The 144,179-nt window shown below is 43.9% G+C and overlaps 1 protein-coding gene across 1 annotated transcript; it reads left to right on the plus strand.

Moving 5' to 3' along the window:
• The first annotated feature begins 18,131 nt into the window (after positions 1-18,131).
• Positions 18,132-116,906, plus strand: LOC141976803 (butyrophilin subfamily 2 member A2-like). Its single transcript, XM_074937967.1, has 39 exons — positions 18,132-18,154; positions 20,121-20,218; positions 21,596-21,946; positions 23,172-23,456; positions 24,118-24,546; positions 31,507-31,782; positions 37,996-38,061; positions 38,652-38,672; positions 40,377-40,397; positions 41,011-41,031; positions 44,970-44,990; positions 45,312-45,332; positions 47,441-47,461; positions 50,005-50,025; positions 53,042-53,062; positions 53,927-53,947; positions 54,982-55,002; positions 61,984-62,004; positions 71,781-71,801; positions 72,382-72,402; positions 75,958-75,978; positions 82,386-82,406; positions 82,792-82,812; positions 84,882-84,908; positions 85,167-85,193; positions 91,405-91,431; positions 92,569-92,595; positions 93,948-93,968; positions 98,578-98,598; positions 99,268-99,288; positions 99,824-99,850; positions 100,616-100,636; positions 102,962-102,982; positions 104,667-104,687; positions 106,182-106,202; positions 108,287-108,307; positions 112,501-112,521; positions 113,664-113,690; positions 116,380-116,906. The coding sequence occupies exons 2-39, from the start codon at positions 20,155-20,157 to the stop codon at positions 116,904-116,906; spliced, it is 2,685 nt and encodes an 894-aa protein (XP_074794068.1). The 5' UTR covers positions 18,132-18,154; positions 20,121-20,154.
• Positions 116,907-144,179: the final 27,273 nt, after the last annotated feature.

Genomic DNA, 144,179 nt, shown 5'->3' on the forward strand with positions numbered 1-144,179 from the left:
ATCTAACTGGTATTATTATTATTAGGAAAGAGTCCATTTGGAAACATCTTTCTCCCCCCAGAATCCTCCCAAATGTTACCCCCCGTTTCCTGGGGAAGGTTTGATAAAAATCCTCACCAATTTGCATAGGTGAACACAGACCCAAACCCTTGGATCTTAAGAACAATGGAAAATAATTCAGTTTCTTAAAAGAAGAATTTTAATAGAAGAAAAAATAAAAAGAATCACCTCTGTAAAATCAGGATGGTAAATACCTTACAGGGTAATCAGATTAGAAACACAGAATGGAATGGATATTCCTGTTTTTGTGTCTTTTTGTAACTTAAGGTTTTGCCTAGAGGGATTCTCTATGTTTTGAATCTGATTACCCTGTAAGGTATTTACTATCCTGATTTTACAAAGGTGATTCTTTTACTTCAATTAAAATTCTTCTTTTAAGAACTTGATTGCTTTTCCTTGTTCTTAAGATCCAAGGGTTTGGGTCTGTGTTCACCTATGCAAATTGGTGAGGATTTTTATCAAGCCTTCCCCAGGAAAGGGGGTGTAGGGTTTGGGTGGATTTTGGGGGGGAAAGACATTTCCAAGCTGGCTCTTTCCCTGTTATAGATTGGTTAGATGCTTGGTGGTGGCAGCAAAAAAGTCCAAGGGCAAAAGGTAAAATAGTTTGTACCTTGGGGAAGTTTTAACCTAAGCTGGTAAAAATAAGTTTAGGCGGTTTTCATGCAGGTCCCCATATCTGTACCCTAGAGTTCAGGGTGGGGAAGGAACCTTGACAGAGGTCCTCTGGGCTTTCATGCCGATCAGAGTAGATGATCTCAATAGTCTCTTCTGCAAATTCCTACATTTCAAGGCCAGATGTGCATGTAGCAGGATATCAGCCTGGAGAGTGTGGATCTGGGAGACAGACATGTTAAGTACCATTATGATTCTGGAAAACTCATGAAACCTCTACTAGAGATTCCAGGAAGAGCTAATAATGGTCAAAATTCCAACATGCCCTCCCATTCTATGCCAACGAAGGAGAGTGCAGTGGGGTATAGAAACCCTACATTCGGACAGAATGGTTAAGAAGCTGTTCTGGGCCCACGTAGGCCCACTCCATTGCACCAGAAGAGCCAACTGCAGCTGGAGGAATTTAAAAAAGGAATCCATCCAGCTCGGGAAGCAGCAGATAGGATAGGAGGACAAACTTACCCCACAACTCCTGATAAGGGTACAGAGGGAGTCCCTGCTGATGGACTAGGTTGTCTTTAAGGATTAGGGAACCCTTCCTGTTTGTCAGTTTGACTGTGTGCTTGATTGTTTCAAAAGTGTGAATTGGGAGTGCTTTGTTCCAGGTGGGCCTTGAGTGGGCCTGACTGTTATAAAAAGGCAGTCAGCTGTGAACCAGCTGAGCGGCAAACAGCAGAGAGGCTAACAGAGGGAGTTTGCCTGGGGAGAGCCCACTGAGGCTTTCATCTTGCAGACTTCTCTGAGTAGTTACTGCAACAGCTGAGGAAGCTCTTAGAAGGGAGGTAATATGAATGGTGAGCGTTCAGCTGTTGTTACCTGTACAGGATGTGCCATGTTTGCCTTTCTTCCACAGGACAGAAGCGACTTTGTCTGTACAAAGTGCAAGCTGGTCTCCATATTGGAAGAGAAGGTTCAAGGTCTGGAGAAACAAGCATCAACCCTGAAGATATCCTGGACAGACGTCAGGATATGCTTCTACGGACACAACGTTCTGAAGAATCAGAGGAGGCTGCACAGCGGGGACAGAACGATGGTGACGAAAATTGGCAGCATGTGACCTCCAGAAGAAGAAAGAGGAGCATCCATGTACCAGCAATGCAGATACAGGTGAGGAACCGTTTTCATGTTCTTTCCACAGGTACTAATGTGGAGAGTGGACTAGATCAGTGGTTCTCAAAGCCAGTCCGCCGCTTGTTCAGGGAAAGCCCCTGGCACGCTGGACCGGTTTGTTTACCTGCCGTGTCCGCAGGTTTGGCCGATCGCGGCTCCCACTGGCCATGGTTCGCCGCTCCAGGCCAATGGGGGCTGCGGGAACGGCAGCCAGCATGTCCTTTGGCCCGTGCCACTTCCCGCAGCCCCCATTGGCCTGGAGTGGCAAACCGTGGCCTGTGGGAGCCGCTATCAGCCAAACCTGCGGACGTGGCAGGTAAACAAACCGGTCCGGCCCTGAATAAGTGGCAGACCAGCTTTGAGAACCACTGGACTAGATGATACAACTGAGGGAAGGGAACAGAAGGAGACTCCACCGATTGGAAGGCATGAGATGCACTGTCCTAGGAATGGAGGTTCCATGACCACAGCTCCCAAGGGAAGGAGGCGGGTGATGGTGGTAGGGGACTCCCTCCTCAGGGGGACTGAGTGATCTATCTGCCACCCTGACCGCGAAAACCGAGAGGTCTGCTGCTTACCAGGAGCTAGGATTCACGATGTGACAGAGAGACTGCCGAGACTCATCAAGCCCTCGGATCGCTACCCCTTCCTGCACCACTGGGCACCACTGATACTGCCAAGAATGACCTTGGATCACTGATCACTGAGGACTACGTGGCTCTGGGAAGAAGGACAAAGGAGTTTGAGGCGCAAGTGGTGTTCTCGTCCATCCTCCCCATGGAAGGAAAAGGCCCAGGTAGAGACAGTCGAATTGTGGAAGTCAACGAATGGCTACGCAGGTGGTGTGGGAGAGAAGGCTTTGGATTCTTTGACCATGGGATGGTGTTCCAAGAAGGAGGAGTGCTAGGCAGAGACGGGCTCCACCTAACGAAGAGAGGGAAGAGCATCTTCGCAAGCAGGCTGGCTAACCTAGTGAGGAGGGCTTTAAACTAGGTTCACTGGGGGAAGGAGACCAAAGCCCTGAGGTAAGTGAGGAAGTGGGATACCGGGAGGAAGCACGAGCAGGAGAGGGGTGGGCTCCTGCCTCAAACTAAGAAAGCAGGACAAACAGCAAGTTATCTCAAGTGCCTATACACAGATGCAAGAAGCCTGGGAAACAAGCAGGGAGAACTGGGAGTCCTGGCACAGTCAAGGAATTATGATGTGATTGGAATAACAGAGACTTGGTGGGATAACTCACAGGCCTGGAGTACTGTCATGGATGGATATAAACTGTTCAGGAAGGACAGGCAGGGCAGAAAAGGTGGGGGAGTTGCCTTCTATGACGCGATAACTGGCTCTGTGGATGAGGGGAAAGCGGTGGACATGTTGTTCCTTGACTTTACAAAGCTTTTGACACGGTCTCCCACAGTATGCTTGCCAGCAAGTTAAATAAATATGGGCTGGATGAATGGACTATAAGGTGGATAGAAAGTTGGTTAGATTGTCGGGCTCAATGGGTAGTGATCAATGGCTCCATGTCTAGTTGACAGCCAGTATCAAGTGGAGTGCCCCAAGGGTCGATCCTTGGGCCGGTTTTGTTCAATATCTTCATTAATAATCTGGAGGATGGTGTGGATTGCACCCTCAGCAAGTTTGCAGATGACACTAAACTGGGAGGAGAGGTAGATACGCTGGAGGGTAGGGATAGGATACAGAGGGCCCTAGATAAATTAGAGAATTGGGCCAAAGGAAATCTGATGAGGTTCAACAAGGACAAGTGCAAAGTCCTGCACTTAGGACGGAAGAACCCGATGCACTGCTACAGACTAGGGACCGAATGGCTCGGCAGCAGTTCTGCAGAAAAGGACCTAGGGGTTACAGTGGACGAGAAGCTGGATATGAGTCAACAGTGTGCCCTTGTTGCCTACGTATACGTCCCAATGGCATTTTGGGAGGTATACGTAGGGGCATTGCCAGCAGATCGAGGGACGTGATCGTTCCCCTCTATTCGACACTGGTGAGGCCTCATCTGGAGTATTGAGTCCAGTTTTGGGCCCCACACTACAAGAAGGATATGGAAAAATTGGAAAACGTCCAGCGGAGGGCAACAAAAATGATTAGGGGACTGGAACACATGACTTATGAGGAGAGGCTGAGGGAACTGGGATTGTTTAGTCTGAGGAAGAGAAGAATGAGGGGGGATTTGATAGCTGCTTTCAACTGCCGGAAAGGGGGTTCCAAAGAGGATGGATCTAGACTGTTCTCAGTGGTAGCAGATGACAGAACAAGGAGTAATGGTCTCAAGTTGCAGTGTGGGAGGTTTAGGTTGGATATTAGGAGGGAGGTGAAACACTGGACTGCGTTACCTAGGGAGGTGGTGGAATCTTCTTCCTTAGATATTTTTAAGGTCAGGCTTGACAAAGCCCTGGCTGGGATGATTTAGTTGGGGATTGGTCCTCCTTTGAGCAGGGGATTGGACTAGATGACCTTCTGAGGTCCCTTCTAACCCTGATATTCTGTAGTTCACTCCATCTTTTGCTGGATAGTCTGTGATACTTTGACAGCACCCTGGACTTGCAAAGTAAGAGGGGGGAAGTGGTTCAGGGAAGCAGCCTCAGGGTGCTCCTTGGTGTAATTTCCACTCCTGGAACCCTGGGTTGGAGCCTGCTGGAGAGGGAGGGCCCAGGCTATCATACCAGGCAGCTGTGAGCAGCTCTCCCTATCCCCTGAGATAAGGGGAATAAGGACACTGGAAGCCCTGAGGCAAGAGTGTGAGGGACTACTGCCACTCCAACAGCTGCTCTGAGATCTGTAGGAGAACCCCTAGATGCTGGGACATTTCCATGGTTTCAGAGTCAAGCCTTAACCACCTCTGAGGGCTCACTCATCCTTATCCTTATGGGGGAAATTGTGCATTAAGATAATTCATCATTGTTCTGCACATTATGTAGTCATGTACACCAGTGTAAAAATCTTGGGGAATCTGTGGATTCTGGGAACCAGGTGATGGGTCGGGTGCAATTTGTGCATGCGCGCAAACACACACACACAATTTTTTTTCATCCACCTTCTGTCCCCTCCATCCCATGTTTCCTGGGTGCTTGTTCATACATTTTCCCCTTGCCCATACCTGTTTTTGTAATCCAATGGATTTTGGTGGGTTTATTTGTGTCTGCTGAGAGTTCTGAGGTGAGTACACAAATCTGCTGTGTGTGAATGTAATTTATAATCCAGATAAGTGATTTCTAAAATATGTTTTTTATATTTACTGTATATTTGGGATTTTTAAAAGTTACTTCTTGTTTCTGGAGCAACTGGAATGACTAAGATTAAAGTTTAGATGCATTGCAGGGATGTTTTCATAACTGAAGCTATGAAAACATTGCAATTCATTTATAAAACAGTGGTTTATAATCGGAAGGAGTTCTGTGCAAATACCGAGTTTGGACTAACATTTATCTGTATTAATTGGATCATTTTTTTTCCACTGCTTCAAAACTTCTATATTATTTATTTTTAAGCAACAGTCCAGCTTTGTGAAGTTATAACACACATTTTAAAAGGATGAGATTTTCACCTCATGGTCAAGCACCAGCATGATCATGTACACCACTGAGTCATTTATAATAAAATGCCCCTGTAATTTTTACTTGAACAACCACTCTTGTATGATCCACACCTCATTCTACCTTTAGTGGATTAAGTTTCTGCTATACACCCAAATCCCTCCCCAGTATTAGGACAGGCATCTCAGCCCTAAATATGGCACATGCCCCATTTCATAATGGTCCAACTCTAAGATACTCCTTGTTAAAGGCAGCATGGCATACACTAGATCACACTTGTGTACTGTTCTGAGACATTTACCACATGGAAGTCAATTAAGTTTGGATAACCAACAGTTGTGTGCGGTGAAGGGGGTCGGCTCTCGCTGATTGTTTGCTGGCCTGGTCAACTAGAATTCCAAACCCTTGTAAAACTGACTATAAGAGCTTCTAAAAATCTCCGTACAAAAACCCTCTAAGCACACTTAAAGCCAATCTAGTCTCCTTTGAAATACATTACTATCCCTCAAAGCTTTCCCTCATGTTTACTACTAGAAAACACTCATGTCATTTCCAGTAGATCCAGGGGAGACCAAACAGAAATGAAAAAAACTTGTTCTTTTTAAAAAATAAAAAAATGGCAGTACATAAAGTGCTTCTTTTTAATGAAAGAAATTCGAGATATACAGTCAGGCTCAAGTTGTGCAGTTCACAAGCTTGGGGGAATAGAAACAGACACGAGTTCAAAACAGTCAGAAAGGAACAATACTAATCTCCTTGTCACATAATGTTTGATTTAGAGTTGTAATGCTAAGGGGAGGTAGGCACTTCACTATTTTGTTTATTTATTTATTTATTTATATTTTTCAAGAGAGGAAAGTTGTAACCAAAACCATTCTCCTTTTGCTATTGGAGCTTTAAGGCAGGAATCTGCTCTGAGGGAGCTGGGGAGACGGCAGAACTAGACATGTCTTTAGAGCTCTCAAATACAAAAAGGACTTTCATTCTTAACAATAAATTATCACATTGGAAAGTATATCTTGGTGTAAAATATACTAGGCTACTGCATGTGCATGGGATGGGCAGGCAGTTGGTGAAAAGAAGAGAGGGAATAAAAAGGGGCTTGTGAATTTTTCTTCTTGCCTTGTGTTTCACTGGAGGTGCTTCAGAGGAGGAGATGCATATTTCACAGGATTAACAGCATTGCTCTGCTGGTAGTTGGCAGTTGTCTTTGGAGTTTAAAGGGGGAAGGAATTGGGAAAACAAACGAATGAAAAGAAACAACTTACCAGTTATTTGGGGTCAGTTGGATTACAAAGTGAATATAAGAAAGCTTTAAAAGAGACTGAAGATCAGAGCTGGTCAATCTCCCCAATTTTTTTCCTGTAAGAAATTTTGAACCAATACATTTATTTGAAATGTTTTAATTTTTCATGCAAAAAATTCAGAATGAAATAAAATGATTTTTTTCCATTTGTATAGAACATTCTATTTCAGTCTGGGGTTTCAAGCAGCATAACCTTCAGTTATTGCTTTTTCCTTTTTCTTTTGAGTTTTGTTTTTCTCCTGCTTTCTGTCAATTTTCTCCTTTTTACATTGTTTCATTTCTTTCCGTTTTGTTCTCTGTAACTTTTCCAAAATTGGAGAATTTTTGCAAAGGATCAGAGTGCAGAAAAAAATGGGAAAAAAATAAAGAAACAAACAAACCCTAGACCTCACTCAGTCAATCTATTGCATTCAATGGCAAAAAAAGGAGAGTCACCAATAAATCCTGACCACAAACCGGCTCTATACTGAGGCACCTGTCTCTGAGAGAGGGCAGGGCTTAGCGCACATCGTTCATCTTGGCCTCTCCCATTGGCTCATTTAAACAAGAAGCCACCTAGTGTGTGGGCTTTTGGGAATCTCCATCTAAGGCGCGTCCCTCCCTCCATTCCTTGTATGGGGTCCTGGGTGCCAAACTCAGACTTCTGGATTACAGTGATGTTCCAGGTGCCTAACACACACATACATATTCTTCCCCGATGAGACAGTCACAGTCCCCTGCCCTGTCACCAGAAATCACTTATTGCCCCTTCCTCAAAATGAATTATTGCCCATTACCACCACACTCTAAACCACTCATAGCCCTTCCCCACCCCAAAATCACTTGCTGCCCCCCCCCAATCTGTTCCTGCCCCTGTCATTCCAACAATGCGGCAGCTGCCTTGACCTGTGTCTATTCCCCCCTGGCTAGTGCTGTCCTTGGCACCAGGACCCGGGTGTTTCTGGGTCTGGGCTGGGATCCCAGTGTGTGTGTGTGTGGGGGGGGCAGTGGGTCTGGATGCCTTCCCACATGGTGTCAGATGCAGGGGGATCTGCATGGTATTGGGGCTCTGCATGGGATGAGTGTGGGGGGGCTGTATCTGAGCAGGGGCTACTGGGTCAAAACTGGACCCTGCAGCCTGCGGGACCCGGACCAGAGCAATGGGCGGAACCAGCCCATAGACACGTGCAGATGGGTGGTTCCATGGCAGTTGGCAAATGGCAGTTAGTTGAGGGAGGGGCTGATGTCTCAATCAGCACATTTCACATAGCCCAGAATAGAGTCATTGAATGGTGCCGAGTTTATGTCACCCACAGCTCAGGCTGTTGTTGATCCATGCAGTCACTGACAGGTGAAAGTGTCCAGGATTAGCAAAATATCAGATGAATTATCTTGTCTTCCCTCAATCTGCTCCCACAAAAGATCATTTTTGCTTAGTGTTTCACTACTCAGGAAAGTAGAAGGGGACATGTAAAATTAATGCAGTTTTGTAAAGAGCTGGCCAAATATCAAAATTTCCATTCCACTGGAAATTCTGAAATTTTGAAAAAACTTTCATTTTGATTCAGAAACAGAACTGGAAAGTTTGAAATCACATAAAGGAAATTCTGAAAAACATTTTTTTTAAAAAAAATCAAATGGTTTAGATTCATTTTCAATTCAATGATTCAATTTTCCCAATATGAAATAGAACAGCTGGCCACCCCAACTCCTGGAGTCTCCCTGGGCTGCAAGGGGAGTCCCACAAAGTTTGGGGAGTCCTCGGATGCAAAGAGAGGAACCTGCAAATCTTGAGAGCCCTGGGTCTCACGCCATGGGGCCATCTACATGGCAGTGCCACCCCAGAACCCCAGACTCTCCTGAAACTGGCCAGGCATGCTGTTTCCGTGAAATGTTTTGGTTTTGACATATCCGCATTTTCTGATGCAGCCCCATTGTAGAAGAATTCCTGACCAGCTCTAGTTGTGTGTACACAAATAAATTTGTTAGTCTCTAAGGTGCCACAAGTACTCCTTTTCTTTTTGCGAATACAGACTGACACGGCTGCTACTCTGAAACCTCATGCTATAGTTTGTGGTATTTTCTATTTCCATTGGCAGAGAGTTGGATGGACGATATTGTAATCACTTCACAATGATCCTATAGATCAAATCAAACGCCTTTCTCCCCACCCTTACATTTGTTTATATAATTGGGAAATGGCTTTGGGGTTAGAACACCATTTTTTCCTAACTACTGGTCAGGAAATAACTATATCCATTGCTGCCTGTCTAATTCCTGTGTAAGGAAACCATGATGCAATCTGAAGAGGGAAAGCCAAACAAAATTTGGGAGCTCTAATGGTATTCAGCTTGGAATTACATCATTGTGTTCTGGACCCTGTCTACCTCTTTGGTTGTTTTTACATGATCTCAGGTGTAATGCTCAGTGACCCTGCTTCATTAAGCAGGTGGAGTAACCATACAAGCTCCCTGTCTGAACAGAATGCTAAAATTTTCATTAGTCACCCTCCTCAACCTATGGAAAAGAACAGGGAGCCATGTTTCAGGATGAAAGCACGACACTGCAGCTTAGATGGGACATTTACCCTACCAGGGTATATTGTTAGGAGTAGTCTGAAATAACAGAATGATTGTTACTATTCCAAAGTAACAGAGAGATTGTTTCACACACACACACACACCCACCCATCATGCAATGGCCAGGTACAAATGCTTTTCCTGCACTCAGGGACTTCTCCTCCTACTGGAAGAACCATGTGAATGCCAGAGCATCTTTTGTGGCATACCAGTTGCACGCAGCTAGAGGAAATCAAACTGAAAACCTGTCTGTAAGCATTACGAAAAACATTTGAATGAGATTCACTTTCAGGTAGCTATCAAATTCGGAAAATCCAAACAGAAGGCAAAAGTTTATTTTGATAAAGTGAAAGAGAGAATGCTTGGGAAAGTTGGAGATCAAGTTATGCTCCTATCATATACTGTATAGAACACAATTTATGTAACCAATGAACTGGGCCACATTATATTATGAATACACTCAGTTCCTCTGTATACAGAATCAGGAAAAAAAAGTAAATAAATTCTATCATGTTAATAGAATTAAAGTTGCACTGGAAAATAAATATTTCTCTATGGAAAGAGGAACCAGAGATGTTGACCACAGAAGAGGAAGTAAAGGATCAGAGAAAGCCAACCCAAGAGCAAGAAAAGAAAAAAAAAATACGTCTTAACAACATTGATACTGTCTTATTGCCTTAACACTGAATTTCAAACCAAACAGACTGTTCCAGTACAAGAAGAACCAAGAATAGTCAAGGCAAATCAGAATTTTATTTTGGGACTGAACTCAAACTTGCCTGTTGCTCAGGATGCAATTATAACAATGATCTGGCCTCAGGAAAGAATAAAACCAAATCAAGGACACCTGGTAGTTGGCTATTGTGTTTGGAGCTTTAAGGGGAAAGGAATTGGGAAAAAGAAACAAAGAAAATCCCCCAGCAGTTATTTGAGATCAGTTGGATTTTGCAGTGTATATAGGAAAGCTTTAATAGAGACGGAAGATCAGAGCTGGTTAAACTCCCCAATGTTTTCCCTGTGGGAAATTTTGAACAAATACATTTCATTTGAAATGTTTCAGTTTTTCATGGAAAAAATTCAGAATGAAATTAAATGACCATTTTTCTTTTTCAATAGAACGTTCTGTTTCAATCTGGGGTTTCAGGCACCACAATATTCATTTTTTGCTTTTTCCTTTTTTTGAGTTTTGGTTTTCTCTAGCTTTCTGTCTCTTTTTACGTTGTTTCATTTCTTTCCTTGTTTTCACCGTAACTTTTCCAAAATTAGAAAAGTTTTGCAAAGTAACAGAGTGCAGGGAAAAAAAACAGAAAAAAAAAAATAAAGAAGCAAACAAACCTTAGACCTCACTCAGGCAATCTATTGTATTCAGTGGCAAAAAAAAAAAAAAAGGAGAAAAGAGAGAGAAAGTGGAAGAGATAAAAATTCAAATGTTTGATTTTTTAAAGATGTCCTGGTTATTAAGAAATGGAAGATTTCAATTTGAAACGAAACAAAACAAAAATATATTATTATTATCCCTTATGATGACATCATGAAGATATTTTAAAACAAATAGCCTTCCCAACATACAAGATGTTTAAGCATAAAAAGGGGAAAGCTACTGTCCAAAGTGCATCCCCATGAGTCACCAATAAACCCTGGCCGCAAACCGGCTCTGTGCTGAGGCACCTGTCTGTGGGAGAGGGCAGGGCTCCGCGCACATCGCTCATCCTGGCCTCCCATTGGCTCGTTTAAACGAGGAGCCGCCGGGTGCGCGGGCTTTGGGGAATCTCAGTCTGAGGCGCGTCCCTCCCTCCATTCCTCGAATGAGGATCCTGGGAGCCAAAGTCTGATTACAGGGATGTTCCAGGTGCCTCTCTCTCTCACACACACACACGTATTCTTCCCCCACGAGGCAGTCACGTCCCCCGCCCTGTCCCCAGAAATCACTTATTGCCCCTTCCTCAAAATCACGTGTTTTCCTTTACCACCATACTTCAAAATCATACTTGCTCCTCCCCCCCCCCCCCAAAATCACTCGTTGCCCCTCCCACCCAGGGGCGGTGAGTTATACACACCGCGGTGCCCGGGCTCCAGCAATATTCAGCGCCCGGGGTCCCGGCTCCACCAGTGTGGGCCCGCCTGCCCCCTCCCGCACCTTCCCCGAGTGTCCCGCGGCCCCCACTTGCTGCCCCCGCGCACCTGCCCCGGAGCCTGCAGCTCACGCGGACTCTGCTCTGCGGGCTCCCCGCATCAACTGCTGCCGCAGGGTCCTAGTGCCCCCTATTCACTCATGGCAGGGCAGGCTGCCCTTACTCTGCCCTTCCGCCCTAGCCTTGAGCCTCTCCAATGTCCCAAACCCCTCAACGCCAGCCCCAGACAGAGCCCTCATCCCCCCACACCCTAATCCTCTGTCCCAGCCCTGAGCCCCTCCCATACCCCAAACCCCTCATCCCCAGCCCCAGACAGAGCCCTCATCCCCCCACACCCTAATCCTCTGTCCCAGCCCTGAGCCCCTCCCACACCCCAAACCCCTCATCCCCAGCTCCAGACAGAGCCCTCATCCCCCCGCACCCTAATCCTCTGTCCCAGCCCTGAGCCCCTCCCATACCCCAAACCCCTCATCCCCAGCCCCAGACAGAGCCCTCATCCCCCCGCACCCTAATCCTCTGTCCCAGCCCTGAGCCCCTCCCACACCCCACCCCTCATCCCCAGCCAGAGCCCTCATCCCCCCACACCCTAATCCTCTGTCCCAGCCCTGAGCCCCTCCCACACCCCAAACCCCTCATCCCCAGCCCCAGACAGAGCCCTCATCCCCCTGCACCCTAATCCTCTGTCCCAGCCCTGAGCCCCTCCCACACCCCAAACCCCTCATCTCCAGACCTAGACAGAGCCCTCATCCCCCCACACCCTAATCCTCTGTCCCAGCCCTGAGCCCCTCCCACACCCCACCCCTCATCCCCAGCCAGAGCCCTCATCCCCCCGCACCTGAACCCTCTGTCCCAGCCCTGAGCCCCTCCCACACCCCAAACTCCCCAGCCCCAGCCAGAACCCTCATCCCCCCGCACCCTAATCCTCTGTCCCAGCCCTGAGCCCCTCCCACACCCCAAACCCCTCATCCCCAGCCCAAGCCCTCATCCCCCCGCACCTGAACCCTCTGCCCCAGCCCTGATCCCCCTTCTGCATCATGAACTCCCCAGCCCTCACCCCTGCACCCCCTCCTATCCCCAACTCCCTCCCCCTTCCCACATACCCCCTCCTGCCTCCAAACTCCCTCCCAGAGCCTGCACCCCCACCCCCAGCCCAGAGCCTGCACCCCAGACCTTCACACTCCATCCCAGAGCCTGCACCCCAGACCACCCCCACCCAAACTCCCTCCCAGAGCCTGCACCCCCACCCCCAGCCCAGAGCCTGCACCCAAACTCCATCCCAGAGCCTTCACCCCTCACCCCCTCCTGCACCCCCAGCCCAGAGCCTGCACCCAAACTCCATCCCAGAACCTGCACCCCAGACCTCTCCCCCCCCAACTCCCTCCCAGAGCCTTAGGCAGGTGGGGGGCGGAGTTTGGGGGGGTGGGTTCTGGGCACCACCAAAACTACAAACCGGCCACCCATGCGAGTCCCACCCCCAAAATCATTTGTTGTTCCTCCCACCCCAAAAAGTGCTAATTGATCCTACCCCCATAATCACTCACTTTCCATCCCTCATCCCAAAATCACTTACTGCCCCCCATCCACAAAAATCAACTCCTGCACCTGCCACCCGCACAATGTGGCAGCTGCCCTGACCAGTGTCTATCTCCCCCTGGCTATTGCTATCCCTGGTGCCAGGACCAGGGTGTGTCTTGGCTCTGGGCTAGGATCCCTACAGGGGGCAGATGGGGGCAGGAATGTTTGCATGGTGTCAGGGGTCTGCGTGGGCTGTATCTGGGCAGGGGCTGCTGGGTATGAACTGGCCCTTGCAGCCTGCGGGACCCGGACCAGAGCAATGGTTGGAACCAGCCCAAAGACACGTGGGGATGGGTGGTTCCATGGCAGCTGGCAAATGGCAGTTGGTTGGGGGAGGGGCTGGTGCCTTAGCCCAGCCCTGGGGGTGATGGGGGAAGGGCTTGTGTCTAAGCCTTGCTCTGGGGGTGACGGGAGGGAAGCAGCTGGCTACTCTGCCTCATCCAGAGGGTGACGGGGGGAAGGGGCTGTTGTCTCAGTCCAGCCCCAGGGGTGACGGAGGGAGGGGCTGCTGTCTCAGCCCAGCCGTTTTACTTTTCACTAATGTCAATATTGTGATCATTGCATAAAACAGCTTTGCTTATTTTGGGTATTTGGAAATAGGAAGACTAGATGACCTCCTGAGGTCCCTTCCAACCCTGATATTCTATGATTCTATGATTCTGGTATGTTCTTGTAATGGTCAGTCTATTAACCCTGCTGTCTTGGACAAATTACAATTTTGTTAACCAAAGCTTGTCTACGTGAATTCCCCTTGTAGTTCCAGGTGAATAAAGAGTTAAAATTCCTGTTCTAACAGCATTGTACTTTGCACAAGGAAGTAATTGATATTTGAGTTTGTTATGTTTGTGAATTCTTTTGGGGGTGAAAAATACTTCAGTAGCTATAAATTGTTACTACATGGCCTGATTCTTGAAGGCTCACTCATAGGGACTTCAGTACTTCTGCTATGCTCCCTCTTTAAATAGGGTCTTATACAAGGTGCGTGACTATCATCTGAGTAGCAATTCAATCAGCGTTTCTGGGGAAAGAAATGCAGCAAATTTACAAGACAATATAAGGTGAGTTTGAAGTTGAATTTTTTTCTTTGAAATGATTTTTGTGTTTGTGAGAAGTTCTTATCTGAGCTTTCTGCCCCTGCTCTGCCTCTTTTCCCGAGGCCCCCACCACCCGTTCCTCTCCGCCCCTCCCCTGTCACTCCCCCTTAAGGCAGGAGGGGGCAGAAAGGAGCAAATGGCAGCTGAGAGGTGCTTGGGGGAGGAGAGGAGTGAGTGGCGGTCTGGTGGGGCCTTGGGAGCGGAGAGGAGCAAGCGGCAGGCAGGTGGGAGGAGCCTTGGAAAAGGGGGCAGAGAGGAGCGAGTGGTGGTGGGGCCTGCGGGGAGGCAGAGCAGGGGTGAGAAGAGATGGAGTGGGGGCAGGGCCTCGGGGGAAGAGGTTCAGTGGGAGCGGGGCCTCGGGTCGGAGAGGGGGTGGAGCATGCACCGTCAAAAACAAAAGTCAGCGCCTGTGCATTTGAGATCAATGGAAACAAAATCCCTTTATAATATCTGAGCAGAAATAGTAAAAGAATAAGCACAAATTCCCCAACCGAGATCTAGAGAGACCACTTTGGGGAATGTCATGTTATGTCTATATAAGCCTTGTCCCTCAAAGGACCAGAGTGCTAGTAATTTGCTTTTTCACTTTTTCATGGGAACATTTTTCTGTTAGAAACTTGGCTGGGACAATCGGCACATTTCACATAGTCCAGAAGAGTCATTAAATGGTGCTAAGTTTTTGTCACCCACAGCTTGGGCTGCTTTTGATCTATGCAGCCACTGACATTTTGTGACCCTCCCCCCATAATTTCCTGCAATTGTGAACATTTAAATTGATACATATAAAAAATGCTTAAACCCCATAATTCTGCAAAACTCTGAAAATTTCGACAGATAAACAATAGAAAAAAGTAATTAAAAATAAGCATTGATATTATACATCAAAATTATTTTAAAAAATCGAATTCTGCCAAGTCTAGCCCTAGCTCTGCTGTCCACCTCCCCATGCTGGCCAGCCACAAAATAAAAAACATTTAAAATGAATCAGTGTTTCATTTCTTAGTAGCTTATTTCTGACAGCTATTTTCCTAAATGGCCCATTGTTATTCTGGACAGCTGGTTAATTAAGGGAATAAATACAATGTTCACCAGGATGTCTCACTTATACTGGGATTTTATATAAAGATGGGGCTTTATTATACTTGCTTGAAATATTTCCCACTGTTAAGAAACAGGAAAGTTTCTCATGTAACCCTGTTGCTGACCTTCCTGAATGTAATAAAAGATAAGCAAAATCTGAATAACAGGTGACTATTTGCCCTCTCTGGGAGTCCGATTCTGCCGTATAACTGTTGGGAATCAAGAATCACAGTATCTTGCCGCAATGGTCAACTAAAGATGATGTCCAGCAATACACAGCCTTCTCTACTTCTACAGCCTCCTCCCCACAATAGTATTTAATGCCAAGATATTATCTTAGGGCCTGATTCTGCAACCCTTCTTCATTATCAAGTCCTATTATAAAGCCCTTGTACGAAATAAAGGTTTAAACTCTGAGATATAACTCTTTATATCGGGGGCCCCACAGATTTGTCCATGTGCGTGACTGTTGTTCATCAGCAATGCCCCCTCCATTCTCAGTTCCTTCCCTGGAGTGATGGAAAGCTCCTCTGTGGCCTCTGCCTCCTCTGAGGCAGGGAGTAGCCGATCTCAGGAAATCGAAGAGCTGGAGAGGTTCATTGACAGCTACGTCCTTGAGTACCAAGTCCAAGGTCTGCTGACCGACAAAACGGAAGGGGACGGGGAGAGTGAGAAAACACAGTCCAACATCTCGCAGTGGACAGCGGATTGTAGTGAGCAGCTGGATGACAGCTGTTCCTCATCGAGAGGAAAGGGCGTACCGTCTCACGAACACAATCAGAATGGCAACAAAGACAACTCCCTGGACATGTTGGGGACAGATATCTGGGCAGCCAATACCTTTGATTCCTTCAGTGGTGCAACCTGGGATTTACAGCCTGAAAAGCTGGACTTCACACAGTTTCACAGGAAGCTCCGGAACACCCCCAAACACCCGCTCCCGCACATAGACAGAGAAGGGCTTGGAAAAGGGAAGCACGAGGATGGAGACGGAATCAATCTGAATGACATAGAGAAAGTCCTTCCCGTCTGGCAGGGAGACTGATGAGCCAGGACTGTGGGCAGAAGCAGAGAAGTCCAAGTAACTCTGCTCAGACCTAGTGGGACAGAGCATCTCTTGTCACCCTGCAATGCAGCTACTCTCTGGCTGTTCTGGAAGCATCTGGGTTGCTGCAAGGGGTGACCTGCCTGAGACCAGCTCAATGGAGTGAATTTTGAAATCCCAGTCTTATTGGAATTCTTATGCCAGGAAGCAGATGTCCCAGGGATTTTCATCAGATCCGCAAGCTGTTACGCATGGAATGAATGCTGTGTCAGGGGCCTGTGAAACTTTTACAGCACCAGGTCGGGGGCCCCACAGATTTGTCCATGTGCGTGACTGTTGTTCATCAGCAATGCCCCCTCCATTCTCAGTTCCTTCCCTGGAGTGATGGAAAGCTCCTCTGTGGCCTCTGCCTCCTCTGAGGCAGGGAGTAGCCGATCTCTTTAAATATTGTGAGACTCCATATTTAGTGTCTCTCAATGACTAGTGAAAATGTGTTCTGTCTACAAGTAACCAGGTGCTCTGCAAACTCAGCATGAACTCTGAAAGTCAAGCTGGGCTCTTGCTGTTTCATGAATGATCGGCAATGAATATTGACACTGAAAATTCAGGTAATAGTTCTGTTGCTGATGCATGAACCAGAAAAAATCCAACTCAAAATGTACATGTTAAACTTACCCTGGAAATCAAATGACAAGCTGTTAGGTCACAGAACACAGGTGTTTCTTGCATAAAACCTTACTTAATAGGCAGCACACTAGTGTCTATATTAGCTGCAGTAATTACAGAATTGTTATTGTATAAAACATTCTCTACATCATAGTGTCCCACCTGCTAACTGGCACAGAGGCCAATAGATGGGAAGATATGACTTGCTCACAGTCTTCAAGTATGTACATGAGAAAAAGATGTCTGATAGTAGAGGGGTCCTTAATTTAGGATTAAAAAATCATGAGACCTACAGCTTGGAATCTGAAGATGGACAAATTCAGAATAGAAATAAGGTGCATGTTTTTAACAGTGAGGGTAGTTAACACTTGGCACAAATTACCTAGGGACGTGGTGAATTTTCCATCACTAAAATAAGACTGGATATCTTTCTCAAAGAGATGCTACAGCTCAACCAGAAGTTATCAGCTTGATGCAAAAATTGCTGGGAGAGGTCCTCTGGGCTTTCATACAGATCAGAGTAAATGATCTCAATAGTCCCTTCTGGCCTTGAAATGTAGGAATTTTCAGATGTGCATGTACTCTTACCTGAGTAAGGGTATAGCAGGAGTCCCTACTGGGGGACTGGTTTGTCTTTAAGGATTAGGGAACCCTTCACTTCATCTTTTGCTGGATAGTTTGTGACAGTCTGACTGCACCCTGGACTTTAAAAGTAAGAGGTGGGAAGTGGTTTAGGGAAGCAGCCTCAGGGCACTCCTTGATGTCATTTCCACTCCTAGAGCCCTGGGTTGGAGCCTGCTGGAGAGGGAGGTCCCAGGCTATCATACCAGGCAGCTGTGAGCAGCTTTCCCTACCCCCTGAGATAAGGGGAACAAGGACACTGGAAGCCCTGAGGTAAGAGTGTGAGGGACTACAGCCACTCCAACAGATGCCTTGAGATCTGTGGGAGGGCCCCCAAGTTGCTGGGACATTTCCATGTTTGCAGAGCCAAAGCTTAATCACCTCTGAGGGCTCACTCATCCTTATCCTTATCGGGGAGATTGTGCATTAAGACAATTCATCATTGTCCTGCACATTGTGTAATCACATACACCCATGTACAAATCTTGGTGATCTGTGGATTCTGGGAATCAAGAGGGGGTAGGATGCAATCTACACACAAACACTGATGGCATTTTCTTTCATTCACCTTTAGTCCCCTCCCTCACACATTTCCTGAGTGCTTTTTCATGCCCTTTGCCCACACCTGCTTTTTATAGTCCAACGGATTTTGGCGGGCTTATTTGTGTCTGCTGAGAGAATTCTGAGGTGAGTACACAGATCTGCTGTGTGTGAATGTAATTTATAATCCAGATAAGTGATTTCTAAAATATGTTTCTTATATTTATGTAGCTTTGGGATTTTAAAAAGTTACTTCTTGTTTCTGGAGCAACTGGAATGACTAAGATTAAAGTTTAGATGCATTGCAGGGATGTTTTCATAACTGAAGCTATGAAAAAATTGCAATTCATTCATAAAACAGTGGTTTATAATTGGAAGGAGTTCTGTGCAAATACAGAGTTTGGACTAACATTTATCTGTATTAATTGGATCTTGCTGAATGGGAAGATGAGAGAAATAGATACTAATCTCCTTGTCACATAATGTTTGATTTAGAGTTGTAATGCTAAGGGGAGGTAGGCACTTCACTATTTTATTTTATTTTATTTTATTTTTTTCAAGAGAGGAAAGTTGTAACCAAAACCACTCTCCTTTTGCTATCGGAGCTTTAAGGCAGGAATCTGCTCTGAGGGAGCTGTGGAGATGGCAGAACTAGATGTGTCTTTAGAGATCTCAAATACAAAAAGGACTTTCATTCTTAACAATAGATTATCACATCGGAAAGTATATCTTGGTGTAAAATATACTAGGCTACTGCATGTGCACGGGATGGGCAGGCAGTTGGTGAAAAGAAGAGAAAGGGAATAAAAAGGGGCTTGTGAATTTTTCTTGCCTTGTGTTTCACTGGAGGTGCTTCAGAGGAGGAGATGCATATTTCACAGGATTAACAGCATTGCTCTACTGGTAGTTGGCAGTTGTCTTTGGAGCTTAAAGGGGGAAGGAATTGGGAAAACAAACAAATGGGAAAAAAAAAAACCTTAACAGTTTTTTTGGGTCAGTTGGATTATAAAGTGTATATAGGAAAGCTTTAAAAGAGACTGAAGATCAGAGCTAGTCAATCTCCCCAATTTTTTTTCTATAGGAAATTTTGAACAAATACATTTCATTTGAAATGTTTTGATTTTTAATGGAAAAATTCAGAATGAAATAAAATGAATTTGTTTAATTTCTATAGAACATTCTGTTTCAATCTATGGTTTCAGGCACCACAACATTCAGATTTTGCTTTTTCCTTTATTTTGAGTTCTGTTTTTTTCCCTCTTTCTGTCTGTTTTCTCTTTTTTACGTTGTTACACTTCTTTCCTTTTTGTTTTCTGTAAATTAGAGTGCAATAAAAAAAAAAAACAACACAGGAAAAAATATAAACAAGCAAAGAAACCCTAGACCTCACTCAGTCAATCTATTGCATTCAGTGGCAAAAAAGGAGAAAAGAGAACTCCAAATGACTGATTTTTTTTAAAGATGTTCTGGTTATTAAGAACTGGAAGATTTCGATTTGAAATGAAACAAAACAAAATATATATTTATTATCCCTCAGGATTACATCGTGAGGATTTTTTAAACAAATAGCCTTCACAACATTCAAGATTTTTAACCATAAAAAGGGGAAAGCTAGTGTCTAAAATTTATCCCCATGAGTCACCAATAAATCCTGACTGCAAATTGGCTCTGTCATTAGGCACCTGTTCCTTGGTGCCTAATTACAGAGATTCTTCACATCTCACCTAGGCCTCTCTCACTGGCTTGTTTAAACAAGGAGCCACTTAGTACGTGGGCTTTTGGGAGTCTCTAACTCTTAACTCCCGAAGTCTCCCTGGGCTGCATAGGGAGTCCCCCAATATTTGGGGAGTCCTCTGATGCAGAGCAGGGAACCTGCAAATCCTGAGAACCCTGGATCCCAGGCCTTGGTGCCATCTGTATGGCGGTGCCACCATGGATCCTGGAAGCCCAGACTCTCCTGAAACTGGTGAGGTGTGCTGTTTCTGTGAAATATTTTGGTATTGACAAATCAACATTTTCTGATGCAGCCCCATTGTAGAAGAATTCCTGACCAGCTCTAGTTGTGTGTAAACCTCATGCTACAGTTTGTGATGTTTTCTATTTCCATTGGCAGAGAGTTGGATGGATGATATTGCAATCACTTCACAATGACTGCATGGATCAAATCAATTGCCATCCCATTTCTTTATATCATCAGCAAATGTCTTTGGGGTAAGAACATCATTTTTCCTAACTACTGATCAGGAAATAAATGCTGCCTGTGTAAACCCTGTGTATGGAAACCATGATGTAATCTGAAGAGGGAAACCCAAACCAAATGTGGGAGCTCTAATGGCACTGAGCTGGGATTAACATCATTGTGTGCTGGAGCATGTCTACCTCCCTGGTTGTTTTTACATGCTCTCAGGTGTATGTAAAGTCTTAGTGACCCTGCCTCATTAAGCAGGGGGAGTAACCATACATTGTCTCTGTCTGAACACAATGCTAAAATTCTCATTAGTCACCCTCCTCAACCTATGGAAAAGTACAGAGAGCTGTGATTAGGATGAAAGCACAGTGACACTGATGCTTAGATGGGACATTTGCCCTGTCCAGGAGTATTGTTTGGAGAAGTCTAAAATAACAGAATGGTTGTTAGTATTCCAAAGTGCCACAAAAATCGTTACACACACACACACGCACTTCACACAATGGTGGCCAGGTACAATTGCTTTTCCTGCACTCAAGGACTTCTCCCTCCTACTTCTTACAGAGGCACAAGCCACCCAAAAGGGTTGGGCAGAAAGCAGGACAATAACTAGGCTTAGATTTTTTATCATTAAATGTTGATTTCTCTGTATGCACACAAGCTGAAGAAAAATATTTCTATCGCTGCAAAATATTCAGAGATACAAAGTAAGAAATTGGAGTTTGATTTCAGGCTAAACGTTTGATATATTCTGTTGACAATTATGTTTTAATGCTTATAAGCTTTAACTTTTTGAATCCCAGAATATACTGTCATTAAATAATAGTCTGGCCTGACCCCATTGTGTGCCCCTCCATAATTTCCTGCAACTCTGAAAATTTAAATTGATACAAATACAAAAATTCTTAAAACCCATAAGTCTGCAAAACTTTTAAAATTTCAATAGGAAAAAATGATAAAAAATAAACATTGATATTATCCATCAAAATTATTTTAAAAAATTGAATTCTGCCAAGTCTAACCCTAGGTCTGCTGTCCACCTCCCCATGCTGGCCAGCCACTGAGAGAACAACACACTGTAACATCTTTAATGACGGCACCGGCTCCTGCTCTGCCTGGAGCTTCAGGAGGGACTATGCATCCTACACCTACCCCTTAGAAGTTCAGTCTGCGCCACCTCGTGCTCAAATCTGTGCATAGCTGAGCTATCAGTGAGGACCTCAAATGCTCTCTCCATTCTGAAGGGGGATAATTAGGTTAGATGTGGTGCGTTTCTACCATGAAACATAACACTGCTGTTGTGTCTCAGTAATTGTGTCTAGTTTTTCTTTTTTTCTCTCAACACCAATGTCAAGCCTTTGAAGAAAATCGATGATCATGATTTATTTTCTTTCTTGCAGATGGTTTTACTGTCACTGTACATGTTGATCCTGCAATTGCCTTGGTTGGACAAGGTGTGATGTTGTCCTGCCAGCCCGGAGGCCACAACCCCACTAACGTTCAAGTGCATTGGTATAAATGGGAAAGGAGCAAAAATATGACGTTATATTTTTACAATAGCACAGAAAATGGTACTGAGCTGGGCCAGGTTGGGGACCAGCACAGGAGTGACTCTCCCAGAGGACGATATGAGAATGGAGTCATTACGGTGCAGCTCTTTCCAGTGCAAGTAGAAGATAGTGGGCAGTATGTGTGCGCGGTGACAAATGATGGTGTCTATCAAGAAGCTATCGCCCAGGTGGTTGTTGCAGGTAAGCATGGATATTTTCATACAGAAGTGTTGCTGGCAGTGAACAATGCTGCACTTATCACAGTGGCACTGATTGTCCATTGCAGTGCACTGTGTGTGGCCAGCTGTATTTCCATTTAATCCTTTCCTCCCAATAGGAAGGGTTCAACGGCTGGCAAGGGAAGGAGAAACAGCATCTGTTGTAGACGAACATCCACGTGTGTGCAACGTTATGGGAGGTGGGCAGAGGAAGCGCAGGACTGGGAGTCAGGGAAGCTTCAGCAGTTTGGTGTCCATCTCGCATAGTATATGCAAATTATACCCAGTGTATGCACACAACATGAACACATCATGTACATTTTCTCTGTCTTTTTGGTAGTGGCATGTGCAATTCTCATCCACCTGCCTTGTGTGTGCTGCTGACGCACAACAGCAATAAAATGAATAAAGCGCAGGGGCAAAGCTAGGCCATTACCTCCCATCACACGCACATATGCATCCAGGCAGTACATTACAGAGTCTGGTGGAACTGTGAGGTCACTGTCCACCTGTGGTTTGTACACACTGCCCCTGATTCTCAGTTACACTAAGGCCCTTTGACGTGGAAATGAACCGCTGACATTACCCCTTGTACAGGGAAAGTTCTCCTTGGCCAGTGTAGTGCTGATGTAAGGGCTCTGTGGTGGCCTTGCTTCTGGACGTGGTGTAAGGGGCATGTCAGGATTGTCGGAGAGAGGGAGCAGGCTAAGGGCTGGTAGGGGTATGGCTGGAGCACACTGTGCTTTGGCTATGCTCTGCTTCCCAGGGCTCACAGGGGACCATGAGAAGCAAAAAGTAAGTTAGAATAGACCTAAGGCTGCTCTGACTTACAATGGGCCATAGCGGGGCCCCTGAATGAGCTCAAAATATGGGGAGCAGAAAGATGGATCTCCCCTTTTCTGAAAATACTGTTTCCTTACTGACCTGCTACCATCCCAAAAGTGAAGCTGTCACATACATACGATGTAGTCATGTCTACATACAGTTTGGGATCAGCTTGTGAAGTGTTTGGTGATCTTTTGAGGTGGAAATCTCTCTGTATGAATTTAAGATACTTGGAAATGCAAAATTATAGGTCAGTGTAGATTCAATAGGACATGGTGATTGTAATGATAGTGGTGATCATTCATCATTAGCACTCTTTGTTTGGTTTGTTAGCTAGTTCTTCAGCCTGTTTTAACGTTTTCTGAAATTGGTTTTCACTCTAGGTTTCGGATCTGCACCTCGCCTAACTATAGACCATCAGCAGAATAATTCAGTCACTCTGAGGTGTACGTCCCAAGGATGGTACCCACAACCTGAAGTATGCTGGACTGACAGCACAGGCCAAAACATAACTGCTATGGCTGAAACAAGAATCCAAAAAGATGTGACAGATCTGTATCAAATCCACAGTACGCTCAGGGTAGCAGATACTGCTTCTGACACTATCTCATGCACTATAAGAAACCCCTTGCTGAAGAGGCACCACAAAAAAGTTATTGCAATTTCAGGTAAGAGATGCAGTACTGTCAAAGTAAATATTCCTCCTGTTACTTACGAAATCGGGCTAAACACATCTGCCTTGTGGCCAACCATGTCATTCAAGGCTTGCCTACATGGAGCACCAACACGCATTATTGGGGTGTGATTTCTAAAATGCATTAATGGGTTGCACGTTAATTAGTCCATGTAGACTCGCAGCTGGTGCTCACTAAAGTTTCCCTGGTGTGCTTTACCGTATTATTGTTTGAAACAGTAATACGGTAAATCACATTAGGGAACTTTTAGTGTGCATCATCAAGGTCTACACAGACCAATTGATGCACAACACATCGGTGCACTTTATTAATCATACTTCCGTAGTGCCCATTACCCCACTGCGTAGACAAGCCTTTGGTGTAGCATAGTTAAGACCTGTACAACTGTGCATTTCTTTTCAAATACTATCCTTGAGATCACCAAAGATGTAAAAGATAGTAGAGCTCTGATTCTCTTTTCATTTATCTCTGTGTATATTAGGAGTGACCCCCTGAAGCTAATGAATTTACGCTATTGTAAAAAAAGTATAAATAAGAGGAGAATTAGGGCTGTCCTCTTTTTCACTCTCTCTTGCACATTAATATGAGGCATTATGTGCTGCTGTGCAAATATAACCCCCTGAACATTTTTCAGGTTTCTTTGATGTGGAGGCAGAACATGACACAATTACCACGGTAACTGGAGAAAATGCCATTCTTCCCTGCCGGCTGATTACGAAACATCTGCCCCCTAGCATGGAGTTGCAATGGAGGAAAGTTGGACCTGGAAAGGATAAGCTAATCTATTTCTACCTCTATGATGAAAGCAGCCCCCTGGTTAATTCTTATCCACAGAGTGACAAATGCCCAATGAGCTATTTATCTCCAAATGGAGACAATAGCAGAGAATGGCTCCGGAAGGAATATGAAAAAAAGGCAGAAGTTTTTAAAGGAAAAGAGTTTGGGAAAGGAAATATTTCTCTGAAACTGAACAATATTCAGGTGGAAGATGAAGGGAAATATGTATGCTCTGCCTCAGCCAACTTGTTTCACAGAGAGATAATCATTGAAGTCTTGGTTATAGGTAAGAAAAGCCTAGAACTGGAGAAAGCAAATGTAGCAGAACTCTGTTATTCTATCTCCCCAAGAGCCAGCACGGGTTTGTCCCTTCTCTACAGCACATTTTCTATTGCTTTGTCTATTATTGTTTTAAAACTCCTAAATAATGGAGTTTCCACTTCTTCCATTGGGAAGCTACTACATGGTCTAATGCATCTCACTGTGAGATCAGTTTCCTGATTTCAGAAGTGATTTCAGACTGTCTGCTGTTAGAGGTACCAATAATAATCACTCTCCCCTTTACTTTCCTTTTAAAATGCCAATTCTTTCCAATAATTAAAGGGATGTTAGAGTGCAATTTAAACTACTTTTTAATAAACCTTTCTGAAGCAGAATAATAATAATAAGCCATAACAACATACAATCAAAGAAATGTAGGGCTGGAAGGGACCTCCAGAAGTTATTATGAGAGTTATTATGGCAACAGGTTTCAGAGTAGCAGCCATGTTAGTCTGTATTCGCAAAAAGAAAAGGAGTACTTGTGGCACCTTACAACAGAGAACAGATGTTTTTCGTTCTACACTCAGGTTGAAAAATTACATTTTATTCCATAAGGATAAAATTTTCAAAAGTGGCAAAAAGATATAGGATCTTGAGTCCCATTTTCAAAAGTTACTTAGTTGTTGACTACACAGAGGCACTCTGGAAAATTAATCCCAATTAACTAAAATTTGAATGTAAAGTTGTCAGGGTTCCTTCCCCACTCTGAACTCTAGGGTACGGATGTGGGGACCGGCATGAAAGACCCCCTAAGCTTATTTTTACCAGCTTAGGTTAAAAACTTTCCCAAGGCACAAATTTCACCTTGTCCTTGAACAGTATGCTGCCACCACCAAGTGATTTAACAAACAATCAGGGAATGGACCACTTGGACTTCCTATTTTCCCCAAAATATCCCCCCAAACCCTTACACCCCCTTTCCTGGGGAGGCTTGAGAATAAACAAGATGAGCACAAACCAGCCTTAGGTTTTTAAGACCCAAAAAACCCAATCAGATTCTTAAAAAACAGAACTTTTTATTAGAAGAACAAAAAAAGATAAGAGAACAACTCTGTAAGATCAGAATGGAAGATAATCTTACAGGCAGTCAGATTCAAAACATAGAGAATCCCTCTAGGCAAAACGTTAAATTACAAAAAGACACAAAAACAGGAATACACATTTCCTCCAGCACAGTGAATGTCGCAAGCCCAAACAAAGAAAACGCATTTTCTAGATAGATTACTTACTAACTTTACAGAAGTTGGAGGGCTTGCATCCTTGATCTGTTCCCGGAAAAGGTATCACACAGACAGTCAAAAGCCTTCCCCCCCCCCCCCCCAGATTTGAAAGTATCTTGTCCCCTCATTGGTCATTTTGGGTCAGGTGCCAGCCAGGTTACCTGAGCTTCTTAACCCTTTACAGGTAAAAGGACTTTGCCTCTGGCCAGGAGGGATTTTATAGCACTGTATACAGAAAGGTGGTTACCCTTTCCTTTATATTTATGACAAAAGTGGATTAGTTTAATTCTGAATAGAGATGCCCACACAGGGGGTTAATGAAATGTAAGTTGCCTGAATTCAATTTGTGAACTAAGCTAAATCAAATTAAGGCCACTTTAATTCTGAATAAGAACGTCCACATGGGTTTACTGTGGTTTAACTAATCCATTTTAAAAGTTGATTCAGATTAACTTTCCTGAGTGTTCCCATGCAGACAAGTCCTTAGATACTTTGGAGACTAAATCCCATTAATTTTTCAGGAGACTTAGGCTGGGTCTACACTATAGATCTATGTCAGTATAACTATGTCACTCAGGGGTATGAAAAATCCACACCCCATGCAATGTAGTTATACTGACCTAACCCCCAGTGTACACAGTGCTGTGTCGATGGAAGAGCTTCTCCCATCGATATAGCCATTGCCTCTTGGGGAGATGTATTAACTATGCCAATTAGATGTAGGAGTGTCTTAATTTAAATGCTACAGCGGCGCAGCTGCATTGGTGTAGCTGCACCAATCCAGCATTTTAAATGCAGACCTGCCCTTAGGCATAGAAGTACATAATTCACCTTTGAAAGTGGGACTAAGGTGCCTTTGAAAATTTTACCTGAAGAGTCTATATTATTATTTATAATTATTAATTACAATTTGTGCGAGACAGGCTAAGAAACAGTCCCTTACCCAAAAAGTTTATAATCAAATAGACAAGACAGAAAATGAGTGGAAGAAAGGAAGTGTTATAATTCCCATTTTATAGAAGGGGAACTAAAGAACAGAGATAAGTGACGTGCCCCAGGTCGCACTGGAAGTCTGTGGGAGAACCAAGAATGGAGCCCAGATCATCTGCATCCTAGTCCAATGAAAGCCTTAACCATAAGCCCATCCTTCCTTTCTATAGAATTCTGATCAGTTTTAAGATATTTTTAAAAAATACTTTTTACCTATGGAGCAAGCACTAGAGCAGTGGTTGATCCATGTGTGAGGAAATTTCTACTACCAGTAACCAGCTATTTTTCTGTTACTGTCTATAAAAGGCTATTATGAAGTGACTGTATCTAGGAAGGGAAGTGTTGGTAAATTATGTAGTCTATTGCTAAACCACACTTTAGTTTGGTATGAAATATATTCAAAATACAAAATAACCAGTGTCAGTCAGGTTAATTGCTAAAAGTTGTAAATACTGTGGCACAGGAAGAAAGGTTCAATGTGGTGCCTGTTTTGGTGACACTGTCTCATGCATTATTGTTAAATTTGCCTCTAAATTTGCCTTGGAAATATTGTTGTTTCCAAAGTTACACATTTAAGCCTGGAGTATTTATAAGATGATTTTACAAGTTAAAAAACTCTTTACACACCACTAAAATCCAACCCATCAGTTCATCTCAGTTCCTTAACTAGCTGTTTTGTATCTTCCTTATCTTTGTTTTGGATACAACCATTCTAGGTACCAGTCTCCTGCTTGCATATGGGCAAAACATTAATGTGTTTTGCCTTTGACAAGTTTCTTATTTTCTAATGCCAAAACTGAAGTTAGCTTTCAAGTATTATGGGATATTTAGCATTAATGAACAGGATTATAAAAAAGACATAAGTCAATTCTGGCCATGTAACTAGTAGAAATGTGTATACAGTATAATGTTATATTGAAATTGTGTGCTTAATGAATATTAATATGTGGTGTCAATAATACTTATTGACAATGTGATATATATATAGAGAGAGAGAGCGAGAGAGAGAGAGAGAGAGAAATATTATTTGGACACTGATGGGAGCTAAGATTTTTCTCTTGGTGGAGTACATTCTTCTTAGTGAAAGCTTGTATGGGCAAATTCTGCCCTTAGTTAAATCCCTGTAGCACTACAGACTTCAGAAAGGTCATACAATAGTAAATGAGAGCAACTTCTGCGTTCTCAATGTGTTTATCGTAAATCACTATTAAAATAATCTACCAGCACACGTGCGCGCGCGCGCACACACACACTTTTTTTGGTATAAAAAGGAAACTGATTTGGGCTGAAACAGTGAACAAATATTCAGATGTCATGTTGCTGAGATCTTTTAGCAATGTGTCCTGCCTGAACATTGTCGTCTTCATCTCTCTGATCTAGAAGATGTTTTCATTGTGATAATGAAGCCTTTCTTACAGGGATAGGGGATAAACCATCTCTGCAAATGGATCAGAAGGAGACTGTATGTAGGTATAGATGTAAATCAGGAGGATGGTATCCAAAACCTAAAGTCCTTTTGGAGGAATCCCAAAGGGGAAAACATAATCTCAAAGGCTAAGACAACCCTAAGGGAGGATGAACAGAAACTTTTCACAGGAGAGAGCTCCATTACTGTGCCATGTGTGACCTCTGAGGTTACCTGCACCATCATCAACACAGAATTAAAGATCAGTCAAGAATCAAGCACCCACCAGTTTGGTATATGTAACTTTTTTTATACCAAGCTATCTTTTCCACTTTGTTATTTCTTGTTGCTAGTGTTTACAGGCTGTTTCAGGTATACAATGGGGTTATTGTTCTATTTGGCCCTTATGTATTACATTATCATGCCTACCAATAACCATGGAGGCTTATATTCTGAGCTGTCTACTTAGGTCATCTCTATCTCCATCCCCAACCCCCGGTCAGTTCGGACTTTGTCCTTCAGGATGCTGAATGCCTTCTGCAAGTCCAGCATCTTCTTGCAGGATCACTCTCTAGTGAGAATTGTTTGCTCCTTAGCAATTGAGGCTTCAGTTGTCAGCATGAAACTTTCTGGAGCTGCCTTCCATGAGGTGATATGAAATGTTCATATAAGAATATGATAAGAAATCATCATTATATCACCACATTCAATTTGAACCCTCAGTTGCTCTGGCTTAGAGCAGCCCAGGTCTCTGGCCAAAAGCAGAAGGGCAGCTTTGCTATAAACAGGAAATACTGCACTGAGGGGTTTCAGTTGTTCAGGGCATAACAATCTAGAGCCCAGACACCTTTACTTTGGCACATCACAGCCTACAGGGTAGTTTTAATTGCTGGTCCCTCCTGCTGGAAGGTCATCTGGTTGCAAGGTCTGCATTGCTGGCTTCTCTGGATGCGGCCAAGTCAGCTGCCAGAGTCATGGTGATGGGAGTTACCATCTGTTGCTCATCATGGCTTCAGTCATTGGAGATTCCTGTACAAATATAACAGACCATTGAAGAGCTCCCCTTCATGGATTGTAGTTTATTGTCTTTGAAGACGGATACAGCACTGCCAACACTAAAAGATCCAAGGGCACTGCTGCAATCCCTGGGTTTGCGTACACTAGCCCTGAGAAGAACATTTTTCCTCAGTTTCAACCAAGGAAGCAGATGACATGTCTAGACAGGCAGATCAATGCAGGTGGAAGCACAAGCAGCGAAGTTGTGCCATCCACCTCTGCTGCCACTTCCTTCTGGCCCACTCTCTGTCCATCCCTTCCCTACTTTAATCTAGCTGTTTCACAAACATTTTTCTCCATTCATGTAATTTTGTTTTCTGAATTGCTCATCTGGAAACTTGAACTCACTTATCTATGTTTTGATGGATCTAGATGTTATTGAAGAGATACAAAAGCAAATACACAAAACCAAAGGCTGAGAGTAGCAAATGAGTTATGATGGAATTGTAGTTTTCTCTTAGTGTGTGAAGTTAAAATTCATAATAAAGAGATATACAAGATACTCTGGTTCAGTAGGGGCCAGGGAGGAGTGTTATACCAATAAAATAAAAACCAGCAGGATCTTATTAAAGGGAAAAAGCCAAATACCACATTTATTGTGAATACAGAAAGAATCATAGTAAGCAGTTAGTTATAGCTATAACATTCCATTCAATCTCATATTTATTCACACATTCATTCATACAAACACACACAGGTTCTGCAAGGTTGTTATCATAGTTACCAGCCTTAGAGTTGCTCATGCCAAGCCACTGGCCAGGTGGCCTGGACATGAGGAGGGAGCAGGGCCTTGCCAGATGCTCATCTGATGCTCCTGGAAGTTGGTTTGCAGAATCAGACCCCAAAGTTCTCACTTTTTAGAGTCTCTTTTTATAGGAATTTCTTCCTATGCCAGTCTATGGGAATTGCTTCATCATGCTGTTGCTGAATCAATCAGCAGATAGCACATTCCTGACGGCTCCCTGCTGCTAGATGTTATCTTGTTCTTTGGTTCTCCCATTCTTGAGGCTGTTGGGTGGATTCCAGTCTGCCCTCTGGGGGTCCTCTGGTTATTTCCACTTGACGCCTTCTTCAGCCGATGGACACTGGATTCTTAGGCTGGCACCTCCCTGATCATTCAGTTATTATCCACACCAAGCATCCATCCACATACATCCTCTATCTCTATTTTAATCACAATTGTTAATACAACAAAAGGGCGGGGAGTCTCTGGGTGCTGTTTCTGTTGTTAGAGTATAGCTTTGAGTCTCTCTCTCTGTGGATTGCTTTGAGAACAGACTCTGTCTTAGAATGTACTAACACAATTAGCAGCTTGCAAGTTTCACACATAGAGGGAGAGAAACAGTACCAAAAACCAAGAGACCTCTTAATTAGTAATACCCTGGAATTTAAACTATGGGGAATCAAACTCATTTGTGATTTTAATACAGAACTTCTTTAATATGATCCAACAGGAGTGGGCTCCAGAAGAGGGTTGGAACAGGTAGAGGATTCTGTAACCCTAGTGTAATATATTGACATACAGCAGGTTATGGTCATTTTACTGCAGATAGAGTCCTGTGGCAATTCCACATATTTTCTTTCTTTTCCTGCCATCTTATTAATATAACCTATTTATCTATAAGCAGAAGGTGGTAATTGCACCCCTTTCTTCCTACACAAAATGACTCCTTCATGTGCCCTTTTGCTGAACTATGCCAGGGTTAGTATGGCAGCCATCTATTAATGACAAAGAACAGCGATATGTGTCCATCTTTTCACACTAAGGCTTATTTTTGGCTTTGTTTTTTTTTTTCTTTTAAAGTTTATAAAGCGTGATGAGTTATTCAGGGTGAGAGACACTATGTAAAGGTGCAGTAATTGGGGATTTGGCTGGAGCTTAGTCTTTCTCGTTGTGGAGCACATTCTGCTCAGTGTAAATATTCGAGGCAAATTCTGCCCTCCATTAACCCCATGCAGAACTGTTAGCTTCACTGAGCTTGTACAGGTATAAATGAGAGCAATACTTGAACCTTCATATTTGTTCAGGCAGAGCAAAGCAGATCTGCTTCTGGAAACAGGAAAATTATTTCCCATTGTTTCTACTGGGATTTATCTTAAATCATATTAACCAAAACATACACTCTTTGCTTTGAGATGAAACAGTGAACAAATGTGTAGATGCCCCTGAGATCTTTTCACACTGTACCCTCTCTGAGCATCTCTTGACATTGTCAGACATGCATCCATTGTGATAATGCTGCCTTTTTTACAGGAGTAGGGAATGAAACTTCTTTACAAATGCATCTGCAGAAAGTTTGCAAATATGAATGTAAATGGAAAGGGTGGTATCCAAAGCCCATGGTCTTCTGGAGAAATCACAAAAGACAAAGCATAAACTCATTGGCTGAGACAACAGAAGTGCAGGATGAGCAAAATCTTTTCACGGTAGCCAGCACCATTGCTGTGTCCTGTGATACTCCCGAGATTACCTGTGCCATTGTCAACACAGAATCAGAGATGATTCAACAATCAACTGCTCAACACTTTGGTATGTAACTTTGTATGTCGTCATTATTATTCCAGGAAACTTGCCCTCTTCTGAGCAAGTGTTACTGCCTTTTTTATTTGGTCTATGGGGCATCATCCTGCCTACTAACAAACACAAATCTTTACATTCTGAATCTTAACTCATATCTATCCCCAAATAATTCATCTGTAACAAGTTAGGACTTTATTCTTCAAGATGCTGAGCACGTGTCTGTGACCTGCTCAGCACCTTCATCTCCCACCGTATCATCTTGCAGTGTTAGTTTTGATTGTGGCTGAGAATGGGTTAAAGGGGCAAATGGACTCTCTTGAAATCTATGGGAGTCTAACAGATGAAGGGCTTGCAGGATGATCACACCACAGCATGCAGTGATTCTGATGTAGAACTGCTTCTGCACTCCTCTCAGATGTGACTGCATTTCTATGATGGGTGAGGCATTTCTACTTCTAGAGGGATTTGTTCAATCTCATTCAAAGTGTTGCAGCTTGTGCCAGTCAGGATAGAATTTGGCCTTTCCTCTGTTATGGAGTCACTCAGGATGAGAGATTGTTTAGTGGGGCTTCTGCAGCGCCAAGGAGGGGTAGCTACATGCCAACAGTTTTGTCAATGGTCTAGGAAAGGAGCTACTGGAATAGTACATACATGTATACAGTTGGATCAGAGAGCTGCTACAACCACTCTTGCCACCACCAGTGTATTTCTTTCTCTCAAAAACACATACTCTCACACACACTGCCCTCAAAACCTGGAGCTTATCACAAACACCAATTGCTTAAACTTTTTGGGATGAATTTCAGCCATATTTATGTAGCTAGATAAGTGACCTCATTTTTGGAGTTGTTACGCCCATGCATATGCCATGGAAGTCTATCGGAGCAGTGTGTGCACAGCACTCAAGAATATCTGCTTTTATTTTGGTCTCTCTTTAGGTCCCAACTTTGAATATTTTGGTCAAACACTGCAGATCACTCATATTGTACTAGGGCTGGTCAAAAAAATTTCCATCAACACTATTTTTGGTAGAAAATTGGAGTTTTGACTAAATTAATTTTCTGTGGAAAGTGTCTGCTTCCCTCTAACTCTTTCGATGTTTTATTAGACACCCCAAACCTAATTTTTTTTCAGGCAAAAACTGCTGATTTTTTAATAAAATTAGGAATTCAGAATGTTCACAAATGCATTTGTGAATATTTTATATCTGAGCTTCAACTTCCACGGTATATTGGTTAAAAAACTCAGGTGGTATTGTTTGTTACGTGACTAGATTATTCGTGAGACAAGGTGGGTGAGGTAATATCTTCTGTAACACCCTCTATCTCCCCGGTTACCTCCTTTAGTGCCAGTCTCCTTACAGGTTTCAGAGTAACAGGCGTGTTAGTCTGTATTCGTAAAAAGAAAAGGAGTACTTGTGGCACCTTAGAGACTAACCAGTTTATTTGAGCATGAGCTTTCGTGAGCTACAGCTCACTTCATCGGATGCATAGCATATCGTGGAAACTGCAGAAGACATTATATACACACAGAGACCATGAAACAAAACTTCCTCCCACCTCACTCCCCCGCTGGCAACAGCTTATCTAAAGTGATCCTCAAGTAGAGCCATTTCCAGCACAAATCCAGGTTTTCTCACCCTCCCCCCCCCCCCCCCCCCACACACACACATACAAACTCACTCTCCTGCTGGCAACAGCCCATCCCCCTTTGAAACTCCTCTTTATAATGTGCATGATAATCAAGGTGGGTCACCTCCAGCACTAATCCAGGTTTTCTCACCCCCCCCCACACCCCCCCCTTTTTTTCCAAAAACCACACACACACACTCATTCTCCTGCTGGCAACAGCTCATCTTACAATGTGCACAGCAGTAATCCAAGTTTAACCAGAACGTCTTGGGGGAGGTTTTGCAGGAAAAAAACAAGGGGAGACAGGCTACCTTGCATAATGACTTAGCCACTCCCAGTCTCTATTCAAGCCCAAATTAATAGTATCCAATTTGCAAATGAATTCCAATTCAGCAGTTTCTCGCTGGAGTCTGGATTTGAAGTTTTTTTGCTTTAAGATAGCGACCCTCATGTCTGTGATTGCGTGACCAGAGAGATTGAAGTGTTCTCCGACTGGTTTATGAATGTTATAATTCTTGACATCTGATTTGTGTCCATTTATTCTTTTACGTAGAGACTGTCCAGTTTGACCAATGTACATGACAGAGGGGCATTGCTGGCACATGATGGCATATATCACATTGGTGGATGTGCAGGTGAACGAGCCTCTGATAGTGTGGCTGATGTTGTTAGGCCCTGTGATGGTGTCCCCTGAATAGATATGTGGGCACAGTTGGCAACGGGCTTTGTTGCAAGGATAGGTTCCTGGGCTAGTGGTTCTGTTGTGTGGTATGTGGTTGTTGGTGAGTATTCGCTTCAGGTTGGGGGGCTGTCTGTAGGCAAGGACTGGCCTTTCTCCCAAGATTTGTGAGAGTGTTGGGTCATCCTTCAGGATAGGTTGTAGATCCTTAATAATGCGTTGGAGGGGTTTTAGTTGGGGGCTGAAGGTGACGGCTAGTGGCGTTCTGTTATTTTCTTTGTTAGGCCTGTCCTGTAGTAGGTGACTTCTGGGAACTCTTCTGGCTCTATCAATCTGTTTCTTCACTTCCGCAGGTGGGTATTGTAGTTGTAAGAATGCTTGATAGAGATCTTGTAGGTGTTTGTCTCTGTCTGAGGGGTTGGAGCAAATGCGGTTGTATCGCAGAGCTTGGCTGTAGACGATGGATCGTGTGGTGTGGTCAGGGTGAAAGCTGGAGGCATGTAGGTAGGAATAGCGGTCAGTAGGTTTCCGGTATAGGGTGGTGTTGATGTGACCATCGTTTATTAGCACTGTAGTGTCCAGGAAGTGGATCTCTTGTGTGGACTGGACCAGGCTGAGGTTGATGGTGGGATGGAAATTGTTGAAATCATGGTGGAATTCCTCAAGGGCTTCTTTTCCATGGGTCCAGATGATGAAGATGTCATCAATATAGCGCAAGTAAAGTAGGGGCGTTAGGGGACGAGAGCTGAGGAAGCGTTGTTCTAAATCAGCCATAAAAATGTTGGCATACTGTGGGGCCATGCGGGTACCCATAGCAGTGCCGCTGATCTGAAGGTATACATTGTCCCCAAATGTAAAATAGTTATGGGTAAGGACAAAGTCACAAAGTTCAGCCACCAGGTTAGCAGGTTTTCATGGACATGCTTGGGTTCATCTGGATCCTGCCTCCAGCTCAGCAAGGTGTAGCTTCTTTGTTTTCTTCCTGTATGAATTTATTTGGTGGTGCCTCCACCCCCTCACACATTCCTGCTTTCCTGGCAGGGTCACCAGGGCAGCTAAGAAGGAACATTCTTACCACAGAGTAACTCCCACTTACATGCCAGATAGCTGGAGTCTCCCAAGAAATAACACAAATGGACAATATATTCAACAAAGTAATTATATTAAACAGGAAGTAAATATAACATAAGAGGATAAAACCCTACTCTCCAGGTCACAGGTGCCCATACTGATAATACCCATGAATTTCCCCAATCGGACCTCATTTTTTTTATCCCCATACTGATAATACCCATAAAAATTAGTGTCCTGTTAGTATGTGTACTTTGTAGGGGCCTTTGATGACCTGTGACCACGATATCTTCTGTGCAGCAGCAGTTAGCGATTTGACTAACTGGGCTCCGTGCAGCCCAAACAACTCACATGTGGGATAAGGCAGTAAGTCCCTCCATGTGTTTAACAGGCAGCAGGTAGTGAAATCTCCAAACCCTTACCCCCTGGCTTGAGGACACAGTTCAGGGACTAGGGGGTCTCCCAAACAATCTCCCTGACTATCTAACTAAAGGACGGTGCACTCACAACTCCATGAATGATCCTCAAGTTCAGAGATGGATCTGGCCTCCTCAGTCACAGCAGAGGGGCTGATGATTTCTGCTGGCAGGAGTTGGGGTGCTTCTGGTCCCAGGATTTCCCCTCACCACAAAGGGGTGCAATGCTCAAGGTGCAGATTACAACAGCTCTACTAAAATCCCATCTAGTCCAACCCTCCTTTTGAGCAGGGGGTTGGACTAGATGACCTCCTGAAGTCCCTTCCAACCCTGATATTCTATGATTCTATGAAATCCTCACTTAAGTCTCCCACCCTAGCGCTCAGACACACTTAAAGCAGGAGGCAGCCCTGAACCATCAGCCAGAGCAGAGGTGCCATGTGGTGAATGCTTTTCCCTAGGGAGCTGAAAAGCTAACTCAGCCTGGCTGGGTGGGAAGTTTTCCCAACAAAACTCTATAGACCTGGAGTCACCTTGAAGAGGGAAAGGGCCAAGCTGTGGGATTTTGCTGCCAGGTGCCCAAATGCCAGTTCTCAGGGGACTCTGCATGCAGGCCTGGGACTCACCAGCCCCCACAACCAGTCCCGCCCTTTCTGTGGCTGACCCCAGACTCCTCAAAAATGGTTTCTACTCTCTCCAGGGGAGGGCATCTCACTTCCTGTGTGTAAGGTTAGCTTTTTTCCCTGGGCTTTCACTTGTCAGTCATTTGACTCTTCCCCCTCCTTTCTCTCAGACACTGCCCCCTCCTCTAAGCAGGCAGACCTGCTACTCTTCTCACGCCGACAGGGCTCCTGTTGCTCTAAATAGTGTCTCCCTCTTGGCTGCCAACAGACTCTGAATCTGCCCTTGGCCCCCATTCCTCTCAGGGTCAGTGCTTTTCCCTGAATTACCAGGACACAGAGCCCCAGGAACCTAGGTAAGCGCCTTGGTGGTTACACTTTTATTGTACCATCTTCTCTTGGTGAGAGTTTTTGAGCTCCATAGAGCTCTTCCTCAGACCTGTCTCTCTCACCAACAGAAGTCGTTCCAGTAAAAGATATTACTCACCCGCCTTGTCTCACTAATATCCTGGGACCGACACAGCTACAACACTGCATAGATGATTTTTGTAAAGTAACCAGCACAGGGTGTATTTTGAACATGGCAAGTGGTTCTGAAATTCCAAACACGCTTTATAATAAATATAAGAGAATTCAGCTTTAAAATTTGTTTTTCCTGAGTATTCATACTAACTTGAAAGTTCTCAGAAAGGAAACACGAGAGGGTTGAGACCATGGCCAAATCCAAATTAGTCTTTAAATTTGAACAAATACATGTGAAATATTCTTCACAAGTCACTCATCTTTAGTGATAGCCCATCATAATACCAAAGATAAATAGGCTTGGTAGAATTCGATTTTTATTGTTTTATAATTTTGATGTATAATAATGTTTATTTTTAAGCATTTTTTATTTTTATCATTTAAATGTTCATAGTTATGCAAAATTATGGGTTTTAAGGGGTTTTTAGATGTTTACCAATTTAAATTTTTACAGTTAAGGAAAATTATGGTGGGTTCAGACAACAGGGGGTGTCAGACAATAATTATTTAATGACAGTAGATATTGAAATTCAAAAAGATAAAACTTTATAACCATTAAAATACAAATTGTGAACATTGTATGTCAAAATATACAAAGTAAGATATCCTTAATTCAGACTCTAATAAATTCTCAAGCAACATTTTTCTTTCTTTGCCTATTTATACATTTTTATTATTATTGGTAGAAATGTTTTCCCTCAGTTTGTTTGTGGACGGTGAAACCGAAGTTTATTGACATTTATCAATCAAAATTGAATCCTTCCGAACCTAAAGACTAGCTACGTGGCAATAGACATTTGGAAGAGACACTTTCCATCATGAGAGTCAGGTCTCACACAAAACCAGAAGAATGATAAATATTCTAGATGAGGGCCAAGTTCACTATGAAGTGAATTGGAGGTTATTAGAATACATAAGACTGGGAATGCAGTTCTGTGTGAAGGAAAAAGAAACATCCTGGGACTGTCTGTTTAGCTCATTTATAAGCTTAATGTAAATATTCACAGTATAGTCTGATAGAGCAATTAGCAACAGAAAAGTAAGTACATGTATTTTGGATTTTGTTGTAATTCCCTGAGACGCTGAAGGCAGGCCTCTATTATTCCATATGAAATATAGTCTCTCTCATTCTCTGTCAAGGTATAAAGAGAACCGTACTTGAGAGAATGAGAAAAAAGTTCATCATTGTTTAGGTCCAAAACTGTAACACCTAGAAATACCTCCCATGTTTGAGGATATTTTTTTACATTGTGGTGATAGTAACATGTTCTATCTTTCAGTAGGTTTCTTAATCTGTATCTTGCTGTTTATTGCTGTGACTGTCGAACATTTTTTTGGAAAATGCAAAAGTAAGTTAACTTATTTTTTTTTGTTTAATTTGCATAAGGTGTATATGTTTAACAGTGAGGGTGATTTAGTTGGAGATTGGTCCTGCTTTGAGCAGGGGGTTGGACTAGATGACCTCCTGAGGTCTCTTCCAACCCTGACATTCTATGATTCTATGATTAACCATTGGAACAATTTACCAAGGGTTGTGATGGAGTCTCCATCCCTGACAATTTCTAAATCAAGATTGGATGTTTATCTAAAAACTCTGCTCTGGGAATTACTTTGGGGCAGTTCTCTGGCTTGTGTTCTACAGGTGATCAGACTAGATTATTAGAATGGTCTCTTTTGGCCTTGGGATCAATGGAAAAACTGTCATATTGCAAGTGAATGAGTTTAATTTTCCTTGAAAGAAACAAGGAGAAGCTGACTGAAAGCAGCAGAGAGAACACAATGCTGGTCAAATTTGCTGATAGCAAAACTACTGGATCCAAATATTTGTCCTCATGAAGCTCACTGAAGGTGGCTAATTTATGATGTTCATGATGTTTAAAATGCAATTAGTGAATTTGAACATGAACTAAGTACATTGATCAATATTAATCTTTTACAGGCCAGTTCCAGAATGTGATTGGTGAGTTTGGCCTCATTTCTAAGTAGTTGCACTCAGATTTGTTTCTATTTTCTATTTGGTTCATTGAAATAATGTATTTCCTATCATTTCAATTCTCCACACTAGTTGCTTAATAATCCACTTTGCAAGAGGAACTAACAAACAATCAAAACACAAAAACCCTTTCACTGTAGGGCTCAGATTTTGAAAATGCTCAGTTGGGTGAAAACCCATTTTACCCACATGAATAGTCCATTGGATTAAGTGGACCAAATACAGGTTTTACTTAGTCTTTAATGGCACAATACTCTTTTTCTTAAACATTAAGAACATAAGAACGGCCGCACTGGGTCAGACCAATGATCCATCTAACCCACTATCCTGTCTTCTGATAGTGGCTGGTGCCAAAGAGAATGAACGGAACAGGGCAATTTATCAGCATTACCTGTTGTCCAGTCTCAGCTTCTGGTAGTCAGAGGCTTAGGGACACCCAGAGCACAGGCTTGCATCCCTGACCATGTTGGCCAATAGCCATTGATGGACCTATCCTCCATGAACTTATTTATGCTTTTGGCCGTCATCCCCTAGCAGTGAGCTCCATGGGTTGAGTGTGTGTTGTGTGTTTGTTTTAAACCACCTGCTGCCTATTAATTTTATCAGGTAACCCCTAGTTCTTGTGTTATGCAAAGGGGTAAATAATATTTGCCTTTTCTTTTTCTCCACACCATTCATGATTTCTTAGATCTCTGTTATATTCCCCCTTTGTCATCTCTTTTCCAAGCTGAACAGTCCTAGTCTTTTAAATCTCTTCTTGTATGGGAGCTGTTTCATACCCTTAATCATTTTTATTGTCCTTCTCTGCACTTTTACCAATTTTAACATATATTTTTTAGATGGGGTGACCAGAACTGCACACAGTATTCAAGGTGTGGGCGTACCATGGATATATAGAGTGTCATAATGTTATTTTCAGTCTTATTATCTATCTCTTTCTTAACAGTTCCTAACATTCTGTTAGCTTTTTTGACTGCTGATGCACATTTAGTGGATGTTTTCCGAGAACTATCTATGCTTTTGAGAATTTTGCCTGAATTACATCTGAATAAGACTTATGGATTTGGCCAAATGTGAATTGAGGGTGCTCAGTACCTCACAGAAGCAGGCAGTAACACACAGAGCTATCGACATAAGCTACCTACCTAATCTAACTCTTTCTTTTTTTGCAAAAATATTTTTTGCACATCTTTTTCTCCTCCTCCCTTCTTTCTCTGTGTTTTGGCTGGGAAAGCTACATTTGCTCTGGAACCAGTGATATCTGAGGCCTTCTCGCCTGCTTCAGAGGCAGCTACTTGGTCTTTTTACAGCAGCTGGGAGCCTCATCTGCTGCTCTCACAAGTTCAACATGTGTGGTTGACCAATTTAGGGTTGATCTGGGAGCCCTCAAGAGAGATCTTGCTGTAAGGTTGACAAGTGTATTCTGTCTCCTCTTGTGTACATATCAAAAACTTCCTTAAAGATGAGCCTTGATCTGGAATTTGACTCAGGATTTTGTGGGGTGCCAATGTGAAGTACCAGGGTCATGAGATCTCAGTGACCGGCTTTGTTTCAGTCTTCTTCAGGATCACACCTAACCAAAACCCATGACAAGTTGCCCACCATACAGAACACTTGTTTACAGAAGAAGGCAAAAATATGTATTTATTCAACTCTGTCTTTCCATTGCAGACCAAGTGCAGAGGGTAAGAGGTAAGTTAGTATTGATTTACGTAGCCTTCTAAGCAGGCCAATGTTAAATGATACGTCTGATGGAACTGTGTGTACTTTATATTTATTGACAAGAGCACAACTCTCTCTCAGTGTAGTCCACTGTACTGCACTGGTGAATTTCATCCCTATTGTAATTCCAGTGAAGTCAGTACAGTTAGAACAAGGAAGGATTAAGTTGCAGCATTTTTTTCAGAGTATTTGGGATATTCCTATTGGAACAAATGTAATGTCATTAATTTCCAGAAAGAGGATAACTATGAAGGTTGGATTTCACCTAACCTTTGCATAGTGATAGATATGATAGGAGCCAGATTTCAAATACAGCATGAACCTGGATGAAGATGTTATGAAAACAGTGATCCTACACTGTGAAGAATAGATAATATTGCTTGTTGGTACAAGAGATAGTGGGAGAGTGAAATAGTGGTTATATATGTATAACATAACACAAGTATTAAAGATTAAAGACTCTGTCATATGTGGCTCATTAAATAAGCCATTCATTAAGTTAACAATTCAATCAGCCAATTGTAATGTTAACCAAATTTCCAATGACAAAATGCACATTTTGAACTGATTTAATCTGTTGCAGAGCCATCCTGCAATGACTATGGTAAGTTTACAATGATTTCTAAGCAGTTGATCTCAGATATTTTTCTCTTTCAGAAATGTATATCCTATTTTACTGAGCTGTCTAATTGATCTAGCTGCCTAATCTGTCACATTTACCTAAATACTTCTAGTATTTCGTGCTAGAATATAAGTCCCTCATAGCAGGCAACAATATATATATTCAATATATATCTATATATATAATTGTGACGGGGCAAGGCCAGATGGCTATAGAAAAGTAGTGGGAGATACATATATTAGCTCCAGGCTAAACAAATCCCTGGTACCAGGATAAGTTAAATAGCAGCTGCTCCAGGTCAGTTAAGACACTGGGGCCAATTAAGAACTTTCCAGAAGGCAGGGAGAATGCTAGGTTGATTGGGACACCTAAAGCCAATCAGGGACTGGCTGAAACTAGTTAAAAGCCTCCCAGTTAGTCAGGTGGGTGCAGATGTCAGGAGCTGTAGGAGGAAGTTGTGCTGTTGGAGAGACTGAGCAGTACACACCATATCAGGCACAAGGAAAGAGGCCCTGAGGTAAGGGTGAAGTGGAGCTTGAGGAAGTGGGGGCTTCTGCGGGGAAGTAGCCCAGGGAATTGTACATGTCATATTTCTAAAAGGTCAGCTACCATAGCTGATACTATTAGGGTCCCTGGGCTGGAGCCTGGAGTAGAGGGCGGGCCCCGGCTCCCCCCTTTTGCCCCCGCCCCCGATTAATCACTGAGACTGGGAGACAGCTGAAACTGTGCAAGGGAGGATAGCTTCTCCTCACCTCCCTTGCTGGCTTATGATGAAAATGGCTCGGTAGACTGTGACCCTTGTCTCTAGAGAGAGAAGGGTTACGTGGAGGGTCACAGTGAGCCTCTGAGGCTAGCGAAATCCTCCAGGAAATGCGGGACCCACGGAGACAAGGACAGAGCTTTTATATGTATATAAAATTGCCTATTCCGTATGTGACCTTCTGGACCCCCTGGGATGTCACCTAGTGTACAGGGACACCGCTGAGTCAGACTGTTCTGCCAGCCTGGGCCCCCTTTTACCTGGTCTCGCTGGGCTAGCTTTTCTAGCTAAGCACACAGGCAGGACCACACACAGCTGCACAGAGAGACAGAGATCCACTCTGGGAAGGCTCAGCTTAAGGGGCTTGCCACTGCCAGATGTCCACCCCCCTTGGAGTACAAACCCAAAATTATATGAAATTTGCCTCTTCCCTCAATGTGGAGGAGAGTATGCACAACTTCTTGCCCCCCATCCCCCAGTTAGAAATCACACAAACTGAGTTATATTGTAAACCAGAAATAAATGTATTAACTATAGAATCATAGAATAACAGAGTTGGAAGGGACCTCTGGAGGCCATCTAGTCCAACCCCCTGCCCAGAGCAGGACCAATCCCGACTAAATCATCCCAGCCAGGGCTTTGTCAAGCCTGACCTTAAAAACTTCTAAGGAAGGGGATTCCACCACCTCCCTAGGTAACGCATTCCAGTGTTTCACCACCCTCCTAGTGAAAAAGTTTTTCCTAATATCAAACCTAAACCTCCCCCATTGCAACTTGAGACCATTACTCCTTGTCCTGTCATCTCCTATCACTGAGAATAGTCTAGATCCATCCTCTTTGGATCCACCTTTCAGGTAGTTAAAAGCAGCTATCAAATCCCCCCTCATTCTTCTCTTCCGTAGACTAAACAATCCCAGTTCCCTCGGCCTCTCCTCATAACTCATGTATTCCAGTCCCCTAATCATTTTTGTTGCCCTTCGCTGGACTCTCTCCAATTTATCCACATCCTTCTTGTAGTGTGGGGCCCAAAACTGGACTCAATACTCCAGATGAGGCCTCACCAATGTTGAATAGAGGGGAACGATCACGTCCCTCGATCTGCTAACAATGCCCCTACTTATACACCCCAAAATGCCATTGGCCTTCTTGGCAACAAGGGCACACTGCTGACTCATTTCCAGCTTCTCGTCCACTGTCGCCCCTAGGTCCTTCTCTGCAGAACTGCTGCCTAGCCATTCGGTCCCTAGTCTGTAGCGGTGCATTGGATTCTTCCATCCTAAGTGCAGGACTCTGCACTTGTCCTTGCTGAACCTCATCAGATTTCTTTTGGGCCAATCCTCCAATTTGTCTAGGTCCCTCTGTATCCTATCCCTACCCTCCAGCGTATCTACCACTCCTCCCAGTTTAGTGTCATCCGCAAACTTGCTGAGGGTGCAATCCACACCATCCTCCAGATCATTAATGAAGATATTGAACAAAACCGGCCCCAGGACCGACCCTTGGGGCACTCCGCTAGATACTGGCTGCCAACTAGACATGGAGCCCGACAATCTAGCCAACTTTCTACCCACCTTGTAGTGCATCCATCCAGCCCATACTTCTTTAACTTGCTGACAAGAATACTGTGGGAGTATTTTAATAACAGGAGTATTTTAAGTAGTTAAGGAGGTAGCAGACAGAACAGGGCAGATTACTGAGAAAATAAAACAGAGCATGCAAACTAAGCTTAATACGCTAAAGAAACTGGTTGCATGTAAGGTCTCACCCTAAATGTGATTCTAATAATCTTATTCACAGGCCTGACACCCTTCCAGCCTGGGTCCAGTTGTTTCCCCCAGTTCATAGAATCATAGAATATCAGGGTTGAAAGGGACCTCAGGAGGTCATCTAGTCCAATCCCCTGCTCAAAGCAGGACCAATCCCCAGTTTTTGCCCCAGATCCTTTAATGGCCCCCTCAAGGACTGAACTCACAACCCTGGGTTTAGCAGGCCAATGCTCAAACCACTGAGCTATCCCTCCCCCGTCTTAGTTGTTTCCAGCAGTCATCTTGGGTGGGGTAGCAGGGGAGAGCTGATGACCTGGATTACCTCACTTCGCACCCTTAAATAGGATTTGCATAAGGCGGGAGTCCTTTGTTTCCTAGTTTGACACCCCCCCCCTCCCCAGCTTCTCCTGGAAAAGTACAGAATTCAAGATGGGTTCCAGTAGCAGGTGACATGATCACATGCCTCTGTAGGGTTCCTATGGCCATTCTTCACAGGCTGACCCACAAGTTCACTGGAAGACTAAGGTCTTTTACAGTCCATTGTCTCTTGCTGATGGACCATCAGCACTGTCCGGCTTTTTCATTATTGTACCTGAAGTGTTAGCAGGGGGCGTCATCCAAAGTAGCATAGTTGAAATATAGATACATAGTCAATATTCCTAATTTCAGATACAGAAATGATACATGCATACAAATAGGATAATCCTATTCAGTGTATTATAACCTTTCAAATGATACCTTATAAGAGTTATCTTGCATAAAACATATCTTAGTTATGTCGTATTCCTACCACAAACATATTTTCGTAAAGAATATGGAGTATAACTATGCTTCCAGAGTAATGCAAATTTATAGGAATCCTTCTCGTTGTGCCTGTATCATCCTGAACTCATTCTCCAGCTTCAGAAGACTTTAAAAATTATCTCCAGTCATCAGTGGGACAGACACAACTGAATAATGTAACTGTCCTAATGTGCATCAAGACAATACCAGGGAACTACATGTAAATAAGATTGCTGACAGTTTCATCCAGAAAGTTACAATGAGACATAGTCTTTAAATTGGGACGTTAGTGAAAACAGCTTGTAGGTGATTGCAATAGTTTTAATATAATGTAATTCATGATAATGTAATTATGTAGTTCATAACAATTTAATCATTATTAAAATAGTAAGGATATCAGTGATAGACACATTCAAATAATTAGAATAGGAAAGAAGTATATAAATATGCTGAAAATAGCCTCCTCCCAAAACTGGCAGAGTGCACCACCACCCTGCCCAGCACACACACCCCTTCAATAGCACCCACCGGCCAAAACAAAAAGTCAGTGCCTATAGAAAAAAAAAAAAAAAACCTCTTCCATTATTCACATCTGTGTCATTCCTTTTCAGACCGACTACGGATGGAAATGGGTAAGTTTGACTTGATTGATGTAGGTTTCCACTCAAGTAGAAAGGGATGGAGCATATAATGGAATTACAGATGCTTCATATTTGCTGATCAAAGCAGTGCTCCCTTTCAGAGCAATCCACTGCACAGTGGTGGCCAAGTCCATCTCTGCTGTTACTTCAGTAATGTCAGTGTAGTTACATCAGGGAAAAATAGGCCCCAGGGTTTTTTCTGCAATCTTGTTATAATCACAGCTAACAAACCCCTATCCCAACTCACTCCCTCCTCCCATTTAAATCTTTTTTTTTTTTTTTACTAAAGAAAATTGTGTACTTTCTTTTTAGATCAACTGCAGAGTGAAAGGGGTAAGTTTACATTGATTTCTGTAAGCTTCTGCTCAAGCTACCAAGACAAGGAAAAGTTATTGAAGCTGCTTCGGTCCCAGAATATTAGAGCGACAAGGTGGGTAAAGTAAAGTCTTTCATTGAACCAACTTCTGTTGGTGAAAGAGACAAGCTTTCAAGCTTACAGAGAGCTCTTTCCCCCCCCCCCCCCCGCCCCCAGATCTGGGAACAGCTCTGCAGAACTGTTTGTCTCTTTCAATGACAGAATTTGATCCAATAAAAGATATTACCTCACCCACCTTTTCTCATTAAAAAAGCAAGAATATATTTGTAAAAATGTGTTTATTTTATCTCAGCTAAACAATGTGCCCATGTGCAAACTGTGAGCGCCCTGCCAATTATTTCAAAATACAAAATCAGATAAAAACTTCACTCCTGTCTGACAACACCTCAACCTATTGGTGAGCTCTGAAGCATGCTCTGAAAGTTTGGCAATCCAGGCTATTTCAGACCTGGGTCAGGAGGGTATTCCAAAGCCCCAGGAACTTTATATAGAGCGCTCTGCCATTAGCAACTTTATATTAAGGAGATCTAACCTCAGCTTCTTTGCTGATTGCAGCTGTGGCATGACATGAAGGAACTGCATGTGATATATATTCATTATCTAGAGTGTTGCTCCATGTCAGTGGAGTCTACTACACAGCAGTGGCCAAATTCATCCTTGTTGTGAAGTCAGTGCGATTTACATCAAGGATGAATTAGATGACAGCTTTTGCAAAACTCCCGTTGGAACAAATGTTGGTTTATTTATTCTTAGCAAGACAGCTAATCTGTAGAGTGGATTTCTGCTAATCTTTGCATAATCTGCTAAACTTTGATCATATGAGAAGCAAATATTAAATACAGGTGGGATTGGTAATTAATGCAGTGACCATCATATGTTGTGAAAAAAATATTTTACATTTTCTTGGAAGACATGAGAGAGAACCAGTGATGACAGGCTGGGAGCAGCAGGATGGTGGTAAAATATATACATAGTACAATATATTTGGCACTATGTGGGTCATTGAATAAGGTTTATTGGTGCTATTCACAAAGTTAAAAATTTAGTCAGCTAAATGTATTGTTAAACAAATGTTCAAGAACCAAAAATAATAATCATCTAATTTAATCTGTTGCAGTCCAATTCCGTAATGATTGTGATAAGTTTGCACTGATTTGTCAGTAGTGATTTTCAGATTTTTTTTCTGCTTTGCAATGTATATCCTATATTTCTAAACTTTCTACTTATCTACTTACCTACTCTGTCTCATTTACCTCAAAATGTCCAGCAGTTTTATTTCTAGAGTGTCTGATCACCTTACAAATCATCATTCTGATAAAGTGTCTCATATTGTCTATATGCCTCCCGGAAGCTAGCAGGCAATAATTATTAAACATTTTTTTGCAAATTTCCTAATCTTTCCCATTGTTTTCCTTTTTGCAGCTGTGGGAAAGCCAGGCTAAATGAATGGGCTGTCCACTTGCTCTACATTTTGAAAACTGTGACATGATTATCACAGTTCAGGGCAACTCTCCCTGTATTACCCCTCTGTGGTCTCTTGAGGGCTCATCAGCCATCACCTCTCTTGGGCAGAGATCTGTGTCTCTCTCCCTCCTGACTGGGGTTTGTCCAGGCTGCACAGTTCCCTGCCTACAATGTGATATCCCCAGCAAGCCAGACTGCCTAAACTGGCCTGCATCTGTACTTTGCTTTCTCTTCAAAGGCTATGTGCAGCTGGAATTGCCAGCAGGCACGAGTTACCACGTAGCTTTTTATATGCAAACATATTTCTTTGCAAGGTGAAAGCATTACAGAGAAAACAGTGCAGTAAGATATCCCAAAGATATTTTAGGAAATTGCCATATCTGTCACAGTGATATTCATGGGTGACTGGTATGAGTAGAGGATGCAGGGTGAGCTAATTCCTTACCCATCAGCATCCTGTGACCATTACACTTTTCCTGCTGTCTTTCTATAGCTCCCATCTAACAGCCACCTCTGCCAAGTTATACTATATAGAAAACATTTGTTTACAGGATAGAACAAAAACTCCGCTGTTACTCAAATGTGTGTCATTCCTTTACAGCCCAACTACGGGGGGAAATGGGTAAGTTTGGTGTGTTCGGGGTGTGATATCGCCTGTTTTCTTTGATCTGTGGGCTGCAACCTTAAACAGTTTAAGTTAGTTAACATAATAAAGCTTTTTGTTTGTTTTACATTTCTTCTTGTTTTCAGTAACCCAAATTTAATGCACAGATTAACTTAATTTGTTTACAGTGTAGTAGGGACCAAGTCTTTTATAACACAAGCTATACTTTTGCAATCAATTCTGTGAGCAGGGCCTGCCTCTTGCTCACAACTTAACTTTGTGTTATAGCGGCAAGATTTTAACTACTTTAGCCCAGGCCTCATACCAGGCCTCTTATTTCTGGTCTTATGTCTGATACATGGGCTTATGTTTCAGGCCCTCTTCCTACTCCACCTTCTATTGATGCAGAGATGGAGCTGATGATGGACTTATATTTGCTTTATATTTGCTGACCGGAGCACCCCTCCCTCACAGAACAGTCCACTGCACAGCCATAGCCAGAAGTATCCCTGCTGAAAATGCAGAGCTTCTAGTGCACTCTCACACTGATTTAAACCTAGGGTTTCCAGGTGTCTGGGTTTTGACCGGAACGGGTCGAAAAGGGACCCTGGCGGCTATGGTCAGCACTGCTGATCAGGCCGTTAAAAGTCCGGTTGGCGGTGCTGTCTAAGGCAGGTTAGTCCCTGTCTGTCCTGGCACCACGCTGTGCCCTGGAAGCGCCCAGCAAGTCCAGTTCCTAGGTAGTGGTGCACGGGGCTCTTTGCGCTGCCCCCGCCCTGAGCACCGGCTCCGCACTCCCATTGGCCAGGAACCATGGCCAATGGGAGCAGGGGAGGGCCGTGCCTGCGTGCGAGAGCAGCACACAGAGCTTCCTGTCCCCTCTCTCCCATCCCCCCTCCCCCGCCTAGCACCCAGACCTGCTGGCCGCTTCCAGAGTGCAACGCGGAGCTGGGACAGGTAGGGACTAGACTGCCTTAGACCTGCTGCACTGCTGACTGGGAGCCACACAAGGTAAGCCTGCGCCCCAATGCTGATCCCCTACCCCATTCCTGAGCACCCCACCAAACCCAGAGACCCCTCCTTCACCCTCAAACCCCTCATCCCCGGCCCCACCCCAGAGCCTGCATCCCCAGCTGGAGCTCTCACCCCCCTGCACCCCAACCCCAAGCCCCATCACTGAGCCCCCCACCAAACCCAGAGACCCCTCCTCCACCCCAAACCCCTCATCCCTGGCCCCACCCCAGAGCCTGCACCCCCTCCCACACCCTAATCCCCTGCCTCAACCCACAGCCCCCTCCTGCACTCCGAATCCCTTGACCCCACAGCCTGGAGACCCCTCCTGCACCCCAAACCCTTCATCCCTGGCCCCACCCTAGAGCCCCCAGCCCAGAGCTCGCACCCCCTCCCACACCCCAACCCCCTTCCTCAACCGGCAGCCCCCTCCTACACTCCAAATATCTCAGCCCCACTCCCAATCCTGGATCCCCCTACTGCATCCTAAACCCTTCATCCCTATCCCACCCCAGAGCCCACACCCTCAGCCATAGCTCTCACCCCCTCCCGCACCCCAACTCCCTGCCCCAGCCCAGAGCCCCCGCTCACACCCTGAAGCCCTCATTTCTGGCCTCACCCCAGAGCTCGCACTCCAGTTAGAGCCCTCACCCCCTCCCAACCCCCTTCCCCAACACAGTGAAAGTGAGTGAGGATGCGGGAAAGCGAGCCACAGAGGGAGGGGAAATGTAGTGAGTGGGGGCAGGGCCTTAGGAAGGGGCGGGGCTAGGGTGTTCAGCTTTGTGCGATTAGAAAGTTGGCAACCCTATTTAAGCCCCAGTCATGAATTAGGCCTTTCTAAAAAATAAAGAAAAAAAGTTGCTGTCTTTTTATAACTCTCACCTAACAGAATCTACCCCCTCTCAACCTCTATAAAAGAATTATTTTGAAGAAGAGGGGAATTATTTTCTTACTCGAATAGTTGTCATTCTTTTGCAGACCAACAACAGAGAGAAATGAGTACGTTTTCATTGATTTATATAGCCTGCTACTCAAGCAAAGGAAAAAAGAGAGGATATATGGTGGAATTGTGGATGCTGTGTATTAGTTGTTTAGAAATCGGTTCTCTCTGAAAACATTCCACTGCATAGACATGGCTAAATTCATCCCATCTGTAACTACAGTGATGTCGTCATTGTAGTAACACTTGGGTAAGTTAGTCCCTAGGATTTTGGAAAACTCCCAACATATTTTTTTTCCTGAATTTGTATTCAGATGTTTGCAGAGGGGGGAAATTATTTCATTAGTCATATGTGCAATATTGCCAACAGCCTCCTAACCACCTGCAGATTTGAGAAGAAATTTTTAGGAGCTGCATGTATTGAATGTCCAGCAACAGTGAATTGTCCAGAAGGACCTAGAGGTTGATAGTCAAATTCAGCACAGTGCTTCTGTCCATGAATTCTGCTTCATTCTTAATTATCAGGAGGGGGTAAATTAAGCAATTTAAAAGATGCTTGAAGAAAAGGGCAAAATTATGTAATTCTCAAATGTGTGTCATTCTTTTACAGATGAGCTTCAGAGACAAAGGGGTAAGTTAGCACCAAGTTGTACAGCTTTCTACTCTTGAGAGGAGAGAGGATATTGGCTAGAAATGACTGTATTATTGTTGAAGGAACCAAGGACAGCAGTGATGAAGTGGAGGGAGATTAGCGAAGTTTATCGCAACTGGTAGTTCGGTTACATTGCTCATATTTCATCGGGGGATTGTTGGGAGTGGCTGTTGTTTGTGCTGGGTTGGGAGTGTGAGATTGTCACAGGAAGCTACAGTTTGTTGCCATTTTTGGCAAATCTGGGAAATCTTTGAGCTTCTCATGGGGAATGTTCTCTCAAGGGGGATGGGCTTCCCAGCTCATGGAGGAGATAAAGTATGTGCCTGGAAAACTACACTTTGAAGTTAAAGCAGGTTCTATCCATGGGATCCTGGACCATCCACTGAGAGATTCTTCTCCTTCAAGTGTCCCCTGCATACTCTCACTCATGAGAACTCTCCAGACCAGTGCAGCCCTGAACAGTAGAGTTCTAGCCAGTCATAGCCATTGAAGTGCTCATGCACCTCTCTCACCCCTCCCCTCAGTGAACTTGGTGCATTCCACGGCCAGGGTACAAAAGGGGCAGTGAGTTCCTTCTCACTGTGACCAGATGAATAGTTTTATGTGGAGCTCAGGAATACTTTTGTGGTATGATTAGTGGCTAGCGTTAAAACGTAGTTAATCAAATAGTTAAGAATTAGTTAGCATTTAGTAATAGGAGATTAGATAGTTACTTGAATGGAATTGAAAAAGAAACCCAGTTTCAAAAGGTGTGTATCTTATCTAGCGGTGTTCCCAGCATCAGATACAACATGTTTAGGTGAAGGACACTCACCGTCCAAGTGTTCAATTTGCTTTACATTTACCAAGAGAGCAAAGAAAGGAAGACAGAATAGGCTTCAGGCACTTACGTTGCAAGAAGCACTGTCTCCAAAACCATCTTGAACTGGGACAGGACAAGGTTCTGACTAGCATTGGCTCCAGACGAATCTACAGGGAGGAAAAGTAAACCATCTTCCTAAACCCATAATACTAAAGGATCCGGAGGTCAAGATCAGAAAAAGAAATTGTCTGAGGTGTCAGTCTCTATGACTAGAGCCAATCCTGTTAATAACGATTGGAAGGGCAAGGCAGGCATGAGGATTCAGCCTGAAGTGGCATTGGCCTCTCTGACAAAAGCCAATCCATAGGGGAAAGACCCTTCTGAATCAGATATGTTTAAGGAGCTGAGCAGTGATCTATTTCCTCATGGGAAGGTGAGGAGACATTCCTGCTCAGATCCAATAATCTCCAATAGGGATGAGGGAGGGAATTTTTATCAGAAGAAGAGGAATGAATGGAAGTGCAGGAGTCAGATCCAGACTCTGGAGAAATGACATCCTCAGATGAGAATGTAGGGGACAAGTCAGCCTTTTCACCTTCAGAAGATGCGGTGGCATTCCATGAGTTAGTGGATCATATGGCGAAGACATTGGATATTCCTTAATTTAAACTGAGGTATCCTCTCATCCTGTATTTGATATACTGGTAGCTGTGTTGGAGGCTGAAATGCTGTCAGGTTGGCCATATGTCAATAGAAAAAGTGGCAGAAGTAGCAGCCATGTTAGTCTGTATTTGCAAAAAGAAAGGAAGTACTTGTGGCACCTTAGAGACTAAAAAATTTATTTGAGCATAAGCTTTCGTGAGCTACAGCTCACTTCATCGGATGCATTCGATGAAGTGAGCTGTAGCTCACGAAAGCTTATGCTCAAATAAATTTTTTAGTCTCTAAGGTGCCACAAGTACTCCTTTTTCTTTTTATAAAAAGTGAGAATAGTTGTTAACTTGGAGCTTGTTTCTGCTGTCAGTGAAATCATTGGAAGGCGTCCCATTGATGCCAATGGGGGAGGAATGGATCCTGAATATTAAAAGACAGTGCATTTATTGGAGATTATATATATATATATATATAAAAAATAATTTATTGCAGGCTGGCTCCACTTGGAAAACAGTAAGTTTGCTCTGATTTCTAGGGTTTAGAGGGGAAAGGTCAAATGGTGCTCTCTTGGTGAATTTCTTTAAGAGGGGCAATGGTGGAAGATCTTCTTAGTTGTCCAAGGAGTTGAGGAGGTTTCCTCACCTGGGACAGGCCATATTGAGCATTATTTCCGTGGGGACCATTGAGATGACTGGTTTACACAACAGGGCAAAATATGTAGTTACTCAAATGTGTGTCATTCATTTTCAACCTATCTACTTAAGGCACTGGGAAAGTGTCTTTTTTTTTTTTTTTGTAGTTTTATCAAAGAAAGGAAAAAGATAGTTTACAGTGAGACTGCATTGAAACTCAGATTAAGCAGGCAAAATTTCACATCTGATTCCCACTGTACAATATCAAATGCAATTTAATGTAACCCTCAGTTTTTCAAGCAAAACAGAATGCAGAAAGATTTCTGTATATATGATACATCTGGTAAGTTAGTTTTAAAAAAAAGAAGTTACACTGTCTGTCTCATTTGGGGAAAAACTCTGAATGGGTTATTTCAACATTTCTTTTTCAGCAACTCTCCCTCCAGATAATCTGTAAATCAAAGTTGTCTTTTCAGCACTTCCATTCAAATTGACCGCTGTCTGAGAAAGTTTTTCCTTCTCTTTCCTGAATAATGAACTTCACCCTGCCGATCACAGAAGTGTGCCATGAGCCTGGTTGTACAACATCGTAATTCAGCATATGATGGGCTCTGAGTTTTGCTGCTTCTGTTCCATGACTTTTTTAAAAAAAATCTACTCATTTGTTCTTCCAGTCTCGATAGCAAAAAAGGTCTTTCTAAAATACAAGGGGCTGTTTCGAGAAACATTGGGGCTGATTCAAAGCCCATCAAATCCAATGGAAAGTCTCACAGGGCCTAATTTGTTCACTGAATGTAGGTAATTATTGCTATTTCAGAAGTTAGTTATTGACATACTCAATAGTATTGAGAACCTAATTTTCAATAACAAAAAAATGCAAATCTCGATTACATTTTTTCTTTTGCAGAACAACTCCAGCATGAAAACGGTGAGTTTTTCCAATTTCTAAGCAGGTGCACTGAGATTTTTATTGTTAACTCAGCTGCATATCTTATCTTTCTAAGACTAAATAAAAGCCCGCAAATGACCCATTGGGCAAGCAGAATTTAAGAAAAGGTACTGTTCTGTTGGTGTGTGACTTTGCAAACTTTGAGTTACATGAGGTATCCTTCCCACAAAAATTGTCCCTTTTGAAGATAGTTGGGCAAATACAGCATTTTCTGTTTTTCATAACATAGAACATGCATTCATATCCACACTTCTACCTTAGTAAGAACTGAATAAATATTTTAAGGATGCAACCCAAAGCTGTCTTGTACTTAATAGACTTGATTTATAGATTCATACGTGTTGATTTTTACTTAACTTTTTCTTTAATCATTTGCCTTATTGGTAGATATACCATTAATGATTTACTTCTGCGACACAGGGGAGTTTTTTGTAAATTGCTTAGGGACAAGGAGCTTTTTGCAGTGTTTGGGAGAGACTTTCACATGTGAGTCACTTAGTACTGGGCAAAAGTGGGATTCTGAGTGTTTCTGAGTTGGTCTGAGTACATTTCTCCCACGTTAATCTGGATATCTTCTGCTTATCTATATCAGTGGGGATTGGGCATTTATCATTGGGGGAAGGCCAAAGAAGTTTGGTAGCTGTGTTGGATGCTGGAATGGTGTCAGGTTGGCCATATGACAATATAAAAAGTGAGAATACTTGTTTACTTTGAGCCTGTTCCTGCTCTCAGGGAAATCAATGGCAGGAGTCCCATTGATGTCAGGGTGGGGGGGCAGGGCAGGACTGGTTCCCCAATATGAAAAAAAGTGCATTTATTGAAAATATTGTGGTTTTTTTTCAGACCGGCTCCAGGTGGAAAACAGTAAGTATGCTCTGATTTCTAGGGTATGGAGGAGGATGGTCAAGTATTGCCTTCTTGGTGAATTTCTTTAAGAGGGTGATAATGAGAGATCTGATCATTTGTGCATAAATGAAAGCCCAGGAGGTTCCCTCACCTGGAACAGGACAGATTGAGCATTATTTACTGGGGGACTATTGAGATGACTGGTTTACACAATAGGGCAAATATGTACTTAGTTCAAATGTGTTTCATTCCTTTGCAACCAAGCTATGGAAGGCACTGGGAAAGTATAAAATGATTTATTATAATCTTCTTATCAGGCAGAGGAGAGAGACAGCTTATGATGAGACTGCATAGAACTGAGATTGAGCAGACAAATCTTCATATCTGAATCCCATTGTATAATATTAAATGCAACCAGGTTTAATCCTCAGTTGTTTTTCTGGCAAGAAATAAAGCAGTAAGTTTTCTATTGCTATGATGTGTCTGATAATTTGGGAGATCTTTAAGTTTAAAAAAAAAACACAACAAATTACGTTCTCTGCCTCATTCAGAGAAAAACTCTGTGTTAATTCAACTTTTCTTTTTCAACCACTCTCCAGCAGATAATGTGTAAGTCAAAGTTGCCTTTTCAGCACTTCCACTCAAATTGACAACTGTCTGTGAGAAAGTTTTTCCATCCATTTCCTGAATAATTCCTTTCCTCCCGCCAGTCAAAAGTGTGCCATTGGCCTGACCGTGAAAGAACATTTTGCAGCATGTGATAAGCTCCGAATAAGGCTGCTTCTATCCTTTGACATTTTAAAAAATTGTACTGATTCGTTCTACCAGTCTCAATAGCAAAAAATGGTCTTTCCAAAATACATTGGACAGTTTTGGGAAACTTTGGGGCTGATCTAATCCAATGGAAGCCCATCTAATCCAATGGAAATTCTTACACATCCCAATTATTGCTATTCCAGAAGTTAAGAATTGACATGATCAATAGTGATGAGAACCTAATTTTCAATAACAAAAACAAAATGCAAATGTTGATCAAGTTTATTCTTTTACAGCCCAAGTCCAGCGTGAAAATGGTAAGTTAGCTCTGATTTCTAAGCAGGTGCACTGAGACTTTTCTTTTTAACTCAACTGTATATCCTATATTTCTAAGTCTAAACAGAAGTCCCTAAATCATCCATTATGTAGCAGAACTTTTTTAAAGAAGATACTACTCAGTATGTGTCCAGTTCTGCAAACTCTGAGTTACATGAGGTATCTTTCTCCACATAAATAGTTGCTTTGAAGATAATTGGCCAAATACAGAATTTTGTAAGTCGTTAGTCACATAGAACATCTTTTCACATCCACACTTCTTTCTGGGTAAGCCTTGAACAAGTAGTTTAAGGATACAACACAAATCTGTTTCCCTACTTAATGTACTTGAATATTAGAGTCATACATTTTAATCTTTTACTTTTTCTGTAATGTTTTGCCATATTATATCAATTTGTCTGTCTACAGATATAACATACTGATGATTACAGTATCCAAGCACCTTAAAAATAATCACTTGTATAAAGTCCCTCATGTTGTCTAGATTTCTCCTTCCACCCCTGGAAGGGGATGGCACATCTCTGCCTCCTCTTCTCTACATGTTTGTTCGATAAAGGTAATAGTGTTGATATAATAGACTTCTGTACAGTGTTTGATTTGTTTAATCCATTTGGATTAAAATACTAGATCAATATAAAATTAACATGACACATTAAATGGATTTAAAGTGGATAACTCATAGGTCTCCAAATGTAACTGCAAACATGGAATCCTCACAGAGTGGGGGTGTTTCTAGTGTGGTCCCACAGGGATTGTGTTTTGGCCCTACTCTATTTAACATTTTCACCAATGATTATACCAAAATTAGCAGCGTAGTGACATCTTCAAGGGCAGAAGGATGGGCTAGCTGTCTCCAGCACGTACTTAGTGTTTCAGATGGGATAGTGTGTTGGATAGATAGGCTCTCACACTGCTGTCACTGCCATGATTACACTTTTATTTCTAGTACACTAGCCCAATCACAGCCAGTGTGGGCATACACCTCCTGGCTCTAGTGTATACATATCCTGAGAGTCACATAGACTGTTCTCTCTACATGTGTTCGCTGTATACATCCTACTGTATTTTCCTACTTTATATTCCACTGCATGCATCTGATGAAGTGGGCTTTAGGCCATGAAAGCTTATGCTCAAATAAATGTGTTAGTCTCTAAGGTGCCACAAGTACTCCTCGTTCTTTCTGCTGATATAGACTAACACGGCTACCACTCTGATAGACTGTACAGAATCTAGAATGCTGGGTCCCATGACTTGTTAGCAAAGTCCAGTGCTGGGCTTTAATCCACAAGTCAAAATTCCTTTTTATTAATAAGAAGGAAAAACAATGCTCATAGTAATCTGTGGAATGATGCTGATGGTTGACTTGTGGGACTGGATGTGGGGTAGACCTATGTCCTACACACATGAATCCTTTGCTGCAGTCTTGCTAGGCAAGGCTGAGAGCTTCTTAATGAAGCTTTGATCCCTAAGCCCTTTAGCACCCATCAGCTCCGGGGCGGGGCTACTCAGGAAGGCCAGGGCTTTAAAAAGCCCGCTCCTAAGCGACCAGAGCAGCTAGCGAATAAGAGCGGCTAATAGGGGAGTTTTGTGAAGGAGTTGAGAGAGGGAGCATGAGGGGGTCTTGTTACACTTAACATTCTTTAAACTGCATGAAACTTAAAACCAAAACCAACCCCTGATATAAAAAAAAAAAAAAACTTCAAAGGAACGAGTTTCAGGAGTAAAAAGAGAATGCAGGCAGAAGCCCAGCAACAGAGTGGGGGCTATCTTGTTTATTGCACCCAATGTAGCATGTATGGTTACCTGTCTGATGGGCAGGTGGCATATGTGTGCTTTCGATGTAAGGAGTTCCTGACACTCAGAGACTGTGTACAGGCTTTGGAGACTAGCATGGCTGAACTGGAGGAGATAAGGGAGACAGAGAGATACATGGATGAGACTTTCCAGGACACAGTAGAACGGTCCCATCCCTGGTCTGACAGCCTCTGTGCTGTTGAGGAGGATGGATGTCTCAGGGAAGGATAACATCCAACCAGAACAGAGGGAAATGATCCCATAATTGGGACCCTCCTTCCAGATGATGCGGTATCCTCTCGCACTGAGGATACCTCTCCGGGAGAGGGAATTCCCATTACTAGGACGAAACAGGTAATAGTTATGGGGGATTTGATCATTAGAAACATAAATAGCTGGGTTTTTGATGACTGGGAGAACTGCATGGTGACTTGTCTGCCTGGTGAGAAGGTTGTGGATCTCTCAAGACATTTAGATAGACTTACATGCAGTGCTGGGGAGGAGCCGGTGGTCATGATACATGTAGGTACCAATGACATAGGGAAGGATAGGCAAGAGATTCTGGAGGCCAAATTTAGGCTGCTAGGTAAGAGATTGAAGTCCAGGGCCTCCAAGGTAACATTCTCTGAAATGCTTCCAGTTCCACTCACAGGGCCAGTTAGACAGGTAAAACTTCAGGGTCTCAATGCGTGGATGAGACAATGGTGTAGGGAGGAGGTGTTTAGATTTATTAGGAACTGGGAAAACTTTTGGGAGGAAGGAAGGGCTCCACCTAAACCAAAATGGAACAAGATTGCTGGCACTTAAAAAGGTCGTAGAGCAGTTTTTAAACTAAGGGCTGGGCGAAAGCTGATGGGTGTGGAGGAGTATGTGGTTGGAGGAGAATCTATTAATGGAGATCCTCTATATCCTAGTAAGGAGGAGAGGATGGAAGATGATAAAATACAGGTAGGATCTGATGAGAAACAGTCAAATGAAAAAGAGTCCCATTCAAGCACATCATGTAATGGCAGACAGCTAAAAAGTGACAACTTTTTAAAGTGCTTATATACAAATGCTAGAAGTCTAAGTAATAAGATGGGTGAATTAGAGTGCCTCATATTAAATGAGGCTATTGATCTAATAGAACATAAGAATGGCCATACTGGGTCAGACCAAAGCTCCTTCAAGCCCGGTATCCTGTCCTCTGACAGTGGCCAATGGCAGGTGCCCCAAAGGGAATGAAAAGACAGGTTATCATCAAGTGATTCATGCCCTGTCAGCCAATCCCAGCTTCTGGCAAACAGAGACCAGGGACACCATTCCTGCCCATCCTGGCTAATAGCCATTGATGGACCTATCACAGAAACTTGGTGGAATGAGGATAATCAATGGGACACAGTAATACCAGGGTACAAAATACATCGGAAGGACAGAACAGGTCGTGCTGGTGGGGGAGTGGCACTATCTGTGAAAGAAAGCTTAGAATCAAATGAAGTAAAAACCTTAAATGAACCAAATTGTACCATAGAATCTCTATTGATATTAATACCATGCTCTAATAATAAGAATATGGCAGTAGGGATATATTACCAACCACCTGACCAGGACAGTGATAATGACTGTGAAATGATCAGGGAGATTAGAGAGGCTATAAAAATAAAAAAAAACTCAATAAGGGGGGATTTCACTATCCCCACACTGACTGAGTACATGTCACCTCAGGATGGGATGCAGAGATAAAGTTTCTTGACACCTTAAATGACTGCTTCCTGGAGCAGCTAGTCCTGGAACCCACAAGAGAAGAGGCAATTCTTGATTTGGTCCTAAGTGGAGCACAGGATCTGATCCAAGAGCTGAATACAGCTGGACCACTTGGTAATAATGACCATCATATAATTTAATTATAACATCCCTGTGGCGGGGGAAACACCACAGCAGCCCAACACTGTAGCATTTAATTTCAGAAAGGGGGACTACACAAAATTGAGAAAGTTAGTTAAACAGAAATTAAAAGGAACAGTGCCAAAAGAGAAATCCCTGCAAGCTGAATGGAAACTTTTTAAAGACCCCATAATAGAGGCTCAAATTAAATGTATACCCCAAATTAAAAAACAGCAAGAGAACCAAAAAAGTGCCACCATAGCTAAACAACAAAGTGAAAGAAGCAGTGGGATGTACAAAGGCACCCTTTAAAAAGTGGAAGTTAAGTCCTAGTGAGGAAAATAGAAAGGAGCATATATTCTGGCAAATGAAGTGTAAAAATATAATTAGGAAGGCCAAAAGAGAATTTGAAGAACAGCTTGCCAAAGACTCAAAAAGTAATAGCAAAAATTCTTTTAAGTACATCAGAAGTAGGAAGCCTGCTTAAAAAAAAAAAAAAACAGTGGGACCACTGGACGATCGAGATGCTAAAGGAGCACTCAACGATGATAAAGCTATTGCAGAGGAACTAAATGAATTCTCTGCATGAGTCTTCATGGCTGAGGATGTGAGGGAGATTCCCAAACCTGAGCCATTCTTTTTAGGTGACAAATCTTGGGAACTGTGCCAGATTGAGTTGTCATTAGAGGAGGTTTTGGAACAAACTGGTAAACTAAACAGTAATAAGTCACCATCACCAGATGGTATTCACCCAAGAGTTCTATAGGAACTCAAATGTGAAATTGCAGAACTACTAACTGTGGTTTCTAACCTATCATTTAAATCAGCTTCTGTACCAGATGGCTGGAGGATAGCTAATGTGACGCTAATTTTTAAAAAAGGCTCCAGAGGTGATGTCGGTAATTACAGGCAGATACGCATAACTTCAGTACCTGGAAAACTGATTGAAACTATAGTAAAGAACAAAATTGTCAGACAGATAGATGAACATAATTTGTTGGGGAAGAGTCAAACTGTTTTTTGTAAAGGGAAATCATGCCTCACCAATCTACTAAAATTCTTTGAGAGTGTCAACAAGCATGTGGACAAGGGGGATCCAGTGGATATAGTGTACTTAGATTTTCAGAAAGCCTTTGACGAGGTCCCTCACCAAAGGCTCTTAAGCAAAGTAAGCTGTCATGGGATAAGAGGGATGGTCCTCTCTTGGATTGGTAACTGGTTAAAAGATAGGAAACAAAGGGTAGGAATACACGGTCAGTTTTCAGAATGAAGAGAGGTAAATAGTGGTGTCCCCCAGGGGTCTGTACTGGGCCCAGTCCTATTCAACATATTCATAAATGATCTGGAAAAAGGGGTAAACAGTGAGGTGGCAAAGTTTGCAGATGATACAAAACTACTCAAGATAGTTAAGCCTGAAGCAGACTGCAAAGAACTTCAAAAGGACCTCACAAAACTGGGTAACTGGGCAACAAAATGACAGATGAAATTCAGTGTTGATAAATGCAAAGTAATGCACATTTGAAAACATAATCCCAACTATATATATCAAATGTTGGGGTCTAAATTGGCTGTCAAGCTTCCTTCCCCACTCTGAACTCTAGGGTACAGATGTGGGGACCTGCATGAAAGACCCCCTAAGCTTATTCTTACCAGCTTAGGTTAAAAACTTCCCCAAGGTACAAACTTTGCCTTGTCCTTGAACAGTATGCTGCCACCACCAAGCAATTTAAACAAAGAACAGGGAAAGAGCCCACTTGGAGACGTCTTCCCCAAAATATCCCCCCAAGCCCTACACCCCCTTTCCTGGGGAAGGCTTAATAATAATATCCTCACCAATTGGTACAGGTGAACACGGACTCAAACCCTTGGATCTTAAGAACAATGAAAAATCAATCAGGTTCTTAAAAGAAAAATTTTATTTAAAGAAGAGGTAAAAAAAATCACCTCTGTAAAATCAGGATGGTAAATACTTTACAGGGTAATCAGATTCAAAACATAGAGAATCCCTTTAGGCAAAACCTTAGGTTACAAAAAGACACAAAAACAGGAATACACATTCCCCCCAACACAGCTAATTTTACAAGCCAAAAAACAAAAGGAAATCTAACACATTTTCTAGCTAGATTACTTACTAATTTTACAGGAGTTGGAAGGCTTGCATCCTTGATCTGTTCCTAGCAAAGGTATCACACAGACAGACAGACCCCTTTGTCCCCCTCTCCAGATCTGAAAATATCTTGTCCCCTCATTAGTCATTTTGGGTCAGGTGTCAGCGAGGTTACCTTAGCTTGTTAACCCTTTACAGGTGAAAGGATTTTGCCTCTGGCCAGGAGGGATTTTATAGCACTGTATACAGAAAGGTGGTGACCCTTCCCTTTATATTTATGACAGGCTGTTACCACTCAAGAAAGGGATTGTGGATATTTCCCTGAAAACATTCACTGAATGTGCAGTGGCAGTCAAAAAAGCGAACAGAATGTTGGGCATCATTAAGAAAGGGACAGAAAATAAAACAGAAAATATCATATTGCCTTTGTATAAATCCATGGTACACCCACATCTTGAATAATGTGTGTAGATATGGTTGTCTCATCTTGAAAAAGATATATTGGAATTGGAAAGGCTCAGAAAAGGGCAACAAAAATTATTAGGGGTATGGAACGGCTGCCATATGAGGAGAGATTAATAAGACTGGGACTTTTCAGCTTGGAAAAGAGATGACTAAGGGGGGATATGATAAAAGTCTATAAAATCATGACTTATGTGGAGAAAGTAGATAAGGAAGTGTTATTTACTCCTTCTCATAACGCAAGGACTAGGGGTCATCAAATTAAATTAATAGGCAGCAGGTTTAAAACAAACAAAAGAAAATATTTTTTCACATGATGCAAGTCAACCGGTGGAACTCCTTGCCAGAGGATGTTGTATAGGCCAAGACTATAACAGGGTTCAAAAAAGAACTAGATAAATTCATGGAGGATAGGTCCATTGATGGATATTAGCTAGGATGGGCAGGGATGGTGTCACTAGCATCTGTTTGCCAGAAGCTGGGAATGGGCAACAGGAGATAGCTCACTTGATGATTGCCTGTTCTGTTCATTCCCTCTGGGGCACTTGGCATAAGCCACTGTTGGAAGACAGGATACTGGGCTAGATGGACCTTTGGTTTGATCCAGTATAGCTGCTTTTATGTTCTTATAACACAGGCCAAAGAGCCCCTTATGCTAACTCTGCATAGAAAACATTATTTCACTGTATCAAAAGAATAGATGTACTATATTCAAATGTATGTCATTCCTTTGCAGACCAATTGCAAAAGGAAAGGGGTAAGTTTGTATTGATCTCTATAGCTTTAATCTTAAGCAGCAGAGGGATAGAGGATCTGATGGAATTGCATGTTCTGTGTAGTTGTTTTGGCCACACTTCCTCTCCGAAGGGTATATTATACACCAGATGCCAAATACATCCTGTCTGTAACACCAGTGAAATCAGTGAACTTACACCCAGGAAAAACGAGGCTTTGATGAAAACTGAAAGTAAAACAATATTGAGGTTTTTAATTCCCAGGAAGTGGTTTACTGTGCAGGGCAGGTGTGTTCTAATCTTTATCTGGAACTTGATATTATTGAGATTTCAAATTCACCCTGAATCTGATGTGAGAACCTGTGAATTCAGTATGCAATGTACATTGAAAAGAATGAGGATAATTTTGTTAGATGAAAACAGAGAAGGCATGATGACAGGCTGAAAGCAGGGTAGAGAATGCAATGGTGGTTGAACACAGAGATAGCACAAGTTATGGATCATAATATTTATCTCACTAAATATGAGGCTGTCTGAATATGGCTGATTCATACTACTACTCATGAATCAAGTTCATACCTCAAATAGCCAATTACAATGTGAAACAAATTTTCAAAAAACAAAGACATAAATGCTGATCAAATATAATTTTTTGCCAAACAATTTGAGAATGAAATTGGGAAATTTTAGGACTGTCAAGTGATTAAAAAAATTAATTGCAATCAATCATGTGATTAAAAAATTTAATTGCAATTAATCGTGTGATTAATCGCTCTGTTAAACAACAATAGAATACCATTTAGTTTAAATATTTTTGGATGTTTACTACATTTTCCAAATATATTAATTTCAGTTACAACACAGAATACAAAGTCTAGAGTGCTCACTTGATATTTATTTTTATTACAAATATTTGCACTGTAAAAAACTAAAAAATCGTATTTTTCAATTCACCTCATATAAGTACTGTAGTGCAATCTCCATATCATGAAAGTTGAACTTACAAATGTAGAATTATGTAAAAAAAAACCCTGCATTCAAAAATAAAACAATGTAAAACTTAAGAGCTTACAAGTCCCCTGAGTCCTACTTCTTGGTCAGCCCATCACTCAGACAAACAAGGTTTGTTACAATTTGCAGGAGCTAATGCTGCCTGCTTCCTGTTTACAGTGTCACCTGAGAGTGAGAACAGGCATTCGCATGGCACTGTTGTAGCTGGTGTTGCAAGATATTTATGTGCCAGATGCACTAAAGATTCATATGTCCCTTCATGCTTCAACCACCATTCCAGAGGACATGCTTCCGTGCTGATGATGGGTTCTGTCTGATAATGATCCAAAGCAGAGCAGCCCGATGCATGTTAGTAGTTACAGTAGACGAGAAGCTGGATATGAGTCAACAATGTGCCCTTGTTCATAGATTCATAGATTCATAGATATTTAGGTCAGAAGGGACCATTATGATCATCTAGTCTGACCTCCTGCACAACGCAGGCCACAGAATTTCACCCACCACTGATATAGATACACCTTTAAATCACCCCCCAAAAAGGTAATGGAGAGAGATTGGAAGGGCCTGAATGAGCACACTGTTAAGGATTAACAATATGTTTAGCTGCTGTTAGGGCTCAACAGTGTAATACAATTTTTTTCCCTTTCCCATGAGGACATAGAATTTTTTTTTGCCTCACAACCCTGTTTAAGCATAGTTATTTTTGTAGAGCAGATAGCACCTAAAAGACACTTCTAAATGTAGTCTCCTTCTGTGTGATTTCATAGAATCATAGAATATCAGGGTTGGAAGGGACCTCAGGAGGTCATCCAGTCCAACCGCCCGCTCAAAGCAGGACCAATCCCCAACCAAATTGCCAAGAAGGCTAACGGAATTTTGGGATGTATAAGTAGGGGCATTGCCAGCAGATCTAGGGACGTGATCATTCCCCTCTATTCGACATTGGTGAGCCTCATCTGGAGTATCGTGTCCAGTTTTGGGCCCCCACTACAAGAAGGATGTGGAAAAATTGGAAAATGTCCAGCGGAGGGCAACAAAAAAGATTAGGGGACTGGAACACATGACTTATGAGGCGAGGCTGAGGGAATGGGGATTGTTTAGTCTGCAGAAGAGAAGAATGAGGGGGGATTTGATAGCTGCTTTCAACTACCTGAAAGGGGGATGGATGGATCAAGACTGTTCTCAGTGGTAGCAGATGTCAGAACAAGGAGTAATGGTCTCAAGTTGCAGTGGGGGAGGTTTAGGTTGGATATGAGGAAAAACTTTTTCACCAAGAGGGTGGTGAAGCACTGGGATGTGTTATCTAGGGAGGTGGTGGAATCTCCTTCCTTTGAGGTTTTTAAGGTCAGGCTTGGCAAAGCCCTGGCTGGGATGATTTAGTTGGGGATTGGTCCTGCTTTGAGAAGGGGGTTAGACTAGATGATCTCCTGAGGTTTCTTCCAACCCTGATATTCTATGATTCTATGTTCATTTTCATCATCTGAGTCAGATGCCACCAGCAGAAGGTTGATTTTCTTTTTTGGTGGTTTGGGTTCTGTAGTTTCCGTGTCAGTGTTGCTCTTTTAAGACTTCTAAAAGCATGCGCCACACCTTGTCCCTCTCAGATTTTGGATGAAACTTCAGATTCTTAAACCTTGGGTCAGCTGCTGTAGCTATTTTTAGAAATCTCACATTGGTACCTTCTTTGCATTTTTTCAAATCTGCTGTCAAAGTGTTCTTAAAACGAACATGTGCTGGCTCATCATCCGAGACGGCTATAACACAAAATCTATGCAGAATGCGGGTAACACAGAGCAGGAGACCTACAATTCTCCCCCCAAGGAGTACAGTCAGAAATTTAATTGATGCATTATTTTTTAATGAGCATCATCAGCATGGAAGCACGTCCTCTGGAATGGTGGCCGAAGCATGAAGGGGCATACGAATGTTTAGCGTATCTGGCATGTAAATACCTTGCAACACAAGTGACATGTGAATGCCTGTTCTCACTTTCAGGCAATATTGTAAATAAGAAGCAGGCAGCAGTATCTCCCGTCAATGTAAACAAACTTGTTTGTCTTAGTGATTGGCAGAATAAGAAGTAGGACTGAGTGGACTTCTAGGCTCTAAAGTTTTACATTTTTTCTTTTTTGAGTGCAGTTATATAACCAAAAAAATCTGCATTTGTAAGTTATACTTTCACGATAAAGAGATTGCACTTCAGTACTTGTATGAGGTGAATTGAAAAATACTATTTCTTTTATCATTTTTACAGTATATATATTTGTAATAAAATAATAATATAAAGTGAGCACGGTGCACTTTTTCTGTATTTAATAAATTTCAATTGGTATTCTATTGTAATAAGTGTGATTAATCACAATTATTTTTTTAGATCGCGATTAATTTTTTTGAGGTAATCACATGAGTTAACTGTGATTTAATTGACAGTCCTAGTAAATGTGCATTTTTATATGCATGTGTGCTATGTATCTTCTATCAGTTTTTTGGTAGGACCACCCATTCGGCCTGCTCATGCACCCTTCTGAACCCTATGCCCTGCACCGAGGCTACAAAGGGCTACACAAGTGAACTGCCCTTTGTTAGTTCTCAGCCACCTTGGTGAGAGATGGGGCATCTAGTGTGCCCACTTAGCTGCCAGTTTAGTTGCTTTCCTTTTAGTTTAGTCTAACCTAACAAGTTTTTAAGCTTTGTTTAGCTTATCTTTTAAAATTTGTTTTATCCCCTCATCTTTCCCTTTCCTTCCCCCCTCCCACTGCGGGGATGCTGCTTTTCCTCCTTTATGGGAGTATGGCAGGAAGACCAGGCTTTAAAAGATGTCTCCTTTGCTAGGAGGCTATCCTGGTCAGGAGGGACATTCCTGTTGTATCCGTTGCCTGGGGGACACTCACATTTCCCAGACATGTCATTTCTGTGCCCCCCTCAAGAGCACAAGTAGAAAAAATTGAGAGATGAGACTCAAACTTCACATGCCTCAAGGTGTGGGTCCTCAATGGTTCACAGGAATAGAGTGTTTGCTCTGCAGAGGTACAGCAGGTGTTGTTGAACAGTAGGATTCAAAAGTGGATGAGATTCACCCATTGATATGAACAGCAATATCATCCACCTTCTCATTCTTCCCTCTCCACTTCTATAAACTGCCTCCTGGAAATGAAAAAGACAGGATTGTCTGACTTCTGTTAGAATCCACTTGGTGGCCATAAGGCCTTTCACTCCCCTGTGGAAAGGTTCTCAGTGTTTTCTTACCTCACAACAGTGAGGTTTCTCAAAGGATTGGGGAACCTTTTCCCTTGGATGAAAGAACCCACTCCTGTTTGGGATCTGAAGTTGGTAATCAGATGTCTCAAGAGACTTCCTTTAAACTGATAGCAACCTGTTCCTTCTTTAACTTATCTATGAAGATGTCCTTCCTAGGGGCCGTCACTTCTACTCAAAGCACTGGGGAAATAGGTGCATTAATGGTGGATCCACTTTTGGTTTTCTTGAAGGACAAAGTTTCATTATTCCTTCAACTGAAATTCATACCTAAGGTGTCATAAGAGTTTCACATTAACCAGGTCATACATCTCCCATTTTTGTCCCCTAAACCACACTTCACCACCGAGTATGCTATAGTACACACACTGGATGTCAGGAGGGCATTAATGTTTTACATGGACTGGACCAAGCCATTTAGGAAGTCTCCAAGGCTGTTTGGGTCAATTTTGACTCATCTAAAGGATTCACTGTTTATAATAAGAGGCTCGCTAGATGGCTTTCTGGATGCATCATTTCCTGTTATGAATCTTTCAATATGCAAACTCCTTCTAGGGTACTGGCCCATTCAATGAGAGCTCTTGCTACTTCCATGGTGCTGCTTAAGAACATTTCCATTGCTGAAATCTTCAAGGCTGCAACTTGGACTTTAGTACATGCCTTTTCCAAACATTATGTTGTAGTCCACTCTTCCAGATCATATGCTGCCCTTGGGAATGCAGTCTTGTCTAAGTCTTGACTCAGCACTGAAGCTCCCCCTCTGGTTGGAGTACTTCTCAGTAGTCATCTGAAGTGGAGCATCCACAGGAACACTTCCTGAACAAAAAAGAGGTTACTCAACCTGTTCAGTCATTGGAGTTCTTTGAGGTGTGTGTCCCTATGTGTGTTCCACTACCTGCCCCTCTTCCTCTCTCTCTATGGGACTTTGAAGTGCGGGAAGAACTGAAGGTGGTTTGCCTGAGCAGCCTTATATAGCCTTGGTGCAGGGCATGAGGTTGTGTAGGGCACATGCGCAGGCCTAGCAGACACTGCTACAGAAAATCTCCAATTGAAGGACCATGGGCACATGCACACTTGAAGCAGAGAACTCACAGGGGGACACATCTTGAAGAACTCCACGTATTGCACAGGGTGATAACCTCTCCTTCTTGTGCCTGTGCTATTTAACATTTTTATCAATGACCTGAAAAATGGAAGATTATCCCCCTTCTTCTCCACAAAGAAACTTCACCTTAACTAACAGGACATTTACACTGGAAGTGGAGAAGTAATTTCCAGTTTGGATAGACATACCTGCACTGGCTCTGCTTGAGCTAGAATGCCAAAAATAGCAATGTGGCCAGGGCTGCATGGGCAGCTGGATGGGCTAGGTGCCTTAGCCCTGGTCTACACTAGGACTTTAGGTCAAATTTAGCAGCGTTAAATCGATGTAAACCTGCACCCGTCCACACGATGAAGCCCTTTTTTTCGACTTAAAGGGCTCTTAAAATCGATTTCCTTACTCCACCCTGACAAGTGGATTAGCGCTTAAATCGGCCTTGCCGGGTCGAATTTGGGGTACTGTGGACACAATTTGACGGTATTGGCCTCCGGGAGCTATCCCAGAGTGCTCCATTGTGACTGCTCTGGACAGCACTCTCAACTCAGATGCACAATTGTCTGCCGTTGCTCTGATGCAGGGACGGGCGAGTGACGACATGGCTTACAGGGTTGGCTTACAGGGAATTAAAATCAACAAAGGGGGTGGCTTTACATCAAGGAGTATTTCAGGCAGGACTTCACGGAGGGTTCCAGTAAGAAATGGTGCACCTAAGTTATTGTTCTTATTGGAACAAGCAGATTGGTCTGGCCTCTGATTGATACATGGCTAGATTTACCTCGCTGCACCTTATCTGTGAGTGACTGCAGTGTGACCTAGAGGAATGAGTCCCCTAGACGGGGGGCGGAGGGGGAGTTGCAAATGAGTACAAAACAAATCTGGTCTATTTCTTGTTTTAATCCACTCCATCTATCTTTTACATCTTTGGCTGGCAGCAGATGGTGCAGAAGGACTGCTACCCATCCTCATCTCCTGCCTGCCCAGCAGAAGATGGTACAAGAGGACTGCTAGCAATCCGTATCACCTGCCTGCTCACCATAAGATGGTTCAATAGGACTGACTGCAGGACTAAAGAGAATGACCTGGTCAAGTCACTCCAAATTTAGTCCCTGCACCCATGTCTGACCAGACGCTCCTGATCAACCTCACAGAGGCGACCAGGAGCACCTCGGACATGACGATGATGGCTACCAGTCCTACTGTACCGTCTGCTGCCACAAGGCAATGGGTTGCTGCTGCTGTGTAGCAATGCAGTACCACGTCTGCCAGCACCCAGGAGACATACGGTGATGGTTACCTGAGCGGGCTCCATGCTTGCTGTGGTATGGCGTCTGCACAGGTAACGCAAGAAAAAAGGTGCAAAACGATTGTCTGCCCTTGCTTTCACGGAGGGAAGGAGGGAACAGGGGCCTGACGATATGTACCCAGAACCACCCGCGACAATTTTTTAGCCCCATCAGGCATTGGGATCTCAACCCAGAATTCCAATGGGCAGCGGAGACTGCGGAAACTGTGGGATAGCTGCCCACAGTGCAACGCTCCGGAAGTCGACGCTAGCCTCGGTACTGTGGAAGCATTCCGCTGAGTTAATGCACTTAGAGCATTTTCTGTGGGGACACACACGCTCGAATATATAAAACCGATTTCTAAAAAACCGACTTCTATAAATTCGACCTAATTTTGTAGTGTAGACATACCCTTAGAGTACATAGCTATAGTTTCAGTTGGGATACTACTTCAGGAGACTAGCCCCTCTCGCTGCTTACACTGCTGCACTTACACTTCTTTTCTAGTGCAGTAGCTCAGTCAGAGCTGGTATGAGCATGTCTACCCAAGCTGGGAATTACACCTCCTATCACTAGTATAGACATACCCTGAGAGAATTACATCTAATGTATAGGACGGGGTGGGCAAACTATGGCCCGGGGGCCACATCCGGCCCTTCAGACATTTTAATCCAGCCCTCAAACTCCTGCTGGGGAGTGTGGGCCGGGGCTTGCCTCACTCCGCATGTGCAGTGGCTCCGCGCAGCTCCCAGAAGCAGCAGCATGTCCCCTCTTTGGCTCCTACAGTAAAGGGGCTCTGTACGCTGCCCGCGCCCCAAGCGCCTCCCCCACAGCTCCCATTGGCTGGCAACTGTGGCCAATGGGAGCTGCAGGGATGGCACCTGCAGACGGGGCAGCAAGCAGAGCTGCCTGACTGCACCTACATGTAGGAGCCGGAGGGAGGACATGCTGCTGCTTCTGGGAGCTGCTTGAGGTAAGCACCACCTGGAGTCTGCACCCCTGACCCCTTCTAGCACCCAACCCCCCTGCCCCAGCTCTGATCCCCCTCCTGCCATCCAAACCCCTCAGTCCCACCCTCCTGCACCCCAGGGTCTGCACCACCAGCCGGAGCCCTCACCCCCCTACCCGCACCCCAACCCCCTGCCCCAGCCCAGAGCCCCCTCCCGCACCCTGAGCCCCTCATTTCTGGCTCCACTCCAGAGCCCGCACCCCAATCCCAATTTCATGAGCATTCATGGCCCTTCATACAATTTCCATATTCAGATGTGGCCCTCAGGCCAAAAAGTTTGCCCACCTCTGGTATAGGATCTGGAACACTGATTAGTTAAGTCCAGTGCTGATCTTTAGTCCATCAGTCTAAATACATTCTTATTAATAACAAGGAAAAAACAATACACTTAGAAAGTTATGGAATGATGACCATGGTCGACTTCTGTGAATAGGTGTCGGGTAGACCTAATCACTTACAGTAATGTCTTACACATATAAAACTTACTGTAACACAGGCCAAAGAGCTCCTTACCCTAAGTCACCCTGCACTGAAAACATTAGTTCACACCATCTAGAGAACACATGTACTTTATTCAAATGTATGTCATTCATTTGCAGACCATAGTCAAAAAGTAGCGATCAATGGTTTGCTGTTAAACTGGGATGATATATCTAGTGGGGTCCCAAAGAGGTCAGTCCTGGGTTCAGTACTATTCAATATTTCCAATAATAACTTGCATAATTGAGTGCAAAGAATGCTTATACAATCTTCAGATGACAACAAGCTGGCAAGCATTTTGGAGGACAGGATTAGAATTCAACACAACCTTGACAAATTGGAGAATTGGTCTGAAATCAACAAGATAAAATTCAATAAAAACAAGTGCAAAGGTTTTCATTTAGGAGGGAAAAATCAAATACACAGCTACAAAATGGGGAATGACTGGCTACGTGGTAGTACTACTGAAAAGGTTCTGAGGGTTATAGTGGATCACAAATTGAATATGAATCAACAATGCGGTGCAGTTACAAAAAAGACTAATATAATTCTGGGGTTTATTAACAGAAGTATTGTATGAAAGACACAGGATGTAATTGTCCCACTCTACTTGGCACTGGTGAGGCCCCATATGGAATATTGTGTCCAATTCTGGGCCCCACACTTTAGGAAAGATGTGGACAGATTGGAGGGAGTTCAGAAGAGAGCAACAAAAATAATAATAGGCTTAGAAAACTTGACCTATGAGGAAGGGTTAAACAATTGGACATGTTTAGTCTTGAGAAAAGAAGACCAAGAGGGAACCTGATAACTGTTTTCAAATATGTTAAGGATTGTTATAAAGAGGACTGTGATCAATTTTCTCCATGTCCACTGAAAGTAGGACAAGAAATAATGGGCTTAATCTGCAGCAAGGGATATTTAGGTAATATAGTAGGAAAAACTTTCCAATGATGAGGGTAGTTAAGCACTGGAATAGACTTCTAAAAGTGGCTGTGGAATCCCCATCATTGGAGGTTTTTAAGAACAGGTTGGACAAACACAGCTCATGGATGGTCGAGATTTACTTCATTCTGGCTCAGCACAGGGGGCTGGACTTGATGACTTCTTAAGGCCCCTTCCAGACATACATTTCTATGATTCTATGAATCAGAGCTAGTGTGGGTATGTCTATCTGAGCTGGAAATTACACCCACAGCTCAAGTATAGACAAGCTCTGAATGATTCATTTGTGCAGGCACGGGGGGAGGGAGGGTTTCTGCAGTTGCTTCAGGGACAGGGAGCTTGTCAGCATGACTGGGATGGACAAGTCCAGGTGAGTCATTTATTCGTGGGCAAAAGTGGGATTCTGTGTGTTTCTGAGTTGGTTTGACAGCATTTCTCCCTTGGGAAATCTGGGTATTCTCTGATGATTAGATTGCAGGGATTGGGTGTTTATCAATGGGAGAGGGCTGAAGGGGTTTGGGAGCTGTGTTGGGGGCTGTAATGGTTTCAGGTTGGGCATATTGCAACATAAAACATGACAATTGTTAACTTGGAGTCTGTTCCTGCTCTCAGTGAAATCAATGGCAGCAGTCCTACTGATGTCAATGGGGCAGGACTGAGTCCTCACTTTCAAAAGAAAATGCATTTATTGACAATATTGGCTTGTTTTTGCAGGCCAGTTCCAGGTTGAAAAGAGTAAGTTTGTTCTGATTTCTGATGTATGGAGGGGAAAGGTCAAATATTGGCCTCTTGGTAAGTGGGGTAGGCAGGGCTTCTTTAAAAGGGTGATAACTAGAAATCTTTTCACTTGTTCATGAAGAAAGAGTCAAGGAGAGTCCCTCATCTGGGATGCGAGAGATTGAGCACTATTTATTGGGGGACAATTGAGATGACTGGTTTACACAACAGGGGAAAAGATGTAGTTACTCAATGTGTGTCATTCCTTTGCAACCAATCTACTGAAGGCACCGAGAAAGTGTACATTGATTGATTGTAGTCTTCTTTTCAAGCAGAGGAGAGCTCAAGATGGGACTGCTCTGAACAGATATTAAGCAGGCCAAAATTCCATTTGTCCCATTGTACAGAATCAAATATAATCTGGTCTTACCCTTTGTTCCTTTTTATGTCAAGAATCAAAGTAGAAAGTCTCTCTGTTGCTATGATGTATGTGATAACTTAATAGATCCTTTAGTTAAAAAAACAAGTTACATTATCTAACTCAGTCTGGAGAAAAAACTCTGAATGTGTTGCACATGGATGAACATCTCTTTTTCAGACATATTCCAGCAGAAAATCCGTAAGTCAAAGCTGACTTTTAAGCACTTTCATTCAAATATGTAGCTGTCTGTGAGGAAGTTTTTTCCATCTGTTTTCTAAATATTGGTCTTCCTCCCACCGGTCATCAAAGTATCATTGGGTTGGCTATACAACATCTTAATTCAGCATATGAATGGTTCTGAGTAAGGCTGCTTCTGTACTGTAACTTCTCAAAAAAATCTACTCCATTTTTTCTTCCAATCTCAATAGCAAAAATGGTCTTTCCACAATATGTAAATGTACATACATTTTATGAGGAATTTCAGGGTTAACTCAAAGCCCATCAAATCCAATGGAAAGTATCACATTGATTTTACTTGGCTTTAGATCAGGGCCTGAAAGTGGCTAATTCTTGCTATTCCAGAAGTTAACTGTTTGTGTTAAGAAGAAAACAAAGAAAGAAGAAGAGGGACTGCTAAATACTGAGGATGGGGTGGAGATTAAAGAAAATCTAGGCATGGCCCAACACCTAAACAAACACTTTGCTTCCACTTTTAATGAGGCTAATGAAGAGTTTAGGGGTCGTGGCAGCATGGCTAATGGGAACGAGGATATGGAGGTAGAGATTACCACATCCGAATTTGAAGTCAAACTCAAACAGTTTAATGGGACTAAATCAGGGGTCCTGGATAATCTCCATCCAAGAATATTAAAGGAACTGACACATGAAATTGAAGGCCCAATAGCAAGGATTTTTAATGAATCTGTAAACTTGGGGGTCAGAACCTATGACTGGAAAACTGCTAATATAGTTTCTATTTTTTTAAAAGGGGAAAAAGTGATATGGGAAACCACAGGCCTTTTAGTTTCACTTCATTTGTATGCAATGTCTTGGAACACATTCTGAAAGAGAAAATAATTAAGGACATAACAGTTAACAGTAATTGGGATAAAATACAACATGGTTTTAGAAAAATGTAGATCATGACAAACCAACCTGATCTTCTTTGAGAAGATAACTGATATTTTAGACAAGGGAATTGCAGTAGATATTATCTATTTGGATTTCAATAAGGCATTTGGTACATTTCCACATGGGAAATTGTTAGTTAAATTGGCTAAAATGGGGATTAATATGAAATTGAAAGGTGGATAAGAAACTGGTTGAAGGAGAGACTAGAACAAGTCATACTGAAAGGTAAACTGAGGGAGTGAGGTTAGTAGTGGAGTTCCTCAGGGATCAGTCTTGGGACAATATTATTTAATATTCTTACTTCTGACCTTGGCACAAAGAGTGGGAGTGTGCTAATAAAATTTGAGGATGACACAAAATTAGGATGTATTGCCAATGTGGAGGAGGGCTGGAATACCATACAAGAAGATCTGGATGACCTTGTTAACTGGAGTAATAGAAATGGGATGAAATTTAAGAGTGCAAAGTGCAAGGTCATGCAAGTAGGAACTAATAACAAGAATTTTTTTATATAAATTGGGGACGTATCAGTTGGAAGTGACAGAGGAGAAAGATCTGGGTGTTTTGGCTGATCACAGCATGACTATGAGTTGCCAATGTGATGTCACTGTGAAAAGGGCTAATGGAGTCCTAGGATGCTGCAGGTGACGTATTTCCAGTAGAGCCAGGGAAGTGTTACAACCATTATACAAGGCACTGGTGAGACCTCATAGAATCATAGAATATCAGGGTTGGAAGGGACCTCAGGAGGTCATCTAGTCCAACGCCCTGCTCAAAGCAGGACCAATCCCCAATTAAATCATCCCATCCAGGGCTTTGTCAAACCTGACCTTAAAAACTTCTAAGGAAGGAGATTCTACCACCTCCCTAGATAACACATCCCAGTGCTTCACAACCCTCCTCGTGAAAAAGTTTTTCCTAATATCCAACCTAAACCTCCCCCACTGCAACTTGAGACCATTACTCCTTGTCCTGTCCTCTTCTACCACTGAGAATAGTCTAGAACCATCCTCTCTGGAACCACCTCTCAGGTAGTTGAAAGCAGCTATCAAATCCCCCCTCATTCTTCTCTTCTGCAGACTAAACAATCCCAGTTCCCTCAGCCTCTCCTCATAAGTCATGTGTTCCAGACCCCTAATCATTTTTGTTGCCCTCCGCTGGACGTTTTCCAAGTTTTTCCACATCCTTCTTGTAGTGTGGGGCCCAAAACTGGACACAGTACTCCGATGAGGCCTCACCAATGTCAAATAGAGGGGAACGATCACGTCCCTCGATCTGCTCGCTATGCCCCTACTTATACATCCCAAAATGCCATTGGCCTTCTTGGCAACAAGGGCACACTGCTGACTCATAGCCAGCTTCTCGTCCACTGTCACCCCTACGTCCTTTCCGTAGAACTGCTGCCTAGCCATTCGATCCCTAGTCTGTAGCTGTGCATTGGGTTCTTCCGTCCTAAGTGCAGGACCCTGCACTTATCCTTATTGAACCTCATCAGATTTCTTTTGGCCCAATCCTCCAATTTGTCTAGGTCCCTCTGTATCCTATCCCTGCCCTCCAGCATATCTACCACTCCTCCCAGGTTAGTATCATCCGCAAATTTGCTGAGAGTGCAATCCACACCATCCTCCAGATCATTTATGAAGATATTGAACAAAACCGGTCCCAGGACCGACCCCTGGGGCACTCCACTTGACACCGGCTGCCAACTAGACATGGAGCCATTGATCACTACCCGTTGAGCCCGACAATCTAGCCAACTTTCTACCCACCTTATAGTGCATTCATCCAGCCCATACTTCTTTAACTTGCTGACAAGAATACTGTGGGAGACCGTGTCAAAAGCTTTGCTAAAGTCAAGAAACAATACATCCACTGCTTTCCCTTCATCCACAGAACCAGTAATCTCATCATAGAAGGCGATTAGATTAGTCAGGCATGACCTACCCTTGGTGAATCCATGCTGACTGTTCCTGATCACTTTCCTCTCATGTAAGTGCTTCAGGATTGATTCTTTGAGGACCTGCTCCATGATTTTTCCAGGGACTGAGGTGAGGCTGACTGGCCTGTAGTTCCCAGGATCCTCCTTCTTCCCTTTTTTAAAGATTGGCACTACATTAGCCTTTTTCCAGTCATCTGGGACTTCCCCCTGTTCGTTCATCTGGAATGCTGTGTGCAATTCTGGTCTACCATGTTTCCCAGGTGTCTGGCTGGTGGGTCTTGCCCACATGCTCAGGGTCTAATTGATTATCATGTTTGGGGTCAGGAAGGAATTTCCCCCTGGGGTCAGATTGGCAGAGACCCTGGGGGGATTTTGCCTTCCTCTGCATTATGGGGAATGGGTCACTTGCATGTTTAAATTAATGTAAATGATAGATTCTTTGCGACTTGAACTCTTTAAACCATGATTTGAGGACTTCAGTAATTCAGCCAGAGGTTAGGGGTATATTAAAGTAGTGGGTGGGTGAGGTTCTGTGGTCTGCAATGTGCAGGAGGTCAGACTAGATGCTCACAATGGTCCCTTCTGATCTTAAAGTCTATGAATCTATGTAGTCATTGGTAATGAAAATCTAATTTTCAACAACAAGGAAATTACAAATCTTGATCAAGTTTATTCTTTTGCAGAACAACTCCATCTTGAAAATGGTAAGTTTGCTCAGATTTCTAAGCAGTTTCACTGATTTTTTTTTTTTAACTCAAATGTACATCCTGTATTTCCAAGTCTAAATATAAGCCTGTGACAAGGACTGGTCCACGCACTGCTTGGTGCCACCTCCTTGTGGCTCATCTGGGGAATTAGCTCTGTCACCTGGTCTGGCACTCCTTCCTGCGGTTACTCAGTCAGTTGTTCCCCACAGTTACTCCATTGCCTCTCATGCTCCAGGAGTGGAAGCACTGTCTTCCCCATAGCTTAGCCCTCACGCTAACTGCGCCACTGCCCCAGTGGCTGGTAGGGGAACCTGGGCCCACTCTCTACACTGGGTTCCAGTCCATGGACCCTCAGCCCAGCAGTTCTGGCTTTACTCTTCCAGCCCTCACTGCTCCTTCCCTGTATAGCTTCCTACTCTCCCCTTACAGCTTCCTGCTCTTCCCCTTTGTATCAGGGACTGCAACTGCAGTTTTCCTCCCCTAGCATGCCAACTTCCTCTCTTTATAGATGCTGCCCAGCTTCCCCCTTCGACCCCCCAACAGGACTTCATGTGCAATTTGGCCCTAGCATGCCCTAGGTTTCTTTCAGGAGCAGCCTAATGTTAATTGATCTAATTTACCCCTTCAGTCCTTGTGTAAAGTAGACACCCCATCACAAAGCCCCTAAATAATCCATTGTACAGCAGACTTTAAGAAAAGACACTTCACTGTAGGTGTCCGATTCCACAAACTCTGAGTTACATGAGATATCCTTCCCCACATAAATAGTCCCATTGAGGATAATTGTCAAAATGCAAAAAAAATTCAGTATTTATTCACACAAAACATCCATTCACATCTCAACTTCTACCTGAGTCAGATCTGAAAAAGACTTTAAGGATGAAACACAAATCTGTGTCCTTCCTACTTAATCTACTTTTATTTATAGATTCATACACTGTAATCTTGACTTAATTTTTTCTTAATAATTTCCCTTATTATATCAATTTGTCTATCTACAAATATATAATATAATCATGTTTAGAGTTTCCAAGCAAATTAAAAATCATAATCTAATCTGACCTCCTGTCTAACACAAGCTGTATAATTTTCCCAAAATAATTCCCAGAGTATAACTTTCAGAAAAAAAAATCCTCATTGAGTGGGAGAGGAGAGGCAGAAGGGTTCCCATGGGGTTCATTGTTTCTAATGGGGTCCCGTGGGGGATTAGTTCTTTCTCCTTTTTCTATTTAACATTTTTATCAGTGACCTGGGAGAAAACATTAAATTTTCATTGATAAAGTTTGCAGGTGGTACAATAATTGGGGAAGTGGTAAATAATGAAAACGATAGGTCCCTGATACAGAACAATCTGGATCGCTTGGTGGATTCACCATAAGGAAACAATATGTGGTTTAGTACAGCTAAATGTAAATGTATACATCTAAGAACAAAAATTGTAGGCCATACTTACAGGATAGTGCAGCTCTATCCTGAGAAGCTGTGACTTTGAAAAGATTAGGGATTCATGGTGGATAATCAAGTGAACATGAGCTTCCAGTGTTATGCTATGACCAATAAGACTAACCTTAGGACATAAACAGGGGAATCTCAAGTAGCAGTAGAGAGATTATTTTACTTCTGTATTTCGCACTGGTGCAACTTCTGCTGGAATACTGTGTCCAGTTCTTGTGCCCGCAATTAAAGGAGGATGTTAATAAATTGGAGAGGGGTCAGACAAGAAACACAAGAATGATTAAAGGATAAGAAAACATTCCATATAGTAATAGACTCAAAGAGCTCAATCTTTTTACCTTAGCAAAGATTAGGTTAAGGTGTGACTTGATTACAATCCATAAGTACCATACATTGGGAACAGGAATAATGGGCTCTTCAGTCTAGCAGAGAAAGGTATAACATGAGCCAATGGCTGGAAGTTCAAACAGTGAGGGTGACTAAATACTGGAAAAATTTACCGAGGTTTATGTTAAAATTTAGCAAGGGCCATGGTGTATTCTCCAACACTGACAAGATTTAAATCAAGATTGGATGTTTTTTCTGAAAGATCTGCTCTAGGAATTATTTTTGAGGAAGTTCAATGGCCTGTGTTACACAGGAGGTCAGACTAGATGATCACAGAGGTCCCTTCTGGCCTTGTAATCTATTCTTCTCTCTTCATTCTCTGTGTTGGGGCTATGGCAAAGCCAAGTTAAGCAGGTGGGTATCAGACTTGCTCTGGAAGTGGTGAGATTGGATGCTTTTCTTGCCTCCTTCAGAAAGCAGCTCTAAAGCCAGTTGCAGTAGGCCAGTGGTTCTAGCTGACCCTTTCATAGTTCCCTTGGAAGGTGGTTGCTGAGGGAAATTGTGGTGTCAGACAGATAGAGTCTATTAGGTACCATAGCAAGCGATGCCTAACATATGAAGTCCAAAATCTGACCTAGGATCCTGTGGAGAGTGAGCGTCATGAGTGAAGCACCACATTCATGACCTTTTGGGGACTAGTGTTGCTGAGGAGACAGGCTGATGTGTTCTGGACCACATGATGTTTTCTGAAGGTTGATGTGATCATTCCTACACCCTACTATGTGCATCGAGAGTGCATGTGGGCATGGATCCTTGCAGAAAAGTCATCTTCTGACAGAATACGGTTCAGCCTCCTAGACAGCCACGGATGTTAGGAGGAGTTTGTAGCAGCTGTGCATACTGGAGTGTTCACTGAGAATGAGTTCAGAAAGAGCCAGAGGCTGCAAACTGAGTGCTGGGCTTTAGTCCATCCATCCTACTTCATTCTGAGTAATAAGAAGGCTAAATAACACACTTTGAAAACAGTGAAATGCTGATCAGAGCTGACTTGTGTGAATGGGGCATGTGGATGGAACTTGTTCCTTCCCTTCTCATCAACCTGCATCCATAATCAGTTCAGTGCAGCATCCCGGTAGCTCACACCCTGTAGCCACATACTCGATGTCATATGCCATAAAAATATTTGTTTAGAGAAAAGGGCTAAAGTGATGCTGTTACTCAGTTGTGTGTCATTCCTTTGCAGAGCAAATACAGTGGGACAGGAGTAAGTTTGCATTCAGTTACGTAGCCTTTTACTCAAGCAGGGGAGAGGCAGGAATGGAGTCGTCACCTAGTGAGCTGCCTGCACTGGAGTGCTCACAACAATGAGGAGTCCAGAAGGAATCAGAGACTGTGAACTGACTTGGTGATCAATCCATCAATCCTACTTCATTCTTAATAATAGCAGGGGGAAATAATGCACATAGACAACCGAAGTGCTGATCGTGGTTGACTTGCATGGCTGTGAGATGGAGAATGAACTAAAACCCAGATCCACAAATGGACTTGGGCATTGCAATGTTGGAGATTGCAACACCTAACTTGTAGGAGCTCGGCCATCAAACAGAACCCACAAAGCCTAGACTGCCTATATGATGCATGGGGAGAGAGATGTTCTTCAATCTAGGATCAACAAAGGACACCATAATAGCCGGGGAGGTGCCTAAGCTACTTGATAGATGATTCCGAGGTGAGGGATGTATCCTAAGCCCCAGCCCTCTCAGGGAGGTAGGCACTTACCTCTGCTCGGGATCCACAGTCTGGATTCCTCTCCTGGAGTCAGGCGCCTAATCCATTTCTTGTAAGAATGGCATGGGGCACATCTAACTCCATGTGAAACTGGCAGGGGGGAGGAGGAGAAAACAGCAACTTTCACCCTGGTCTCAATGGTTGTAGCACTCACCCACAATGTGGGAGACCCCAGTTCAACCCCGCCCCCCATCTGGATGAGGAGAGGGGATTTGAACTTGGGTCTCCCACCTGTCAGCTGAATGCCATAACAATAGGACTGTGAGACATTATGATGTATGACTCTTGCAATGTTTCCTGTTGAAGCTGTTCCATTGCATGTACATTAAGCAATGGGCAAAGAGAGCATAAGAAGTGCTCTATAGACTAGTGGTTAGGACACGCATCTCAGAGGTAAGAAACTCAAGGTCAGATCCCATTTTTACTTCAGGCAAGGGGGAGACTTAAACCAGGGTCTCCCACATCCCATGATTATCCACTGAGCTCAGTCCTGCTCCCACTAGCATTGTGGGGAGTTAGTTGAGCTTTGAGAACACCTACCACAGCAGCCCCTCCAGGTGAGGTAGTTGGCACAATGCCTAGTTTCACCTAGTTTGAGGATCCCTCTTGGTCTTAGATGTGAGAGATGTGCCCAGGTGCTCAGAATGAGGTGGCTGTGCAGAAGCTTAATGGCTCTTTTACAGGAAAAAATAGATGCAATGGGATTTTAGGCATCTACAGAGTAAGTCAACTTAAATTTTGGACTATCTGACTCAGGTGGGAATTAAGCACCTACAGCATTTTATGTATCTGGGCCACCAAACTGATTTAGGATTCTCGGGAGAGCCAGTGTAATGAGTGAAGCTCCCCATTGATGCACGAGTCTCGCTGAGGAGACCGGCTGATCTGTTCTGGACCATATGATTTTTTTCTGAAGGTCAATGAAATCATTTCTACTTCCTGTACTGAGTATTCCAGCCTAGAGTGCATGTGGGCATGGGTCCTTGTAGCAAAGTCATCTTATGACAGAATGTAGTGCAGCCTCCCAGGCAGCCACAGACTTAAAGAGGAGTTTGTAGCAGCTGTGGAGTGTCAGTCCAGAATGAGTCCAAAAAGAGCCAGAGGCTGCAAACTGACTAGGTAATTGATTCCAATGCTGGACTTCAATCCATCCATCTTACTTCATTCTGAATCAGGGGTCGGCAACCTTTTAGAAGTGGTGTGCCGAGTCTTCATTTATTCACTTTAATTTAAGGTTTCACGTGCCAATAATACATTTTAATGTTTTTTAGAAGGTCTCTCTCTATAAGTCTATATATTATATAACTAAACTATTGTCAGGTTTCAGAGTAGCAGCCGTGTTAGTCTGTATTCGCAAAAAGAAAAGGAGGACTTGTGGCATCTTAGAGACTGACAAATTTATTTGAGCATAAGCTTTCGTGAGCTACAGCTCACTTCATCGGATGCATTATGTAAACAAGGTTTTCAAAATGTTTAAGAAGTTTCATTTAAAATTAAATTAAAATGCTGATCTTACACCACTGGCCCGCTCAGCCTGCTGCCGGCCTGGGGTTCCGTTCACCTAGGCCGGCAGCAGGCTGAGCGGGGCCTGCGGCCGGGACCCCGGCTGGCAAGGGGCTGGCAGCCAGAACCCCAGACCGGCAGTGGGATGAGCGGTTCAGCCCACTCTCGGCCTGGGGTCCTGGCCCTGTCCACATAGAGTAGGTACCTACCTTCTCCCTGGTTCTAGCCCATTCTCTTCCTCTCTCTGCACTGAGATGAGGGTGGGAGTGCACTGAGCACAGGGCTGGGGGTGAAGAAGCAGGCTGGGATTTGGGGTGCAGGGTCTGGCCAGGAGCTAGAATGAAGGAGGGGGCTCAGGATTGGGGCAGGAAGTTTGGGTGTGGAGCGCTTACCTGGACAGCTCCCATTTGGTGCAAGGGATGCAGGTGGGAATGTGTGTGTGTGTGTGCGTGCGTGCAGGAGCTCCCGTTTGGTGCTCAGGGTGGGGGTGGGGATGTGGGGGGTGCAAGAGTCAGGGCATGGGGTGTGGGGGAGCTGGGTATGTGTGGGGGGTGCAGGAGTCAGGGCAGGGGCTGGGGGTGTGTGAGGAGGGTGCAGGAGTCAGGGCTGGGGTTGTGGGGGGCTGCAGGGGTCAGGGCACGGGGCTGAGGTGTGTGGGGGGTGCAGGGGTCAGGGAAGAGGGCTGGGGGTGTGGGCTGCGGTCGTGGGGGTGCTCCCAGCCCCCTGCCCTGAGCGGCTCAAGGCAGGGGGCTGGAGGGGATATGCCGATTCCACCCCCTTCCCCAAGGTCCCTGGAGCAGAGAATGCGCTGCGGATCCGCTTTTCCCTTTCCCGATCTGTAGCAAGGGCCGTTAGCTGATCGGCCGCAGGGAGGGAGAGGAGGAGGGGCAGGAACCCAGCACACTGGGGGAAGAGACGGGGGGAGGGGGAAACTTGCCTGCCCTGCAAGGAGAGAGTGGGGGGCGGAGAAGAGCAGGCTGGGCCGGATTTTTAATGGCACGCTGCTGTAGTCAGCAGCGTGCCATTAAAAATCGGCTCGCGTGCCGTCTCTGGCACGCGTGCCATAGGTTGCCGACCCCTGATAAAAGGGCAATATTACACACTTTGAAAACTGTGAAATGCCAAGTAGGGTTGATTTGTGTGGATGGGGCATGAGGGAGGAACTTGTTCCTTACCTCCTCATCTATCTGCATCCACAATCATTTCCATGCAGCATTTCTGTAGCTCAAACCTTGCAGCCACATACCACATTTCCTACCCCATAAAAACATTGATTTAGAAAACGGGGCAAAAACTATGCTGTTTGTGAAATGTGTGTCATTCCTTTGCAGATCAAATACAGTTGGCGAGAGGTAAGTTTGCCTTCATGTCTGTAGCCTTGGACTCAATCAGAGGAGGGACAGATGGGATAGGGTGGAGTTGCCACCTGGTGAGTTGCCTGTACTGGTGTGTTCAGCAACAGTGAGCAGTCCAGGAATCAGATAAGCAACTCTAATGATGGACTTCAATCCTACTTCATTCTTAATAATGGAGGGGGGGAAATAATGCACTTTAAAAACTGAAATGCTGCTCATGGTTGACTTGTGTGGCTGTGAGGTGGAGGAGGAGCTAATTCCTTACACATCTGTATTCTCCATGGCTCACACTTAACTGGCACCAATCCAAAGTCAACCACCAAATGTTTACAGAAAAAGGCAAAAATATGTAGTTACTCAAATGTATGTCATTCCTTTGCAGATGAACTACGGATGGGAAGGGGTAAGTTTGTGTTCATTTATGTAGCCTTCTCAAACTGAGGAGAGATGGAGCATGTGGTGGAATTGTGTGTACTTGTATATTTGCTGAAGAAACAAAGAGAAGCACTGATCAGCAAGAGGCAGAATGGGATAGTTTACTGCTGCATAAAATAGCTAGACATATCTGGGTTATTTTTCACTGGTGTATTGTTGGGAATATTCTTTATCTAGGCTTGGTTTGGAGCATCAGGCTTGGGGCGGTTCACAAGAAGCAAAAATTTGTTAACCCACCTTGCATATTGGCTGAGAATGCCATGATTGCAGCTGGTAAAAAAAATCATTTTTTCTATTAAAAACAATACAAAATTCATTCATTTTGAAAAAAAATTCACAGGAAAATTTGCTAAATTTTCGTCTTCCATTTTTTAAAATGATGTTTCCCTCTCTTTTTCCCTTTATTTCCCTTTCCCCCCATTGAATGCAATAGAATGAAAGTTGTTTAGGTTTTTTTTGTTTCTTTGTTTGTTTTTCATTTTTTTCCATTTTTCCACTCTCCAAGTTTTCAAAATTCCTCCAGCTTTGAAAAACGTATGGCCTGTCTAGGGATAAATGAAATTGCAACCCAGCCACTCTGTAACCTTTCAAAATGCCTTCAACTTTGGAGAAGGCAGAGCATAAAATTTTCAAAAGTGATGTAGACGTTTACGTCCAGATCCGCAGAGGCAAGGGAACGCCTAGTTGGAGGATACTGATAGGGCTCAGGTGTCTAACCGCCATTCTTAGCGGCCACTGCTATTCAAAATGCTCCAACTCAGCTGCCACTCCAACTCAGCTAACTGTAGTCACCTAAACTCACTCAGCACATAAGTTTTTACTGTAAAAGTTCCCGTGGTACTGATTTTTCCACTTGTGGGCACACACATTGCTGACTCACTCTAGGCCCTAGAATGGTCCATGAACCAGAAGCAGATAGGCATTCCTCTGCCTATCTCGTGGGGAGCAGATATTCCAGTAGGTGTACTCACAGGCCACCTACTGGATTGGGTCCCCTTAAGAATCTGTGGGTGGTAATTACCACCTCATAACTTTTAGCCCTGTGCTTACAGCATTCACCTGGGATGTAAGAGACCATAGGTTCAATTCCCCCTGCTGTCTGAGGAGGAGAAAGGATTTGAACATGGGTTTCCCACTCCTCCCAGTGTGCTAACCACTGGGCTATTGGATATTCCAGTATGGACCCTCCGTCAGTCTTGTCTGTTGACGCTGAAACCCAGTGTCCAGCTGTAATGACTCTTCAATTATTTATACTAAGTAAAAGAGGCTCAACAGGAGAGACTCAAAGCACCTCACATCAGGATGTCCCAAAAGTGAATGGTGAGCACAGCCACCTGAAAAGTGTGTGCTGTAGGTTCAAATCCCTCCTCCTCCTCAGGAAGAGGTGGGAAGTGAACTTGGGTCTCCAACTTATAAGGTGGTACCCTCACACGCACACTTAATATGTATTTAATTAAAGAGGAACAGCTTCAATGAGAGAGACCCATAGTCCAGTAGTTAGGCCATTCAGCTGAAAGGTAGGGAATGTCTCTCCAAATCCCTTCCCTTCAGCAGACAGAGAAGGGAATTTAAGGATATCCAGTGTGAGTACCCTAACCACGGGTTGGATTTGGGTCTAAATATTCCTCGACCCTATCACCCTACAACTAGTCTGTAATTCTGTAGTATTTAAACAATGTTTCCACCCCTCTTCCCAAGTGGACCTCATGGGAACTAAGGGCCAGATCATCCCCTACCACGGTGGGGCTGTGGAGCTATTGGGAACTCCAGTCGCTTCTCATTGGAGTGTTTCCTCTTCAAAAAAGGGAGGGGTTCCTAATCTTGAAAAGGAGATGTGGAGGTGGCAGCTTGACATCAAAGAGAATCCTAGAGTGTGACAGGAATAAATGGAGACCATAGACTTATTCCTGCTCCCATTGCAGTCAACAGGAATTGGTCATGAATTTCAGTGAGAGTAGTGTGTGTGCGTATGGTAATGACTAAAAGGAAACATTTAGTCAAATGAAAATTGTCCTTTTTTTGCTTCTCCTCCTCTAGGAAAGAAACAAGAACATTCTGAGGAAGGTAAAATTTCCTGTATACCTGTTAATCCATCAGCAAGGGGCACGTTTCAGCCAGTCACCATGATAGAGCACACATGAAAATATGATTGGTTATTTCATTTGCCAAGAGCCACTGTAGGGGAGTATGAAGTTTTAAATTTCTTGTGCTCTTCCAACAGTAGTTAATTGAATAAAGAGTATGATTGCTTCCATTGACTTCAGTGGGAATTAGATTGGGCTGAATTAGACTATCTTAACCTTCTGCCTGCCTTTCTTTCAGTGCTACGAACACTGAGCGCTAGATTAGGTAAGAGGAGTGTATTTCCATATATTTCTAGTGAATACAGTCATTCACTCATCATAAATCTATTGTACATCACAGTTCATATGGCAGTCACCTTTCTAGAGAAAGAGGATATAGACTTTCCATTGTAAAACTCTACTATTATCAGTTCCTCATAATTTAGTGAAATAACCACAGTTGGAGTTGCAAGTGCTCAGTCACTGCCTTTCCTCAAATGCAATGATTTTGTTTTTCTTCTGGAAAGTTTTAACAAAAACTTTTCTTCCATTTTTGATAAAAGTATGAATAATGGGAGTTTCTTCATTGTGCTAGGGCTTCCAGCTCCCTTGAAGGGGAGGTTTACCTCTGCTTGCTTGCAGCCTGAGTTCAGAATCAAACCTGTCTGTCACTGGCAGTAGTCCCTGACTCCCTGCCAGCTTTATTCTTCCTCACAGGAGTCAGAGGCTCCTTTAGCCCTCCCTGCTGCAGAGACATGTCTCTGAGGGAAATGCAAACATTGTATTTCATGTAGAGCCCCTCCTCCTTGTGTGGCTTAAGCCTCCTCCCTGCTGTTTGCTAATCAGAGTGGCTTGTCTCCCCTCCTGGCATGCATTGGGTCCTGGGTTCTTTATTTCAGCACCTGGTGCCTCCACCCAAGGTGACCCCTGTGTATGCTTGGGACACAGGGGTGCTGTCCCTTGGGAAAATGACTAATGCTACTTATCTATTTACAAGGAATATAACCCAGCACATGAACAACACAATATATTAATATAAGTCCCAACAAATGAAAGGTCACACTCAATAACAGTATGACACACAGAACTTTACTGGGAACAGGAAACAAAGGCTCTAGGGAAGCAACATAAGAACAGCCATACTGTGTCAGACCAATAATCCATCCAGCCCAGTATCCTGTCTTCTGACAGTGGCTGGTGCCTAATGCATCAGAGTGAATGAACAGAACAGGGCAATTTATCTAATGATCCATTCCCTGTCATCCAGTCCCAGCTTCTGATAGTCAGAGGCTTAGGGACACCTAGAGCACTGGCTTGCATCCCTGACGATCTTGGCTAATAGTCATTGAAGGAGATATCCTCCATGAACTTCTCATTCTTTTTTTAAACCCCATTATATTTTTGGCCTTCACAACATCCTTTGGCAATGAGTTCCACAGATTGACTGTGTGTTCTGGGAAGCAGTACTTCCTTTTGTTTACTTTAAACCTACTGTCTGTCAATTTCATTGGGTAACCCCTGTTTCTTGTGTTATGTGAAGGAGTTAATAATACTTATTTTCTCCAGATCATTCATGATTGTGTAGACTTCGATCATATCCCACCTTAGTTGTATCTTTTCTAAACTGAACAGTCCCAGTCTTTTTAATCACTTCTCATACAGAAGCTGTTCCATACCCCTAATAATTTTTTGTTGCCCTTCTCTGTGCTTTTTCCAATTCTAATATATCTTTTTGAGATGGGGTGACCAGAACTGCATGCAGTATTCAAGGTGTGGGAGGACTATAGATTTATATAGTAGCGTTATGATATTATTATTTATTTATTATTATTTTATTATCTATCACTTACCTAATGATTCCTTACATTCTGTTAGCTGTTCTGACTGCACATTGAGTGGATGTTTTCAGAGAACTATCCACGATGACTCCAAGATCTTTCTTGAGTGGTAACTGCTAATTTAGACCCCATCATTATGTGTGTATATTTGGGATTATGTTTTCCGATGTTCATTGCTTTGCATTTATCAACCTGGAATTTCCTCTGCCATTTTGTTGCTTAGTCACCCAGTTTTGTGAGATCCCTTTGTAACTCTTCACAGTCTACTTTGGACTTAACTATTCTGACTAATTTTGTATCATACGTAAACTTTACCACCTCACTGTACCCCCTTTTACCAAGTTTACCCCTTTTTCCAGATAATTTATGAATGTATTGAACAGCTCTGGTCCCAGTACAGATCCTTAGGGGATTCCACTGTCAACTGGAAAGAGGTTAAGATAAACTAAGGAAAGGGTTAAGATTAACTGAAGTACTAAAACATCAATAATCTAACAAATGCCCCATCTCCCTGTATTCACCACTGTACTAAAACCCTCAGCTCCCTCCCTAGCACCTTTCCAGGCAGGTGGTGTGCTGGGGATAAGTCCTGAAACAAGTTCTGAACTTATGTGAATGTTGGATGGCTTAAACAAAAAGAAAGGGGTTCCCTTACAGTGTCTGCACCCCCAGATGAGATTAGGTCCTCTCCTGGCTACCTGGTCTGGAGTCTTGGGAGGTTCCAGCTGGCTCTAGGTAGCTGCCAGTGGATTGGTTCTCTTCCCCTCTGATCAATCATAGAATCATAGAATATCAAAGTTGGAAGGGACCTCAGGAGGTCATCTAGTCCAACCCCCTGCTCAAAGCAGGACCGATCCCCAATTAAATCATCCCAGCCAGGGCTTTGTCAAGCCCTGACCTTAAAAACTTCTACGGAAGGAGATTCCACCACCTCCCTAGGTAATGCATTCCAGTGTTTCACCAACCTCCTAGTGAAAAAGTTTTTTCCTAATATCCAACCTAAATCTCCCCCACTGCAACTTGAGACCATTACTCCTTCTCCTGTCATCCGCTACCACTGAGAATAGTCTAGATCCATCCTCTTTGGAACCACCTTTCAGGTAGTTGAAAGCAGCTATCAAATCTCCCCTCATTCTTCTCTTCTGTAGACTAAATAATCCCAGTTCTCTCAGCCTCTCCGCATAAGTCATGTGTTCCAGTCCCCTAATCATTTTTGTTGCCCTCCGCTGGACTCTCTCCAATATTTCCACATCCTTCTTGTAGTGTGTGGCCCAAAACTGGACACAGTACTCCAGATGAGGCCTCACCAGTGTCGAATACAGGGGAATGATCATGTCCCTCGATCTGCTGGCAATGCCCCTACTTATACATCCCAAAATGCCATTGGCCTTCTTGGCTACAAGGGCACACGGTTGACTCATATCCAGCTTCTCGTCCACTGTAACCCCTAGGTCCTTTTCTGCAGAACTGCTGCCGAGCCATTCGGTCCCTAGTCTGTAGCGGTGCATTGGATTCTTCCGTCCTAAGTGCAGGACTCTGCACTTGTCCTTGCTGAACCTCATCAGATTTCTTTTGGCCCAATCCTCCAATTTGTCTAGGTCCCTCTGTATCCTATCCCTACCCTCCAGCGTATCTACCACTCCTCCCAGTTTAGTGTCGTCTGCAAACGTGCTGAGGGTGCAATCCACACCATCCTCCAGATCATTAATGAAGATATTGAACAAAACCGGCCCCAGGACCGACCCTTGGGGCACTCCGCTTGATACTGGCTGCCAACTAGACATGGAGCCATTGATCACTACCCGTTGAGCCCGACAATCTAGCCAATTTTCTACCCACCTTATAGTGCATTCATCCAGCCCATACTTCTTTAACTTGCTGACCAGAATACTGTGGGAGACAGTGTCAAAAGCTTTGCTAAAGTCAAGGAACAACATGTCCACTGCTTTCCCTTCATCCACAGAACTAGTTATCTTGTCATAGAAGGCAATTAGATTAGTCAGGCATGACTTGCCCTTGGTGAATCCATGCTGACTGTTCCTGATCACTTTCCTCTCATCTAAGTGCTTCAGAATTAATTCCTTGAGGACCTGCTCCATGATTTTTCCGGGGAGTGAGGTGAGGCTGACTGGCCTGTAGTTCCCCGGATCCTCCTTCTTCCCTTTTTTAAAGATGGCACTACATTAGCCTTTTTCCAGTCGTCCGGGACTTCCCCGAATCGCCATGAGTTTTCAAAGATAATGGCCAATGGCTCGGCAATCACATCCGCCAACTCATTTAGCACTCTCGGATGGAACGCACCCAGCCCCATGGATTTGTGCACGTCCAACTTTTCTAAATAGTTCCGAACCACTTCTTTCTCCACAGAGGGCTGGTCACCTCCTCCCCATGCTGTGCTGCCCAGTGCAGTAGTCTGGGAGCTGACCTTGTTCGTGAAGACAGAAGCAAAAAAAGCATTGAGTACATTAGCTTTTTCCACATCCTCTGTCACTAGGTTGCCTCCTCCTGATCTCTGGTCTCTGCAGGGCTGGCACTCTTCAGTCGCACACTAAACCCCCACAATAGTTCAAAGCTTCCCTTTGGGTGGAGAAAGGGAGTTGAGTACAGATTCTTTGGGCTGTGCTGCTCCTCTCCCAGCTCCAAACTCAACCAATCAAAAGTGAAACCAAAACTTGTCCCTTTGTCCTTCAGTCAGCCTGTTCCCTCCCACTGAGGCACTGAGGAATTCTGGCTTCTCCCTGGCCCAGCAAAACTGCCTATATCAATCATTCCAGTCAAAGCTCCCCACTGGCTTTTTAAAGCATTTCCAGGCTATTCTCTCCCTGCCCTAGGCTTGAAGCTGCCTGGGAAATGGTATCCAGTGGGTCTGCAGCCAGTGTTGTGTAGGCCAGAGAGTAGGACCCCTAGAGCCTCAGTTCAGTGTCCAGGAACTAGCAAAGTCCAAAGGGGTGGGGGCTACATTCAAATGTGTGTCTCAGCTCAATAATATAGTATCTAATTCCCAGCTGTGTCGCATGGCTACATTTGGGGACTGTTCTCTCTCAGCTCCACTTGTTCTTCTGGGGTGTTTGCTGTAGTAGGCTTCAGGCAGTGAGCGAGGCTGGGAGAAGCCAGAGGCAAACAGAAAGGTCTCTGTGTCCTGCTTCACTCTCTTGTCAAGTGTCTTGTTTGGGAGCTTGGCTGGTTCTACGGGCAGACTGAAGTTACTCCGTCACAGCCAGGTCAGGTGGGACCTCCACATCCCTGCAATTGGTAGGAGCCAGGCCGGATTGGGAAGGCCGGCTTTAGCACCAAGCTAGTGCATTTCCATTATAACAAATTCTCATGACTCTTCTTTGAACAGCCACAAGGCCAAAATAGCACAGGCTTGAAAGTTGCAACATAGCATGGAAATAGCCCTCCCAGGCTATGGGAGTGGGAGTACTCTTGGAGTAAGTTGCTACCAGTGGAGATAAGGGTACCAGAGCTGAGCCCGTACTTGGCAGTAGCAATACGTTATCCTGCTCCGCTTGCCAAAGGAACACTTAGTGAGTGGTGCACTGCACATGTGTGTGTAGGTGACTGAGCTTTGCAGTGAACTACCAGATCACCAGAATGACTTCCAGCCCTGGGAAACTCAGGATCTGGTGACAGGGGCCATCTTCCCGCCCCTGCTGCTTTCTACACCAAAATACTTCCTTAGCCCAATCCTCCTGGCTCCTGCGCCTGGGTGGATTTTGTTGAGTTCCTGCTGCAATAAGTAGGAAGGAATAATCAGGACCTGATCCGGTCACCAGTAAATTTTGTTGCGTACTGTACTGTTCTTCTGACAGCTAAGTAAAAATAAAATAACAGTTCTCTTAGAAAATAGGGAAATAGCCAGGTGTCCTGCAGCCTCAGGTTACACTGGCAAAGAGTAAATATGTAAAAGACATAACAACCCTCCTGCTTCAGCCATCAAGCAAATATGACCTCCTGAGGTCCTTTCCAACCCTGATATTCTATGATTCTATGGCCTGAGCTTGGCAGAATAGTCCGTCATGGACATATTACTGTCATTTAGACCATTTGCATTACGTGTTTCTTGCCTCTTCCTCAGAACCAGTTGGGAATGGGCATTGTCAGAGCCAGGATGCTCCATTAGATGCATTATTATTGTTCAATACAGTCCAATAAGTTGTTCCAATAAAGGATATTACCTCACCCACCTTGTCTCTCTATTATTCTATTCAGCCTTGCACTGCCAGGGATAGCATGCTCTTCCTTGCCCCCAACACTCTCGCTAAAGAAATATTATTTGTATGAAAGTCACAAGTGGAGAGTAAAGTAAAAATCCCATAGGCACAGGGATTACCATGAAAAGCAGCCAAGTTAGCACATATTTGTTGTCATTTGTTTTAGGTGGGTTTGAATTTGAATTTGCTATAGTTAGAGGTCAAGGTCAGAGGATTTACAACTTAATTTTACATTTTGATCTGAAGGTGGTATGATTTGTCGTTACTCTTGCAAAAGAGTTTGTGGACTTATTCTTGCTCCCATGACACTCCTTTGGAGATTTCAGTGAACTTCAGCAGGAATAGGTTTGGGCTGTGTGTGTACGTATAAAGGTTTGTGTGTATGGTACTATCAAAATAAGAAGTATAAACAAGAGACATCATCTGTTTTCTTCCCTTCATTCAGAAAATAAAGAAAAACTGTTTGAAGCAGGTAAGATTTCCTATGTCCTTACTTTACTCTTCATTCATGGTCAAATCTCACTTGGTTGCATTGACACCACACACATGAAATTGTGTGTCTATTTCATGCACCAGTTGCAGAGAGTTGCGACTGCAACAGAATAAAAACAACGAGGAGGCCTTGTGGTACATTAGAGACTAACAAATTTGTTTGGGTATAAGCTTTTGTGGGCTAAAACCCACTTCATCAGATGCACGAGAATAGGAAGCTTTAAATGTGTGTTGCACTTCTAACAGAGTTAATGTTAACGGCATCAGGAATGCTGCCTGTGTTATCAGTTTTCAAATGATTTTGCAGTTTTATGTTGGTAATTGCACACAGAAGGTTAGATGTCTCTGTTAGCATCACTAAAACGTGGCAGGGCACTAACATGGTCTGCTGTGGAACAGAGTATTCTTGTGGCCATGAGGAAATTCTAGTTCGTGTTGAGAGTCGGTGGGGTCGGGCAGGTTTTGTATAGCATTCTGTTCCCCCTTCTTTCCTGCAGTTTCTTCATCCATAGATCAGCATTGCTAAAGCCCCAATTTTGCAAAGCACTTAAGCATGTGCATAAGTGCCATTACCTTTAATGCGACCCAAGCAGATGATAAATTTAAGCATGTGTTTAAATGCCTTGCTGGATTGGGACATAAAACTTCACACTAATGCAGGCCCCTCTCCTATGAGAGGAGTCCTACAGAAGTTACTGTCACTACTCAAAGTGCATAGAATTGGGCACATATGAAAATCTGTGCAGAATTGGGGCCATAGTGTTAAATTCTGCTCTCTCATACATCCCTTCAATCTTGTTTATTCCAGTGAGGGTCTAAATGGAGTAATCAGACAGAATTTGGCCTGTTGCCTCCTATATAACACAGCCTAATTTTGTCACTGGTAACCCTTCTATGGCCCAGGTGGGAAACTCAAGTGTGGCTCTGTTTTAGCCACTATAAAGTGGTTCCTTTCTGTTTTAAGATCCAGCAATTTTTCAGGGTCAATGTGCTGTGAAGAAAAGATTGAGGTTATTTGATTGTGACTGAGAGAGGCCCAAGGTAGGTGGTGCATTAGGAAACCAGAGAATTCACATATATTATTCTTTACTCATCCTTTCCTCTGCCTTTCTTTCAGAAATGAAAAAGTACAGCTCTCAATTAGGTATGAATATCATATTTAATATATTTTAAAAATACAATAATTCAAGTAGTATAATCCATAATTCTTGTTAAACATTTTGTACATCAATGTCAAATATCATTTGCTAGCAAAGACCCGTTCTAAGCAAAAGTGGGTCCAGAGATTAACAGAGACACAGACAGAAACTAAGTCAGATGTGTCTTCACATTCCATATGACATTTCCTATAATTCTCTCCAGTGAAACGCAGGTGGTGAAGTCTTGACATGTGTCAGACATGCTCTGGGACTTTGTCTCATGATACCTGACCCCGTACAGCTAGAACCAATGTGAGTTTTGACAGTGACCTCAGTGGGAGCAGGAGAAACTCTTGGGCCCACATTGTTAAAGGTATTTAGGTACCTAGGGATATAGACAGGGCCAGATCAGAAGTCTGATTAATGAGCATGGGAACCAATTACAGGGAATCCAGCATCCACAGATAATAAAGATGACATTTTATTGCAGGCAAAGATAGGTGTAAAATCAAAGATGGGGAAAGGACAGGAATCAGGAACAAAAGGGAAAGGCAGTGGGATCAGGGATAACAATACATGATTTCCCAACCAATCACACATCAACAACTGAACACATCTTCCCGTAAGTACAAACAAAGCAATAATAAAAGGAATGCCCCCTCCCATCTCTCCCCAGAATCTCCCCACAGTCTGGCTGGTGGTGTGGCAGAGTGATAGGAAGGGCTGGGGCTCCATAGTTCTCCCTTCTGGGTAGAGTGGGCTGCTGGCCAGGGCGTGAGGCTGCTGTCTCCTACCAGGCTCGACTGGCACTCTGCTTAGAGGTACAACGGAGTCTTGGCACTCAATGTCTCCTTGTGGATCTGGATACTCCAGGTTGGACTCAAGGCTTCTGGCTGAGAGAAGCACAATATTCTGCTTCCCTTCTGGTGCTTGGATCAACTCCAAGGCTGCTTCCTCTCTGGCCTGTGTAACACAACTCCCTGCAGCCAGCTCTCCCACAAATATATCTCTGTCCTGTCTCATGCCATGTCCAGTGCACATGTCCTGGTGGTCGCAGCCAGTGCAGGCTATCTGGGACCTTCAGCTGGTTGCCATGCTTATAAATCACGTTCCTATTCCCGTCCAGTCCCCACAGGTTGATTGTGTCTCTCAAGCACAGACGAGGCAGACAGTCTCAGCTCCCCCATCGTCTGTTCTGCTGCCTGGCAGAGACACAACCCGGTTTTGTTCTGGGTGAACCCCCTAAGTGTCATATGTGCTATTTATGAAGTTAATAGGTTGATTAGTCATATTGAAATACTTTTCACATTCTAAAGGGCAAAAATAGAGGTGTTGATTGATGTTTGTATTTTTACAGAGGAGCTGCAGAGACAAAATGGTGAGTTTACACTGACTTCTAAGCAGTAGCACTCAACAGTAGTGTATGTCCTATGTTTGTAAGACCCAACACCAGTCCTTCAATAATACATTATAAAGCAGCAGGCTGCACACTGTCAGTTGTGAGCGGTGTCTTTATTCCCTTCTGGAGTCCAAATATAGAATTAACCGACAGCTCTACTCCACTAGAACAAAGAAAATGTAACAGAATACAGTGAGGCATATGAGAGCAGGAGAAGAACCTGAACCTTCACAGGGGCTGGACTTAGGCCATTACACTGGTCCACTGCTTGAGTGTCACCTTCAGTGGAATGTGCGTATGGACAGTCACTGAAAGGAGAAAGGTAAGTTACTTACCTGTACAGCAGCTGGAGTTTGCTGAGATGTGCTGTCCTTGGGCATATTCCACGACCCACCTTCTGTCTCCTCTACCCTGGAGGCCTTTTACCTGCCAGGATTCCATGGTAGAGAGGAAACTGAATGGCAATTGGCAAATCCCACCTTTTTATGCACTTGACATGGGGCATGAAAGTGGCTCAAGCCACATGCTCACCCATACGGGAACTGCCGGCCAAATGATTCCAACCTGGAATTTATGGGGTAGATCATGCTCATGGACAGAACATCTCTCTCCAGGTAAGTAACTTCCCTTTTTCTGTTATCTATCTGATAATGTAGTGAAAGCTCCACCTCAAAAAAGAAGTTACATATTTTGCATGGTTGAAGAAAAAACATGTTTGTGCCTTTTACATGACACTTTGGAATGAAATAATAAGGATTAACATCAACAAATGTACTTAGGCATTGCATTGCTGAGAGAGAAACCCGTGCATGTCTCATGATACCAACAGCCTAGTGTTTAGGGGTGTGGGGCAGTCAGGTTTCAATCCCCAGCTCTATGTGATTTGGAGCAGGGATTTGACTCCAAGTGCTTTGCTTTCCTGATGAATGCCCTTACGACTGGGTATATTGGGTATTTAGGGACAAGCACACCCCCTCTCCTTTGTGCAGACCTAAGCCTGTTGGCCAGCTCTAGCCCAGACTATGAGATCAGGCCATGGTACGACAGGCAGGGATATGCCTAGTTTGTGAATAACATTTTGCAGGCACTGGGGCTTACACAAGAGTGAGGGCTCCGAGCTGCTAATTAGCTGTGGAGCACATCAGGATTTAGTTGGCTTTGTGCCTGCTGACCGGAGAAACTTTTTCACCATGGGGACTCTAGTCGCTTACAGGATTAGGTTGCAGTTACGGTTTGGGTTTGAGAATATCAGTGATGTCTCAGAGCTGAACTCAGTCTCCTAAATAGACCCTGAGATTCCTAATTACTTCTGTGAATCTGGTGCCAAATACTTGATTCAGAGTCCACTGAAGTGAAAGGAAAGTCTCCCATTGACTTCAGTGGGTTTGGATCTGGCCCTAGGCCTGCATTGACTTTGTTTCACTGTCACATGTGTGACGGAGAGGTTTCCTTTGTTTCTTGAGGCCTCTTTCTTTTGGGACTGAGTCAGATGTGAAAATGCTTGTGCCTTTTTCACAGGACAAAGCCAATGTGAAAACGTTATGGGATGCTACTCCAAGAAAAAGAAGAAGCAGAGAAGGTTACTCACCCTGTGTACTAACTGAGGTTCTTCGAGATGTGTGTCCCTATGGGTGCTCCACTACCTACCCTCCTCCCTTTTGTTTAGGAGTTCAGACATGGACTCTGTGGTAGAGAAGGAACTGAAGGCAGTTGCACCACATGGCACTATATAGCTGCCGCTTATGGTGTGAGACGGGGAGTGTACATGCAGTCCAGTGGTTACGGCTACCAAAAATCTCCGATCCTAGACACAAGAACTCAAGCACACCTAAAGTGGAGTACCCACAGGGACACACATCTCGAAGAACATCAGTTACTGCACAACGGGAGTAACCTTCTCTACTGAGGATGGTCTGTGTTATACAGGGACGTCAGACTAGATCATCACAGTGGTCCCTTCTGGACTTAGAATCTATGAACCAATCATGCACATTGTCTCTCCTTCTCAGCCAGAGATATTCCCAACCAAAGACAATATAGCCTTCAGTATTTTAGCTATTAACTCATAGAATCATAGAATATCAGGGTTGGAAGGGACCCCAGAAGGTCATCTAGTCCAACCCCCTGCTCGAAGCAGGACCAATTCCCAGTTAAATCATCCCAGCCAGGGCTTTGTCAAGCCTGACCTTAAAAACCTCTAAGGAAGGAGATTCTACCACCTCCCTAGGTAACGCATTCCAGTGTTTCACCACCCTCTTAGTAAAAAAGTTTTTCCTAATATCCAATCTAAACCTCCCCCATTGCAACTTGAGACCATTACTCCTCGTTCTGTCATCTGCTACCATTGAGAACAGTCTAGAGCCATCCTCTTTGGAACCCCCCTTTCAGGTAGTTGAAAGCAGCTATCAAATCCCCCCTCATTCTTCTCTTCTGCAGACTAAACAATCCCAGCTCCCTCAGCCTCTCCTCATAAGTCATGTGCTCTAGACCCCTAATCATTTTTGTTGCCCTTCGCTGGACTATCTCCAATTTATCCACATCCTTCTTGTAGTGTGGGGCCCAAAACCGGACACAGTACTCCAGATGAGGCCTCACCAGTGTCGAATAGAGGGGAACGATCACGTCCCTCGATCTGCTCGCTATGCCCCTACTTATACATCCCAAAATGCCATTGGCCTTCTTGGCAACAAGGGCACACTGCTGACTCATTTCCAGCTTCTCGTCCACTGTCACCCCTAGGTCCTTTTCCGCAGAACTGCTGTCTAGCCATTCGGTCCCTAGTCTGTAGCGGTGCATTGGATTCTTCCATCCTAAGTGCAGGACCCTGCACTTATCCTTATTGAACCTCATCAGGTTTCTTTTGGCCCAATCCTCCAATTTGTCTAGGTCCTTCTGTATCCTATCCCTCCCCTCCAGCATATCTACCACTCCTCCCAGTTTAGTATCATCCGCAAATTTGCTGAGAGTGCAATCCACACCATCCTCCAGATGATTTATGAAGATATTGAACAAAACCGGCCCCAGGACCGACCCCTGGGGCACTCCACTTGACACCGGCTGCCAACTAGACATGGAGCCATTGATCACTACCCGTTGAGCCCGACAATCTAGCCAGCTTTCTACCCACCTTATAGTGCATTCATCCAGCCCATACTTCCTTAACTTGCTGACAAGAAGACTGTGGGAGACCGTGTCAAAAGCTTTGCTAAAGTCAAGAAACAGTACATCCACTGCTTTCCCTTCATCCACAGAACCAGTAATCTCATCATAAAAGGCGATTAGATTAGTCAGGCATGACCTTCCCTTGGTGAATCCATGCTGACTGTTCCTGATCACTTTCCTCTCATGTAAGTGCTTCAGGATTGATTCTTTGAGGACCTGCTCCATGATTTTTCCAGGGACTGAGGTGAGGCTGACTGGCCTGTAGTTCCCAGGATCCTCCTTCTTCCCTTTTTTAAAGATTGGCACTACATTAGCCTTTTTCCAGTCATCCGGGACTTCCCCCGTTCGCCACGAGTTTTCAAAGATAATGGCCAAGGGCTCTGCAATCACAGCCGCCAATTCCTTCAGCACTCTCGGATGCAACTCGTCTGGCCCCATGGACTTGTGCACGTCCAGCTTTTCTAAATAGTCCCTAACCACCTCTATCTCCACAGAGGGCTGGCCATCTCTTCCCCATTTTGTGATGCCCAGCGCAGCAGTCTGGGAGCTGACCTTGTTAGTGAAAACAGAGGCAAAAAAAACTCACTTCCTTCTTGGACCTATCAAGACTAATAATGTGTGGTGGGCATTGCTGAGTGCCCAGATAAGATTGAGCAATTACCTTGGTGTGTCCTCATGCAGGTGAGTCATTGAATTGTAGCTCCTTTGATGGGCAATGGCTGTTGATGGTGATTTTTACACTTGTCCTGTCATTGGTTACTTTCCTTGCTGTTGCTTCTGGGGAGCTAATATCTGGCTGATTCCCCAACTTACAGCATGTTTTAGTGACAGCCATACAACACAATCTCATAACTTCATATGCACTAAAGATATACATAGATAGAACAGTGGGTTTCAGCAGTTCATAACCTTTCCCCTGATACCTTACATGGCATGCTTTATATGCAATATCACAATTATATACAGGTGAGGAATATGGGATTTATACAGAGGTATAGAATGTCACAGGGAGTTTGATTTCTGAGACAATCACACAGAGTTGGGGTTTTATCAGGGAAATATTCAGCAGCTAGTTCTAGATTGCACCAAGCAACCCTCTGTAAGTCTTAAACCACTCTGTGAGGTGTAATGCCTCCCCCTCAAGGAGAACTCCCTCTGCTGGCAGCTCCAGGCTCCTCTCTCTCTGAAGTTTCATCGGAAACTTCCATTCACGTGGAGAGTTTATTGCCTTACAAACAGAGTGTGAATCAGCCTGACATTTCTGTGGAGTCAAAAGACTCTGCTGCAAAACATAGTCAATTTTCACAATGGAGTGAGGTAAATCTGGGATCTCCCAGATGAGATGGGATCTCCCAAGGGACCTGTGCTGTACCCTTTAACGATGAAAGCTTCTGTCACTATCACTGAATATATGTTTCTTTTTCAGAAAACCTAGAGAAGACAATTGGTAAGTGTGTGTCTTATTTCTCTAATGCATAGTCTGGTCAATACACACAAATCTTGTATAGTGGAAAGTGGAAGAATTTATTGTTGAACTTTTCTGCTCTCTCCTGCCTTTCATCATACCCTTTTCCTGGCTTGAGAAGAACATCTCTGAATATTTGCTAGATCTGAAAATAGTTGCTTTAATATTCTGGCATTTTTAAATGAACTCCCCCAGTGTTGTTTGGTATCCTCTAGGAAATGTAGCTCACCAGAAAACAGATATTCTATAAAAGAAAATGCATGTATGAAAAGTACTGTTCATTGAAATTGAAAATGGAACATAACTCATTAAATAATATGACTCTTTTAATAGCTGATGCCCATATTAGGGGGATTGTGTTTCCTATTGAGCTTTTTGCTATTTAATAGTGACTATGAAAGTTCTTGCCAAAATGGTTTTAAAAAAAGGTTGGGATCTAATATCTCTTCCAGTCTTCTATGCAGGGGGATGGGCAGGTAACTAGGCCCACTGAATGAATAGCTTGGTGAAGGAACTTGGCTGCTTACCAACATGGCTAATATTTGTGCTGTTCAAGAGATAAAGGTTCCCATTCACACTCTATGGCTTGCTAATATATAGAAATATATTCATTATTTTTCTCCTTCTCTTTTCTCCATGATTCTTTTTCAGCGCAACTCCAAGAGCAAAAGGGTGAGTTTACTGAATAACTATCCAGTCAAAGGGACAAACCCTGCAGCCCATTCAACTTGGCCTGGAATATTTCTAGATTTCCCACACAAACACAGATCCCCCATAGCTAGGCTATAATTCTGTAGGGCTTTATTAACATTTATTAACATTCTCCTCTCTCCCATGTGATTTTTTGGCAACTCTGGTGGCCAGATCCTCCTCTACGAGGGGGGGAAAAATAGCTTCTGGGAGTTCCAGCAACCTCTTACTTGGGTGTTTCCTCTGTATCCTGTGGCCAAGGGGAGGGGTGTCTGAACTCTCAGAGGAAATGGGGAAGCAGCCTGGACTCACTGCAGAGCCCTAGAGTATGGTAGGAATAAAAAGAGACTGTGGATTCGATCCTGCTCTGATTGGCATCAACAAAAGTTTGTCATTAACTTTTTTGGGAGCAGGATTTTAGTCCAATATTTGTGTGCATCTTTGTATGTCTTAATGACAAAAAGGAACTGCATATTTAGTCAATGAGAATTGTTCTTTATTTCTTGTCCTCATTTAGAAAGGAAAGAAGATTTTCCTGTAGCAGGTAAGATTTCTTGTCTGCTTCCATCAGCCAGGATCAAATCTCTGTCACAGTAGCTGCGCCTGCTCTTGGAGGTAGGTGGGTGGTTCCCAAGTCAGACAGACAGACAGACTCACGCTAGATCTTGTCCAGCCAAGATGCTCAGAAAAGTTTTGTGTAGCTGGTATAGCACAGGCAGTGGGTGCAGCTGCACAGGCTAGCCTCCCCGTGCACAAACTTGCCTGGACTCTGTCGGTACATAGTCAGGGTCCTCAGACCATACCGCCCTTGCTGCTGCCATGTTACTTCAGCTACACCTGTAACTTCAAATATGGAGGTGTAGCCACTGACAGACCGCATCTGAAAGTGAGACTGGTTAGTTCTTGGGCTAGTTGCGGAAGTTTGCCACTGCAGGGGAATGTGAAATTTTAATTGTGTTTTGCTCCTTCATCTCAGTTAATCCTCAGGTCTTCAGAAATCTGGCCTGTGTTGTCAGATTTCTGTGTCACATTGCACACACGTGTGTGGATTAGAAGGCATGTAATAAATGTGAGGTAATTTGTGATGTAGGGCTGAGAGCAGCAGAGACAACAGGTTGTGGTAAAATACACAATTAGATAAATATTAGATTAAAATATTTAGTTCACTGAATATGAGCCATACTGAATACAGCTGATTCATGCTCTTCATGATGTTAGTAAATCAGGTATCCAACTGTTATGTTCTCTTTTTTCACATTCGAAACAACAAAACTGCCAGTGTTGACTGATAAAGTTTATTCTTTTGCAGAACAACTGCAGAGAGAAATTGGTGAGTTTGTGTGGATTAGTATCACCCTGTTTTTATTTCCCAGAACTATAATGTATGTCCTGTATTTGTAAACCTCAGTATCACTCCCTAAATTATCCATTACACATCAGCAGGCTCCAAACGGTCAGTTCTGTGAGGTATTGTGGTCTGTCAATGTAATCCCATTGAAATCAATGTGCCAAGTACAGAATTTATTCACTCTGCAGCCTTGGACCTGAAGGCTTATACCTACATTAAGGCTAAGTAGGAACACCGTAAAGACTTGCTTCCCATTGAATGTGGAGTACAATTCACGGTCTCTGGATTAACATTCAAAACTTCCCATAAGATCTCACCTTCTTATCCGAGAGATGCTTCTCCTGTTATGACTATGATCCCCACTGATACCTACTACATTCCACTTGTGAGACAGAACATGAACCTGTATGGTAGCTGGATTTAGACTACAGAACTCAAACCTGCACAAAATCAGAATGGCCCCACCTCTAAGGATCCATGCAAAAGTCACCTCATAGAGTCTGCCTTTTCCAATAGCTCTCAACACCTGCATATTGAGTCTGATATATTGATCATGTCATGAAAGTTTTAGCAGAGAAAGTCTAGTATATTTTTGCCTGGTTTGAAAAATGACCATTCCGATATAATTGCAACATTTCTTGTTCAGAAGTCCTACCTAAGCAAATCAGTAAGTCTGCCCTCACTGTGCATCAGTTATACTCAGATGGATGCGGGAAATGTTACCTGTTCATGTAACACGTGCAGTCCCTGTTTCTCTGTAACCCTTCTGCCCATCAGAGTTGGCAGCAACAAGGGCCGGGTTCAATATCTAGGGGATCCATTCCAATAACACAATGCAAAGCGGCTCGAGCCCCCACCCAGTGACCTGGGACAAATATATACCACCCCCGCTGGGCGCCTCCAAGAGGCAATACTTCCCCTCTCGCAAGCACCTAGTCTGAGTGTAGCAAAAAGCCTTTTAATAACAGAGAGAAACAATGTGGCATTATGTTGGGGAAACACCACGAACAGGATTCATAACACAACCCCTGAGCAAAAAACCCACCCCAAGCAAATTGGGGCATGCCCTTTGCCTTTGGTTCTTGAGTCCAGCAACCCCAAATCACCCAAAGTCCCAAAAGTCCAATGACCCAAAAGTCTCTGTCCCTGGTCAGGGCAGCCCCAGAGTTCAAAAGTTTATCTGAAGAGCTTTACCTCCCAACCTGGGTGGAGATGGGGGCGGGGGTAAAAGGCACCTTACATGATCTGAAGCTGACCGCCCCACAGCTCCATAGGTCTTCGCTCCGCTCCGCTCCGCTCCACTCCACCAGCCGCCCCACGAACTGCTTCGCTCAGCTCCGCTCCGCGGCCCACCAGCAGCTCCCGCCATCCCACAAACTGCTCCGCATCCCACCAGCAGCTCCCACCGTCCTATGAACTGCTCCAACAGCCTGTCCACAAGGCACTCCAGCCGTCCTGCAAACTTCTCCACAATATATCTTCAGGCTCCCCCACTACTTAACACAACACTCAGTGATTTCAGCTCTTTGGTGAATTCAGCTTGTAGTAGGGGAGCCTCAGTGCTGGTGCACCATTAGCCCAAAGTGAGCTCAGCAGCCTGTAACTAGACTCCTAATGAAATCAAAATTAGCTCTGATATTCCACAGTGGAGAGAGGAGGAGGTGCAATTAGCATGTAAGGCCCTCACCAAGGGGCCCATGCCACCAAGTATTAATACTTGTCCCCAACCTCTCTCCATTCACAGAGTTTTGGAACCCATGACGCTTGCCTAGTGAGTGCTACTTAGTTGATGGTGAGTCCCTCCATCATAACAAAAGGCCAAGTACAGTTCCAAGCACAGTTCCTATAATCAGGGTAATAACAATTTATTCTTCCTGCCCCAATAACAGAAACACTGGGGATCCCACAGCAGCCAAAGTGACCATTTGGGCAGCTATGGCCTCATTCTAGGTGGGGTGGGTGTGCCGATGCAAATGAGATCGGCCCCTGAAGTTCTTTTTCACAACTTGCCACACCTCACCACCAGATGTCAGGGTGGAGCTCATCCTGACACTGCTTACACCTCTTTCACAGAACAAATGCAAGGAGACATTGTTAAGGTTCCATTAGGCTACCCAATCATGTGGGGGCAGAGTAGGTGTTTCAGGAAAAAAATACTAGCTTTCCTTAATCCAAGACTTGACCAGTCCTTCAATGAATTCAATGGGAACACTTCCATCAGCTACACTGGGATCAGGATTGGGCCCCTAATTTAATAACAATAAAGTGCATATACTGAAAAGTGTCCTTTTTGTTTTTCTTTTGCAGCCCAACTCAAGGAGGAAAAGGGTAAGTTGACTATGACTTCTGCAGTTTGGAGGTGGAAGGGTCAATCATTTTCCCACTGAGGGAAATGGTGGAGGAAGGATTTCTTTAACTGCTGAGGTATCAGTATCTTTCTCCTTTTGCAGTGAGCGGGAAGTGAGTGAGTTTTGTAATTTAGACTGAGGAGATTCTGGGTATTTTTCACTGGCAGGTTGTCTCTCTGTTTGGTCTGGGTTGGGGTGTGAGGCTGTGACAGTGGAGAGGAAATAAATGTTCATTAACCCAATTTTCAGCAAAGACAAAGACAAAACAGGTGGGACAGAGATGTGTCTAGTTTTGTAAAGCAGTGGCTGGGCGGCAAGGGTGAGTTTGCTTTGTTTTCTGAGACGATCACACAGAGTGGGGTTTTATCGGGGAAATGTTTAGCAGCTAATTCCAGATTGCACCAAGAAACCATCTGTAAATCTTAAAGAACTCGGGGGGGGGGGTGTTTAATGCAGTGCCCCGAGGTAGAAACCTCGATATTGAAGGGCCAGAGCATACCCTAGAGTGAGAAACCTCTTCTGGGAACTTCAGGGAACTTTCACTCCATCCTCTCCTGAGGGGAGTGGGAGTCTCCCCTCAGATAACAGAGCATCCTAGAATCACGGCAAAGCCAAAAACTCTGCTGAAAGCCAGGTCTCATGCTCACAGATTCTGTGCCTTTCTGAGAGAAGAGTGTCCTGGCCTCCCCTGCCCCTGGCACTAGGGTGCTCTCACTTTCCATGCCTGGAATGTCCAGGAGAAGCAGCTAACCCCTTGAGATACAATCCCACCCAGAGCTCCCCAGGTCAGTGCACTTCAGCAACTCACTCACCTTTCCTAACACACATCTGATCCTATCCAACACACATTGTCTGTGAAGGGAATAGGTGCAATTTCTGTCTCATTCATTTCAGGAAAGCTGTACCCCTTTCCCTAGAGCTCACAAAGCCCCTTAAATAGGACAGGATTGGCTAGGCACTTGGACAGAGGGCATGGGGATGGTCTTAAGTAGAACTAGGAAGGTTATATTAGTTCTGTATTTGGCTATGATCCTGGAAAACTGCGTCCAGTTCTGATGTCCCCAGCTGAAGAAGGAAGTTGATAAATTGAAGAGGGTATCAGAAAAGAACCATAAGAATGATTAAAGTAATAGAAAACATGCTTTATAGTAATAGACTCCAGAGCTCTATCTATTTAGCTTAACAAAAAGAAGGGGTGACTTAATCACACTTTATAATTATGTAAACAAGAACCAATATATGATAATAGGCTCTAGCAGAGAAAGGGCTAACAAGATCCAGTGGCTGGAAGCGAAGCTAGAGAAATCCATACTGGAAATAAGGTGTAAATTTTTAAGAGGGTAAGAGCCATTGAAATTCTTTACAAAGGTCATGGCAGATTGTCCATAACTAGTAATTTTTCAATAAAAATTGGATGTTTTTTCTAAAAGATCTGCTGTAATACAAACAGGAATTATTTTGGGGAAGTTCTCTGGACTGTGTGATACATGATAAGAGTGGTCCCTTCTGGCCTTAAACTTTATGGTGCTCATTATCTCACCTGCTTCCACACAAATATTCTCCAATGAAGACAATATGGCTTTTTATAGTTTAACTATTAGTTGTCTTCATTCCTGGCTATATTATTACAAAAGGTGCTATTGTTATATATATTTCTTTTTTAGGGAACTTGGAGAAGAGAATAAGTAAGTCTATGTCCTTTTTCTTCCGTGTGCTCTAAAAATATGTAGGACTCTTATAGAATGAAAAAAAGAAATGTTTGATTCATTATTAGACTTCACCTTTCCCTACCACATTTGATGGGGCAGTTTCCTTGGTTTTCCTTGTCAATAGCATATATGAGCATTTGCTATATTTGACCAGTGCTGTTCATACATCGTTAAAATGTAAATAGACTCCCTGTCAGGGTTCCCTCCTCACTCTGAACTCTGGGGTACAGATGTGGGGACCCGCATGAAAGACCCCCTAAGCTTATTTCTACCAGCTTAGGTTAAAAACTTCCCCAAGGCACAAATCCTTTCCTTGTTCTTGGACGGTATTGCTGCCATCACCAAGTGATTTAGATAAAAATTCAGGAAAAGGGCCACTTGGAGTCCCTATTTCCCCAAAATATTCCCCCAAGCCCCTTCATCCCCTTTCTTGGGGAGGCTTGAGAATAATATCCTAACCAATTGGTTACAATGTGAGCACAGACTAAACCCCTTGGTTTTTAGGACACTGAAAATCAATCAGAAAAAAGAATAATTTTATTTAAAAAAAAGTAAAAGAATCACACCTGCAAAAATCAGGATGGAAGGTACTGTTTACAGGGTAATAAAAAGATTTAAAACACAGAGGATTCCCCTCTAGGTTCAGCTTCAAAGTTACAAAAGAAAACAGGAATAAAACTCACTCTTAGCATAGGGAAAATTCACAAGCTAAAACAAAAGATAATCTAATGCATTTCCTTACCATTACTTACAATTTTTGTAACCTTAGATGCTCATTTCAGGTATGTTTTCTGGAGATGTTTTTCCAGCCTGGTCTCTCTCTCCGTCCAGAGAGGGAACAAACAAAGAGAGCACAAACAAAACCTTCCCCTCCCCCAGATTTCAAAGTATCTTCTTTTCTCATTGGCCCTTTTGGTCAGGTGCCAACTAGGTTATTTGAGCTTCTTACCCGTTACAGGTAAAGATTCAGTACAGCTACCCAGGAGGGATTTTATGCTACCCTTAGCTGTATTTTTATGACACTCCCCCTTTACTGTTTTGTACCCTCCAAAATCTATAACCCTCCTTCAAAGAAACACAGTATGAAAGGAATTGTACAAATGGACAGGACTCTGCACTGAAGTTGAAATGAAATGCAGGTCATGTTATAAATAGTATTACTGCTCCTTTCTTAACAGATCCCATATTAGTAGAGGAGCATCATGTGTCTTTTGCTAATTAGTTGTGGCCATCAAGCTTCTTCTTAAATTTATTCAAACAAGAATAGAATCTTGTCTTTCTGCTTTTAGGGGAATAGGCATGGGACTAGCCCACAGATTGAGTAGAAAGCGAAGGCTCTGTGTTTCTCACTCACCATGGCCAATATTTATACTACTCAGAAATGAAAGGCACTAATTCACCCTCTTGAATTTGTAATTAAATGGAAATACACTTAATTCTTTTCTTCTTTACCCCATTGTTCTTTTGTAGAAGAACTACAGGAGGAAAAGGGTGAGTTTTCACAGTTGACTGAATAGTTATAGTCCAAAGAGCAAACTCTGTAGATCCGACTGTAGCGAAAAAGTTATCATTCCTCATGGCCAGGAGGGGCCATGTAGGGGACTCTGCAGTCCTGGTGCATCGTGTAACTGGTTGGGGGAATGAAAGCAAGTAAGAAAATATTTCAGTAACATTCTAACTTTCCTTTTGACTATATTGAAATGGAACATTTGATTTTTCATTTCAAAATGATATTGCTTTTATACTGAAATTTTCAAAATTAGAATAAAAATGTTTTAATTTTATCAAAACAGAATGTTTTGTTTGATCTAAAAACATTGCAGGAAAATTCAAAATTCTTTTTCTGCATTCTGTTTTGGAAAAAAAGTAATTTTAAAATCTGGAAATTCCCACAAAATACAAATTCTGGTTCCTTTGGATGTCTAAATAGACCATGTGCTCAGCCTCTATCTCTTACATGGCCAGTTTTTATATCTACCTCACTGTGTGAAATCTTTTTCCACACCCTAACAGGGGGGGAGAGGGATAGCTCAGTGGTTTGCACATTGGCCTGCTAAACCCAGGGTTATGAGTTCAATCCTTGAGGGGGCCATTTAGGGATCTGGGGCAAAAATTGGGGATTGGTCCTGCTTTGAGCAGGGGGTTGGACAGATGATCTCCTGAGGTCCCTTCCAACCCTGATATTCTATGATTTCCCATTGAAATCAATATAAATTTTAAGTGAACCATCATGAGGTGTTCACTTATAGATATTAAGATTAGAAGGGACCATTATGATCATCTAGTCTGACCTCCTGCACAATGCAGGCCACAGAATCTCACCCACCCATACCTGCAATAAACTTCTCACCTATGTCTGAACTACTGATGTCCTCAAATCATGGTTTAAAGACTTCAAGGTGCAGAGAATCCTCCAGCAAGTGACCTGTGCCCCATGCTGCAGAGGAAGGTGAAAAACACCCAGGGCCTCTTTCATTCTGCCCTGGAGGAAAATTCCTTCCTGACCCCAAATATGGTGATCAGCTGAACCCTGAGCATGTGGGCAAGATTCACCAGCCAGATACCCAGGAAAGAATTCTCTGTAGTAACTCAGATCCCACCCCATCTTACATTCCATCACAGGCCATTGGGCCAATTTACCATGAATATTTAAAGATCAATTAATTGCCAAAATCATGTTATCCCATCCTACTATCTCCTCCATAAACTTATCGAGTTTAATCTTGAAGCCAGATAGGTCTTTTGCCCCCACTGCTTCTCTTGGAAGGCTGTTCCAGAACTTCACTCCTCTGATGGTTAGAAAGCAAGAGTTGTCTTTTTTTTTCCCCAAAGAGGACTTTGCATACATTTTTTCCTGAGTAAGTCTGTTTTGACTTCTTGCCAGCTTTGTTCCACCACTGGATGTCCTGTGCAGATTGTAATAAAACATCATTAGAATTTCTAAAATTTACAGATGATTTTGTAGCTCCAACAGTGTTGCACCCAACACGAGATAACTCTATTTTGGATCTCAGTATGACTGAAAATGATGAATTAATCACTGAACTGGATATTAGTGGTTGCTTATGGACCCGATCACATTGAATATGGGCAAAGAGAGGGCATTCTCAACCAATTATACATATACTTCAGGCTTCAAATAGGCTAATTTCCCGAAGATAAGGGAAATTATAAGCAATGTTGACAGAAAGGAAACAGTTAAACAGAAAAGTGTGAAAGAAAACTGGGATTGCTTTAAGAAGAGTCTATAAAATGGCCCAAAACCACAATCTGACAATCACAAAAGAGGTCAATGGAGGTGCATCGAGTGTCATATGTGCCTTTTTTGCTAATTAATTGTGCCCATTAAGCTTCTTGTTAAATTTATTCAAACAAGAATAGAATTTTGCCTTTCTACTATCTAGGGGGAAGGGCATGGGACTAGCCCACAGATTGACTAGCAAGTGCATAGTCTCTAGCAATGTACAATATTTATGCTACTTAAGAAAAAAAAGATCACATTCACCCTCCTCATTTTGTAACTCCATGGACATAAGCTGAACTGTTTTCTTTTTCTCCTCATTTTTCTTTTGCAGAGGAACTCCAGGAGGAAACAGGTGAGTTTGCCTACTTTACTGAACACTTACAGTTCACGGACCAAACGTTGCATCCCCTGCATGGGTTCTAATAGCCCTGACTGCAGCAGGGAAGCTCTCATTCCATGGCTCTTGGGTCTGGGATGAGGAGGGTTATAGGGGACTCTGGAATCATGTATGTCATGGAGCTGAGATCTCACAAGCAATTTTCAAAGATGGTCCGAACGGGAGAGGATGAAGCGGAGTTGGGAATGAGAGCAAAAATATCTACGTGCTCCTGGAACTGAACATATCCTCAGTAAGACAAGTCTCTGGATGGGGAGTGCAGCAGGGAGAGAGTTGATACAGCAGTGCTTGAGCTATAGTAGCTGAAGCCATGCTGACACTCCACCTGCTGCCTCAGGGGTGGGAGGAGAATAGTCTTCCCCAGAGAGCTTCCCCCAAACCGGTAACCCATGTCCTGTGCAGAGCACCCAGAGGAGGCTCTTTGACAATCCCCCTGTGAGGGAAGTGGTGCTAGTCACAAAGGAATGTTTGCTTGAGCAGGAAATAGAACCCAGGGATTCTGGTTTCTGTCCCAGTGTATTCACTGCTAGACTAAGGGATTTGCAGAAACTTTCCATGGGAATATGTGTATTTCGAAAAGAAATATTTAAAGGGTTTTTGTTAAGTGCCGAACAACTAGGATAAATAACTTATGTACCATCTTATACATTTCATGACATCTGTTTTTTACCTCCCCTTGTTCTTGATATGTTGAACAAAACATCCCTATTCTGTGAAGCCACCTTATCTTGTATTAGATTGGGATGTATCTGTAGTAGGTGTACTGTATTTATATAAATATCTTGTGCCTAGTACACTAGCAATAACGTTGCCAAGTTCATATATTTCACAGTGAACTTGTAAGCATCTTCTTCAATACATGGCCTGACTTTGGTTCACAGCCTCTGATTCAGGCCTCAGATCTTACACCAGTTGCAGTGCTCCAGGCTCTCTCTCTGTCTACTACAGAGGGATGGTGGAGAAAAAGAAAGAAAGAAAGAAAGTGTTTCAGTGAAGTCAAAACTTTCTGTTTCCATCTTGTTAAAATGGAACATTTTGATTTTTCGCTTTAAAATGGCTTTCCATCTATTTTTTGAGACTCTGACCCTCACTGACACCTATTCTCCACTGGAGCCTGAACCTTGGCAGCCAATAGGGGGAGGCTCGTGAGACAACATGAACCTGCACGGAAGGTGGACTTAGACTACAGAACTCAATCCTGCACAAAACCAGAATGGTCCAAACCTCTCAGGTTCCCCAGCTACATGCAAAACCCACTTCTTTGATTCTGCATTTCCCAATTGCTCCCAACCTCTGCATATTTAGTGTGATGTATCTGATAATGTCATGAAAGCTTTAGCAGAGAAAATGAGGTACAACTTTTACCTGGTTTGAAAAATAAGCATTTTATATCATTGTAACATTTCCTGTTCAGAAGCCCTGCAGAAGCAAATCAGTAAGTCTGCACCAGCTGTGTGTCATTTACACTCAGATACATGAGGAAAATGATACCGCTTAATGTAACATCTGCTGACCCTGTGCCTCTTTCACAGAACAAATTCATGAAGTAATTATTAATGTTCCATTTAACTAGACAATGTCATGGGGGCAGAGTGGGGGTGTCAGGAAAAAAGATGAGCATCACTTAATCCAGGACTTGACCCTTCCTTCAGTGAATTTGGCGGCAAGACTTCCATTGACTACTGGGTTTAGGGTTGGGCCCCTAAGTTGATAAAAATAAAGTGCATATGTTGAAATGTGTCCCCCCCTTTTTTTTTTTGCAGCCCAACTCAAGGAGGAAAAGGGTAGGCTGCCTTTGACCTCTGCGGCTTGGAATGGGAAGGGTCAGCCTTTTTCCCATTGATGGAAGGGGTGGAGGCAGGTTTTTATTAACTGTTGAGAGGCCTATTTGGTTATTAGTTTTGGATGGATGGTTTGGTTTTCCTTTTTTAACTGAGCAAATACACAGGTCAGAGCAATGAGTCATATATTTCAGTCTGAAGATGATGAGCTCCAGAGTGGTATTTTCAGTAAACTGACACTCTGGATTCAACCTTGCTCCCATTGAAGTCAAAAGGTGCTTGCCATGAGCTTCAGTGCTTGTGGAACTGGGCCATGGGAAGCCCAGGATCCGTGGCTCAACGTCTCTCTGACTGGCTCTAATCAGGATCTTTCTGCTTTTGCAATGAGAGGAAGGTGGGTACATTTTGCAGTTGAGATTCAGAGCTGTAGAGTACTTTCCACTGGCAGGTGGCCTCTCAAACGCTATAGCATGGAAACTGGTGCAATTTCTTTTGTGAAACATTTTCAGACCCTCTCCCTCCTAAGAGTGTTTTATAGGGTCTGCTATTCCAGAACCAAAGTGTGTGTGTGGGGGGGGGGCGGTGTTTGTGTCCCCTCCCCCCATATGGAAGGAGGTATAAACATGTTTTCTGTTCTGTTGCCCCTTTTCTTGGTACTCAAAGCTCCTTCTTCAGATCCATGGAACTGTATGTAAAGAAAGAAAGAGCCGGGGGCTGGGCTGGGTATGTGTGAGGATTATGCGCCATTCTCCCCTTCACACCAAGAGAGAGTCCCCATAAAACACAATCCTGGTCAGAGAATCTTTAATTTTTTAACTATTAGTTCTGTTTGGGGTGGTTGCAGACGTGTATTCCTCTCAGATATGTTTGTGCCAAGCACACTGGCACTGGAGATTTTTCCCCTAGCAGTACCTGTCAGGGCAGTGCATGTGCTCACCACCTCCTTTTGGCCTCTCCGGAGGCTATATAAGGGCGGCACTTCCCCGACCCCATCAGTTCTTTCCTAACACCACTGGCCTTAGTCGGATCTCCCTATGAGCATTCTCTCTTCACATTGTTTCTCTGCATCACTCTGTGTCGCTGAGTTTTCACTCTGTAAATAGTTTTTAATAGTTGTCCGAGGTAGAACCTACAGTCTAATTTAGATTTCATGTAGTTTTTATAGTTTGCTGTTTTTAGTGGTTTGTGGTGCCCAACAACAAGGGTTATGCACTTTTCTCCAGGCTTCAGCATTGCCTGTCATGTGGGGTCTCTATCCCCAACCGTGACACACACACTCGCTGTTTGCTCTGCCCAGGAGTGAGTCACCTTACAGAAAGTTGCTCTTTTAAAAAGAGAACACAGATCACAAGGAGACCTTGTCTGGAGCAGCAGTTGGTGGAGCGAGCCATGAGGCCTGCGCTGGCATCAGGACCCTCCACAGCCTCTGGGTCTAACCACCCTCAGCTACCTTCCACCTCTGAAGTGGCAGATGACAGACCCTGGGACTCTGATTCTCCCTCAAAAAGGGAGGTTGTTCTATGTCTCAGGAACCACCTGGAAAGAGGACTCTAAAGACAGATTGGGGAAAGGGGGGATTCATCATCTCCATCCTCAAAGACAGCCTCAAGATGACTGCATGGTACCCAGGGTTGTATCGGGCAGTTGGCCTGTCACCCTGGTACTGGGGTGTAAGTTTTACGGTATCCTACTGATGACTCTCGATCCACCTGGGGAACGGCAGTCGAATCCAGTACCTACAGACACAGGTGCGGCACTGCCTCTTTTGGTGCCTTCAACCCTGCAGGTCCACATGGCAGCACTGGACTTGCCTTGTTTGTCCATGCCAACCTCACCACTACCTCAGGAGTCAGCGGGACTATTGATACCATCTGCTATTCCAGGCCCTTCAACTTCTTCAATTGAGTCCAACGTGGATGCCATCAACATTCTTGGTACCAGGGATTCAACAGATACTATCTTCAGCACAGATAGGGAGAGGACAGTGTCCCCCACCTCCGCTCAAAAATAGGGCACCCATATCCGCTGCAAAGCATCCAAGATTCCTCTTCCTCTATGTGGAAGAAGGGCTCAGATAGCTCTGCAGAGCTGCAGTCCCTTACCTGGATCTCAAAGCCGCTTGAACTCCACATCTTTCCCCATTCCACATAAATATCTGTAAGATTAATCATCCAAACCATAAACCATCATCACAGTAAATTCTTCCAGCTATCTGGCTATCAGTTTCTCTAGTTCTTTTTTAATTTAAGTCGTCATGGATTTTGCACAATTTAATTCATTTACTGGGTAATCTTTGATGCATGGTACCAAGGAAAACACTGAACAAGAGTTTAAAAGGCTGTAATAATTTTTTTTGTTTTTTTCCAGATGAAATGAAGAAGGAATTAGGTGAGTGAAGACCTATGTACACCCTTGCTGGTGTCCCCACTCCCACTGCTTGGATATTTGGAAAGAGGGGCCATTTCTCCTGTCTCTCCTCCATCTCCCTGGATGCTTCTGATGGAGAAAGAGATCCTGACAGTCCATTTTCTTCCCCATCCACAGCAGGGAATACAGGTGCTCCAAGCACACACATTGCAGCTCCCCACACTGCTCACACATACCAGGCAGCACAGAACATGTGGCCTGATCCCCGTTGTCTGTATCAGCCTGAGGGGTGGGACAGACCCACTGTCTCCTTGACAGCCATGCTTGTCCAAAACACCTCAGTTGCCACAGCTGGAGAATGTCTGCACAGCGGCTGGGGTGTGTAATTCCCAGTGCAAGTAGACAGACACCTGCCAGCTCTGCTCAAGTTAGCATGCTAAAAATAGCACTGTAAGTGCAGTGAGACAAGTAGCAGATCATAATAGCTGCCTGAATATGTACCTAGGGGTCAGGTGGAATTGTACTCATGCAGCTAACCCTAGCCAGCGTGGTCACTCTTCTATTTTTAGTGCACTAACTCAAACAGAGCTGGCACATATATGTCTACCCATGCTGGGTATTACACCTCCCCACTGCAGTGTAGATGCACATTGGAGGGAATTGTCCTTCTATGCCCTGCCTAGTAGGAGCTGGAATGCTGTAAATACAGCCTCTGGTGGTTGGAAACACTGTGTGTGTGGACGGGAAGGTTCATTTTCTGTTCAAGTGAGAGGGGAATGTGTAAGATGGAGTTAGAAACAGATCAAAACCCAGGAGAGTGTGGAACATGGGGAGGTGACACATTGACTGGAGGTTCAAGACAGACAGAGCAGATCTCAGCCAGAGCAGGACTCCTACCCTGGTTTCTAATCTTAGCTCAGAACAAGCAACATGCGTGTGTGTGTGTGTGAGAGAGAGAGAGAGAGAGAGAGAGAGAGAGAATGAGAATGAGCATTCAAGGGTCATTTTTGTCTATATTAACTCCTGCAAAAGGAATCACCCCATATTGCGTCTGGCATCCTCACTTGCCCTCAGTCTGGAACTTCCCTGCTGCTGGGGGGAGGAAATCTACAATCAATGCCTCTCTTAATTCAATGTCTGTTGTTTTCTTACTTTCATTTCAGAATGGAGAAGGGCTCGGAACAATTCAGGTAACACAACACACAGCACTTGGATAGAGGTGCTAATACTATGGTGATATATGCAGTATGAGAACCTCAATATATTAGAATCTATTCCATTATTAAAGAAATCAGCAGGTTTGATACTATAATCAAACTAGAAACACAACTTGTTCTTATCTGAGACAGCTCCTAAGGTCGTTCCCAGCTCCTAAACTAATTTCAAGGCCTGATTCTGACTTTATTTATACCAATTTCATACCATTGTAACTTCACTGAGTTGCATGGAGTTACTCCTGAATTACAACAGCCAGTTCAGAATCAGCCCCAATGAGAGATTTCCCTGAGTGACGACTGATGATGTAATTTTCAAAAACGTCTAACTGATTTCAGAGCACAAATCTCATTGCAACTCAATGGGGCCTTGAATATGGGGCTATATCTGTTAGCACCCCACTGTGGCAGGATGGAGAGCTACACCACCTAACTCCATCCCCCTTATGCCTTCACCCTCAATTCTGTATTCATCAAGTTCATTGTCTAGCCCTTTGGCTGAGTCCTTAATAGTCTCAGTCCCCTTCAGGACAATGGGGAGTTGGAAGTTCCTTGACTCTAGTGGGGCTAGAAAGCCCTAGATCTCCATGTTTGGGAGCCTTCTTCTCCAAATTCCTTGTCTGGAGTAGGTAGGGAAACCTGGGTCCATCCACTCCACTGGGTTCCATCTCATGGTCCTTGTTTGGAACAGCCAGAACCAGTCCTCCTCTGTCCCTTGCAGCTCCCTGAGCTACCTCCTACCTCTCCTGTTCTGGAGGCTTCCCATGCTTCTTGCTCTGCTTCTCTCTCTTTGGTGTGTTGGCTTCTCAAGCAGCTTCTCCCCAGTGTGCTGGAGGGATCCTCTCTCTGCAATCCGTCTGCATCTCTGGCTGCTGCCTTTCTCCCCAGGAGCTTCCCCTCTCACTGAGGCCCTTAACCTTTTATCAATACCTGGTGCTTCCCTGCATAATTCCCTTCCCCCAGTTACTCAGTGAGGTAACTACTCCCAGGTGAACTTGAGCTTCCTCATGCCCCCTTGTGGAGCCTGTCAGGGGAAGGCCAGCTACCCTCTGACAGACCTGTGCTCCCAAGTCATTTTGGCCCAGCTCCTCCAAAGTAATGATCCCAATGGGAATTAGGCATCTATATACCTTTGAGGAGCTGGGCCTCAGTGTTTACTTGGAGCGGGGTTTTCAGAAGTGCCTAAGGAGGAACTTCGGGATTTGGGCCACAGTGAAGGCACAGATGATGTGGTGGCAGGAATGAGGACTGCAATGAGAATCATAATGCAGTGGTGGTGGGACCACGATGGGGACTGCAGTGGTCCTATTGGGATCCAGGAAGTGGGCCGGCAGAAGCCCGCCCACTACTAAAGGCCCCTCCTCAGCCTAAGGGGAGGATCCACAGGACCTGGAAAACAAGTGATTTCAGGGGACAGCTAATGAAATAACAGGGACAGGAGTGCGGTCAAAGGGTCAAACGAAGGGAACCTGATGGGGACACGGAGCAGAGAACCTTGGACAGTGCCCACTGCTCCTCGAAGGTGTCAAGGGAGTCAGTGTCGCCGCCCAGAGGAACTCTGCCTGGATGCATGAACGGACGGAGGATCGGAAACAGGCCCCACAGTCACAGGAGACTCTGTCTGCCAACCTCCTTTCCCTTGTTTTATAGATGGCCATTTTAGCCAGGGCCAGGAGGAGGTTGACCAGGAAGTCCCATGACTTTGTGGGGCCACGAATAGGGAGTGCATAGATTAGGAGGTGAGGGAAAAAGTGCAGCCAGAAACGTAACAGGATATCTGTGAGGAGCCAGCATAGAGGCTGCAGCCTGGCGCACTCCAGGTAAATGTGTGCCAGGGTCTCCCTCACGCTGCAGAAGGGGCAGATGTCTGGGATGGGGGTAAACCATGCCAAGTACATGCCCGTACTCATGGCCCCTTGAAGGAGCCACCAACTGATATCCCCGGCGGGTCTTGGGACTAAGGTGAAATATAGGCCAGCCCAGCGGGGCTCCTCACTCTCCAGAGGTGGCAGGAGGTCCCGCCACTTTGTGTCGGGGCAGGACACGAGGGTGAGGAAGTGAAGGGAATGGAGCACGAGACTGTATAGATGTTTCCTTGGCGCGGTCTGGAAATGAACAGTGGTGACAGGCATGGTCATGAACGAGTTGCGCAGGTTTATGAGAGCACTATTACAAAGACAACGGTGGGATCATTGGCTCTGGTGATAACGGAGACTTATGGGGATGTTGCTGATTATAATAATTATTGTGAGAGATGATGAAAATGATGCTGAGGCGAGGAAGGACATAGTGATGGTGATCTGACGATGAAGATAGTGCAGATAATAATTTGCATGTTACAGCAGTTTTCTGCTGACCATCTCAGAGCTCTTTGCAAACAATTATAAAACACCCTCTAGCACCTGATGATGTTGGCACCATACTGAGCTTACTGAGGAGTAAACCAACTATCAGAGAGCTTATGTGACCTGACCAATGTCACACAGCGGCAGAGCTGGGAACAGAACCTAGGGGTACTTATTCCAGATATAATTAGTAGATAAACTTTATTTTAATGAGTAATTATAATGTGCAGGAGAAGGCTCATAGTGTATATTTCCCTCCTATTCCAGTGCATACTGGCATTATAGGAGTGGTTCTCAAAAAGAAAACTCTCTTTCTGTAGATGATATCACTCTTCACAGAGTCACGGCCCACCCCAACATCTCCATTGCTGACAATAAGAAGAGTTTGAAACATGAAGCCCAACCTCAGCAAGTTCCACCAAATGCAGAGAGGTTCGATTCGACTGTCTGTGTGTTGGGCTCTGAAGGATTCTCCTCTGGAAAGCACTACTGGGAGGTGGAGGTTGTGAGCAGCACTGACTGGGACCTGGGGGTGGCCAGAAAATCAATACAGAGAAATGGAAAACTTTCCCTGTCCCCTAAAGAGGGATTCTGGGCTCTGGGTCTGAGTGGGAGAGATTATTGGGCAAAAACAGACCCATGGACCCGGGTCATGGTGCAGAAAAAGCCCCAGAAAATTGGAGTTTATCTTAGTTACCAAGACAGGCAGGTGACTTTTTTCAATGTAACTGATATGTCTGTGGTGTTCACATTTAACAATTGTTCATTCTCAGGAGAGGTTTATCCATTCTTTAAAAATTCACACAAAGAAACAACAATGAGAATTTGTTCAATTAAAGAGGAATAAACATAACATGGCACTGATGCTGATTTTATACTGGGGTAACTGAAATCAAGGTTTTCATGAATGTATTTTGATGTAAAAAAGCTGTTTTTTAAAAAACTGTACATTGTCATGCTGTCTTGATTACATGTTTTGCAATAAAATGTTTTCATTTCCTATTGGTTTTTTGCTTGCAACTTTTATCTAATACAATATTTGACTAGCACAGTGTTTCTGGGGAATTTGATGCAGATGTTAAAAAGAAGAAAACACCATCCATCCTCTCTCACACTTTCCTTATTGGCAGCTTCACCTCAGAGGTAAAATAAGAATCTCATTGCTAATTTCAGCATTTTCCTCTATAATAAAAGATAGATAACATGGCTATCTCACTAATAACCATATTTTGGGATGGTATTATACTGTATTATGAAGTTGCAGTGGCTGGAACAAAATTTAGACTGAAGATAGATTTCCACTATAAACAGAATTTTTACACACCCACCTCCCACATAAAGTTATCCAATCTTCCTGACACTTCCCAGCAAGATAGAATTCTTCTGGGAATTCACTCAAAGTGAATTAAGCTAAACTGATTTAACTCTGTGGTCTGGTCTACACAACAGACTTATGTCTGTCTAAATATGTCGCACGGGGGTGTGAAAATTCCATACCGTGGAGCCATGTAGTTATAACAACTTTAACATCCCTTTGTAGACAGTGTGACGCTGTAGTGCTACAGTGTAGACTCTACCTTGCTGACAGGAGGGGTTCTCCCATTGGCATAGTAGATAATGCACCTCCCCAAGAGGCAGTAGTTTGGTTGAGGGAAGAATTCTTCCATTGACGTGGCACTAGCTACACCAAGGGCAGTTAGGTCAGGATAACCACGTCTCCCAGGGGGTGTGGATTTTCACACCCCTTGAGAGACACAGTTTTGCCAATGTAAATTCCCAGTGTAGACCAGCCCTTAGTGCCTCTTGTACAAACCCATTGGGTTAATAGTGTTACACACATGAAAGAAGCTGGCCTAAGGCAGTGGGCTTGTTTCTTTTCACAAGTAAGGTACACAGAAACTAACTTCTTAACAGAGCCCAAACACAACTCAACAATGTAAAGGGCTCCAATAAAACTCCTTTCAAAACTAGGGAAAAGCCACCATCATGTCATGTTTTTCTACAGTACCACAGGCCAGATTCACCAGTACTGTTCAGTTGCTTTGCACCATTCTGTGATGATGAACAGCTATGAAGTCAGTTTAACTGGCTAGTTAATTGTGGCTGCTTTGGGACAATGATGCAGTGTGAAACAGCCAGAGTGTACTAGGAATTCTGGCCCAATTTAAAGCAGGACTAGGGACGTCTTCACTTTTCCCCATTATTTGATCACAGACTCCTGGGGTTTTCTATGCATTTGCTCCCATTTGCTCCAGGATTCTCCTCTTTATTCTAGCCTTAATCCCATCCACATAGGACTGGGTCCCAGTTTCACAGGGTGTATTTTTTTTCCTTTGATGGGCAGAGTTAGTGCCTGCAGCCTTGGACCTAATTATGATCTTCCTCATCCATAAACTCTTCATCACTTCACAAAGGATGTTGCAGAATTGCAGCACCTATCTCTGCTGGGTGGAATGCTCTGCCTCTGCTTTGTCATGTCTAACCTTTTGTCATAAATATCAAGGGAAGGGTCACCACCTTTCTGTATACAGGGCTATAAAATCCCTCCTGGCCTGAGGCAAAATCCTTTCACCTGTAAAGGGTTAAGAAGCTAAGGTAACCTCGCTGACACCTGACCGAAAATGACCAATGAGGGGACAAGATACTTTCAAATCTGGAGCGGGGGGGAAGGTTTTTGTCTGTCTGCGTGATACTGTTGGGGACACTGGGCATGGCCACTAGGTAACTCAAGGGGATGGAAGGTGAGTGTCAATGAAGCCCCCTCGCACTAGGCCCAAGTGTTCTTGCCCCCCCCCCCCCCCCCGGAGGCACTCACAGCAGTTATGCTGAGAATCTGCAACAATACGTTGCAGAGTCAGACTGCCTGAAACTAAACAAGGCCAAACAGGGCAAATATGAAAGAACAATGCTGAATAAAGCAGCTTTATGTATGGTTTAACAAATGGTACAGAAAACAAGGGCACTAGCTGGTAACTGAATTGGCTGGCTATATGAATACTTAGGGCAGCTTGCTATTAAATAAATATGCTAAAAAAATGTATAAAAGCCTGTGTAACTTCTTGCTTTGTGTGCAGGATTTAAGATTCTATTCTCCCTGTACCTTGTTTGCAGCTGCAAATAAACTTTTCTGCTTCTCCACCCCATTGTAATTATTGGGTGACGCACACTGGGTAACGAACCCCTGCTGTTGTTCGCCTCTGGCACTGGGTGCTGGCAACAGCTTTTGGCGTCCCTGGGTGGGCGACGAGGCTGCTATTTAGCCTTGCCTGGACCCCTCCTGGAGGTTGAGGATTGCGGCGAGAACCGACGCCCAGTGCACACCGGTGAGTTCATCGGGGGCCTCGGAGGAGACATGATTTGATCGACCCCAGAGGGCACAACGGTGCAACGCACTCATATAGTGGAGAAGCAGCTGTGGGCGATGGTGAGGAACCGGTCCCTTGGACATAGGGGAGGAGCAGCTGTGGGTGACGGTGAGGAACCGGTCCCTTGGATAAGGTAGGAACCTTTTGAAATCCGGGTTGTGTGCTCTGTTGGAACCTGGGGACACCCAGAGTTACCCTGTAGGTATGGGACAGGGACAGAGCTCGGGGGTTAGGGCACAGTGTATGCCCCTAGAATGCATTCTAGAAAGTGTTTGGATCAGATCCAATGACAAAAAGCAAATTGAAAAGGTTTTGTACAGTAGACTGGCCTCAATATCGGCTAGAGGTCCAGGAGTGTTGGCCACCGGGAGGGTCAATCAATTATAATACGATCCTCCAATTAGTTTTGTTTTGTCAGTGAATGGGTAAATGGAATGAACATCTGTATGCACAAGCTTTTGTGGCTTTAAAAGATAGAACAGAGCTGTAATTCTGCAGAGCTGCAATTTGACTCCGACTGGTTCGGTAGCAGCTAATGTTAGTCCCCAGACCCCCAACCCCACTGTAATGGCAGAGCCGGTGTCCCCTTTGGCCTCCACACCCCCACCTTATAAGAGTAGGATGCCTTGGGTTACAGAGATTGCCCCCTCGGTGGGACTCTATCCTTTGATTTCCGAGACTGTTGTGGCTTGCCCAGGGGCAGACGGACGTCAGGCGACCACTATGCAAGTTTACACCCATGTGCCATTCAATCCCATAGACCTAGCAGCTTTTAAAACACAGGCTGGGGAATTCTCCATGAACCCAAGCCGGTTTATTTCAGTCTTTGAGGGGTGCCTCAGTAGTCACAAGCCGGATTGGGACGACTGTAATATCCTCCTGAGAACCCTGTTGTCTGAGGTGGCGCGGAATCAGGTTACAGCTAAGGCAAGGGGAGCGTCAGCTTTCAAGCAAAAAAAAAGAAAGGAAGCTATCTGTCAAGTCCCTACCCCAAGCACTCGTAAACGGCTCAGAGCTTTTCTGGGTATGGCAGGCTTTTGCAAGATCTGGATCTCAAAATTTGGACTGTGGGCTAAACCATTATATGACTGTGTCAAGGGAACGGATCACAACCCCTTTCACTGGTCCCCAGAAGCCGACAGGGCATTTAAAATCCTAAAAGAGAAGCTGATGGAAGCTCCAGCCCTGGGTCTGCTGGATCGCTAACGAAAAGGGGTGGCCCTGGAAGTGCTAACCCAGTTGTTGGGGACCTGGAAACGTCCCGTGGCTTATTTTTCTAAGCAACTGGATCAGGTTGCAAAGGGTTGGCCGGCATGTTTACGAGCGGTCACAGCTACTGCCCTAGTGCTTGAGAAAGCCGAGAAGCTAACATTGGGAGGGGTTATGCAAATCTATACTCCCCATATGGTCCGAGCCCTGCTAGACACCAAGGGTGGGCTCTGGCTTACCCAGGCTCGGATGGCTCGGTATCAGGCTAAGCTGTTAGAGAACTCTGAAGTCCCCTTACAGCCTTGCCCCTCCCTTAACCCAGCCACCCTCTTGCCAGAAACAAAGGAACAGAAACATGACTGTTTAGAGATCATAGATGCCCAGTACTCCAGCCGTCCGGATTTAAAGGATGTACCCCTCCCAAATGCAGATTATGAGTGGTACACTGATGGTAGCAGTACTGTAATAAATGGGCAAAGAAGGGCGGGTTATGCTGTTGTGACCCTCCATGACACTGAGGAAGCTGAAGGTTTGCCTGCTGGGACCTCTGCCCAGCTTGCCGAACTAATAGCCCTGACCCGTGCACTTGAACTGTCAAAAAAAAAAAAGCGGGTCAACATTTTTACTGATTCAAAGTATGCTTTTGGGGTGCTGCATGCTCATGCTGGCCTATGGAAGCAAAGGGGAATGCTGACAGCCCAAGGCTCCCCAGTCAAGTAGGGGCCCCAAATCCTCCGGCTTCTAGAAGCCGTACAACTTCCCTCGGAAGTGGCGGTGGTACATTGTAAAGCCCATCAGAGGGAGGATCAAGATGTAGCCAGGGGTAATGCTAGGGCAGATAGAGAGGCTAAGCATGCTGCCACCCTGCCATCCCCTCAGACTGAGAACGCCCATATGCATGCCCTTATCCCATCAGTAGGGGAGCTTCCAACCCCTCAGGACTCTGGGGAGGAGAGACAGCTAACTGACAAACTCGGTCTCCGGGAAAAGGAGGGATGGCTCCATTCCCCGGAAAGAAAGTCCTCCTACCACAGGGCCTAATCCGGCCGGTGCTGCAGAAACTACATCAAACCACTCATGCTGGTAGGGAAGCACTTATCCAACTAATGGGAAAATACTTTATCACTTCCGGACTCTGACCCCTGGCTGCCCAGGTACAAGCGGACTGCTTAGTCTGCCAAAAGAATAACCCCCGACCGGGACATCCTGTGCCACCAGCTGCCCTAGAACCGACTCCAGGCCCCGGACGGGTGTGGCAAATAGACTTTACTGAGTTTCCCCGGACCCAAGGGTTCAAATATCTCCTCGTCATAGTGGATCGGTTCAGCGGATGGCCAGAAGCCTTCCCATGCCGTAATTGCATTGCCAGAACAGTGGCCCTCAAGTTTGTTAAGGAGATCGTTCCTCGCTTTGGACTCCCCCAGTGGACGGAATCTGACAACGGGACACACTTCACATCAAAAATCATTCAAAGCATCTCACATGCCTTACAGATCCCCTGGAAACTCCATACTCCCTGGAGACCGCAAGCCAGTGGTGTAGTGGAGCGTACCAATCAGACTCTTAAACGACATCTCTCAAAAGTGTGCCAAGAAGCCTCACTGCAATGTCCTGATGCTTTGCCCCTCATCCTACTCTGTATCCGCATTCTCCCAAAGGGTAGATTAGGGCTTAGTCCCTTTGAAATTATGTTTGAAAGGGCATGGCCTATGAATGGCACCCCGGTTCTGTCAGGGGAATGGGAGTTGGGTAATGGTTTTCTGTCTCAGTATATGTGTTCCCTGTCTGCTGTTCTCTTGTCTCTTCACAGGTATACCAAGGATTCCCAGCCTCTCCCCTTGGACTCTCCCGTCCACTCCTTACAGCCCGGTGACTCCGTGCTTGTTAGTACCTGGAAAGACGAGCCTCTCCAGGAAAAGTGAAAGGGACCCCACACCGTCCTGCTGGTTTCCCACATGGCGGCAAAGGTCAAGGGACACAAAAACTGGATCCATCACTCTCGTCTGAAGGCAGTACCCACCCCCTCGTCAGCAGAACAGTGGACCGTCCAACCTGCTGACTCTTCATCTAGTGACAATCTCGGGCTAAAGCTCCTGTTTAAAAAACACAAATAGCGGGCACCTTAACGCCTAAATGGGCCCACCCAGGTACTGGAGACCCTGGGTTAAAAAAACTCTGGTGATAATTAATTGGGTAACATTGTTATTCTCTGTATTGTTATTTCCAAACTGTGCATATCGGGAGCATAACTCCTTTGTTTCGCTTGCGCACCATGTTGCTACTTTAACAAACCAGACTGATTGCTGGGTATGTTCTCCAACTCCCCTGTCCCCCAAAACGGGAATGCCCCTTGACATGCTGCCCCTGAACCTAGCAGAATTAGCCGCCACCAAAGAGCAGGAAAGAACGAACTCGCCGTTCTGGAACAAGACCTCTTTACAGCAAGCCACCTATCAGGACCAGGAGTATTCAGTTCCAGTACTCACTGAGGGAGTATTTTGTTTTACCCGAAACCAATCTGATCACTACGGGCATCCTGTGGGAAAAAGCTCCTGTGTTATTACACAGTGGGCTAATAAGTATTAAATAAAGACCAAGAGGAAAGGCCAGCAGTGTGGGTGTAATGGTTCCTCCCCTTTTAGAAAAACACTTACAAATAATCTTACCACAAAAAAAGGGTTTGAAAATATAACTTGCCGTCCAGTTAATATCTCCAATGTAGCAAGCCAATGGTGGGTTTGTAGTGGTCCCTATGGCAAGTGTAAATTGAACGGCACAATTAGAAACACTCCCACTTGTACCCAGTCAGGAGGATGGGATGCCCCTTAGGGGCATATAAACTGTTCAAAAAAGCAGCCAAAACAGCCTTAAATATCCCAGGAATCCCCTTAAGAAACAGTCCTTACTGGGCCCTACAGGGTCACTATTTTGTATATGGCCAAAAGGCTTACAAGGTGTTGCCAGCCAACTAGACAGGTAGCTGTTATATAGCTCATGGAGTTCCTCATCTGTCAATAACTGCCACACTGCCCAAAAAAAAAAAAAAAAAATTAAAAATGCCCAAAATACCTCTGTTAAATCACAAGAAAAGACCCTGCGGCGACTGACTACGGCATTAAAAAGCAATATAAAGAATCCCCTCACAACCAAGAAGCTTGTAGGGTGCTCTGTACTGGGAATAGCGCCACTGTTTACCGGGCCAGCCATGGCATGCATAGGCCGCTATACTGTAAGGCTGCAAATAGTACTTAAAAAAGTTGCCTTAAAGTTAAAAAACTTGGTTAATAATTTAAAGTCAGCAGTAAAAACATTAAATAAAGAGGTACAGCAGCTCAGTACATTTTTCCTCCAAAACAGGCTGGCTTTGGACTATCTCTTGGCATCCCTCATCGGGCCCCAATGTTATGTATATATAAATAATAGCAGTTATAAAATCTATAAAAAGGTGGTACAGGCTGAGGTCCGTGCCCAAGCCGGAGCACAGGTTGCCTATACTGCCCCCGAGAGCAATTGGTTGCAAACCTTGTTTTCAGGCTGGGGTTTGTCATTTTGGCTTGGTAGTTTATTTAGCCTGTTATTGAAACTTCTCTTTCCTGTATTGCTTGTATTAATGATATTATGCTGTGCAGTATCATGTGTCAGGACCCTTTTGCAAAAGTTAATAAGTCATTCTCTTCAGGGCTATCACAAAGTGCTTATGCAAAGTCCTATTGTAAAGAAATAAATAGCCCAATTGAGAAAACTCAGAGCCAAGGCTGTTGAGTGTTCTCAAAGGAGGGAGTTGTTGGGGACACTGGTCATGGCCACTAGGTAACTCAAGGGGATGGAAGACCACGAGTGTCGATGAAGCCCCCTCGCACTAGGCCCAAGTGTCCTTGCCCCCCCGCCCCCGCCTGGAGGCACTCACAGCTGTTATGCGTACTAGGCCCAAGTGTCCTTGGCCCCCCCGCCTGGAGGCACTCACAGCAGTTATGCTGAGAATCTGCAACAATATGTTGCAGAGTCAGACTGCCTGAAACTAAACGAGGCCAAACAGGGCAAATATGAAAGAACAATGCTGAATAAAGCAGCTTTATGTATGGTTTAACAAATGGTACAGAAAACAAGGGTACTAGCTGGTAACTGAATTGGCTGGCTATATGAATACTTAGGGCAGCTTGCTATTAAATAAATATGCTAAAAAAAATGTATAAAAGCCTGTGTAACTTCCTGCTTTGTGTGCAGGATTTAAGATTCTATTCTCCCTGTACCTTGTTTGCAGCTGCAAATAAACTTTTCTGCTTCTCCACCCCGTTGTAATTATTGGGTAACGCACACCGGGTAATGAACCCCTGCTGTTGTTTGCCCCTGGCACTGGGTGCCGGCAACAATACCTTTGCCGGGAACAGATCAAGGATGCAAGCCCTTCAACTCCTGTAAAGTTAGTAAGTAATCTACCTAGAAAATGTGTTAGGTTTTTCTTTGTTTTGGCTTGTAAATTCGCTGTGCTGGAGGGAATGTGTATTCCTGTTTTTGTGTCTTTTTGTAACTTAAGGTTTTGCCTAGAGGGATTCTCTATGTTTTGAATCTGATTATCCTGTAAGGTATTTACCATCCTGATTTTACAGAGGTGATTTTTTTTTATCTTTTCTTTAATTAAAATTCTTCTTTTAAGAACCTGATTGATTTTTCATTGTTCTTAAGATCCAAGGGTTTGGGTTTGTGTTCACCTGTACCAATTGGTGGGGATATTATTATCAAGCCTTCCCCAGGAAAGGGGGTATAGGGCTTGGGGGAATATTTTGGGGGAATAGGACTCCAAGTAGTCTTTTCCCTGTTCTTTTTCTAAAACACTTGGTGGTGGCAGTGTTTTACCTAATCCAAGGGCAAAGACTTTGTGCCTTGGGGAAGCTTTTAACCTAAGCTGGTAGAAATAAGCTTAGGGGGTCTTTCATGTGAGTCCCCACATCTGTACCCGAGAGTTCAGAGTGGGGAAGGAACCCTGACACCTTTGTTTGTATAGCGGAATGATGTTGTAATAAAGATATCTGATTATTTTTACAAACAAATCAAGGTCAGTGTTGCATTAACTCCTCTCAGCCTCAGTTTGTGCTGAAATGGATGTTTTTATTATTCACTTTCAGAGCATTATAATCATTCCCACAAACATGGTGTATGCGTCCATTGGCTGATCAGTATGATCTGAAAATGAATGTTGCATGCCCACAAATACCCAAGCAGTGCTCCAAGAGCCGAGCTGGCTAGAAAATGGATTTACATCCCACAAAAAATTGTGGGGTTTTGGCATTTGTGTCACAATGGGATGAATCTGAGACTTATCAAAATGTTTCATGAAAAATGAGATAGGCACACTCCAGAATAGCCAATACCCTCTTGGTGGGGTTTGAGACCTTGCTCTGGCAGTTTTGGGCCTTGGTGTCCTATGTTCCAGGCAAGTGCCATAACAAGATGGTCATTCTGGGGCACACAGAAATTTTTTCCAGTGATTTTTTTTTTTCAGAATCAGCCCTTTCCTATAAAAAGTTTTGATTTTGATTAATCAGAATTTTCTCAGGAAAAAAATATTTTGTCACAAAATTCCTGACCAGGAGTGAATGAATTCTCTCTCCGGTCCTGGGTTATTCTTAGTGGAGTTTGGCCCATTCATTTTACTTTTGAAATTAATTTTTTTTTAAATCATGCAACTGATCCTTCTACTGTGAAAAATAGTTCAAGAGAAAAATAAGATAAAATGTTATGAACTTCTTTCCCCACTTATTTTGAACTTATTTATTGTTTAGTCATTTTAAACCTTTTTTCTATGTTTAGAAATTAGGTGAATTAGATTCCTAATTAGACACCAATGATCTGCTAACCAAATGCTGATTAGCCTATTACATTTTACCTGCTTCCTCTGCAGAGTGAATTATAACCATTAGTTTGAATTCATTTGCCTGTAAAAGCTGTGGGTCAGTATGTTGCGGCTGCTGTGGTAAAGCAAAGCAGCCAGAAATCCTTCATTTTAATTGTGTTTTTCCCGATTTAGACCCATGGAAGTCACAGCAGACTCAGACCCATAATTTTTAGAGTGATAGCCTCAAATCCTGAGCTGGGGGCAAGGAGTGATGTGTGTGACTCAGGAAGGGGACTTGCCAAGGGGGTGTTAAGCCATCTATGTGACCCCCTGTCCTGGGGTCATCTCAATGCAATTTAGAGCAGTGTGGGGGCTGCTGTAAGTTGTGATGGCTGCTATTAGCTCACAGAGGCCATATCAGTAATTGGGCATTGCCAGAGCATAAGACAGCCCCAGTGTCTCCCCTTCTCTGGTCATGGCCCCTGCATGTGAGGTCTAACCTGACTGTTACTCCATCTACAGAAATGGGTCTTCAGCTTTGGCATGTTCCCCTGTAGCCCTATGGATAACACCTGATGTGTGCTGCCTGACTGCACAGACTGTAACTCTGTCAGGGGTTTGCAGTGGCAGCAGCAGTGATTTTCAGTCACAAGAGGAACTATTGTGCCTATTTTAGACTGTCTTCATTTTCTGAGGTGTGTAGAGTACATACACTACACAGCCACCCCCCAGCATGGATGTAAATAGCAGTGTAGACATTAGGCACTGCTTAGATGAGTAGAGTAAAGACAGACCCTTAGGCTATATACAGTACATGGCTCTCTACATGCCAAAGCACTGCATCACACAACTACCCTGCTATTTTTAAAGTATAGTGTCTCCTTGCCACAGGGAATGGCTCTGGCTGTGTGGAAAGTTTCTGGCAGGGGAAGCAGCAGGAAAAGGCTCCATGAGTCCCCTCTATCAGAGCCTTTCACTGTCATGTGTAGCTACACACAACAGTGTGGACTGTAGTCTAATCTATATATTATGTTCTAATTATATTGAATACTTAAGAATTCTGAGTTATCACTTTGAGGGTTGACAGCTTCTTTTCCCTAGATCACGCCCAGTATTATTAAAATTGCTATATAGCGGGGAACCCCAATGTGCACAGTTGCAACACACACACTATTGGACCTTCTATATTTACAATAATTTGTTAATACATTTAGCAAAGTCAGAAACATTCTAACTCAGTAGGGTGGATCAAGATAATACATAATGTACATCTGAGCATCCATATACTCACACCATCCTTTGCAGAACAACCTGGAATGTTAGTTATTTCTCTCATCACCACCACCTTCCTCATCATCACCAGTGGCTATCATCCTGGCATCTACTAGGGGCTACATCTCTCTCTTCTCCCGCACACATGCTGAGATACAGCATTTCTAATATATTACGCTGATGCCACTATGTGTAATACATAATCAGTAGAGGTCTCTTCCCTCTTTTTTATTTGTATTTCCTCACGCCACTAATGTTGGGGTGCCCTTCTCCTATAGGTTAGTATATAAATGATCCTAACTTATTATCATACACGTCAGTTCATTGCCATGGCACCCTTGTGGTCATATATCTGCAGATGTTAGCTCATGTCTGTGATGGGCTGGGTCACAGAGACCCCCGTTGGGACTGCCACCTGATTCGCCAAGACTACCTCTGAGCCTGTTTTCCCTGCCAGCTTGACTTCAGTACCCTGTCTTGTTGAGTCAGACACACTAGCCTGCTACAAACATAGACCCAGGTCTGAACCATATTCCCCACAAGCTGCAGACTTAACTGAAAACAGCTTAAGAAGTGCTCCTGTCTCTAGCACCCAGATACCCAGTTCTCAATGGGGCCCAAACCCCAAATAAATCTGTTTAACTCTGTATAAAGCTTATACAGGATAAACTCATAAATAGTCCACCCTCTATAACACTGATAGAGAGGTATGCACAGCTGTTTGCTACCCCAGGAATTATTTACATGTTCTGGGATAATTAATAAGTAAAAAGTGATTTTATTAAATATAAAAAGTAGGATGTAAGTGGTTCCAAGTAATAACAGACAGAACAAAGTTAGTTAGCAAGCATAATAAAATAAAACACACAAGTCTAAGCCTAATACATTAAGAAACTGATTACAGATAAAATCTCACCCTCAGAGATGTTCCAATAAGCTTCTTTCACAGACTAGACTCCTTTCAAGTCTGGGCCCAGTCCTTTTCCCGGTACAGTCCTTGTTCCAGCTCAGGTGGTAACTAGGGGATTTCTCATGACTGCAGCTCCCTTTGTTCTGTTCCACCCCCTTAAATAGCTTTGGCACAAGGTGGGAATCTTTTGTCTCTCTGGGTCCACACTCCTCCTTGTAAATGGAAAAGCCCCAGGTTTAAGATGGATTCCAGTACCAGGTGACATGGTCACATGTCCTGTGAGGTCCCAAGCTTTCACTCTTCCTGGCCTGACTCACAGGAAGGCTTGCAAGTAAACAGAGCCATCTACAGTCAATTGTCCTGGTTAATGGGAGCCATCAAGACTCCAAACCACCATTAATGGCCCACACTTTGCATAATTACAATAGGACCTCAGCGTTATATTTCATATTTCTAGTTTTAGATACAAGAATGATACATTTATACAAATAGGATGACCACACTCAGTAGATTATAAGCTTTGTAATGATACCTTACAAGAGACCTTTTGCATGAAGCATATTCCAGTTACATTATATTCACACTCATTAACATATTTTCATAAAATCATATGGAGTGCAACATCACATCAAGTCATTGCCATGGCGCTCTTGTGGTTATATATCTGCGGCTGTTAGCTCATGTCATTGTGGACAAAATTCCCCATCACACTCTATTCCCAGTTCCCCAAAACTTAACGGTGACGATTAGGTCATTTACCTGTGCCAAAGGTCATAGGCCTCAAACCTTATGCTGACTGCTGAAGCCAATGTATTACAGGCTACAGGCCTGTAGGTTCCTTGCATTACTACTGAATATAATAAAGGCAGAGTATAATGAAGGCAAGTCAGTAAATATAATAAAGGCAAGGTAGCCCTATGGGCTACAAGTCCCCTCCTCACCCCGCCCTTGATAGGGTGATTCCTTCTGTGATCTCAATGTCTCAAACAGTATCTCCTTTCCACACATCCCTCCCTCTGATCAACTCCCCATTTAGGACACAAATACATCTGGACAAGTTCCAGATGTATTTCCTTTCTTTTTGTTTTTAATAAAATTTACCTTTTTTTAAGAGCAGGATTGGATTTTTGGTGTCCTAAGAAGTTTGTACATGTTATTTGATTAGCTGGTAGGCACAGCTAATTTCCTTTGTTTCCTTTCTCAGCTCTTCCCCAGAGGGGTGTGTGAAAGGACTTGAGGGCACCCCACAGGGAGGAATTCCCAAGTGCTCCTTCCTGGGTTCAAAGTGGGTTTTGTGGCATTTGGGTGGTGGCAGCATTTACCAAGCCAAGGTCAGAGAAAAGCAGCAAGCTTAGGAGTTTAATACAAGCCTGGAGTGGCCAGTATTAACTTTTAAAATCCTTGAGGGGCCCACTTCTGCACTCGGAGTGACAGAGTTGGGATTCAGCCTTGACATCCCTCTTACACATTCCCCTCTCACTCTAACAGACAATGAACCTTGCCATCCACACATACAATGTTTCAGGTTGCCAGAGGCTGTATTCTCAACTGTCCAGCTCCTACTAGGCAGGACATAGAAGTACAATTCCCTCCAAGGGTATGTCTACACTGCAGCTAGGAGGTGAAATTCCCAGCATGGGGAGACGTGCACGCACCATCTCTGCCTGAGCTCGTGCACTAAAAGGTAGCAGTGTGACCATGCTGGCTTGGGCTAGCCGACTGAGTACAATTCCACGCCAGCTGTGGCTACGGAGGTGTTTTGGCCCCACATATGACTCTTAGACAGTCAGTGGGTCTGTCCCACCGCACAGGTTCAGACAGACAACAGGGCACAGGCCACATCTACCATGCTGCCTGGTATGTGTGAGCAGTGTGCGGTGATGCAATGTGTGTGCCTAGAGCTGCTTTATTCCCAGCTATGGATGGGGAAGAAAATGGACTGTCAGGATCCCTTTCCCTATCAGAGGCAGCCAGGGATATGGAAGAGAGAAGGAAAATGGCACCTCTCTCAAATATCCATGCATTGAGAGTGGGAACAACAGAGAGGGTGTATGGGTCTTCATTCACCTCTTTATTCACCTCTTCATTCACCTCTAACATGGCACTGATGCTGATTTTATACTGGTGTAACTGAAATCAAGGTTTTCACAAATGTATTTTGATGTAAAAAAAGCTGGTTTTTTTTAAATGTACATTGCCATGCTGTCTTCATTACATATTTTGCAATAAAATGTTTTCATTTACGATTAGTTTTTTGCTTGTGACTTTTGTCCAATACAATATTTGACTAGCCTATTAAAATCCCAGTGTTTCTGGGGCATTTGATGGGCAGGTGTTAAAAAGAAGAAAACACCATCCTCTCTCACACTTTCCTAATTGGCAGCTTCACCTCCGAGGCAAAATAAAAAGCTTCCCCCTGGAAAACAGAAGCTCAGATTTGGTTTGGTTGATTGCAGCACTCTCCTCTGGGTACCTGTAGGTGCAGAGCAGTTTGTCTGAACCCTCTGTCCCCATAAATGATAAACAAGCTTCAATGTTTTTTCCTTATATGCTCTTTTTCCTCCTTGGAAAACTTGCTAAACTTGAAATATTCCTAAACTATATTCCTAAATATAGTCTAGGCATCCCTAGACTATATTTAGGAAACAAAACCAGTTCTGGAGATACAGGATGCTCCTTTGTGAGCAGCAATAAGGAGCAATATGGAAGATATGGGCTGCGTGTCACCCTGAACTGTCCTGTCTTGCTGTAGCTGGTGGCTCCTGGACGTGCTACTCAGCTGCTTCGACCCCAGAGACCCTCTGGTGAAGAGAAGCAGTATTCTCCCTAAGTGCTGCTATGGAAAAGTCATTTTGAAAACTACTATGGGTCCAATCCTGAGAATTGCTGAGCTCTCTGGCCCTGCAAAGCTCTGAAGAAAATGAATAGCTGAACTGACAGGAACTGCTTCACAGAATTGGGTCAGAGTGCTCAGCATCTTACAGGACCAAACCCTATGTTCTGTATAACACACACACAAATGTACTGAAGGGAAACTCATACAGTGCTCTTCCCCATCCTAAGGCCATCACAACTGCCCAGAGGTATGTGAGATTCCAAGGTAATGTTACACATCACAAGTTCTTTAAAAACTGGGCTCAGTGGGTGAGTTAAAGCTGGAGTTGAAGCTCTATTCTGGAATAGCTTTATTCATCTTTAAAGAAGAGGCTTACCTCAGGCCTCATCTTGTGGAGGCATGGTCCATAGCAGAGCTCCCACCATCAGGGGGAGTGGCAAGCAGCCTGGTCACTTAGGATCATAGAATCATAGAATATCAGGGTTGGAAGGGACCTCAGGAGGTCATCTAGTCCAACCCCCTGCTCAAAGCGGGACCAATCCCCAATCAAATCATCCCAGCCAAGGCTTTGTCAAGCCTGACCTTAAAAACTTCCAAGGAAGGAGATTCTACCACCTCCCTAGGTAACGCATTCCAGTGTTTCACCACCCTCCGAGTGAAAAAGTTTTTCCTAATATCCAACCTAAACCTCCCCCACTGCAACTTGAGACCATTACTCCTTGTCCTGTCCTCTTCTACCACTGAGAATAGTCTAGAACCATCCTCTCTGGAACTAGCCTCTCAGGTAGTTGAAAGCAGCTATCAAATCCCCCCTCATTCTTCTCTTCTGCAGACTAAACAATACCAGTTCCCTCAGCCTCTCCTCATAAGTCATGTGTTCCAGACCCCTAATCATTTTTGTTGCCCTTCGCTGGACTCTCTCCAATTTATCCACATCCTTCTTGTAGCGTGGGGCCCAAAACTGGACACAGTACTCCAGATGAGGCCTCACCAATGTCGAATAGAGGGGAACGATCACGTCCCTCGATCTGCTCGCTATGCCCCTACTTATACATCCCAAAATGCCATTGGCCTTCTTGGCAACAAGGGCACACTGCTGACTCATATCCAGCTTCTCGTCCACTGTAACCCCTAGGTCCTTTTCCGCAGAACTGCTGCCTAGCCATTCGGTCCCTAGTCTGTAGCTGTGCATTGGGTTCTTCCGTCCTAAGTGCAGGACCCTGCACTTATCCTTATTGAACCTCATCAGGTTTCTTTTGGCCCAATCCTCCAATTTGTCTAGGTCCCTCTGTATCCTATCCCTGCCCTCCAGCGTATCTACCACTCCTCCCAGTTTAGTATCATATGCAAATTTGCTGAGAGTGCAATCCACACCATCCTCCAGATCATTTATGAAGATATTGAACAAAACTGGCCCCAGGACCGACCCCTGGGGCACTCCACTTGACACCGGCTGCCAACTAGACATGGAGCCATTGATCACTACCCCTTGAGCCCGACAATCTAGCCAACTTTCTACCCACCTTATAGTGCATTCATCCAGCCCATACTTCTTTAACTTGCTGACAAGAATACTGTGGGAGACCGTGTCAAAAGCTTTGCTAAAGTCAAGAAACAATACATCCACTGCTTTCCCTTCATCCACAGAATCAGTAATCTCATCACAGAAGGCTATTAGATTAGTCAGGCATGACCTTCCCTTGGTGAATCCATGCTGACTGTTCCTGATTACTTTCCTCTCGTGTAAGTGCTTCAGGATTGATTCCTTGAGGACCTGCTCCATGATTTTTCCGGAGACTGAGGTGAGGCTGACTGGCCTGTAGTTCCCAGGATCTTCCTTCTTCCCTTTTTTAAAGATTGGCACTACATTAGCCTTTTTCCAGTCATCTGGGACTTCCCCCGTTCGCCACGAGTTTTCAGAGATAATGGCCAATGGCTCTACAATCGCATCCGCCAATTCCTTTAGCACTCTCGGATGCAACTCGTCCGGCCCCATGGACTTGTGCACGTCCAGCTTTTCTAAATAGTCCCTAACCACCTCTTTCTCCACAGAGGGCTGGCCATCTACTCCCCATGTTGTGATGCCCAGCGCAGCAGTCTGGGAGCTGTCCTTGTTAGTGAAGACAGAGGCAAAAAAAGCATTGAGCACATTAGCTTTTTCCACATCCTCTGTCACTAGGTTGCCTCCCTCATTCAGTAAGGGGCCCACACTTTCCTTGGCTTTCTTCTTGTTGCCAACATACCTGAAGAAACCCTTCTTGTTACTCTTGACATCTCTTGCTAGCTGCAGCTCCAGGTGCAATTTGGCCCTCCTGATTTCATTCCTACATGCCCGAGCAATATTTTTATACTCTTCCCTGGTCATATGTCCAACCTTCCACTTCTTGTAAGCTTCTTTTTTATGTTTAAGATCCGCTAGGATTTCACCGTTAAGCCAAGCTGGTCGCCTGCCATATTTACTATTCTTTCGACTCATCGGGATGGTTTGTCCCTGTAACCTCAACAGGGATTCCTTGAAATACAGCCAGCTCTCCTGGACTCCTTTCCCCTTCATGTTAGTCCCCCAGGGGATCCTACCCATCCGCTCCCTGAGGGAGTCGAAGTCTGCTTTCCTGAAGTCCAGGGTCCATATCCTGCTGCTTACCTTTCTTCCCTGTGTCAGGATCCTGAACTCAACCAACTCATGGTCACTGCCTCCCAGATTCCCGTCCACTTTTGCTTCCCCCACTAATTCTACCCGGTTTGTGAGCAGCAGGTCAAGAAAAGCGCCCCCCCCAGTTGGCTCCCCTAGCACTTGCACCAGGAAATTGTCCCCTACGCTTTCCAAAAACTTCCTGGATTGTCTATGCACCGCTGTATTGCTCTCCCAGCAGATATCAGGAAAATTAAAGTCACCCATGAGAACCAGCGCGTGCGATCTAGTAGCTTCTGCAAGTTGCAGGAAGAAAGCCTCATCCACCTCATCCCCCTGGTCCGGTGGTCTATAGCAGACTCCCACCACTACATCACTCTTGTTGCTCACACTTCTAAACTTAATCCAGAGACACTCAGGTTTTTCTGCAGTTTCGTACCGGAGCTCTGAGCAGTCATACTGCTCCCTTACATACAGTGCCACCCCACCACCTTTTCTGCCCTGCCTGTCCTTCCTGAACAGTTTATAACCATCCATGACAGTACTCCAGTCATGTGAGTTATCCCACCAAGTCTCTGTTATTCCAATCACGTCATAATTCCTTGACTTCACCAGGACCTCCAGTTCTCCCTGCTTGTTTCCAAGGCTTTGTGCATTCGTATATAAGCACTTGAGATAACCTGCTGATCGCCCCTCATTCTCAGTATGAGGAAGGAGCCCGCCCCTCACAGACGTTCCTGCCTGTGTTTCCTCCCGGTGTCCCACTTTCCCACTTACCTCAGGGCTTTGGTCTCCTTCCCCCGGTGAACCTAGTTTAAAGCCCTCCTCACTAGGTTAGCCATCCTGCTCGCAAAGATGCTCTTCCCTCTCTTCGTAAGATGGAGACCGTCTCTGCCCAGCACTCCTCCTTCATGGAACACCATCCCATGGTCAAAGAATCCAAAGCCTTCTCTCCGACACCACCTGCGTAGCCATTCGTTGACTTCCACGATCCGACGGTCCCTGCCCCATCCTTTTCCTTCCACGGGGAGGATGGACGAGAACACCACTTGCGCCTCAAACTCCTTTATCCTTGGATGGTGTGGCCTGGTCCCCTGATGTGGCTGGAGAGATCTGGAAAAGCTCCTTTCAGGACCTGTCTGTCCTGCTGCCAATTTAAACTCCATATCCCTAACACTGACCTCCTCAGCATTCCTCTCTAGTCCATCACGCTCCTTCCTTTCTCCATTCCTGGTATTAACTCTTTTATGCCCTGACTCACAACCTTGGTGTTATGTTCATCTCTTTCTGTTGACAAAGCTTGTCTGTTCTTTCGCCACAACATCTCAGAAATTCATCTCTCTCTTCCTATCCCTATGACTAAAATGCTTCTCCAGTCCTTGGTCAACTCATGCTTCCACATCTCCCCCAACATCCTCCTCTCTGATCTGCCCAGCTTGCACCTCACATCCCAACTTTCATTTAAACTAGAGCAGCTAAAGGCATTTTCCTTGTAACGGATCCACAAGATCGGTGCCATCACCCAGGTTCTAAACAGTGTTTGAAGGGACGCTTTCTGCGTCTCTGAGGCCTTAGGGGTCCCACTCTTCCCTTCAGGGTAGGCCACACGGCCTCAATGCCTCCCAGACTGAGCCTCTGGGTTCCAGCTCTCCTGCTTCACACCATGAACTGTGCCCAACACGTCCAACTGTGATCGATTCCTGGTAGAGATTTTCACACTCTTCATGCACCCATGCAACTTAGCCAGTATTTTCAGTGACACCCAAGCTGCCTTTTCAAAAAGGTTCAGGATTTATTAGTCAGCTGCCACACAGCATTGGAAGTCCTTAAGTTAGCACACAGAAATAAGGATTAAAGCATTGTCCCTTCTGGTCAAGCCACAATTCACCAGCCAAGCTGTAAGGAACTCCATTTTCAGTCCCCATCTCTCTCTCTCTCTCTCTCTCTCTCTCTCTCTCTCTGTTTTCCTTAGTAAGTCCCAGTAGAGAGCCCCAGCCACCAACTGTTTGTTCTCTCCTGGTCATGGCTCAGTCCTTTGTTCTCCATGAAGGGCCTTGGTGAGTTCACAGCCCCCCAGGCTGGAGTATCTTGCTGTTGAGTGTCAACTGATGATAATTGGAGCTTGCATGATCTGTCTGGACTCCTTGATGATCTGGGTAAGATTCAACCAGTTTCTTAACAACTCTATTCATTCCACTCAGACACAGTCCTATGTTAGTTAATCTGTCGGAAAACAAACATACTCTCCCCCTCCCACACTGGGTAGCAATGCAAAATATGAGGGAAACTGAGGCACACATAGTATTCACAAATATATTTTTAAAATTCCCACATTGTCCATTCCTCACCTGCCCTGAGTCATACAGCCCTACCTCTCAGTCACCTTCTTTAATCCCTCCATTGTCTTCCTCTGACCCTTACATCAGGATCACACTTTTCACCCACATCTTCAAGGATCTCCACAGTTCAACTACATCCTGCTTTCATTTCCCACTATTCCCCCTCTTACTTCACCATGACTCCCACCCCAACACTTCCTGTTTATCCTTCTCCTTCTCTTCTCTTTATGGCTTCTTTCATGCTTCCCCATATTCCTGAAGCTCCCTCTTCTCTTCAGGAGGAATGAAGACAAGATGTGTTTTCTTGCAAATTTCTTCTTATGTAAAATTCCTTCATCAAAATGCTGTTATGTACCAATCTGCAAAAAGAACCACATGCTCACACAAACACACTGTTATATTATCCGATAGAATCACCAGCAAGCCCGGGGGCTGACTTTTGTTTTTCCCTGTGGTTGTTCCACCCCGGCTCTGCCACAAGGCCCCACCCTCACTCTGCCTCTTCCTACCCCTGCTCTGTCCACTCCCCTGAGCCCTCCCTGCCCACCCACTGCTCACTCCTCTTAGTCCCTCCCTCCCCTGAGCTCCTCTCACCAGCCTCTGGCTGGTCCAGGGCCAGCCCTGGGACCCACCAAACAGCTGATCCGCCACCAGCCCCGGGGCCCACCAAACAGCTGATCCGCCACCAGCCCCGGGGCCCACCAAACAGCTGATCGGTGGCCAGCCCTGGGACCCAAGAAAGTAATGTGGCTAGTGGGTGCTGAGCACCCCCAATTTATTTTCTTTGGGGGCTTGAGAAATGGAGAAACCCTGGAGTTGGAGCCTATGCCAGCAAGGACTCATCCACAGCATAGTGTGTCTGACTATTGTTTTCTCTATCTATATAAGCCCAAGACGAGGAAATCACTTAGACACAGGCAGATGAAATTCAATATTGAGAAGTGCAAAGTAATGAACATTAAAAAATGTAATAACAACTATACATACATAATGACAGGGCCTAATTTAGCTGTTACCACTCAAGAAAGAGATCTTAGAGTCATTGTGAAAAGTTCTCTAAAACCAACAGCTCAATGTGCAGCGACAGTCAAAATAAATGAACCGAATGGAACCATTAGGAAAGGGATAGGTAATAAGACAGAAAATATTATATGGCCACTATTTAAATCCATGGTACACCCACACCTTGAATACTGTGTGCAGTTCTGGTCATCCCATCTCAAAAAAACAACATTAGGATGGGAAAAAGTCAGAGAAGGGCAACAAATATGATTGGGGGATGGAACAGCTTCCATAAGAGGAGAGTTTTAAAGGACTGGGACTTTTCAGCTTGGAAAAGAGACATCTAAGAGGTGATATGATAGAGTTCTATAAAGTCATTAATGGTGTGGTGATAGTGAATAAGGAAGTGTTATTTACCCTTTTACATAACACACGAACCAGGGTCACCCAATGAAATTAATAGGCAGCAGGTTTAAACAGAACAAAAGGAATTACTTCTTCATACAACATACAGTCATCCTATGGAACTCATTGCCAAGGGATGCTGTGAAGGCTAAAAGTGTAACAGGGCTCAAAAAAGAATTAAATAAGTTCAGAGGATAGGTTTATCAACAGCTATTAGCCAAGATGATCAGAGATGGAACCCCATGCTCTGGGTGTTTCAAAGCCTCTGACTGCCAGAAGCTGGGACTGGATGTCACGGGATGGATGACTTGATTCCTGTTCTTTTTCCTTCTCTCTGAAGCATCTGGCATTGGCCACTGTCAGAAGACAGGATATTGGACTAGATGGACCATTCATCTGACCCAGTCTGGACATTCTCATGTTTTTATAATTTTAGAGTTAGCATTGCCCTTTACTTCAATGGGCCTATTCATATGCTTAGTTATGCATGTGCTTAAATACTTTGCAGGACTGGGGTCTTCAACAGTAAACTGTTCTCAACAGGAACCACATCTTCCTAAGTGTTTCATAGAATCATAGAATATCAGGGTTGGAAGGGACCTCAGGAGGTCATCTAGTCCAACCCCCTGCTCAAAGCAGGACCAATCCCCAACCAAATCATCCCAGCCAGGGCTTTGTCAAGCCTGACCTTAAAAACTTCTAAGGAAGGAGATTCCACCACCTCCCTAGGTAACACATTCCAGTGTTTCACCACCCTCCTAGTGAAAAAGTTTTTCCTAATATCCAACCTAAATCTCCCCCACTGCAACTTGAGACCATTACTCCTTGTTCTGTCATCTGCTACCACTGAGAACAGTCTAGAGCCATCCTCTTTGGAACCCCCTTTCAGGTAGTTGAAAGCAGCTATCAAATCCCCCCTCATTCTTCTCTTCTGTAGACTAAACATCCCCAGTTCCCTCAGCCTCTCCTCATAAGTCATGTGTTCCAGTCCCCTAATAATTTTTGTTGCCCTCCGCTGGACTCTCTCCAATTTTTCCACATCCTTCTTGTAGTGTGGGGCCCAAAACTGGACACAGTACTCCAGATGAGGCCTCACCAGTGTTTGATAATGCTGATCCCATTGTAAATACTTAAGAAATAAGTATTGTTACACATACAGGTAAATAGAATAGAATTGATGGTACAGATGGATTGAAAGATATAAAATAAATTTATATCACACTTATTTCTAAATATATCCAGTGACTGCACAAGGAATGATTTTCATTTCACATATTGATCTTCTGAAAAAAAAATCATCTCTAAAATTTATAGAAAATAGGTTGACTGAATCCACTTCAGTTTACCAGCATAGCTCCGAGCTCTTCTGAAATCTCCAAAGAGAAAGAACAATGAATATCTTGCAAATCTATGAAAAAGTGAAATACAGTGGAGTTTAACATCTCTTCTGTCTTCCTACCCATGTGTTTATAGCACGCTCGTCTCCATTCTATTTGAATCTAGTTAATATATGAACAATAATTACAATGTTCATTGCAAGAATAACTGTTTAATTTTGACAGATTCATAGACTCCAGCCCCGGAAGATAACACTGTGATCATCTAGTCTGACCTCCGGTGTAGAACAGGCCATAGAACTTCTCCAAAATAATTCTTAGAGCAGAGCTTTTAGAAAACCATCCAATCTTGATTTAAATATTGTCACTGATGTAGAATTTACTCTGAGCCCTGGACAATTGTTCCAATAGTTCAGTAGTCTCACAGTTAAAAATTTACATTTTATTTCCAGTCTGAATTTCTCTAACTTTAACTTCCAGCCATTGGATCATGTTGAACCTTTCTCTGCTAGACTGAACAGTCCATTCTTAAATATTTCTTCCCATGTAACTACCTATAGACTGTGATCAAGTCATCTCTTAACCTTCTCTTTGTTAAGCTAAACAAATTGAGCTTTTTGGGCCTATCACTATGAGGCGTGATTTATAATCCTTTAATCATTCTCATGGCTCTTCTCTGAACCCTCTCCAATTTATCAACACCATTGTTGATTTGTGGGCACTAGAACCGGGCACAGGATTCCAGCAGCAGTTGCTCCAATGCCAGATCAAGAGGGAAAAGAGCCTCTCTGCTCCTGTTCAAGATTCCGCTATTTATGCATCCCAGGATAGCTTTAGCCCCTTTTACCCATACTGGGTGCTCATGTTCAGATGATTATCCACAGCCACTCCCCTGGCCTTTAAATCGCCGTCAGTCAGAGCCCTGCTGCCAGAGTTCTGGGGTAGCGGCGGCGGCCAGGACCCCGGGGCTCTGGTGGTGATTTAAAGGGCCCGGGGCTCCAGCTGTGGTAGCGGCAGCAGTCAGGAGCCCCAGGGCTCCGGCAGCAATTTAAAGGGCCCGGGGCTTCCAGCAGTGGCCAGAGCCCCTGGCCCTTTAAATCACCGCCAGAGCTCCTGGACGCCGAGGCCGCTACTGCTACCATGGGGGTCCGGCTGTGATTTAAAGGGCCCGGAGCTCCCTGCCACCACAGCCAGAGCCCCGGGCCCTTTAAATCGCAGCCGAAGCCCCGGGGTAGCAGCGGCAATGTAAAGGGCCTGGGGATTTAAAGGCCCCGCCACTTCTGGTTGAGCCCAGCCGCCCCACCCCCCTGCTGCATACTAGTAAGTACGTACTGCATACCAGTAAGTCCCTTTAGTTACTTTCACCTCTGCCAAGCAATCCAGATTGTTCTGAACCACTGACCTGTTTTCTTCATTATTTACCACTGCCCCAACTCTTATGTCATCTGCAAACTTGATGAGTCATGATTTTATATTTTCTTCCAGGTCACTGATAAAGATGTTAAATAGTACAGGGTCAATAACTGATCTCTGTGAGACCTCACTGGAAGCCCATTGGCTTGATGACAATTCCTCATTTGCAATTATATTTAGAGACCTATTAGCCAGTTGATAATCCATTTAATATTTGCAAAGTTAATTTTATATTCTATTTTTTAATCCAAATGTTGTGTGGTACCAAGTAAAATGCCTTATAGAACTCTAAGTATATTATGTCACACTATTACCTTTATCAACCAAACTTGTAATCTCATTACAAAAAAAAAAGACAAAAGTTAGCTCGACAGGATCTATTGTCCATAAATCCATATTGATTTGTATTACTTGTCTCAGCCTCCTTTAATTCTTTATTAATCAAGTGTTGTATCAGCCGCTCTATTATTTTTCCCAGGATCGATGTCAGGCTGACAGACCTATAATTACCAGGGTCATCACATTTACTCTTTTAAAAAATTGGTACAATATTCACTTTCTCCTGGGCTGATGGAAGTTCCCGAGTGCTCAAAGACTTATTGAAAACAAAAGAATTCATCTTACCCAGCTCTCCTGACAGTTGCTCTGAAGCAGAACAGTACTCCAGTCACTGACACTCATTTTTCTTTCTTTTCTGATACTGTTTTTAAAAATCTGACAGCTCTGTATAAAGGATGTTCAGGGAATGGGGCTCAGTCACACAACTGTTATTTGTGCAGGTAATTCTTTAGCCATGCTAACGATCCCATTAAAGTCAATGGGATTTATCACGTAAGTAAAGGCTACAGAACTGGGCCCTATTCTCATAAGAGTTTTGCATGCAGGAAGAGTGGCAATAACATGACTATGTAAGCTGTGTTTCAGTGGGAGCTGGGCACCTATTTCCCTTAAGCTCACTGGAAATATCACAGGCTAAAATGATAGAGGCAGTGAAATATTACAATGACCACTATGTGCTGTGACAGTCAAAGACATGAAGTAGCTAGCAATATTGGTTCACTTTATTATGTAAATACTTCTCCAGCTGTGCATTAGCCAATTTATATTCAATTGTCTGCATTGAAATCCCCTGCTTCACTCAGCCCTTTAAATTGCATCCAGCCAAAAGTAAGTACTGGAGTCTGTTTATCGTAGTTGGAGTGTCAAGCACTTTATGTAAGTTACTGTACCTGTATCATAAACACAGGCACCATAAAGAAGTTTTGAGTTCGTATCTTAAACATCATCAACGAATGAAAATGTGATCATGCATATTGTGTTCTAGAGCTGATCAACAAGCTATTGATGAATAAATTATTTGCTGAATATTATTCATCCATTTAGGAAAGTGAGTGATAAATGACAAAAAATTGTGATTTGTGACAAAAAATTGTGACAAAAAATTGTGATCACAAATAAAACTACCAAAATGCATCAAAAAATTATCTATTGTGACTCTATTAGCCAGCTCTCCTGTATACTATTATTGAGTCCTCCCTCCCACTTATTGTGTGAAAGGGAAGTACAGGGTTGAATGTGTTGACTTGTATGATTGTTGTCTCTCTCCTAGCACTGATGCAAAAACTAAATGAGTCAAATTCGCCCTTTGTGTAACTCCAATGACTTTAGTAGAGTTAACGCATGTATAACCTCTTAAAAAAATAGCACCACTTATGATAATCTCAGCATTATGGTTAGCATAAATACAAAATATTAGATATATGAATCTATCTAAGTATAAAGATATTGTCATAAGGAAGACAGAATATTATAATGATTTTACAAGTGTGTATGTATCACCAGTGCCTTCTGCTGAATGGAATCAGAACTGTTCAACTCTCCCTTATGTCTAATAGCTATTAAAGACTTCTGTTTAGATGAAGTGTTAGGGGCCTATGCTATAGGGAGAGTAGGGCATGCGTAACATGTCTGCTGTTGTCATGAAGATTAAATTGGCTGTGATGTGCAGGACAGTAACAAATTTGAAGTCCTTATTAGAATAATAGAATATCAAGGTTGGAAGGGACCTCAGGAGGTCATCTAGTCCAACCCCCTGCTCAAAGCAGGACTAATCCCCAATTTTTGCCCCAGATATCTAAATGCCCCCCTCAGGGATTGAACTCACAACCCTAGGTTTAGCAGGCCAATGCTCAAACCACTGAGCTATCCATCTCCCCTGACCTCCCCGCAAAATATAAATGACATTTGATAGTCATAGAATATCAGGGTTGGAAGGGACCTCAGGAGATCATCTAATCCAACCCTCTCCTCAAAGTAGGACTAATCCCCAATTAAATCATCCAACCAATTTTTGCCCCATATCCCTAAATGGCCCCCTCAAGGATTGAACTCACAACCCTGGATTTAGCAGGCCAGTGCTCAAACCACTGAGATATCTCTCCCCACCAAAGACCAGAAGCCCCTTAGGGCAGAGTCTGTGTTTTTGTTCTGTGTTTGCACAGCAGCCAGCACAGTTGGGGGCCTTGGCCATTACTGGGGGCTCCTAGTGTTACCATAATACACCTAATAAATAGTGTACAGTGCCTAGCACAATGGGGCCCTAGTCAGCTTCTGGGGCACCTAGGTGATACCATAATTATAGAATCATAGAATATCAGCGTTGGAAGGGACCTCAGGAGGTCATCTAGTCCAACCCCCTGCTCAAAGCAGGACCAATCCCCAACCAAATCATCCCAGACAGGGCTTTGTCAAGCCTGACCTTCAAAACTTCTAAGGAAGGAGATTCCACCACCACCCTAGGTAACACATTCCAGTGTTTCACCACCCTCCTAGTGAAAAAGTTTTTCCTAATATCCAACCTAAATCTCCCCCACTGCAACTTGAGACCATTACTCCTTGTTCTGTCATCTGCTACTGCTGAGAACAGTCTAGATCCATCCTCTTTGGAACCCCCTTTCAGGTAGTTGAAAGCCACTATCAAATCCCCCCTCATTCTTCTCTTCCGCAGACTAAACAATCCCAGTTCCCTCACCTCTCCATATAAGTCCTGTGTTCCAGTCCCCTAATTATTTTTGTTGCCCTCCGCTGGACGTTTTCCAATTTTTCCACATCCTTCTTGTAGTGTGGGGCCCAAAACTGGACACAGTACTCCAGATGACGCCTCACCAGTGTCGAATAGAGGGGAATGATCACATCCCTCGATCTGCTGGCAATGCCCCTACTTATACATCCCAAAAAGCCATTGGCCTTCTTGGCAATTAAGTAGTCTCAGGAAGGCAGAAAAGTTTGTCAGAACAAATCCTTCACAACCCAAGACTGGGACACTGGGGAGCAGGACGCTCTGGGGTCCCCATCTATCTGCAAGCATTCACAACTGGGTAGTAGCAGAAGTATCAGCATTAGCAGATTCACCCCATCTACTGGAAGAGTGGGTAGTTGTTCTCTGAATACAAATTATAAGTAATCAATTTCTGCTATTTTGCTTCTCCAAAGAGATTGAGATATGGGTTCGATCTGAAGTGTCATATCCGTTTCTGTGACCAAAGTCTTTAAATATAAAAACTCTAA

The sequence above is a fragment of the Natator depressus genome, chromosome 23 (assembly GCF_965152275.1).
Source record: "Natator depressus isolate rNatDep1 chromosome 23, rNatDep2.hap1, whole genome shotgun sequence".
Classification (NCBI taxonomy): domain Eukaryota; kingdom Metazoa; phylum Chordata; order Testudines; family Cheloniidae; genus Natator; species Natator depressus.

Bases quoted from the DNA above. Each gene is read 5' to 3' on its own strand.
- LOC141976803 (XM_074937967.1), top strand. From the start codon at position 20,155: ATGACTGCATGGATCAAATCAATTGCCATCCCATTTCTTTATATCATC. The intron at 50,026-53,041 runs GTAAGTTAGCAC...TTTCTTTTGCAG, and splicing joins TGAGCTTCAGAGACAAAGGG to AACAACTCCAGCATGAAAAC. The intron at 108,308-112,500 runs GTGAGTTTGCCT...GTTTTTTTCCAG, and splicing joins GGAACTCCAGGAGGAAACAG to ATGAAATGAAGAAGGAATTA.